At 43.6% G+C, this 121,896-nt stretch overlaps 1 protein-coding gene and 1 long non-coding RNA gene across 2 annotated transcripts; both read right to left on the bottom strand.

The window, feature by feature from the left end:
* Nucleotides 1–907: 907 nt before the first annotated feature.
* PTPRJ (protein tyrosine phosphatase receptor type J) lies at nt 908–74,166 on the bottom strand. Its single transcript, XM_033154182.1, has 25 exons — nt 73,972–74,166; nt 28,573–28,591; nt 27,673–27,894; nt 25,030–25,296; nt 23,750–24,010; nt 22,694–22,960; nt 20,673–20,939; nt 19,405–19,671; nt 18,104–18,370; nt 17,605–17,868; nt 15,720–15,983; nt 14,194–14,322; nt 13,541–13,742; nt 13,284–13,399; nt 11,750–11,840; nt 10,449–10,490; nt 9,662–9,670; nt 8,787–8,874; nt 8,248–8,338; nt 7,869–7,942; nt 7,633–7,767; nt 5,744–5,863; nt 4,173–4,333; nt 2,797–2,932; nt 908–1,807 (listed from the first exon to the last, which is right to left on the bottom strand). The coding sequence occupies exons 1-25, from the start codon at nt 74,086–74,088 to the stop codon at nt 1,649–1,651; spliced, it is 4,035 nt and encodes a 1,344-aa protein (XP_033010073.1). The 5' UTR covers nt 74,089–74,166; the 3' UTR covers nt 908–1,648.
* A 46,437-nt stretch (nt 74,167–120,603) lies between these two features.
* LOC117049468 lies at nt 120,604–121,847 on the bottom strand. The gene is made up of 2 exons (XR_004426999.1): nt 121,760–121,847; nt 120,604–120,902 (listed from the first exon to the last, which is right to left on the bottom strand). It is a non-coding gene; the product is annotated as an uncharacterized LOC117049468 (long non-coding RNA).
* Between the last annotated feature and the right edge of the window lie 49 nt (nt 121,848–121,896).

The raw sequence follows: 121,896 nt of genomic DNA, 5'->3' as shown, positions 1-121,896 counted from the left end.
CTTCCCACCGACAAAGACACATACTACAACACCAACACACAAAGAAAACAAGTTAAAGCTCAGATTGAGACATAGCCCTCCTCTTCCTTGAATGACACCACTAAAGGCCATCCCTCAAGACCAACTGAGGAGATAAGCTATCAAGTGATAACCGCAACGTTTGGATTAACTGCTAACTAGACAGCGGGCACTCAGTGAGTTCCCAGTGAGATGGGTTGTAACTACACGGAAAAGCAGCTGCCTGCCTCCTATCTACACACGTTGAAGACAGCACCACTACTCTCCTGAAACTGTTGTGAAACCTGAGGGCCTGTCAAGTGTTTATGTAGCCAGTGCGTACTTTAACAATCCTGCTTCCACAACACATTGATGGGCTTTGTATTTACATGATTAAAAGCTAGGCAAAAGATCTCCTATGTTCAACATTTGCTTTAAAATTAGCATATTCCATAAAACTAATTGGGGGAATACACATATTGAAGACTCACCATTATTATTATTATTTTTACGTGCTTGACGTCTTTTTATTCTACTGGCAGCTGCTGCCCCTTAATTTCTTCACCATTTTCCTTCACTTTGCCCTCACTGACCTCAGCCACCTTTCTTCTCACTCATGCTTAGATCGGTTTAGGGAGTCACATGTTTATGAGCATGTCAGAAGTAGAATCATGACATCAGACAATGACATCTTCAGCTCACCAGATTCATTGGCAGTGAGTGAAAATGGGGCTATGGACAGTGAGGTCAAGGAAAAGGAAGTTTCAGGGACAGACAAAGGCACAAATGGGTTCTGAAGAGCACCGTGAATATGCTTACAACTGATATTTAAAAGATTTTAGAAGTGGGAAGTACTAATGAATATGAAGCTAAACAAGTTTCAGCTACATCACAAAAGAAGGCTCCCTTCCACAGTTTAATACAGTTTTATACAGCCAAGGTGTCACACGATTGCTCCAGTCCTCACACCATCAAGTGAATTACCACTACGGAAAAGTCTTTGTAGACTTGCAGTAAAATACAAAGAAAGGGTTGCCACCTCCACGAAGGAAGAATCAACAAAGCTATTTCAAAAGAGAATTGATATTAATCTTATTTAAATGTTATATTTCAACCGAGAATTTCAATACAAAAATATAGGACTCTGATCATTTTGTCTATAGCAAAACAGCTAGAAAAAGGCACAAGTACATAATAAAATATCCCATTTGCTAATTTTTGTGTTCCCGTTTTAAATAAAACAATAAGAACTTGAGCAGTCACTGATAACGTAAGTTTCTTTTGGCGAGAAGCCAAATGTACATATAGACATCTCCGGAACAGTGACCCTCACACCTGATTTTAAGTATCTGCGTCATTTATTATTTCTGAAGTTCAAAAAGGGATCCCATCATTTAATCAATGATAATCCACCAATCATGTGATGCTTCTTCACCTTCTTCAAATTCTTCTGTAAAATACAGTGTATTTTCCCTTTAACACTATTGTAGAAACTATAGTTCCCATTGGCATTTTTTAAAAATGTGTACATCTTCAGTTATTCTTTTTTAAAAAGTGGAAAAAGTCTCTGTATAGAAAGACATACAAAAACAGTGCTTATCTCCTCACTTATGTAAAAGGCAGAAGTAGGAGGCTTGTCATTCCCTTGCAGTTATGCATGGTAGCCATTTGCCTTCCCAATATGTGGCAACGGGGTGAAGTTCTCATAGATTGCCATGGCATTTGTGTTTTGATAGATAAGGTCTGTTTTCTTATCTTTCTGGGATTTGATAATGTCCAAAACACACTGGTTTAGGAAGACATACTGGTCCTAAAGGAGAGAAATAACAACAATAACATTAATAATGAGTATGTAGCATAGATTTCATATGATGAATCATTTTTTAAGAGAGATTATGCCCATTACTGCAGTCAAAAACTGCAATGCATCCATACTTCTTGCAAATATCTTGGGCTTCATCACAGCCATTTCATTATATGAAAGAAAAGAGAAAAAAATCTTGCAGTTTTAAAACATCTGCCTCTTCCTGCCTGTCAGGGAACTGTCCCCGGCGCAGCGCAAGGTGGTGGGAGGGCTCTCGGGATGCTACAGAAAGCCCCGGCCCCACCTGACCAGCAGCTCCTCCTCTGGCAGCGGAGGGAGCAGCGAGGTTTCTAGCGGGGAGGGGCATGGGTCTCAGGAGATGGAGGGTTGAGGCTCTGGGGATGTTGGAGAGACCCTGCACTCCCCTAGCCCCAGGGGCGAGGAAGGAGGTACACAATTTCTGTCGCCCCAAAGGCGTCGAGGGGTGAAACAAAAGAATGGAAGGCGGGGTTTTCATATAGCAAAACTCTTTTGTTGGGGTCAGAACCGGAAGGGGCCATTCCCGGATTCTGATGATGTTTGATACAGACATGAACTTGTTAGCTCTGCACTGTACATAGTATGCACAATAAAACTACAAAAGGAAAGATCGGAGTTTTGCCTGCTTACTCATGAGCAACTAACCGAGGACCTTACACTGCCCATATAGGAAGTGACTGCAAGAAAGGCATTTCTCCCCCCCCCCCCCAGCATTCAAAAGAAATCAACAACAGTGGCCCTCAAGGTATCCATATGAGCAATAAGAACAGAAACCGAAATAACGGTGCAGAGTTGATTGTTCAGAAATTTAGGTCTGATGTCTGCAGTTGCGTCTCCAGGTTATCAAAAGAAATATTAAATCAACTGGAACAATGCTGAAAGCTGGTGGCAATATTACTTGCTATGCCATGTGTAGGTCAATGATTGACGTGCTCAGAATAGCATCCTGCCCATACCTCTGTTTGCACCATTAAAGACCGATGCATTCTAAGCTCATATACAGCACCGTACACATCAACAGTGTTCTCCATCTCCATTTGATGGATCAAATGGTCAATTGCAATGAACGTCCCCGTCCTTCCGACACCAGCACTGTAAGAAAAAACAATTGCATATGTATTTAATGGCTTCGTGCTTGCGTTCAGTTAAGCACTAAATCCTCACTTAAACCTCGGGTTAAGGATCACTTAACACAGCATAATTATCTTTCTTCTGTGAATGAAAAAAGAAGAAGACACACTATCTATTCTGCTGCTCTTAAAACTCTCGGTGGACACCTTTTCCTCCATAGAAGTGGTGCACAGGTAGAGAGAAATAACCTGTCAAGTGGCCCTAGGGCCCACTGGCACCACGGTACCAGGAGATGGAGCCCATTGCAAAAGCTGTCTGTTTGTCTAAGGCAGGGATGGGGAAACCTGTCTTTCCAGGTGTTGTTGGGCTCCTACTCCCATGAGACCCAGCCAGCAAGGCCAACAGCCAGGGGAAAGGAGAGCTGTAGTTCTGCAGCATCTGGAGGACCACAGGTCTACAGTGTACATCTATTAAAAAAGAGACTGAGGAGGCCTTGCAGAAAGCAAAATAATGGTCCGGTCCCTGCCCTCACTCCATTTAGCTGGACGCCTCTACATGTAGTAACTCTGAATATGCAAAGAGTGAGGTAAATTCATCTTGGTAGTGCTAAGATTGTGCCCAGGAAATGGCCTGGAAGAATCAGGTGCTGTATCATTTTTCACCTATGGGACATGGGTGGTGCTGTGGTCTAAACCACTGAGCCTCAGAAGGTCAGTGGTTCGAATCCACGTGACACCCCATTGCTCTGTCCCAGCTCCTGCCAACCTAGCAATTTGAAAGCACACCAGTGCAAGTAGATAAATAGGCACCACTTTGGCAGGAAGGTAAATGGCATTTCTGTGTGCTTTGGCACTCATCACAGTGTTCGGTTGTGCCAGAAACGGTTTAGTCATGCTGGCCACATGACCCGGAAAGCTGTCTGTGGACAAACACTGGCTCCCTCAGCCTGAACGCGAGATGAGCGCCGCAACCCCATAGTTGCTTTTGACTGGACTTAACCGTCCAGGGGTCATTTACCTTTACCCTTCACCCGAAAATCAGTGACTGTATGGAAAACTAGAATGGCAATAGAAACAAGAATACCCAACTTTGCATGTGTTAAGACCCTGTGACATCACATCCCTGGCCTTTATAGTTACATAAGCAGTGGCATTGAAAGATTCCCACCCCAGCCCCTGCACTTCCACACAAGTATAACTGTATATAGGATACTACTTAGACTTGGAGTCTCCCCTCCCCTTCCAGAAAGTAGTATATGTACCTGCAGTGCACTAAGGTAGGAGAACTTGGAGGGTTCTGCTTCATGTATTCCTGTACTAAGTGTCTGAAGTTAATGAGGAGGTTGGTTGTTTCCGGGACACCATGATCTGGCCAGGCTGTGAAGTGGAACTGTCGCACGGGGTGACTTTCAGATGAATCACTCTTAGAAATGAAAATAGAGGAACAGGAGTAGTCGTTAGGGTTTGGAAGAATGATGTCACGAAGTATTTTATAATAAATAAAAAAATAAAGCCTGTAAGCTGCTTCCTGGCAATTCCGTAGCACAGCAAAACGTGAGCCATGAGAATGGCTTGGCGGAAGAAAAAAAAAAGGCAAGCAGGTTAAAGCTAAGTGGAAGGGTCAGCTGTGGAAGAAGAGACAGTGACAAGTTGCTCAGGGTGAACAGTGTCAGGGGAGGAAGAAACCAATGTATGAGACTCACACCAAGTGCCAAATACTTTTCATTGAGCAAACTCATATTTCTATCCTCTGAGTGCTTGACCTAAGACTTTGGGTTCAGTACATCTTCTGGAATTGCTGCAAGCTGAGTGTATTTTTGATGGTTTCAAATCACTTGGATAAATCAGGGAAGTGAATTTTTTATATCTAGCTTGACTATTTTCACTAGTGATGGAGTAGATCACACGCAATGGATTTTGGAACTGGGTGGTTTTTTGGGGAGGGGAAATTTGGAGGTTGAGGGCTGTGAAATATTGCTATGGGAGCAACAAGGCCTCTAGGACAATTTGGTCCTCTTGGTAGATTGAGCCTGCCACACACATCCTGGATGACTATGGGGGAACAACATGATTTCAGATAACTTAATCACATGGGAAAGGTGTGTCAAATATAGAGACTCCTAGGCTCTACTTTGCTCCTAGTGATGAATGAGGAGATTTAGGAGCCTTGTCAATCTGAAAATTATCAATTTTCCCAATTATGATGTTTCCCAGTTACCCAATGTTTAATTTTAGGGTCCCAGCAGACGTCTTATTGCTTAATCCATTCAAATTCCTACTCTACAATTCTATGAAAAGTTCCAAACTTGAGTGGAGTGGATTCTGCCCATCTCTAAAATTCAGAGTTAGAAACACTTCTATTGTGAACTCGTTTTGTTGCCTGTTCCAAATCTGAAATGAGGTGTAAATTAACCTAAAATAAATAAGTTTAACAGCAGGCAACAAATCACATTGAAAAGGTAGGTCACGTGTCTAATCCAGAGCCCTTGTTTCTCCTGTGAAAAATCTCTGGTGCCCATATCTAGCCCCCCCCCCCCAAATCAGAATAATTATCAGAATAGTAAGGCCAACGGAAGTTTCTAAAACCAGTCATACCCATGCCCCAGTCATATCAGTGCCTGAAGATTTCTGTAGTGACAAGGAGAAGAGATAAAACAGCAGAACTCCCTCTCTCTGATGTCTCTGACAAGGCTGCTGGGACCCCATAGGATTGCAGCCTAAGTGATATGTCATCAATGCAGAGTATAAGCAAAACACAGACACACACACAAACACACACACACAGAGAGAGAGAGAGAGAGGAGGGGGGGGAGAGAGACAGCAAACAACTCACCTTTTCCATGGAGAAATCTCTTATTGTCCACTCTGGAAGGGGAATTTCTGAAGTCATGGCTACTGTTATGTCTCCATAGCTCTTGGATTGTTTATTTGGCCAATATTCCTCACATTTTGTCTAGAAATATAAATTATAAGTCAACTTATATGATAGGTTCACAAAAGTAAAAAGAATATAAGAAAGGTAAGGGATGGGGAAACTGGATTTAGGCCCAGATGGGGGGTGGGGGTGGGATAGAGCGCTTGGGACCATTGTTCTCCTTCTTAAGAAGCAATTAAAAGAAATTGACTTGTGCCTCTTTGCTGCTCAGCTGTGTTGGCAGGTGGGGTCAAACAGTGAGAGGTGGGGGTTATCCTCTGATACAGCAGGAGTGGGAGTGCTTCTACTACCAATGCCTCGGGGTGTGATGCATGCCCCGTTTGTTGCCCAGCACTGTTGCAACTGCTGAGGGTGCCAATAATGGTAAATGCCAAAGTAAGCTTTGAAAATAATCCACTCGTTTCATAGATTTCACAGAGGCAACATCAAACAGTGCACCTTGTAGGCGTGGAGGTGGTGAGCCTACAGATGTTGAGTTACTTAATTATTTAAACGTCAATGCCTTTGCAGGCCAGTGCCCCTTTCCCGTCTAAAAGGTTCTCGTAGGGACTTGCAGAAGAGTATCAAAGAAGTGACCTCACAGTTCTTAGCTCACAAGTCTTTTTTGTTGCAAAGTGGTTTTGGGATGGAATAATAATAATAATAATAATAATAATAATAATAATTATTATTATTACAGGTGAAACTCAAAAAATTAGAATATCGTGGAAAGGTTCATTTCTTTCAGCAATTCAACTTAAAAGGTGAAACTAATATATGAGATAGACTCATGACATGCAAAGCGAGATATGTCAAGCATTTATTTGTTATAATTGTGATGATTATGGCGTACAGCTGATGAGAACCCCAAATTAACAATTTCAACTTTGGGGTTTTCATCAGCTGTACGCCATAATCATCACAATTATAACAAGCAAAGGCTTGACCTATCTCGCTTTGCATGTCATGAGTCTATCTCATATATTAAACTCCAGTAGCTAATGAAAACAATGGCTTACAAAAATGGACTTTTCCACGATATTCTAATTTTTCGAGTTTCACCTGTATACCCCACCCATCTGGCTGGGTTTCCCCAGCCACTCTGGGCAGCTCCCAACAGAATATTAAAAACACCAAACAAATCAGGAGCAAAAGAAGTGCTGGGCTGGAAGAGGGTGCTAAATCCTTTCGCTTATCCCTTATTATCAACTTCAGCAGCATATAGCCAAGGTAGCCTGGTTCCCACGACCACCGCCAACAAGCATCGCAGGCTTCAAAGCAACCCCAGAGGTCTCGCAGCATGCCTGCTGGGTGGAAGTCAAAGCACGGCAGTAGCTGAGGAACGTTCTTCTGTCGCTCATGATGTTGCAAATCCAGAATAAGAAACTGTTATCGTTCCGCTTTACTGTAGTGCCACACAAAAAAACTTTTGTTGTTGTTGTTCAGTCGTGTCCGACTCTTTGTGACCCCATGGACCAGAGCACGCCAGGCACGCCTATCCTTCACTGCCTCTCGCAGTTTGGCCAAACTCATGTTTGGCCAAAAAAACTTAGGGCAATACAAAACCAGGGCAATGTGGGGCATCTTCATCCTCCGCATCAGGATCCAACAATTTTATTACTGATCACGGGGTACATCTGTTAAGGCATCGATCTTAGCTTCTAATTTCCCAGGTTGTGGTCTTAAACTGGTAGGGGTTTTTTATCATTGAATTAATTTTTTTAGAATCATTGAGCTGCAAAAATTGTGGCGGTTGTGGTGCATGTCAACATTCTGTAGCATGTTTCAGAACTTTAACAAAAACTCACCCTGCCTTGTTCAATACATTTAGTCAGCATAACAACGGTATAAATTTTCTTCTCCCAGATCATGCGCCAGAAGTCTTGCACCGTATTGGGCAAAGGGCCTTGTGCAGCAATGAACTCTTTCTTGGAATTGTAACCCTGCAATCAAAGTATGGTCTGAATACCACTTTTCTTATTTATAAATCTGTCATTAAAACACTATGGTTTTTTTTTTTTTTTAATAGGCTGGGAACACTTACCGGCATATAGTTTGCATTAATGTAATCATTGGTTGGATGGTTTTGGATCTGAAGTCTGACACGAGAAATATCATCTGCAAAAAATTATTATTATTAATTATTATTATTAAAAGGATGTGTCAATATATTTTCCTTTTTCCACTGCACACACCACATAAAATGAGTTAAGCCACTAAATAAAGAGAAACTATCCTTTGGAAAACGCCATGAATCAGATGAAAGAATATAGGTGGTGTAGTAATTAGGATTAAAAGTAGCCTTAGAGTCTGATCCTAGCCCACTAATCTTTGCTGATAGAGGTGGAGAGGGAGAAGGGATTCTACTAACACAGTGATGGTGCCAGGTCAGTTTTTAGTAGCAGTAGGGTTGAGGAACTTACATGGCAATACATTGTTATATCTATTTTTTGCTTTGTTCTCTTGTAGTTCAGCTGCAAATCTGGGCTGATTTGTACCAACAGGCCTGAGCTCCTGCAGCAAATAGAGAAGGAATTTAGGATTATTTTACCTCATGACATGCAAATAGTTCTTCAACACTTGGCCATATGACACCCAACAGCACTGAACTTTGGGGGAAGGCAATTCCTAACTGTTAGGTTTGCTTATTGTTTCCCACTGCATATGGCTTTTTCACAGTTGAATTTTGGCTCTTTAAATAATGAAAGCCACCTCAAAACATGAATTTCAGATTTCGCAGGGACTCAAGTCCTATTTGCATCTTCCTTTTTCAACAGTTCAGTGAAGACGGTCTTAATCTTTCAGCTGTGCTGGAGGAAGCATGTGTTGTTGTCATTATTTAATTTATTACCTGCCCTTCACCCTAAGGGCCTGCACGAGAGCTACGTAGCTGATCTCTTATATGGAAGAATGTAAACATTACGACGACAGAGAAAAAGCTAAGAACATTTCAAATGCATACCTCATACTCTTCTGCAAATCCACAGTTTGAGTCAGCTTTCTGTTTCTTAAAATGAGACTCAAAGTCTTCCACTTTAAATAACTTTGATCTGAAAGAAACAAAAACCTTGTAGTAGTTGACATGATCTATGACACACTTATTCTGCTAAAAACTCAATTTCAGGAGCAGCTGGTAGGGGGACATGGCAGTGCACACATGGCCTCCTGAAGACGGCAGCAGCAGCGCTGTTACTTTCATAGGGGCACTACCCGAGATATGCCATCTATTGTTTTGGGCCTAGTACACACTCTTGACATAGAAAAGGGTCATAGCCCAGTAGGGACTAGAGATTTTATTTCAGGAATATCTGGTGTGGAGGGGTGGCTGTGCGTACAACCTGGCCTCCTGACACCAGCATTGCTGCTGCCTACTAGGAAGTAGGGGGGAAGAGGTCAGCATTGGGCAGGTACCCCGGCGGAGTTAATCCGGCACAACTGTAAACCCTGCAGCTGCCTCCACCCTCTTTTTCCTGGTAAGTGGCAGTGATGCTGCCGCTAGGAGGCAAGGTGCAAGCTGCCACCTTTCCCCTCTGGCTGCTCTCGACTTATTTGTGCCATGAATTTTCATAGGCAACAATTTGGCCCATACACCAAGGGCATGCTGGAGTACAACAAGGTGAGAATTATAGACAACAGAAATTCCGAAATTCCAAATCCCTATTTTGATAGCTGAAGTGCCGAGTGTGTAGAATACACAACATAAAATGTTTCCTTAAGAAATAAAGCACTAAGCATTCTCTGAGAAGCTAAACAGAAATAAAACATAACCAAATGAGAGGCATTAATTCAAGCACTATTTCTATTATTCATCTAGAGTATAGTAAATTATTTGCTTACTTTCTCGGTCTGCAGAGGAAGACGGAAAGGAAAAGAGAAAAATCACACACATTAGTTACAGTCTTTATTAACTGAGCAGAACAATTTTATACATAATACTTGGAATCTAGTATTACGTAAACTACAAATTCCCTGCTGTGATACAAGAATGCCCAATTAAATTTTGGAGGAGCAAAAGCATAGCTTTAAAAATTGATCTTCTTTATAGTCTGAGCTATGCTTCTGCCATTTCCAATTATTTAGTTGCATCTATTTCTCCTGGCTCATCACATAAATTGCTTCATCTGGAAGGATAAGAAAAAGCAACCCAGTAGTTACTACACATAGCTTGGGGGTACTCCTGGATCCTTTGCTGTTGCTTGAGGCTTGGATGGCCTTGGAGTGCCTTCCATCGGCTTGGGCTGGTGGCCCAGCTGTGCCCCTACCTAGACAGGTATAACCCTACTCCCCTGCGCACACACAACACACAATCTATCTTAGAGCCATAGAAACTAGGTTGAATTTAATACTGGTGAAACAGGGCACCCCACACCTAACCACCAAGAAAGAAAGGTAGGGTTGTAGTGGAGGCCTTTGCATGTTGTTTAGTATCTTTACACAGGGATTCTGACACATTATTACACCAATTAATCATAACAGAGTTTAATAACATAGGTTATTAGGGCCTCAATGGCCCAAAATACTTTTAAAGCACTCTAAGTATTATCTCCCCCACCACTTTAAAACAAAGCCAATTCTGATTGATCCTCAATATATTCTAAAGAGAAGATAGTAACAGTCAACTCACTCTAATTGGGTAAATGGCACCTGGTTGTTTTTTCCACCTTTCCTGTAGAATTGTAGATTTTGAAAAAGGGTTAGTTGGATTTTTCACTCTTGGAAAAACTGAAATCAAAAATACAAAGGTTTCCACAACTACAGGTTTGGCTAAAATGCCAACACCAGGCCACAAAACTATGCCTTCCATTAAGCAGCAAATATAGGATTGGAAAGTACTGGTGTCCATGCGGCCCAAACCATTTCCCACAAGGCACAGCTCTCCCCAAAGATGAACTGACACATTGTAGACAGGGGAGGAGGAAGGAGGATGTGGTGGGTGCGGGCCACCCTGGGTGTCACCACTGAGGGGGGTGACAAAATGCCAGGCGGCACTCACTGTGGGGCCTGCAGCGCACCCAAGCCATGTGTCTCTCCTGGAAGAAACGCGGTGGCTTAGGCGCTCACAGGCTCCACGCTGCCCAGACGGTCTGCCCACATCCCCCACAGCTGTAGGGCGGCTGAGTGGGAGGAGGCAGACAGATTCCGGAGGCCCCACGGTGTGTGCCACCCCAGGCACCCGAGAGGCTTCCTCCACCACTGATTGCAGATTACACAGCATCCTATGAAGGACAGTCTGCAGAGCAACAGATCCAGAGCCTTCGAGGAACTAAACCATCCAAGCTGCACATGAAGGCCAAAAAGAAACCACCACCCAGGGTCACAAGCCCAATCTCATCAGGGAGGAATTTCTTCTAGACCAACTTTATGGCAATCAGGCACTGAGAGTGAACAAAATCCACCCACAGAGCCTTCCCAAGAGAAAAAAAAACCAGTATCAGTGGGGCAACTGTTAATTGCTCAGTTGTGCAGCTGCCAAGAAGCATGTAGTAAAAATCCTTAACATGACTTCTGATAAAATGTCATGTCAACTCCCTTCAAGAGCACTGTATCAGAGCACTGGAATAGTCAGCTGTGGCCATGGGGAACTCAGAGAATAAAGACTGAGAAAAGAGGTAAAGCGACTTTAATTATTTTTAAAGACCAACTTTTGCTGACCTATCAAGTCACAGTTTGGTGGGACTATGTATTTGAACTAAGCTGGTTCATTAAGAAGTACCTGTTTCTTACCTGCCGAGTTATTGCACCCTGATAATAAAAATTAAGGCCTCCTGACCTTCCTAAGACAGCCAGCCTGAAAATGGTTTGAATGCATGGTAGAAACAGAACCCAAACATTCCAAATACGTGAAAGAGAAGCAGCAGAGACCTGCATCATGAAGTGTTACGCCCAACTACATCCTTGTAAAGAATTATGCATCAGCTAATATACCTTCTCTTTTTCCAGAAGATGAAAAAACCAACTCCTGCAGCAATAACGGCAGCAGCCAGAATGCATCCAACAACAGCTCCTGTGATGACAGCTGGAAAAGAAGCAAATGATTTTAACTCCTTTACAAGTCATAACGACAAGGCGAAAGAATAACAACCACAAGGTTTTAACAAGGGCCCTTGAAGTGTGCTCTCAGCAATCACTAGCTTTTGTTGCCCTAGCTAGGCAGGAGCTCACAGTTTCTATTCAGCACTGAGACTTTATTGGGTAAAATTATTGGGCAGGATAATGATTCAGTGAGATATTTGAATCTCCCATTATCCAAACAAGCTAAAATGAGCAGAGATTGCTAGCTGAACTCTCAAGAAGCAAAGGGTCGTTCAGTGCAATTCAGTGGTGTCTGAACAAATCAGAGATTAGGTCTCACCCCTGTTACATGCATCAGACCCAGTTCACTTGACATAGTAAGCAAACTGTGTGGGCTCCCAGAGAGGAGCTTGCAGCTGCTTTGCTCCTCTCTCAGTCCTTTTAACTAAGGTGCTGCACTGAGCTCAGCCAAGGCAGGATAGCTCAGCCTGTAAAAGCATGAGACTCTTAACCTCAGGGTCGTGGGTTCAAAAGATTCCTGCATTGCAGGGGGTTGGACTAGATGACCCTCACGGTCCCTTCCAACTCTACAATTCTATTATTCTAAGGTTCTTCTTACTGTGTCCTCTGAACCAGGATATATGGTTAAGGCTTTGCCCCTACTGACCATGAGCTGGCAACTGGAAAATTCCCATAAGGTGAACTGGAGCTTGCTCCAGGGTACATCAGACTCAACTACAAGCCACAAAGAGGATGAAAGTCTCAAGTGCAAAGAAAATCCAATAGCTAGTACTAGGACCTTATGCCCAATCCCGTGAGTAGTTCACACAAGACATCAGACGGTAAGGGAGGTCAGGCTGTTGGATACATGCAGGATTCCATGTTTAAGTGGGATTCACAAGAAAAAATGGTGCACTGTGGGATTTTTCTGTTCAGTATTCTGCGACACTCCATTCTCTCCCCCTTTTTCCTCCCAGCGCTCCACTGCAATCCCAATAGTACATTTGCATTCTACAGTTGCCAAGCATACTTGGTCCTCACTATGGGGTTTGCATTTCTGAATTTTATTTTATTTTACAGACCTTGGAGTTCTGCTACTACTAATTTTAATAAACCTACCATATAAGACTGATGCCTGTCTTCTTGGGTACTGAATCCAGTTCCCAACCTCTTGGTCACTTGCTACTGTGTAAGTGTTTAACCTGAGACTCTGGGAGCAGAGGGTCTGGCCTTTAGCTTTTGCTTCCCTAGAATTTTAGGGGTGCCCAGTAATGTCTGGGAATTCCAGGTTGTTTGGACTTAAGGAGTGGTGGCAATGTACTACCTCACAGGGTTGGTTTTCTATACCCTGCTCATTAGACACGCTCTGAAACACAAAGGTCTAAGGCTACGCTTTGGCAAGGAGGGGAACGGAACTGGGTTCACAAGAACAACTAAGTAAATGTACCTGGATCTTGAGGTAAGACAACAGCATCTGAAATTTTTGAAAGGGAGACATAACTCTCATTTACGTTGATGGTGTGATTCAAATACTCAATGCGAGTAAAACCAGCAACACATACCCTAATGCAAGGCAGAGGAGAAAGAAAATGGGATTTGAAATCAGTTTGGTTTTAAAAGAAATAAGTGTGTGTTACTCATTTGTTATGTTTTAGTCATCAACACGACTCAGGGAAATGGAGTTAGAAATAAGAATTAAAATACCTGTATGAATGAAGTGGGATTAACTTCCCACTGAAATAACCATGTGTTATGGATCCGTCTCCTATTTCAATATTATGCTGCTCATGGTTGGAGGAGGAAGAGGAACGCTTTTGCACATCTTTGACAAATGCAACATAAGCATCTGCTCCCCGATTCATGAAATCGTCGTAGGTATATTTCAAGGCCTCTGTAGGGACTACATCTGTATTGGGGGGGGGAGAGAAATGAGAATACACCATCATGTAATTATAAAGAAAATATAAAATGATAGATTTTTAGATACTCATAGAGTTCAATAGAAGTAAAATATTCAACAGCTACTTCAATATTGTCCAGAATCAAAATACTAAGTTAAAAAAAGAAGTAAACCCATAAGTTACATGGGGGTTACATTCTGGGGATTGAGCCTAAAGCCAAAACCGTGTATAGTCAAAATACATTGGGTTCAATGGCAGGTGGGATCGCGACCATTGAAAAACAGTACAAGCACCCCCAGTTCCTATCTTGGTTGATATAATAGCTTTGATCAATACCATGCTGGCAGGTACTCTATAGCAATATAAGCATGAAACAAAGTGGGATACAAAACTTGGTTTTGCTGAGGAAACAATAAATGATACAATGGCTGTACTGGGCATGCATTTTGTTTTTACCTTTTGATGTGACTATTACTGCATATGCTACTAAAGGTCCATGGCTTGCATTAAAGCTACTGAACTGAACTGTCAAGGAGTTGTGACTGGTTCCCACAATGGTAGGGGCTGTAAGTGGTAATGGAGGGTCTGGAAAACAAATATTTATTAACTGAAAACATTAATGAACTGTTTACTATTTTAAAAGTCTCAAAGCAGTGTACAACACAAAACCAGTAAACAGAAAACATAAAAAATAAAAAAACACAACATAAAAACCTGTAAACCACTAGTATATAAAGCACATAAAAACAAATAAAACAAACATGGAAGGAATGTGGGGAAAGTCATTTTTGTATCTCAAATCTCTTTCTGCAGCATTACAAAGGAACACAATGGCCTTTGCAAAGACTAGCCTAGTTCTTGATTATCTGTATAGCTATGTTGGGATTTGCCGAAATGATTTTTGTACGGTGGCTTCTGTACTCTACAACTCTTAAAAGTGCAAGTTACCACTTGGAGTCACCCACATCATTCAGAAGCTCCAAATGCCACTACACATTGCAACTGCATCATGCATGGAGCCACCACATGGATGTTCCTTGCAGAGGTTTACATACATGGCAAACAACAAAGAATCAAGCAGCAAACATTGTTGTTGTGAAAGCTTTAAGACTTTAAGACCAAGTCAAACTGTAAGAGATTTTTCTTGGTAGCTGTCCCACAACTGTGCAACTTCCTTTGCATGGAGCTTCACAAAAGCTTAAAATTTTCTGAAAGCACTGTAAGATGTTCCTATTTGGACTGGCATCTTCTTGCTTAGAAATACTTTAGTTTTCATGCAATACATACAGTCCAATATATTCTATTGAAGTGGTCCAGAGAAGCTCGTGCCATAATAAATTTGCTCATCTTGAAAGTACTACAGTGGTACCTCAGGTTACAGATGCTTCAGGTTACAGACTCCGCTAATCCAAAAATAGTACCTTGGGTTAAGAACTTTGCTTCAGGATGAGAACAGAAATCGCGTGGCGGTGGTGTGGCGGCAGCAGGAGGCCCCATTAGCTAAAGTGGTACCTCAGGTTAAGAACAGTTTCAGGTTAAGAACAGACCTCCAGAACGAATTAAGTTCTTAACCCGAGGTACCACTGTACAAGGTTCTATGCTGTATATACTAATGGTACTCTGTTTTATTTTTGTTTTTGTTTTGGTATCCCTCCCTCAACAGACACAATTGCATAAAAACAAGGGACAAAAGGGTTAAGGATAATAAGATAGGAACTCTCCAGCTGCGAGGTTTTCCTTTAGCAAAAAAAATTTGGAAAGACTTTTTCTCAAGTAAGTGGTCATAAAACTATTTCTAAATTTTTAAACAACCACACACCCACGCTTATTTCTGTTGACAAACACACACCTTTTTCACTGGGCCTAAAATTTGCGATGTTATATGATTATTTTATGTAATGCTAATAGCTATCTAGTTCAGAAACCCATTTCCATTATGAATTCCTTGCCAACAACCCCACACAATGCAACCTTATGCTTACCGCCAATACTTGTGGTACATATTTTTTCCTGAGGATGGCTATCTTTCCCACACGAATGTGTGACAATTCTAACAGTGTAGTTGGTATAGTAGTTCAAATCTGTTACTGTGGTATGGTTTTCTGATATATTTTTACTGCCCCAACTACTATTTAAGATGTCAACTCCAAAGTCAGCAAACCTTCCCTTTGGATTAGACCAGTTTAGAATCAATTTTGGCTGCTTGGCGACTTGCATGCAGTTCAACACCTCCACTCTTGCAGCATCTACAACAAAGAAGGCAGGCTAGTCACACAGGGTATTTAATAAACACACATATCACTTGGATGAAAAAGGCAGCAGGGCAGAACAGAACCAAATCTCTTAATTCCTCCTACTAGGTTTGTTCCCTACTTTGTCTCTTTACTAGACAGTGGCCCCGTGGTTCTCAAACGGAATCCGTTCCGGAAGTCTGTTCAACTTCCGAAACGTTCAAAAACCAAGGCGTGGCTTCCGATTGGCTGCAGGAACTTCCTGCACTCAAGCGGAAGCTGTGTCGGATGTTCGGCTTCTGAAAAATGTTTGAAAACCGGAACACTTACTTCTGGGTTTTCGGCGTTCGGAAGCCGATTTGTTCGTCAACTGAGCTGTTCGAGAACCAAGGTTCTACTGTATGCATTTCAGTTTGTTCATAATAGGAGACAAGACACACCACAACAAGGAGGGCACAAGGAGAAATGGCATATCAAATTTGGATCATGTATAACAGGCATGTCCAACTCTCAAGAGACTGCGATCTACTCTCACCATAAAAATAGTCGAAACAAACAAACAAAAAAATCCTTCCTGTAGCACCTCAGAGACCAACTAAGCTTGTTATTGGTATGAGACCTGAAGAAGTGTACATGAACACGAAAGCTCATACCGATAACAAACTTAGTTGGTCTCTGAGGTGCTACTGGAAGGATTTTTGTTTGTTTCGACTACGGCAGACCAACACGGCTACCTACCTGTAACTATAAAAACAGTGCGAGTGATCTACCCATTGGATTGACCAAAGTTGTTGAGCTTTTGTTTTGGGGAGGAGGGGCGATCGACCGGGGACACCCCGCAATCGACCGGTAGATCACAATTGACCTGCTGAACATGCCTGATATATAACATTCATCTGGCCAGGAGAAAATGTGTTAAACAATGAAAAGGGGCCTGGTCTTGCAATTAACTGCTGCATAAGAGCTAACAGAAGGCATTGCGTGGGGCTTCTGCGCAAGACCACACAGCAAGAGGTTGCACACACCTCGCGCAAACAGAAGCACAAGGATTGCAGTTCTTGTATCTTATGCAAGAGATAAAACACTCAATTAGAAAAGGCCTTTTTGCACACCAAAGAGGTTTTTCTGTTTGCACCTCTATATCAAATCCTTTATTTATCACCAGCTACTGAAAAGATTAATTGTTTCAAACACTGCATGTAACAGCGCAGACCTAACTATGTCTTTTCAGACGCAAGTCTTGTTGAATTCAAGGGGACATGCTGCTAAGCAAGCAGGGTTAGGATTGGAACCCAAGAATGGTTATTCTTCATTTGCATTTACAGGTGGACGTATTTTCTTCAGGCATTCTTCACTCCATAGTCTGGCTGGATGTCGCCAAATGCTGTTGACATGAAACGGTGGGGGTAATTTTTCCTTTGTTCATGTGCCTTGTACACATACCCGAGGCACAGAGAAGCAAAATAAGTAAGATTTAAAATATGGTAGCCTAATAAAACACCTTTCCTCAAAAAAGACATGAAGTCTGCTCTGCTTTTGTTTGCTTCACCCCCTGTCCCATTTCTGCAGACATCACCTTATCTGCTTAAGCATATAACAGAGAAGATTCTGCCCTTCTGCCATTTAACAGACTTACCTGTACATTTACTTATGCTGCCTGGTCTCCCTTCGGTTTGATTATACCCTGCTACTGAATAAATGCTGAATGTATAATCGGTCCCAGGAGTTAGCTCTGAAATTTCAGCATTTGTAGTTGGGAATATCTTGTCCACAATAGCTTCACCACCAATCTGTATCCTGTAGGTGTACTCTGGAGAAGCTGCATCAAGATTCTCCCATGTTATGTTGACCGTTGTTGTACTGACATCTGTAACTCTGATGCTGGTGACTGAGCTGGGAGCTGTTAAGGGGGGAAATGGCTTTTAAATATATATATCTAAGCTGAACTGTGTTCCAAATTGACATCATAACCTCCCAAATATTTTCCTTTGTTATTATAAGGCACACGCGCGCACACACACGCGCGCGCACACACACACACACACACAATTATTCAACTCTCTCATGGAAATGTATTTTTAATACATATTGTTAGCATTTTAAGGAACACTTCTAATTGCTTTTTAACTACTTACCTGTGTACCTGTCTATGGTTTGCGGGTCCCCTGTAGTGAGGTTGTCTGCTGCTCGTGGAAATACAGTAAAGCGATAGAGGGTGCCTGGTACAAGTCCTTGAATGGTAACGTTCGTGTATTGTGATGTCACATTCATTTCCACTTGATTTTGTACATACAATACTATGTAAGTGTACCCTGAAGAAGCAGCGTCATTGTCTTCCCATCTTAAGGTTACGTTCACTGTGCCAATATCAACGACATCGAAGCCAGAGACAGGACTGGGCTCTATATGGGGGAAACGCAAAAGGAAAGTGAGATCTGAACCATGGGAGGGATAAATAAGGTTAAGTACCCTGCCTGAAATCCAGCTGTGCTGTCCTGCTTGCACAACAGGCCACCCTCTCCTCCCTCCTGCAGCTTCCTATACACCTTCAATCTCTTCTGGAGGTTTGGGGGAATCTTTGCAGCAGATCGGAGGCTGCAGGGAGCATCAGGGAGAAGGAGAAGGGCAAGATCCATTGTGCCTACTGTACAACCTCACCCAGAATATATACGTTTTTCCAGGGGGGTGGAAATGCCTTAAGTGTCCAAGAACACCTTTGCACAGATTCTTCTTAAACTGGGCCAACCTCAAGCTTGTTCTGCTCAAGGACATAATGTGAATGTACATAAAGTACCTAAATGGTACAGTAATGAATGTCATTTTGGAAATTGCCACGTTTTAATTTGCTTACTTATATAAACAGATACATCAGCTTGGTCTTCTTCAGTTGTTGTTTATTTTTAATCAGCTGCTACTGGATATATTTTGAATTTGCACCATGTTCCAGGTTCCAAGCTACTAATTGCTGCCCCGGGGACATCAGAAGCATCCTTCCTGGGAGGACCACTTCCCTTTTATTTGCAATACGCCTCTAATGCAAAGGCTAGCCAAAGAGCTGCCCTCCAGAGAATGATGCACTCCAATACCCATCATTCCCCCTCCCCCGATGGCTGGGAGTCATGGAAGTTTGGAGTCCAGCAACCTCAGGAAGACCTGGGCATCCGCAGGAATTTTTGGGGGTGGGGAGAGAGTAAATCGTTGAAATGGGAAAGCAGGCTAGCTTCTCACAAAAAAAACAAGAATAATACCGCACCTGTAAACAATATGTAACTATGGAAAATAAATGGTATCTAACACGAAAATTGAATTTAATTGTTTTGACACGTGCATGTCTACCTCAATTTTGTCAGCTTCTGATCAAGCACATATTGTGAATATACCTGCATGGAACAAAAATGCACAGACTGGGAATCACCACTTGTCGTAATTTACTTACTAGTATAAACAGTTGTATGATTTGGTTCTCCTTCAATTGTACCATTATCAACTTGTGGGAATATTGTGAATGTATACAATGTTCCAGGTTCCAGTTCCCCAATTACTGCACTGTTGGTGTCAGAAGTTTCATTCCTGGGAGGATCAGTTCCTTCTATTAGTATCCGATAAGTGTAGTTGGAAGCATTCGGATCGCTACTGTTCCACTTTAAAGTTACTGTTGAATTACTGCGGTTTTCAAGGCTGATGTCAAAAACCGGGCTGGGTGCTGTTCAAGAAAGAAGAAAAGGGATCTAGCTATGCCAATAAAATAAAGTTGCATCACAATATTAAAACAGTGATATCAGAAGTCCCTTGAGAAATGTAAAAGGTTACTACAATATGATTGGCTACCATTTTGTTAGAGTATGGTATAAAACAAAAAATGAAGGATAGGCAGAGGGAGCTAATGTAGAGGTCACACATTCTGCAGTAGATCATCACTTGTCAGAGGAACATACTTCAGAATCAATTTAAAAATAGTAATTCTGCTTTCCTGGTATAAACTGGAGACTTAAAGGTAAAGGGACCCCTGACAATTAAGTCCAGTCGCGGACGACTCTGGGGCTGCGCTGCTCATCTCGCTTTACTGGCCGAGGGAGCTGGTGTACAGCTTCCGGGTCATGTGGCCAGCATGACTAAGCCGCTTCTGGCGAACCAGAGCAGCACACGGAAACGCTGTTTACCTTCCCGCCAAAGCGGTACCCATTTATCTACTTGCACTTTGATGTGCTTTCGAACTGCTAGGTTGGCAGGAGCAGGGACCGAAGGGGAGCTCACCCCCATCACGGGGATTCGAACCGCTAACCTTCTGATCGGCAAGCCCTAGGCTCTGTGGTTTAGACCACAGTGCCACCCGCGTCCCGCATGCAATTGTTATTTTTTAATTTTAAACACAATGACAACAACTAGTATATTTGGCGTGTGTAACTATGCAGATGTATTTAGCATAACCACCAATAGCCAGGAAACCACAAGGGCAATAATATAATACCTACTCTGCTCGAGTATATATCATCAATATATAGAATGACCCTTAAGAGAGATCTTAAAACATACTTGTATCTACAGTTACATTGAGTCTCCTTCAGTTTTACCATTATCTACTTGTCTACCTCAATCTTGTCATCTCCTGCTAGAGTAATTATTTTGAATGTACAGAATGCATCTTTATGGTAAAGAAATGTAGCAGTCTGAAATGTTTACTAAGTTGTATGAACTTGGACGTACTTGTATAAACACTTGTAGCATTTGGTTCTCCTTCGATTAGACCATTATCAACTTGTGGGAATATTGTGAATGTATACAATGCTCCAGGTTCCAAGTCCCCAATTACTGCACTGTTAGTGTCAGAAGTTTCATTCCTGGGAGGTTCAGTTCCTTCTATTAGTATCCGATAAGTGTAGTTGGAAGCATTCGGATCGCTACTGTTCCACTTTAAAGTCACTGTTGAATTACTGCGGTTTTCTAGGCTGATGTCAAAAACTGGGTTGGGCTCTGTTTAAAAAAGAGGAAAAGGATTTTAGCTATGCAAGTGAAGGGAAATATTATGACACTGTTAGATGTGCCAGAGATCTCTTGAACAGGTATAGAGTTTGTTGGAATATTAGCATTTACATTATAAAAAACAAATACAGAAGGACAGTTTTACTTTTAAGGTACAAAATTTTTAGAAGTTCATTTATACAGACTTTTGCTATATCACCACCTCTGCTTTACTTGCTAAATAGAGAACTGTACTACAATCAACTCTATGTGTCAGGGAACCACCCTCGGCAGGGCGGGAGGTCTTGTTGATGTACCGAGAGCCCAGACACCTCCTCAGTAGTGAGACCTCCTCAAGCGGAAAGAGTGGCACCTCCTCCAGTGGGGAGGGGCAGAGTGGAAGCAGCCAGGCGAGGCAAGGGCTTGGAGATGCTGCTGAGAGCCCCAGCATACCTCATGAGTTTCTCTCTGAGGGGAGCACGCCAATTCCGTGGCCCCAGTTGCGCAGGGGGGTCAAGAGGAGACAGGGGAGGTGGTGCTTTGGGGTGCCGAAATTCCTATGTTGGGGTCGCAGCCGGAAACCGGCACTCCCGGATTCTGCGAGCGACTAGGACGGTCATGTTTTCACGTTCTCTGCACTGTAAATAGTCTGCACCAATAAACTGTTAAAAGACAGTTGAGACTCATGCCTGATTACTCGTGAGCAACCCTAACGCAGACCTGACACTATGATTCCAAGATTCAGTTTAAAATATTAAACTAACATGATAATCACGTTCTTAATACTTGCAATCAATCTACTAGCAACTGCTGCAAGCACATTTTCTTTACATACGAAATAACAAAAAAGGGGCCCTTCTTTCTGCATTGCAGCTTGTCAGGTGTAGGTTACCGTGGTGGTGATTAGAGGCGGGGAATTCTAGGCCCGCCAAGTACAGTTCGTAATATTGTGAGAGGTTCCACAAAACCTTACAAAAGCCCATTTCCTGAGCATTTCCACTCAGACTGAGCCAGACAGGCAACACCTTTGAGTTAGGTGATGCAGCAGGAGAAAGTGAACTCTTGGGTCTTCACATTTTGTCACTGGGTGCCTCCTTTGACTTGGGGCAGGCACAGGCAGTTGGACACTGAAGCATAGGAAAGAGGATCCCTCTTTCCATACCATCACAACAACATACAAAGAGCCTGCTGGATCGGGCCAGTGACCCATCTAGGCCAGCATCCTGTTCTCACGGTGGCCAACCAGATGCCTGTGGGGAACCCCAAAAGTAGGACCTCAGTTCAAGAGCACTCTCTTCCAGAAACTGGTATTCAGAAGTATTACTGCGTCCAATTATGGAGGCAGAGAGCATAGCCATCTTGGTTAGTAGCCTTATGCTCCATGAATCTGTCCACTTCATTATGGAGGGTTCTGGTTGATATGGCAGTCCAGTTGTTAGTGTGAACTAACGGCCTTTGACATCTTCCTGTCCCCCCTTTCACTTCTTGCATTGTCTTTGCTTCTGCATTCAGGCAGCAGTTCCTTTTGTGGTTGGTAGATATTGGGCCCTTCCCTCCTGTGGGAAAGGATGAATCCTGAATTATATACAGGGGCATGTCTCTGGATGGGGCTTTGGCCAGGAAGGGGACTGACCAAGGAAAAATATATTTAGTCTAGCAAAATAATAGGGAAAGGCAATGTTGCGGCTGGAATTCCTCTTTACCTCTTTATGGTACAGAAACAGGCAGTCTGAAATGTTTACTTACTTGTATGAACTTGGACTTACTTGTATAAACACTTGTAGCATTTGGTTCTCCTTCAGTTGTACCATTATCAACTTGTGGGAATATTGTGAATGTATACAATGTTCCAGGTTTCAAGTCCCCAATTACTGCACTGGTGTTGTTGGAAGTTTCATTCCTGGGAGGATCAGTTCCTTCTATTAGTATCCGATAAGTGTAGTTAGAAGCATTCGGATCACTATTGTTCCACTTCAAAGTTATTGTTGAACTACTGCGGTTTTCAAGAATGATATCAAAAACTGGGCTGGGCTCTGTTAAAAAGAGGAAAAGGGTTTTAGCTGCACTGATGAAGGGAAATTTTTCATCACACTGCTAGATGTTACTGCTAGAAATTTTTGACCCCGATATAGGTTTACTATAATTTAGCTAGCTCACCTTTTGGGGGGATTTCAATATTATCACCACACACAAAAAATGGAAGGCCAGATGCCTAGGTTTTGCTTTCAAACCCGCAAAAATTAAAGAAACCCACTTGCGTGTACTAATTTAAAACATTTCTATGTTACCTTCTGCATCAAGTTGCAAGGCGGCACACTAAAATATGAAAATTGGGGGAAGGTCTTTGGCAGAGTCAGTGCTACCTATAAGCCTTGCATTATCTTCTCCCAGCTAGCTCTCTCACAATATCAAATTTTATTTCACTCCCTCCCATCTCCCCCCCCCCAAACCCCTCACAGACACTTCCATTCTGTGTCATTACTGCATACTGTTTATGAACTTGGCAAAAGGGCTCTCTCTCCCCCACCCCATGAATTTGGATCAGAATTATTCCCTCATTCTCAACCCCTGTCAACTCTACAACTGAGCATAAATTTCAGAATAAGAATAAAAGAACGTCCAACAATTGCAATTTGACATCCATTCCATTAAAGTGACAAGCACATTGTATTAAACAGCTGCAACTAAGTGTGCAGAAAACTAGTCCCCCAGTACATTACAGGCCTTCTGGCTATAGTTCTGTTTGACTCCATACTGAGGATGTAGGGAATGTAACTTTATGGCACCCATGGCAGTTAGAAATCATCATAGATCTTTCTTACTTGTATAAACAATTGTAGTATCTGGTTCTCCTTCAACTGTACCATTGTCGACTTGTGAGTATATTCTGAATGTGTACAATGTTCCAGGTTTCAAGTCCCCAATGGCTGCACTGTTGGTGTCAGAAGTTTCATTCCTGGGAGGATCAGTTCCTTCTATTAGTATCCTATAAGTGTAGTTGGAATCATTTGGGTTGTTCCACTTTAAAGTTACTCCTGTGTCATTGAGGTTTTCAACCTGGATGCCAAAAACTGGATTGGGCCCTGTTTAAGGAAGTGTTATCAAATTTAGTATTGTATAAATTCCTACAGCGAATATTTTGTCAAGATTAAACATTCACTTAGGAGGCATCAGCTACTTGTCATATCTGTTTACACCTTAACTTGCCAAGAACAAACTTGTTGTAGAATCAATTAAAAAAAAAATCAAACTTATTCAGTGCGTTTAAAAAAAAAAAAAGCTAAAGGACTGCTGACAGTTAAGTCCAGTCATGAACGACTCTGGGGTTGTGGTGCTCATCTCGCTTTACTGGCTGAGGGAGCCGGCTTTTGTCCACAGACAGTTTTTCTGGGTCATGTGGCCAGCCTGACTAAGCCGCTTCTGGCAAAACCGGGGCAGCACACGGAAACGCTGTTTACCTTCCTATCAGAGCGGTACCTATTTATCTACTTGCACTTTGACGTGCTTTTGAACTGCTAGGTGGGCAGGAGCTGGGACTGAGCAACGGGAGCTCACCCCGTTGCGAAGATTTGAACCGCCGACCTTCTGATCGGCAGGCCGTAGGCTCAGTGGTTTAGAACACAGCACCACCCACGTCCCTTTAGTGCGTACCCAAGTATAAATTCAGAAAACATTTTTAATAACTGCAGTCAATTTCCCACCTACTTCCTAAAGCATCTTTCATACTTGGAAAGGCATAGCCTTAATGCACATTAGCTGCACAAGGAAGCAAGGTGCCACTTACGCGATGGTTGGTTTCTGGGGATCCAAGCGCAAAAAAAAACAGGCAAGGCCAGGAACCCCCAGAACTGCCCCCACCCCTGTGAGGTGGAGGGCTGCTTACTGGGCTCTGTGAAGGTCGCACAAGGGTCCTGAAGTGCTCCCAGAGCCCTCCTGCAACCTTCCCAGAGCCAGGTAAGAGAGGTGGAGGACTTAAAAAAAAATATTCACCATTGGTGGGTAGCAAACCTGCTTTCCATTTATTTTTACCCAGCCAGCCACATAAGATTGCAAATGCAAAAGTAAAATGTGAATGTGCATGACATTTCAAATGTTTACTTACTGGTATAAACAGTTGTATGATTTGGTTCTCCTTCAATTGTACCATTATCAACTTGTGGAAATATTGTGAATGTATACAATGTTCCAGGTTCCAAGCCCCCAATTACTGCACTGTTGGTGTCAGAAGTTTCATTCCTGGGAGGATCAGTTCCTTCTATTAGTATCCGATAAGTGTATTTGGAAGCATTCGGATCGCTACTGTTCCACTTTAAAGTTACTGTTGAATTACTGCGGTTTTCAAGGCTGATGTCAAAAACTGGGCTGGGTTCTGTTCAAGAAAAAGAAAAAGGGCTTTATCTGCACCATTGAAAGAAAGTATCTCCATTTGAGAATGTGCTACCCAAAATCTGTTAAGAGATACTTGAATAAATGTTTGCAGCACTTGGCTCTCCCCTTCAGTCTTGTTACCATCTGCTTGAGGATATATGTTACAACACCAGTGCAATAATTGGGAATTTACAGGCAGGCACTTCCTATTCATTAACAATTTATCTATGAACAGAAGGCAACAAAACTGATGGAGATGCAACACCACAAGCTCATTCACTGGTGCCACTCGAGATTTCACTCCTGGGAGGTATATCAGTTGATATGTCCTGCAAACATACCTGGAAGCCACAGGACATTTTTGTTTAAGGTTAAATATTCCGTTCTATCAACCTGTATGAAAACTTCATCTATTGCACAAAGGTACAAGAATTAAATGAACAATGCTCAGGAAGCTTATCATAACCTATGGGATTATGTCTAACTACTGTTTTATTTGCAAGAAAGGCAACAAATTCTAAAAATTAAAACATCCAAATCCAGACTCTTTCCCAGCTAAGTAATCAAAAGCAGTTCTTAATACTTGGCATATACTATATACTGGCTAAATCAGGGATAGGAAACTTGGGGCCCTCCAGATGCTGTTGGATTCCAATTCCAACAAGCTCTAGCCAGCACTGCCAATGGCTAGAGATGATGGAGTTGGGGTCCAACAACATCTGGAAGGCAACAGGTTCCCCATCCCTGGCTTAAACAAAAACCATTTAAAGCTAAAAGGAAAAAGGAAGTGCAGCAAATAGTCTACCAAGAGTGTGAAGGAAGAGCTGACCTGCACAAAATTTGACTTAGCATATCCTATGGCTGCTGGACAGATGCTGTGGTTGTGTGTCTAGTGCAGTCTCTGTGGGAACAAGTGCACAGCCTGAAGACTAAAGTAGCTGGCCTGATGGAGTACAGTAAGCTTGACAGGTGGGTGGAGTTGTCCAACAGCCAATCAGCTGATGTCACAGCAGCATCAGATGAGCCATTTCTGCCCACACAGTTCAAAATCGACCCATGCAAGGAAAGGCACAACCATCAAAATGACCAACAACCAGGTGAATGCCACAATGCCACATCTTGGAGTTTCCTCAAGATGCAGTCATATAGGTCCTCAAAATGGGAGAGTCACTCTTCAGAAACAGGCAGTTGAGACTAATTCCATGATGGCCTTCATTCTAGACAATTGTGGCAAGGACACCAGAGAAGTCTCTTAAAGGTCAGCAAGTGTATTGAGGTATAAGCCCTTATAAGGGAAAGTCTGTAATATTTGGAAGTTCTTGTCTACAAAGCCTTGACCGCAACTGATTTCAAAGACAGCTGCATGTGCTTTAATGGTTATGTTGAAGACATGGCAACCAACTGGTCTGTCCAGAAGAAAAGCTGCACATAACATGAAGCAGTCTAGCTGTGTGTGCTGAGAAGGGGCTGGTGGTCATTATACATCCGGGTACCAACACTACATTGTGAAATGTGGCAGCGAGGTCCAGGAAGACAAATGTTGGCTACAACTCAACCCAAGGGTGAATCCCCAGTTTCCAAGCAGTGATTTTAGAAATGCTTCATGCACACAGCCAGCTAACCAGGCAAAGCTGTGTAGTCTCAACACACATCCAAGACAATTGTGTCAGGAGGAAAAGGTTTGGATCCATACAGTACTGAAAAACATTCTGTGGCAAAGGAAATCCCGATCACATATGTTAGATTTGAAGGACAGCAAAGCTATTCATACATTTTTAATTTTTAACATTGCTCCTGAGTGTCTTTAAAACCGAACCTCTTTTCTGTAGAACTCAATTACTATATTCATCAGTTAATTATTTAAGGTTCTTACTTGGCAGCTCTAGACTTTTTATAGTTCCATTACCTCCAAAAGACTTCAGCGACATCATTTATTTATTTTTTAAATAGCCACATGCAACAGGGAAACAAAATGAGTGCTCTCTTTGAATTTAAAACCAACTATTTTTATGTAAAGAATATTACTGTTTCAAAGCACTACACAACCCCCCCCCTCCCAATTTCTAAATGTGGACCAAATGAAGGAGGCTTACTTTTGGACTTATTTGCTTGCAGGAAGAACCCTGGCTGTCATTTGCACTATTGATCAGATGGCTGGCTGCTGTTAGAGGCTATAAAGTTCAATTGTGCTTTGCATTAGAACAAACAGTTCAGTTTCACTAGTCAGCAGCAGCGCCTGGTCTTACTGGAATCAGCTACTAGTAGCAGAATCGCACACGTGTGAGAAATCCAAGCAATCTTCTCTCTATTTAAAATGTAATAACTGCCTCCGATGCCATCTCAGATCCGTAAACATCTCTCCCAGCCCATTACTTACTTGTTGTAATGATTTTGCAGCATGATTTTGCAGCAGAAATCTCAAAAGTCACTTTGTACTGCGTGCCAGGTTGAAGTCCAGATACTGTAGTATTAAATGGTTGCACTCCAGCACTTGTTCCATTTGTGAAAGTTACATTACTTATTGTATGGTTGTCAGGTGGCTGGATATGTATTTCTGTTTCTGATACGGTTACATTTACAGATCCACATTCATTAACGCCTATGCAGAAGAAAAAAAGAGCCAACAGCTAAATGCCTTTGCTTAACTAGAGGTTTTTTTTCCATTGCTAAATGAAATATTTGTTACGAAGTTTGGGGAAACACTCTCTGTCTGTTATATGAGCTCTGGACAGTATGAAACTGGTGAGCAGTGTGGGGTGGGAAGAGGTGCTTCTGCAGATCAAGAGTCAACAAGAGACTGGATCGTATGCAGAACTGATCTAATGTGTTAACAATGTGCCACGATACTTGTATAGCAATGGCACAAAAAGGGGGCAGGGCCCTGTATGAGGACAATATGCAGCATCCTCAGTGACTTTCTGTTGATGGCAACAGAGAAGATTTAGGTTTATTTGCAAGAGATGGAGCTTGTACTACGAAGGGTAGAAGCTGTTGCATTGGTACAAGCCAGGCAGATCTATAGAAGTGGAATAAACAATCTGAAGGGAAGCAAGCCTATCAACATAGTATTTAATATTCATAAACAGGATAATAAGAAAAGCTATAGAATTCAAGTAACAAGTTAACTGCACCAGGGGTGCTTCCTGGCCTGGGAACAGAGGTGAAAGGTTTCAAACAGCATTTACATAACTGCATTAGGTAACCATAAATCCACACCAGTGACCCCTCTATCAGGGATAGAACTGAAATCTGAAAGGATAATAAGGGTGGTACTTACAATCAGCAGCAACTGCTACCTGTTAAAAGGAAAGAAAAGGCGTTAGAAGATCCTGAAAACGTCATTACCATTGTGGCATACATTTGTGCTTGCTAACACGAGGGAAGAGGAAGTGATTTTCGCCGATTCACCCTTTCCCCGGAGGTTCCTTCCATCACCATCTAATCCTCTGGAACAGATTTTTGGGGATGGGGGGGGGGAATTTGTGAACAAACACCTCCCATTCTTTTGCATTAGCAGACACCTCCACTGGATGAAAAGCCATTCTGCAAGAAGAATGTCAGCTTTGGCTTTCACCCACAGAGCTGCATAAGCAAAAAAGAAAAAGCAGAGAGATGTACATGCAGAAGAATGGGGAGAAAGGAAAGCAGTTCACACACATGCTACCACTTCCCCTAAATATGACGGCTAGAAATATTTATAAAACATGAAAAGCTGAAAATATCAATATATTTAACAAGACCCCTGAGGGTTTGTTATGCTATCTAGTGACTCCATTTGTGGGCATCACCTACAATAGTTTTTTATACTGGATACAGGTGGACATCTTGGAATCTGCAGGTGTCATTATTTGCTGCTCACACCTACAGAAGCTCATCTAAGCCACTGTGAAGCCCCAGATCACTGGGCCACGAATTGGACCCTCCCATTATTCCCATTGCCTACCTCTAAAAAAGAAATTATAGTCTACTAACATTAGATCTTTTTTTAAAAAACAAACAAACAAACCTGACTTTTCATACACAAAAGCCAAATGATATTTTTATTTTTTAAAAATGAGATTATTATTATTATTTACAAAATCTGTTTTTCTACACTGGCTAAGAGTTGATTAGCGATACTGCCTACTGAATATGCTCAGGAGCTATAGTCTCTCTAGAGTATTAATGTAATCATTCAATCAACTTTTGTTTATAGTAGATATAACAATATACATAAATTCAAATATTTTTGCAGTGTATTGTTTGCCTTTCACAAATCACACGTATGAAATCAATACGCTTCAAAGTAAAATACAGTGGTACCTTGGTTTGCGAACGGTCTGGTTTGCATACGTTTTGGATTACAATCACATCAAACCTGGAAGTGCGTGTCCCGGTTTGCGAACTTTTTTTGGATTACAACCCATTTTTTTGAGATTACGGACAATTTTTTGGGGAGGCCCCATTGGCGAAAGCGCGCCTTGGGTTACAACCTGTTTTGGTTTACGAACGGACCTCCGGAACGGATTATGGTTGTAAACAAAGGTACCACTGTACTGTATCTAAATTACCATGTTAACTTCTTGTAATACTGAGGGAAAACCACTAGAGGCCACAACAAAACCACAAAAGATATGTGCTCATAATAAGCTAAAATGTGAAACATTTACACTAGATTTTGTCAGCCAAGTGACCCAACATTTTGTTGGGTCGCTATCGGGGTTTGGCAGGGACAAGGGGGCCAAGCACTGTACTGACTGCCCTCCTTCCTTTCCAGGCATTCCCAGGGGACACATCAGGCAATTTTACTTCTGCTGCTGAGATTTATTGTGAGTGCCACAGTGATCTGTCTTATTCCCCTACACCTATATAAACTTCCTGGGAGAGATAACCTTGGGTTTGATATGACTAGTTATGTTTATTATGAAATGTCCACTTCAACCTGTCACTCCAAAGTGCTCAGGGCAGCAGATGATTAACAGAAATTCAACAATTTAAGACGTCACAGCAGCAATAAAAACCAGCAGGACAAAAGAGAGAGTCAAACAAAGGACAGGCCAAAGTCCTGCCAGACCATAAACTCTTTCAGCTAATGGTGAAAGACCAAGGAAAAGGTGGCTAAGTGCATAGGATTTCTACATCCTGGGCACCACAACTGAGAAGGCCCTTTCGTTTGTTCCTGCAAACTGTACAGGCAGTGACCATTTCATGTGGAGGGTTCTGTTCCCGGCCTCCATGTTTCACTGGAGCGTGCCTCAGCCCACCCCCATTCCATCCTCTTCCAGGTCCAAAATGACCCGTGTGTGGACATGTCTAAGATGTTAGCCACCTGTACGGATCAAGCATCTTAGGCAAGTACTAGTGACTGGTTGAGGAGATAAGCTGGTTGTTGTCTGCCCACTATTTCCCTCAAACCACCACTGTCAGGTTCACCTGATTCAGTTGCTGTGGATAGTTTTTCTTTTTTTTTCTTTTTTTAATCAAAAACTTTATTGATTAAAACACAATACATCCAGTACATTCTCACATTAACATACAACATCATTTTTATCATACATTTCCCATTTTTTCATCCTCACACCCACCACCAAACACCCCTCTGACTTCCCTCCATCACTCTTTCGACTTCCATTATAAGCTATTTGTTCACTATTTGTACAATCTTAATTTCTATATATTTCTATAATCATCTTTAATTCTTTATATTAATTTATTATTCTACAATTCCTTCATACCTCTTACTCCAAGCATATTAGCACTTCTTTCTTTGAGCAATGTTTCTCCATATACTCTTCATAACATTTCCATTGTTCCTAGTTGGAATCTTTTCTTTCTTGGGAAGCCTTTGGAACGACCCCGAAATCACTATTTAAAACTTCTTAATTAGCTGGTATCACTCCCTACTTTGTAAATTTACTTTAATGAGAACTGTTAATTTTGCTTTTCACTTGTTTTATAAAGTACGGAAATGTACTGTGTTTTACAGCATGAAGTTCTGCTTTAATTAATTGTGCATCAGAACAACTTTTGATTTAAAGTAAGCATTTTAAAAAGAGAGGCATGCGATATTTTTTTTTTAATGCTATCACGGAAAACACAGGACAAAGTGTTTTTCTGAAATACTACTCCTACTCCACCCTGAAAAGGGTTCATGGTGCCCTAGGACAACGCAGAATAATGAAGCAAAGCCAGAAAGACCTGAAATAAAAGCAGTAATTAGATGTGAGCGAAATCCCATCCTAGCACAATTATCTTAGATTTCCAGCAATTTATTTCTACAATGGTTAGGAATTTTTCTATTGTGTTCTAGAACTCAAAAGCTGAAGAGTCATATGCCAATTATTTAGGCTTGCATCCAAAGTAGCGTTAAGTCACTCATTCTTCTAGCCTAAGGATCTATGCTTGTGCAACAGAACTTCCCTGCCTCTTGCATGCACCCCCTAAATTTGTTCTGGGTATTTCTCCCAACCTTTCAGAGGAAAATTTGGGAGAGTGTAGGGTGCACAAGGGAGAGTAAAGGGGGGAAAGTTCTGTTGCACAAGTGTAAGAGCACTGGATACCCCCCCTTGATTCTTATGTACTTATTTCATTATAGTCCCACTTTCCTCCAGGCTCAAGACAGCATAGTCACAGCATGGCTCTCCTCGTGTCCTATTTATCTTCCTAACAACCCTTTGATGTTGGGTAGGTTGAGAGACAGTGACTGGCCCAAGGTCACCCAGTGGACTTTGTGGCTAAGTGGAGACACCCACTGCTCCAGGGTGTGATCTGAAGGCACAGAATGTGGCCACCTTGCTGAAGTTAAGCAGGTATGAATCTGGTCAACGCCTGGTTGGGTGGCCAACTGGGAGCCACATGTATGCAAGCCTTGGGTTCCATGATGAAAAGGTGGCATGTAAGTACAAATAAAACCTGCGGCATTGTACTGGTTTGCTACTAGATTTCCTAAAAGAGTACGCTACTGGCAATATTTAATATATGCTTGCTGGAAACTTGCTAAGGTCCCCAAAGTACTGAATTCAACATGACTTCCTTCTGTCACCAGCCAAGTCCCAGGAGTTATCAAAGTCTTAAAGAAAGAGGAAAACAGCCTCCTTTATAAATATTTATGAACCTATCTTTATAAATGTGAAGAAAAACATGATAAATTAATGTCTTGGCCCAGAAAGGAAGCAGGGCCTCCATGGTGCTGATAAGATGGCAGTGTTCGCAAAAAAATCTGGCAAGCATTTAGAAAACACTGGTACATAGAGAAACACATGTTCAATGGCGAAGGCAGGCCCTAGAGGGACTTCTCCCTTCTGCAGGTGCTGCTGATCGGTACGGACCCACAGTGGATAACTGGCAGCCATATATATATATAGAGAGAGAGAGAGAGACAGAGAGAGAGAGAGAGAGAGAAGTCCAAGGGGTGGGGTTGGCTGGGGAGTAAATAAATGCCAAAAATAAGAAATCAATTAATAATAATAATAATAATAATAATAATAATAATAATTTATTTATTTATTTATACCCCACCCATCTGGCTGTGCTTCCCTGACTTTATGTCAGATATATGTGTATATATATGTATGTATGTATGTATGTATGTATGTATGTATGCTCTCTCTCTCGCTCTCTCTTTCCACATTGTTGATTGTTGTGGATATGAGACCTTGTAGTCAAATGAAAAATGAGAGGTTTAGGGGGACAAGTGAGAAGAAAATGCACCATGATAGAAGGGTAAAGAAAGGTGTTACAAGCACTGCTCAGGGGTCTGAGTGCAACAGACTTCTGCCTGTGCAACATGACTTCACCTTTCTCTTCCCCAACCCTCCACAGCCGATTCTGAGGGTTCATAGTGGGCTGCAGGCGGGCAGAGAGGGGGTGGCGGTTCTGTTCTACTAGCAGACATCCTTTGCACTAGAAGAACAGGAGTGCTGGTTACTAGCCAGTTTAACTTTTAGAGCAGAAATTTGCTGAGTTTGTCGAATTTTCTCAGTTTAAGCAAAACCCTGCAGTGCATTAAATCTGCTTCCTGTAGAGAGCTTTGAATAAAAGGACTCGTTTTATGAGATCGGCTTCCATCACGTAGCTTCAGATAATTGTGCTGGAGTAAGTGGACGTGGGTGGCGCTGTGGGTTAAACCACAGAGCCTAGGGCTTGTAAATGAGAAGTTCGGTAGTTCAAATCCCCGTGACGGGGTGAGCTCCCATTGTTCGGTCCCAGCTCCTGCCCTCCTAGCAGTTCGAAAGCATTTAGATTAATAGGCACCATTCCGGCGGGAAGGTAAACGGCGTTTCCATGCGCTGCTCTGGTTCGCCAGAAGCAGCTTTGTCATGCTGGCCACATGACCCGGAAGCTGTACACCGGCTTACTCGGCCAGTAACGCGAGATGAGTGCCGCAACCCCAGAGTCGGACACTACTGGACCTAATGGTCAGGGGTCCCTTTACCTTTAAGTGGACATAGGAAGCGGTCAGTTTCCTCCATCGGTGTGAGTCACCCTATGGATGAGCTAATCACAGGTGCAAGGTCAGCCAAGCCAGTTGCTACAGTAACTGCCCAGTGCCACGACTATATCTATGATACCTGCTCATAAAGCAACTGACAAGACTACTGAGCTGGCATGCATTAGTTCAGTATTCTGTCAGTTACCGGTAGTATGTGAGTTGTCAGTTGGTGTTACTTGTTCAGGTGTTACTTGAATTGCTGGAGATTATTTGGAGCAACAGATTTACTTTGTACTTCTATGTTCTGTATATATCTGTATCTGCAAAAGCCTACCAGCTGTACATACAATAACTGCTTGCATGTGATGACTACTACTGGGAGCGACTTCCATTGCGTGTGTATCTCATATGAGATTCCCAACAAATTGGCTTCCTTAATTATGTGTATATATAGATTCAGCTTGTTCTTTTAAGGTAACACTTGTTCAAACCTAACCCTCTTTATACAGATTTCTACTTTAAATACAAACGTGATGAAACTGAAAACTTAGAATTACTCTGCAAAGATAATTTCATAACACTTTTTATCCTAACTTTACCCTGGTCAGAAACAAACTGAGGATGACCTTTCCACTTACTTTGACAGGTTTCAGATAATTACCAGATTATTAAAAGGTATTTGGGCTCAACATGATGAGCCAATTCAGACAGGTCACAAACAAGTTCTACAGAATGAAAATCTTATGCTAAGGATGCACGGTGATGTTAAAATAGCACAGCACTTGAATTGTGGTAGTGGGAAATAAAAGCCAACAAGAAATTTACAGTTCCTTGGTTTCACTGTGGATGGTTCTTAACACCAACCGCTTCCTACATAATGAATAGAGACTCGCTTGTCTCCCTCATGATGAGACGCATGAAATAAGAAGGAAACACTTCAATTCTGCTTCCTTGACCACTGCTTGTTTTGTGGTGTCCAATGCCACCTTCAAGAATAACTTTTTGTATCTCCACAGAAAAAAAGAAGTGAAATCTCAACAAGTTTCACTAGGCTGTTTTTGGAAAATGAAACTAATCGCATAGGCTTTCCCCCCTGTATTTCGCTACAAACAGCAAACCATCTAGCTGAAATATCCGTGGAATAAAGGTTGTAATCCTGTGTCTCCTTACTTGGGAATAAATCTCATTCATCAGAGCAGCACTTGCTTCTCAGCAAACATCCATACCTAGGACCAGATTATAAACTGGGGCTGGGAAACTGGAGCCTTCCAAATGTTGCTGGACAAAACTTCCATCAACCCTTATTTACTAAAGATTGGAAACTCCTTATAGACTTTTGTGAAAAAGAAAATGAACATGATATCTGGGTTTGAGGATTGAAGAAAACTGTCCCTCAGACCATGTGGTGAGCCGGACTATATTTTGAAAAAAAATAATGAACGAATTCCTATGCCCCACAAATAACCCAGAGATACATTTTAAATAAAAGCACACATTCTACTCATGTAAAAACACACTGATTCCCAGACTGTCCGCGGGCCGCATTTAGAAGGCGATTGGGCCACATCCGGCCCCCGGGCCTTAGTTTGGGGACCCCTGGGCTACAAGTTCCCTATTCTTGTTGTAAATGATCAGAAATGGATGGACACCATTAAAGACTGCATTTGTCACAATCTAACATCTTAGCGCCTTAAAAGGGGCTTCCGTTGGAGCAAACTGAATGAATGGGTGCAATTGATAACTGTCAATAAGTACAGGTATTTCTTGCTACAGGTGCACCTAGTGATTACAGGCTTTGAATCACACCCGTTCGTTCCCTTTTCTCTGAGGGAACCACTTCAGAGTTTTGATGAAATGGGATTGTGGTTGAAGAAAGCTTACGCCAAAAGGAATGGCAGACTTTGGGCTGCCACAAGATTCTTTGTCACTTTTAAGTAAGGTGTTGGAACGTAACAGAAACAAACAGTGCACTTAAAAGTATCCACCCATTCCAATGTCTCCAATCTCTTCCTTTGGCAGAGTATTGTTCTAAGAAATACTTATTGACAGTTACGATCAGTGGCAATTGTGCATATTAATAGGTTGTATTCAACATAGGACAAAGGCAAATAGGAATGCTATCTCCCCACCCCCTGTAGATCTGTTCTAGGATTCCCCCAACACCCCGGAGCAGATTTGGAGATCGCATAGGACGCGTGCAGCGGGAGGAGATGGAGGAAAGTCCCATTGCGCTTGTGGTAATCCTTGCACCAGCACAATTATTTAGTTGAATACCACCATATACATTTGTTGCTATTTTAGTTGTTTCCAGAATGTGTCATTCTGTCCACATTCTCTATCTGTTGCAAGTGAAGCCCGTTGCCAAACACAGGCATAAGATAAAACAAGAATGGCAAAATATTGCCACGTATTTACCAGTAGTTTACAGCAAAGTAGCAAGTTTCCCCACCTACAAGCCTTTTATTGTCCATTTAGACAACTCAGAAGGAGGTAGCTGATCCAATTGGTACCCTTCTAGGAGCGCAAGGGCCTTTGATTCAGTAGAGAAATCCACTTTCAGAAGAGGAAAGGAGGCAATTTTTTGCTGATTCCCCCCTTGCACTCCCCAGCAAACACGCCCCCCCCCCCCGAAATCTGTTCCAGAAGACAATCCCTTCCTTCTGTTTCCATTAGCTAACTCTCAATTCAAGGGCCTGATGCAGACTCCGAAGTACGTTTTTCTGCTCCCTCCCCCCAACACCTGACTGATTTTCATGGTGGCAAAAACAAAAAAACCTACACAGTGGGCACAGCAGAGAATCCTGATAGGCACGCAAATCAGGTAGGGATGTTGGAGAATTTCTGTGGAAACAAGAGCAGAAATTGCTGGTGTTCACTTATTTGTGCCATGGCTGAAACAGCGGCTCTTGGTGTTTTCAGTCCACAGATGAAGTATAATGATACACAATTGTCAACAGTAATCCATCCCCGATTTGCAATGCGTTTCCTTTGCACTGAAATGAACGGTGTGGAACAATACAACAATAACGCAAAGGATGTAATGGATTGTGCAATGTTTTGCCATATGTAATGGATTGTGCAATATTTTGCCATAGCAGGCAGCATGGGCATAGCCAAGCTGCCCCTCCCGCCTCCCCCAGATCAAGTAAAGCAATATAAATATTTAACTAACTGACCAATCACATCGGTTCTGCCCTCCCTCCCTAACAAAAGTCCTGCCCCCCTCCAACAAAAACCCTGGCTACGCCCATGGTAGGCAGTACCGGTAACTTAATTTTTGCCAGAAACCGAACTCAGGCAATTAGATCAATTAGATGAGCTGAGAGGGAGCAGCAAGTTCAACTGATCTACACCAATCAGATGAGGAGGTCCTGTGTGTGTGTGTGTGTGTGTGTGTGTACACAAGAGTGTGGGGCCACACCCACCACTGGAAGAAGGCTCATGGAAGGTTGGCCAAGAGTGAATACAGCCTTTGAGAAAGAAAGAAAAGTTAATCAAAACTGCATTTGCAGATGCCCCCACTGGAGCAACAGTGCAAGGAGCACCAACAACATTTGATGCATTTAAAAAAAATAAAAATCTGTAGCTATAATAATTCTTGCCTGGATGAAGCAATTCTAAGATATGTTTGGTGCACATTACAACAGCCTGAAATTTTCATATGAGTGGCCTTTCCGCTTTCTACACATATACTTCAGGCACAACAAATGCATCACTTGAGCTAAATTTCCTCACTGATATGAGTAGCTGGCATCTGAAACATGACCCACCTATGTACTGAATGTGACTGAAGGAAATGCATTTTTTTTTAAATACCACCTATGAAGGTGCCATAATACATGATGTAGAACTGTGGAGGAGGCACTCCTAATTACTTGCGAGTAGTGAAGCCATCTAATTAAAAAAAAGTGATGTAAATCTCTCCACTGCCACGCTGCCATCATTGCACATAGAATTCCTGGAATGTATTAGGGAGTTATTTAATCTCATTTTATGCTACATTCCTGAAAACAAGTCAACAATACATATAACCACACTTTACAATTAGAGGCCTACTTTAAAGAGAAAATGTCACAACTGCTTCTACAGCATAAGGCTGATATGCTATCAATTTACATGGAGAAATGTAAGAAAAATAGTAACCTCCTACTCCCCCCCCCCATTAGTACAGTCACACCCTCGGGTTACAAACGCTGCGGGTTGCACATTTTCGGGTTGCAGACCGCACCGAACCCGGAAGTACCAGAAGGGGTTACTTCCAGGTTTCGGCGCTCGCACATGCGCAGAACCACAAAATGACATCACGCGCATGCGCAGAAGCGCCGATTTGCATCACACGCATGCGCAGACATGACGCTTCACGTTCGCAACCCGAGGTAGACTGTACTTCAAACTCTGCCACCTGTTTGATTTTACAGAAATTAAAAAGGAAAGACTAACAACATCAGCAAAACAAATGACATTATGCAATGCTGTCTAAGTCGGCTTCTACCATAAATCATTGCCTGGCTGTCCCAAACAGTTAACCACATTAGTTTATGGTTGGGATTTCCCCTCCCACACATCCAACTGTTTAAAAGCTCATCTGTACTTGTAAGTGTGTCACATCTGGCAAACAAAGACAATCCATTACATCAGCAATTTGGGTTACAGGACTAAGGCAATTGAAAAAGAAACCTCAAAACAAGTTGGAAAGGAATGTAGAAATTTTACTTTGCGGTAGGACTGACAGAAATGCGATTTCTATTTAGGTTTGTTTTCCTATGAGAGCCTGTCACTTCATTCTGGTTACTGCCATACAGAAGCGTCGTAATCACAATCACTACATGCAGCAAGCGGCAAATAAATTGGATGAATGAAGAGAAGCGTAAAACGGGGTGGATGGGTGGGGGAGAACAATCCATTACAGGCATAAAAACCATACAAAAATCCATAGAAGACAAAGCAAAATAACAGCAGCAACAGCAACAGCAAAATCGTCATAATCCATGGGTAGGCAAACTAAGGCTCGGGGGCCGGATCCAGCCCAATTACCTTCTAAATCCGGCCTGCAGATGGTCCGGGAATCAGTGTGTTTTTACATAAGCAGAATGTGTCCTTCTATTTAAAATGCATCTCTGGGTTATTTGTGGGGCATCTGGAATTCATTCATTTTTCTTTTCTTTTTCAAAATATAGTCCAGCTCCCCACAAGGTCTGAGGGACAGTGGACCGGCCCACTGCTGGAAAAGTTTGCTGACCCCTGTCATAAACCATCAAATGGCTGGGAGAGTTAAGTTTTATAAGATAAGCCTTATGAGGCTAAGTGATCTCTAAGATAGCCATGGGAAGCAGGCAATGGTCTGGATCCAGATTCCTAAAGGGCAGACTTTTAGTCTTTCATAATGCTCACCTAAGTCTTAAAATAAAAATTGACTGGAGTTCCTTGTTTCTTCTGTCCCTCTCCCTACAACCAGGCAAAGCAGCCGAGTGTCACATGGCGCTACCCAACTCTGTCCCACCACTACCACCACCTGACCAACAAATGGAACACCCTTATGCAAACTGTGCACATCTCAGGCAAACTACCCAAATCTGGTTCATCCACAATATCTGGTTGCTGGTCTCCATCACCTCTACTATACTGTTAAAGCCTTTATGAAATGTTATCACGCCTCGTAGTTCTAAGGCAAGGGATGTAGAACCTATGCCCCCCTCAGATGTTGCTGGAGTCAGAGGAGATTGGAGTTGTGGTCCAGCAACACCTGGAGGGGCACAACTAAGCCTCATAACCACTGCTTCAAGCCTTCCAATAGCAGAAGCCCAGCTATTACAGGAAAGCAGATACTCTCTTGTGTTACGGTGGATTATTTGGCTTCACATGACACGAGGTTACATGTCAAGGGTGAAACTTTGCTAGGTCTGTGGCCAAATTCGCACTGGTTTCAGCCAGCCAGGCCTTGAGCCAACACATTCAATAAACCTAAGTCTACAACCAGCGCTCAATGTGGCCAACACTCAGCAGAGCTGCCCAGAGTGTAACAGCAGTAGGGGATTTATTGCTTCTATATTCAACCTTGCCCTCTTCAATGTGGGGTGGGAGAGTTCACTTCAGGGAGGACCACCAATCCTGAACTGGAAACATTACTAAGTGGGAAAAGGGACAAACATAAGTGGGACCACATGTTTTAAATTTATTTCAGGGGGCGAAAACTGATGCAGCTGGCAGACACTATTGTGGGGAAAAGTTTTATTACAGGCAGAATATGAGTCGTGGTATGTACTAGATCTTCGGAATAAGTGTTCCAGAAACCTGACTCTTGTTTCCTTTCTAAACTCCTGTTGGTGTGTGTGTGTGTGTGTGTGTGTGTGTGTTTCTTAACAGGGGTTGGAGCACAGTGAGAAGACCATAACTTAATGGCGGAGCACAATGCTTTCTGTGCAAAAGGTCTTCGGCTCAGTCTCTAGCATATCCAGGAACAGCTGGGAAAGACCAAATTCTGAAACCCTGAAGAGTCACAACCAATCAGTGTAGACAATGCCAAGCTAGATGAATCAATAGCCTGACTCAGTAGAAGGCAGTGTCTTATGTTCCTGCAATACAATTTTAGCTGATCATTCATAGTACAGTGGAACCGTGGAAGCCGAACGCCTGTAAACTTGAACGTTTCGGCTCCCGAACGATCGAAAACCGGAAGTGATTGTTCTGGTTTTCGAATGATTTTCAGAAGCCGAATGTCTGCTCCTGCAGCCAATTGGAAGCTGCGCCTTGAAAGTCGAACGTTTTGGAAGTAGGACTTCCGGAATGGATTCCGTTTGACTTCCAAGGTATTTCTGTACAACAGTTTTCAAGAGGAAAGTGGGATAGCTGGATAGCGGGAAGAAGTGCAAGCTTTATAGCTAAGAACCTAAAAGTAGAGCTACACAAATCAGCAGACTCACAAGGCAGAGCTTCTGAAAGACTGCTGAGCCACTTCAGACTGGGAGGTGGGGATGTCAGAATAAAACAACAAACTTGGAACTAGCAAGTCAGGGAGGCGGGTCCTCTAGTCCAGATTTCTCCCTCCCATGGTAGTGCCCTACGTGCAGGGAGGTGTTTGCTTTTTAAAAACATGGGAAAGTTCTAGATTTGTGAAGAGCAGGGGTGCCATTGGGTCTGTCCTGGGCCCTGGACCTCCTGCTTCTCCCCTCTTTTATAATACTTATTTAAAAAAAAAAAACCAAAACAACCAACCACCTTGTTTACAAAGTGGCTGGGAATGCTGCAAAGCATAGTGCTGGTGAGACCTAGTTGGCCAACATCTTAACTTGCCTAGAGGCCCACACAAAAGCAGGGATGGTGTGGAGATATGTGAGAAAGAGGCACAAGCCATGTTTGATCTTGGAGAAGACTTTAGTTTTGATATGTACATAAGCAGCAGCTTCCCTGCAACAGACTGCAGGTGCCTTACCCATCACCTTTCTAAAGCTAAGCAGATCTACCTGGATGGGTGGCCACTGCTTTGGGTTACATGAAAGAAGGAAGGTGAGCTATGGCTATAAAAGTTCCTCCTTTCCACCCTCCCCACGCTGCATCTCCTAGATCAGTAGGTGTGCCTCTAGATTTACCTGGTGCAACAGCCTGCAGAATGGCAAGGTGGAAAGTAACTGCCAAGTTCCTCTAGGCAGGCTATTCTGTTCTGCTGATTAGTCAGCCAAAAGCACTCCCGGCACAATGGTAAACAGCACTGCTCATTATTTCCCTTCAATCAAGACTGGGGAGCCACTCCCAAAGAAATCAGAATGGCAGGAGTATCTTTCGATTCTTAGAATGGTTCCATTGAATTGATATATTGCTCTGTTTAACTTCTCACAGCACTTGTGAATGGGGAATATTTAACAACAACAAGGAAATACAATGCCAGCCAACCAGATATGTGTGTGTGTGTGTGTGTGTGTGTGTGTGTGAAGTCTTTAGCATTCAATTGCAACAGAAAAATTAATCTCTTGAGTGGTGCTCTATGCTTTCAGTTAACTGCTACAAAGCAGAAAGCATTAGGACAAAACAGAAGTTATTTCAGGATCTGTGAGATGCATGTGCAAAAGGACACACATATGCACACAATCTCTCTCATGCAGACACTAAAAAAATTACTGGCTTGCCTTTAGGAAAGTTTGGAGAAGATGGAGAAGATTGTGAACACAGGAACATAGGACACTGCCATTGGTCGATCAAGCTCAGTATTGCCTACACTGATTGGCAGTGGCTCTCCAGGATTTCCATTAAGGATCTTTTCCAGCCCTACCTGGAAATGCCAGTGATTGAACTTGGGGCTCTTTGCATGCAAAACAGATGTCCCTCCACTGAGCTATGGTCCTTCATGATGAACATGTGCTTCAATTTCCCTCTCATAGCATTCAAAGGTTCTCAAAGGGGAAATACATATATACAGACAACCTGCAGACACTGCCTTCACTTCCATGACAGAAGAAAGTCAGGATATGAATGCAAGGCAAATAAATAAATGCGCAAAGGTCTCAGCAACTCAATACAGGCCATTGGAGGTACCACTGGTGTGGCCTAAATTGAAGAGGGTACTTCTGGAGGTACGATCAGCTTTGAGAAACTTGTGTCACTGACCGGTAAGTGACCCCACAGCTCAAATTCATATATTCAGCTTTTAAAGTCAGAAAAAATGAAGTGTCTGTGTGATCAACAATATTGTACATTATTTCAATTTATCACTACAACTTCCTCAAGTCAACTTTTTTTTAAAAAAAGGAAGAAGTGTTCCTCAGAACCTATTTGTGCATTCAGAAGTTGTGGGTCATTAAAAAGTGCAAATAATCCACAGTTCTGCATCTTCACTCTACAGATTTTTCTAAAGCTGGGTGCATGTGCTTCAGAGAGCATATGGATCTCTGTCTGGGCAAATTCAATGAGTATTGAAATTGCTTTCCCGTCATGTAAAAAAAAAGCTCACACATTTTTATATGGAATTAATTAGCTGAGAATAATGCCTTAATAAAGGTAAAGGTACTGCTGACCATTAGGTCCAGTCGCGGATGACTCTGGGATTGCAGCGCTCATCTCGCTCTATAGGCCGAGGGACCCGGCGTTTGTCCGCAGGCAGTTTTTCCGGGTCATGTGGCCAGCATGACAAAGCCGCTTCTGGCGAACCAGAGCAGCGCACGGAAACGCTGTTTACCTTCCCGCCGGAGTGGTACCTATTTATCTACTTGCCCTTTGATGTGCTTTCGAACTGCTAGGTGGGCAGGAGCTGGGACCAAGCAACGGGAGCTCACCCCCATCATGGGGATTCGAACCGCTGACCTTCTGATCGGCAAGCCCTAGTCTCTGTGGGTTATACAACTTAAGAATGTATAAATGAGAAAATCCAAATAAGTCTAAAAACCTCTGGCAAAGTTTCCTCAACTTCTTTGGGGACTGAGAAGATGTACGGTAATTATCTGGGTCAGCTGCTGGGTGAATCACAGAAAATATTTCCCCTTTTTCTACATTCTTTTATTTATTTCAGACACTTATTATTATTATTATACCCCAGTGTTTAGCCAAAAAGGTTCTCAGAGCAGCTTACAGTAAGACAATCCTGCCCTCAGGCTCACAATCTAAAAAAGATATGACACACAAGTAAAAAGAAATTATGGCACACAAGCAGCCAAAATGCAATGGTTAAAAAGCATCCCCAATGATTCCCATGTCATAAATATGATGGTGACATTACGCTTTGACTCTCTCTTTAAGAAAAGTTCGGCATTGTAAGAGTGTTTGGAAAGCATAAGCAACATGGGGAAATAAAAAGAAAATCCCAAATGTAAACCAGGGTGGGGTGGGGCGGAGATCTCTCTTCCGGCAGAATTCTATGTTCTGACCTTTCCACGAACTCTAAATAACCAGCTCATAATTTCACAAACCATTTGGAATGGAAAGCATGTTGCAGGATGCTGAGGAATCCAAGCCTCTTCAGCTTATTTTGTTCGGCAGCCAAATATCCGTTAAAGCAGACGAGTGTTTTTTAAAAAGTGCTTTTTGTTGGTAGTGCAGTTTGTGTTCAAGCTCAACGAATTCTGTCCCATGTGTAGGGGGGAGGGGAATGCATATACAAACTGGACCCCCCCCCAAGTTAATTTGGTGCATAAAGAGATCTCAAGTGAAATTATGTAAGCATTTAAATATTAAAAGGTAACTCCTGAATATTCATCACTAATCTTATAACTGGAGCTTAAAGAGTACATACTGAGCTGTCAGCGCCAGAGTACATACAACATAGCAGACCTTTCACCTGCCCACCCACTTCACTACAGAACCATTGCAGCTGGGTGGCTATTCCAGCCATCTCCAGCCCCCCTCCAATGTGAGGAGTAGCCCATGAGGATGAGGCAAATGAATGGCACCAAGGCCCTGGCAAAAAGCCGAAACAAGGCAAAGCAGGAGGTCCCATCCACAAGGCAACACTTTGGAGAGAATTTTCAATGGAAAACCGCTTGAGGGCCATTGGAAATCCAGAATCGCAGCCTAGCGCTAGTTGCAACCCTGAGGACGGCAAACACCATCTGTTGCTTCGTTATAAATAGGAGATTCGTGTCAGCAACCACCCAAACAGAGCACACAAACCGGTTGGAAACCTGGTGGTTTAGTACAGTCTAGAAGCTTGCCATCACAATAGTTGGTCACTCACAGATTTCTGTTGTGAAACAAGCTGAGCAACGCCAGCATGTGCCCAAGTACGAGTCAGGTATAGTCAACCTGTGGCCCAGCTCCAAGAGATATTTAGCAGGCATCTTAAGACCCCCCGACAATTTGGCGGCTGCATTTGCTTTTTAACCAAACTTCTCTTTTCTGGTGGCCTGCAAAAAAAATTTGGGTGGGGGGAGAGAATTCAAGTGTCCTTGTAGCTGATTTCTAATGTTTCCATATCCTCCAGCATTTCCTCATAATCTTCATGTCAGCGCTTCTGGAAGGGCTCGATTATTCCCATAAGTGACTGGCAGAGATTGGAGCTCAGAGGTGCTCACAAATCAAGGCGAAGTGGCTGCTGAGATGCTTCGCCCGAAGCTTGTAAAGCTTCTCAGCATCTAGTGCTAAGTAATCCATAAAATCCCATGAGAAAGACTTATTTAATAAAGTCCATCAATTAACTAATAATTTATCATTTACTTTACGTTACCACTTACTTTTCTAATAAACACTTATAAATTATGAGTGAGCATCCTCTGTGTGCATCCCTCAAACTAAAAAAAGTTGCCACACTGTAGTCATATTTAAAATGTGTTCTCTGATTTCTTAAAAGTTCCTGGAGTTTGACTCATAATTTTCAGCTGCCTGTTCTGTACCCTGTCTGTTTTATTTGTGAGCTATAGTTTTGTTTTTACTTATCCAGTTTTTGGGAACCATTATTGAATGTTACTATATTTTTAGCTGCTTTTATGTAAACGGATTAGAGATTTTTATTTATATTAAACAGTATAAACATTTCATTAACAACAAACAATTCATATTTGTGAGACAACATTCTTTTTTAAAAGCATGCAATATGTGCATGTTGCTATTGTTGAACAAAACTACACTAATAGCCCCGTTTCATGGGACTGGATCTAGATTTACCCTTGCACAAAGTGTCCCACCTGACTTCTTATGATACTCGCTCCCACTGCAGCCTCTGGTACAGTATCCCAACCATTCCAAGGGGGTTTCCAACTCTCTGGGGCAGCTTTGTGCAAAGTATTTTTTTTAATTAAAAAAAAAAACCTGAATAGGAACATAACAGTGAGATAAGAGAAAGCAATACTTCTAAGAGCATTTAAAAAATGAGTAACAAATTTAATATTGCAGACAGCCCTATGGATATAGATACTGGGAACTGTTAACACAAATGAATATCCCAGAATATAATTTAGGTTTGAAGTACAGCTTGTCTTAGCTACTCTCTTTGCCCCATCACAATCTCTGCTTAGCTATCCCAAACACAGGCCCTTCTTAATACAAAATACTAAACTGTACAGCGGGTGGCGCTGTGGTCTAAACCACAGAGCCTGGGGTGAGCTCCCATTGTTCAGTCCCTGTTCCTGCCAACCTAGCAGTTCGAAAGCAAGTCAAAGTGCAAGTAGATAAATAGGTACCGCTCCGGCGGGAAAGTAAACAGGCTTAGTCATGCTGGCCACATGACCCGGAAGCTGTAAACCGGCTCCCTTGGCCAGTAATGCAAGATGAGTGCCGCAACCCCAGAGTCGGACACAACTGGACCTGATTGTCTGGGGTCCCTTTACCTTTTTACAGTGCGCTCTCTCTCTCTCTCTCTCTCTCTCTCTCTCTCTCGGCAGCTTAAAGTGAAGAAAGCCATTGTGAACATTTTGGAAAAGAAAACCTGACTATTTATATTAACTCAGAATATTTAATCCAAAGCAGTAGTAGATGCGAATATATTTTGCAGGAACAGATGACATTTCACTGCCCTCAGCCTCGTTTTTACACTAGGGTTCAGCTCCTAATTTGAGTTAGGAAAAGTGTGATGCCAAAACAGAGGTCGTGACAGTGTAAGATGCTAAAAAGGCAATTTCCTCATTGATGGGAATTCATGGTCGATGGGTGGGAGCACCCACAAATGGCAGATGTGAAAAGCTGCCAGAGCAGCAGAAAACCGAAGGGAGGGGGGAAGTTTGGGTACAGATCTACAGAGTGCAGCTGCTTCACAGACTGTCATTTCCTTCACCCTGCCAGAAAGTAGCCCTTTCTGCACCAGAGACAGCAGTCCCAGTGTTGTAAAATTGTTGTAAGAAATCAGGGTCTTTTATAATTATACTTTATAATAAATGTTCATAAGTATGCCAAGCAGACAAGGCCATATGCCTGAGGCAGACAGGCCTCACACCATTTTGACTCCCAACTGACCAAACATTTCTTTGTCTCAGGAACAAAGGGGGGGAGGTTGCCCCTCCAGCTACTCAGCAGCCCTCTGCCTGGGTGATAATCCCTGGCATCCTGATACCTGAGTGCCAGAGAAAAGGGTGTGATCAACTTGGCTGGTAAACAGGGAAATGTAAATATCTCTTTTGTTTCACTTGATGGGTTTCTGGTGGAGGGCAAGAGGAGGCATGGGCAGGGTCCAGGATGCTCAGATTACTGCCACCAGACCTCCCCTTTCATGATGTAACCATAATGTATGGGGGGTGGTCTTGGGTTACACCCCTTCTATGATGTATGCGTGAGGTTTCTGGGGGTGGGCTGAACTCCAGCGTGGGGGAAATTCAAATTTGTATTTAAGGAAAGGCAGTCCTTTGTTCAAGGTTCTTCCCTGCTCACCTGTGTGTGAGGAAAGGACCCTGTCGCGACAGTGAAAATAAAGACTTTGCTTCTCAATCTTCTCTGGTTGGCCTCTGTTATATTCTTACCAATGGAGAACCTAAAAAGGGCTCTTGTGTACCCCATAAGGGAATAAGGGCAGACTTCTGCTTATAACACCAGTAGCCTAGAAAAAAGAGAAACCCCACCTATTTAAACTATATGTGGACTGAGGTGTATCCAAGGTTAATCTAGGTTTGTTCCACTAGGTTTGATACCTCATAGTCACTATTCCCCATACTGAACGTATTAGCAGAAGAAAGCAATTACTTCTTAGTGATAAGGTTTATGGGACATGTTATTGCCCTCCGTTTATGCCAGGAGCTTTTCCCCCCTGCCCATGTGACAGGGTTGCATTCAAAGTTAATAATTACTTCTGTTACCACCAGACTTCAGCTATCTCTAAAGCAGGGGATAAAGAAATCTTTCCAACAAGTTTTTTGTTTTTGTTTTTTGCATATTACAATGGTCAAGTTTAAAGACCTGGAACCAGTCATCGATGGTGTGCTATCTTTGTCTTTTTAAAAATGGATTTCAAAACAACAAAGGTGAAAGAAAGTAAAACAGCAACCAAGATCAGGACTTAGTTATTTATTAACATTTCCGTTTTTGTGAATATTTAGTAAACAGAGAAGAGAGAGGGCACAGACTAGCCATCTCCCAGTAAGAATCTCTTCAGAGGAGTCAGAAACTCACCAGATATTCAAGGAATCTTCCCTCATTAAAATTAAAGTACTCACCATACCTACAGTATAACCTTCAAAAAACATTGTTTGTCTCGAGAGACAGCTTTGCAACACTCTGCTAAGCTGTCCCTGTTGCGTGATTTTCATTCATGTTGCATTTCATGGAATTTACTGTGAGTAGCCCTTGCATCCTTCCTTTGACATGAATGGGAATCTACTTGCTTACCTGCAGCCACTAAGATAAATCCTTATTAGTGGATTTTAACTGTCATTCATAGTTGCACTGTTGTGCCTACACATGATACTAGAAGGCTCAAAAAGAGCAAAGAGAGGGGAACTGGGCAAGGAATAATTCAAGGACACAAATCAGTCTCCCTGCTTGCACAGGACTACGTCACTCACACATTGCCCTGCAACCTTAAGCGTGGAAATCCCCTTTTCCGACTGGCAAAAACACCAAGGTTATCTACAGGTTTTTTTGATGCAAAAAAAATGGTGATCATTTCCAAGGAAGTGGTGTCATTCTGATACATGGCAGAACAGGCTTGTGTGTGTGTGTGTGTGTGTGTGTGTGTGTGTGTGTGTGTGTGTAATGCTTAGCTCAGGGTTGCTCTCCTATTAATTTTTGCTTAAAGGGAGACTGGGAATTATTATTATTATTTTATCCCCTCTCTCTGGTTTCCACCTGTTCATTTAAACCCTAAATAAAAAGAGATGCTTCCTCTGCTCTTTTTTAAGAGGCCAAACAAACAGCCATCAATAACTAACCAAGAAATCCTGGCTTGCACTTTGGGAATGAGCAACACAGAAAAACGGAACAGAATTTATGTTAGCCCATTCCGGCACGTGCATCGAACATGTCAGATGTCATTCAAAGCTTCTACTGTCAACTTACATAAATCAGAAGTGCACAAAGAATGTCCAGCAACATCTTTGAGGACTACATCGCTGCTGTTCTCTTGGCAAGGTCTCAGATCATGTGCAAAGCTTTGTATGTAAGGCATCTATGGTCCGTTCACAGATTAAGCTGAATGAGAATTGACTGAGAGCAATTAATGCAATCCTGGCCCCCTCCCTTCAATTCACTCTACAAGTCAAACTGCCTAAAAAGAAAAAGAAATCTGTGGAGCCCAGCAGTCACTGCTGACTAGAAGAGTCAAAACAAGAGGAGAGGCCTTAATCAGCCATCTTGACTTCTGTTTTGTTCCAATGCTGTTAGCAGAATTTACTGGTGACCCAGTAAATTTAACCCACAATGGTACTTTATTGAAACCAGCAATAAAAGATTAACTGAACTAGACAACAGGGTCACTGTTACAAACCCTAAAGTGATCCACTGTCTCCGAGACAGACACAATGGGTAGAACAGCAGATCTTTAACTCCCCTTAACTAAATTCCAGATCTGAATTCAAAGCAGTGCCATTATCCCAGCAAAGAGAGAGAGAAAGAGAGAGTGTGTCCAACACAGACGTTTTTCAGCCTGATGGTTAAAATCATTTAGTATCCAGCCATCTCCAATAATAGCCATATAAAAAACAATGGGCTCTATTGAGGATTTTCATCAGGGCAGATAGTCATTTATACGGTCGTCCCCCCCCCCCCCGCAACTCACTAGATGAAGCCTCACAATGACTCAATTCAGACGCCATTCTTGTTTCTAGTATAAAATTTAAAAATCTCAATAGCTGAAGTAATGATCATCCCTCATCAAGGAAGATTGTGAAAATACAAACTTTTTACACTGGGACTTTCTTGATGACTAAGAATATTGTAAGGGTCCTGTTATACTTGTACGTGTCCTGTGAATCAGGAAGCAATTCTTAAAAAAATAGGAATAAAAAAATCAAGATTTTGCTCCCCCCCCCCCCAAAAAAAAGATAGAAGTGATATCCAAATACCTAATTGCCGCAGACTTTCAGACTGAATCACTGCTCCTCTCGATGAGCCTGACAAGACACAGGTCAGGGTTTCGGTTACAGCAAAATGACCAGCACTACTATGACATTATGGCCACGGGTGGGTGGATTCTGCATGAACAGAAAGACAGACAGACCTGGCCTTTGCTGCTGAAAGCCAATCCACATTCCCCACTTTGAAATAAGGCCAGAATATATATTGCCATGGCTCCCACTTGCTGACTTGGGACTCCTGGCTCTGATGCTGCAACTAAGGGGAAAACCTCTCTTTAGTGTTCCATTGGAGCAAACGGCAATTCGGGTTTTCCCCAGATGGACATGTATTGCTAAAGAGTGGGTTTTCCCTCGGAAAGGAGCGGGGCAAGGGGGAAACTGTTCAGACCTGTGCTTTCTTGGCACAAGAAGAACTGTGGATGATCCCTAAAGGTTTTAGTTGAAAATTCAGTACAGCATCTCAACATAGGTCAGGTGACAGGTTCATGAAGCGTGGCAGAGCTCTACAACGCATGGCTAGGGGCAAGCTGAGGCGTTGTTCCATCACTTGGCACACCCCCTAGGCTTCCCTTTTAAAAAGTGGGGCAGGCACAGTCATTTGTGCAATTGTTTCCCCAAGTCTCAGGGCTGGCCAAGCAAGTGGGCACTCCTATGAGCAGAGGATGCTCCTGCCAGTGCTGTCAACTCTGCATCCTTGGGAGATGGAAACAGAGATAATGGGGCCAGCTTGCTCTCACATCTATCCTTTGGTGCCTCCTCTGAGAGAGATGCCTCCTCACTGCTAAGGAGAGGCGCTGGGACCCCTCCCTTGGATGGTGATGACATTGTACTTGGATTATCTTATGATGCTGAAGTGTGCCGCTCTTCTGACAACCCACTTGGTCTTTCCCCTGGATCCAGGTCTTTACTTCCCAAGTCACTCAGGCCCTCCTTGGTCACTATACCCGCAACCTGCAAGGACCTTCCTCAATCTCCTTCCACTCCTGCTCATCTGATCACCCTGTCCACCACGTATCCATGGGGCTAACGCATGTGAAAAATAAAAACCCATTTGTGTTATCATGTATGGACTTGTGTAGATAAAGTGGAAGTTCAGGAGGGGTTTACACAAAGCTAGCTTCCAATCTTTAATCAGCTAAATGTTCCTAAATGAACAGAACTTGGTCTTTGGCCTTTATTAGTTCTTGCTTCATTTTGTTTGAAGGTTTAAAGTCACAACTGTTGTCACACGACTGTCTTGGGTAGTACTCATCTAATTAGCAAAAGTAGTTATGTCACACTGTCGTTCTCTCCCCAATCATGTGGTTTCTACATCTATCACAACAGCAATACAGTACTCTCTTTTGCACAATGTAGCAGATGCAGATTAGAAGGTTCAAGTATTGTGTTTAAAAGAAAAAGCTAGAAAACGCTCCTGGTCCTTAACCCTTTGAAAATGGGCTTATACTGCAGCTTCAATCAATACTGATCATTGCTGGGGTCCATTCTGAACCTTCCAGAGTTCTATTATTCAGACATGTTGACTTCTTCTGTCTCTATCCCAATGGATCTGGTATCACTTATAGAAGCAGAACCTCACCCTGGTAAAACCAAAGACGTCTGCCCAAAGATAGGCAACATCTTCCAAACAGAGGGTAAGTAGGCAACTCCTCATCAAATATTCAACCAGGGAACTTTAAACCAACATTTAACATTACATTAACCACCATTTGCAAAGGCTACAGAGAAGCTCCAGCCTTTGCCCAGATTTCACACACACACACCCGCCACATAATTAACCTTGTTTACTCCTGCAATTTTATGCTAAAGTGGCGTCAAGCTAATCTGCACTCCCCTTCCCCCTTTGTTTATAAATAGAGTAGTATTCTGTTTGTGCACCAAGGCTTGCAGGAATCAAACAACTGTGCATTAAACTGATGAAGTTTGGGGGGAGGGTTTAAAAAAAGGAAACAAAAGGGGAAATGGGAAAAAAAACTTTTTCTTTTTTAAGAGGAAGAGTGGATTCTTATTTTTAATAAGGTCTTCAGGTTGCAGCCCCTCTTGTGCATTCCAATCCGGCAGCAATTTTGTCAACCAAAAATTGCATGTCCTCCAGGTAACAATTTGGGTTCTGAAACAGCTATGGTTTTAATATGCATTCTTGCGTGCTTGGGGTGGGGGAGAAGAGAGATTGTAATGATAACCCAAACATTCCCACTCACCCCCACATTGTTTTCTGGCATCTGTTCTTCATCAAGTTATATAGAGACTTTAATTCCATCTGCAATTTTTAACCCTAGATGACTCTAGGACTTCCACAGGCGTATGCCAACCAATTGTAAATTAAAAGTTATTCTTCCATTTCCTCCTTTGAGGAAACCTAACAGAATGCAGAGTTTCTCAGCTTTTGTCAAAGTGATGCTTCTTAAGCATGTAAAAACTGTCCAAGTTATCTCAGAACAAACCTATCAGCCCTTGTGCTCCTATGTTTTCACTTCCAAAAGTCTTACTTTTATGTACAGTGCCTAATAAATATTTTTTTCTGTTGTAAATCGATTTAGAATGCCTCACATGAAAAGAGTCACAAATTATACACAATATAGTCTCTGGCACTCTGGCACAAGTTACAGTGTACATCCCAGAATCCTTTGAAATGCCACTGTAGTTATGGCTCATTCTCAGTTTGTATCTCAGCTGCCATCTTCCTTATCTTCCCTTGGCCTAGCCCTTACTCCTAACTTGCAAAAAAAAAATGTCTTCCAACAAATACTGGGTGCTTTCACTCAGCATCCTAAAAACATTCAGATCCATTCCTCTAAAAATACAAATTCTGCATTCACACAAAATTTCAATTTGGTTCAGCCTGTATTCATACCTGTAGTTTTTCATATGGCAAGGAACAATAACAGTTTGTAGAGGCTCTAATGTATGGAACCTTTTGCCCTCCAGATGTTAGTGATCTACAACTCTACAAACCCTGGCCATTGGCCATGCTTCCTGGGGTTGATGAGAGCTGTTGTTCAGTAACATTTGAAGGGCTAAAGGTTCCCCACACCTGCTCTGCAGCTATTTGTCCTGTCATTGTGTGGCATGATACAACCAAGTACAATGTGTACACACCATCTTATCCATCATAAAAGAGGAACAAATGGAAATGTTCTGCCCTATAAACTGGGCGCCATTTTAGAAATGTTTATAATTTTGGTATTTCGGCATAGGCCAAATATTTGCACAGCTTGCTCCTCTCAAAACAAGCCACAAGCTGGTAACTTTTAAGTATTCAAAGATGGGAGAGGTCAACTGGGCCTTTGGAACTGCAGGCTACGGAGAAAAAAGAGAAGCAGTAAAGCGTTAAGGTGGTCACTTTTGCTGCTACAGAACCCACCTTTCCCTTAGGAAGAGAAAGTTCATTTCTGAGGCCTGGGAGACTTACCGGTACATCAGTTTGCCACTTGCCCACCAACAAGTGCTTCTGAGTGAGAAGGTTGCATACCATCACTGCCCCAGAAACCGTCCTATGTAACATATGCACAAGCAAACAGCCTGTGCTGTGCTGTCATTTTCTTTTATCATCACGAACCAACCCAACATACCGGTAAGTGTGCAAGTACGTAGGGAGAGGTGTCAACCTTATCAGCCTATATACTGCTCAGGGGGAAAAACCACTTGTTTACAAAAGTAATTTTATTGGTGCAATCCAATACAACTGTGAACTTTTTCACCGCCAATATATTTTGCTTTTGCAGACCAGGCTTTCCACCGATGGCACATGCAGTTGTGCCTATTAAAATACTAACAGCAATTTAGTTGGAACAATTACTGCATTTAATCCAGGCCTCCGGGGCAATCACATGCAGTGGAAGGGTGAGAATATACACTGTCTACTCTAGCAAAACCTCAGGCAGCTGCTCCTTGCCATGCTAGACTAGCACATTCAAATAATTTCCCGTTCCACCTTTCGATGTGTCAGTGTATTCATGATTATCAAAATGATGAAGTATGCAAATGCCAGCACATCTCACACACACAAAATGAATGTGTGTCGAAGATTTTCGAGTACCTTTGCTCTTTAATTAAGGTGTTATAAAATAGCGGTTGGCTGTTTATTCCAAAACACTTTTTATCTCTGACCCCACTCAATGTCAACATGCATCCCAACAGATTACCCCAAAGGAATTTAGACCTTGACAAAAGGTTGTCCCCACCTGGTTTACATCACAACCCTCCTTCTACAGTGGTACCTCTGGTTGCGAACGAGATCCGTTCCGAAGGCCCATTCGCAATGTGAAAAGCCCACAACCTGAAGGGCCATATCTGTGCAGGTGCGTGGCGCAATTTGATGCTTGTGTGCAAGCACGAAGCACAATTTAGCACTACTGCGCATGCACAAGCAGCGAAACCCGGAAGTAACCCTTCCCAGTACTTCCGGGTCGTCGGGGGATGCAACATGAAAAAACACAACCTGAAGCAAACGTAACATGATGTATGACTATACTTCAAAAAAGCAAGTTTTCAAAGGTTGCTACAACACTTTTGAGTTGTTCCTTCCTCACCGTCCTATCATGTTCACTTAGAAGTAAGACTCATTGTGTTCAATACTTCTTACTTGCTAGTGAGTGTGTTTAGGGGCTGCAGCCTTAGACTACCCTTCTTCTGGGAAGACGCCTTAGATCCTTCCACCATTTCCGCAATATCGCAGTGAGTCAAGTGAGGAAATTTTCTGCCTCTGACCAATTTGTCAGCAGCTTGAAGCTTCACCACAATGTCACTGCAAGCTTGTTCTGCTTTTCAGGGGCTTCCGCTCTTGGGAGAGCAGTGCCAGAAGCCTGTTGTCAAAACAGAGTTAACCCCCTCTTGTGCCAAGCCTTAACAAACAGAGGCACCCTGGGCCTGTAGAGGAATAGGAGACATTGTCTGAAAATAGGTCATTAGCCATGACAGCTAGTTTGGTCAATTTAACATAGTTATCCAATGATCAAAAAACTTGTTGGATTAAGATCAGAATTAAGGCCCAAATCCATATGGGGACCAGCAAAGATGACCTGCCTTGTGCTGGTCCTGTCTTACCTTACAAAACATCTGAGCCTTACTACATTGTTAAAGATTTCCTCCTGTGAGTTCACCCACGCCCTATCATGAGAAGACCACACTGTCGTAAGAGATGAAGGAGTTGCAACGGTTAGGGGGCATAGTCTCCCATGAGTGTTTCTCAGGTTTCCAAATGTTGGGCTGCAAAAGGTTGACAAGCCCTTCTCCAAGTCGGCTACTTTCTCAGTCGCAAGTAACCATAAGGGAAACTGTGTAAAGATGTTACCTCAGTGGAACTGGGCTCCCTGGAAGTCAGTTAAAGTTGAGGAGAAAGGGGAATGGTTAAGTGCTGACCTTGCGACACAGATAAGGGAGACTTTTTGCCGTTATGGTAAGGATGTAGCAAAGCTAAGAGGTTTTGGGAAGCGGTAATTGCTGTACAAAGTTCCATTGGATCCTCTTTTATGTCTGCTGAACTATGTAAAAAACTCGTGTACTGTAACACCAGAACATCAAAACCAAGCACTATATACTGTATAATCACGACAGCCAGGATTTTGTATGCGAATTCACAGAAAAGCAACTGGAAACCCAACAAATCAGATCTTGGAAGAAAGCTATAGGAACAACTGTATATTATAAAATTAATAGTCCCACTAAACGAAAAGGGAAGATTTCAAGACGTTAAATGGAGCCTGTTAAAGAGGGAACAAAGCATTTTAGGGCTAGGAGTAGGTTTCAATGAAAAATTTACTGCATTTATAAATTGAATGTTTAATTATTTATTACTGGTAAACCATTTGAGGAATGAGGACTGTTGGCCTTATTCACTTCACGACATATGTGATTTATTTATTTATACTTTTTATTTATTGCGTATTACGAATAGACTTAATTAACCATTATTTTTTAGATGCACAGTATAACAAATACTAACACTCTTCGAGCAGATTATATATTGTACATCTAAAAATTAATTATTAATTACGTCTATTTATTCATAATACACAGTAAATAAAAAGTATGAATAAATAAATAAATAAATGGGTCAGTACTAATAAATGGGCATTTCAAATGGTGCATTTCAACCTGCTTCAAGATATGTGAGAAATGGTATGAAAATATGACCTGGTATGATGGCATCTGTTATAATTATTTATTTTGCATTTTGTTGTATATTTTGTTATTAGCTACTTTGGGCATTCCACAAGGATATATACTTAAATAATAAATAGATCTGTCACAGGAAGAAGAAAGGAAGACTGTACACAGAGAGATATTCTTTGGAAGAGGTTGTGGGGATAAAGTGTAATGAGAAGCCCCAAGCAATCATCTTGCATTCAAAGAAGCACCAAGTCTCTCATTCCATTAGTGCAAGAATTTAACCCTTGTGCTTTCTTCCCTCTCCTTCCCCTGTGCATCCCCCTAAATCTGTTCTGGTGTTTCCACCAATTCTCTGGAGTTTAGGGAAGGGTACAGGGAGAGACAGATCCTGAAGCTGAGGCTCCAGTACTTTGGCCACCTCATGAGAAGACTCCCTAGAAAAGACCCTGATGATGGGAAAGATGGAGGGCACAAGGAGAAGGGGATGACAGAGGATGAGATGGTTGGACAGTGTTCTCGAAGAGACTAGCATGAGTTTGGCCAAACTGCAGGAGGCAGTGAAAGATAGGTGTGCCTGGCGTGCTCTGGTCCATGGGGTCACGAAGAGTCGGACACGACTGAACGACTGAACAACAACAACAGGGAGAGGAGAGGGAGAGGAGTTCCATTGTGCAAGCGTAATTCTTTGTGTTAACTGACAGAACAAAGTCCCTGGATACCACCCATAAAGAAATAAAATATTCATGTTGATGTTGTTTGCTAAATTTGCAAGGGGCAACTAGTTGGGAAGGCAAGCATCTGCCACTTATTACTACAGTGGTACCTCGGGTTATGAACTTAATTCATTCCGGAGGTCCGTTCTTAACCCGAAACCATTCTTAACCTGAGGTACCACTTTAGCAAATGGGGCCTCCCATTGCTGCCGTGCCGCCGGCGCATAATTTCCGTTCTCATCCTGGGACAAAGTTCTCAACTTGAGGTACTACTTCCGGGTTAGCGGAGTTTGTAACCCAAAGTGTTTGTAACCCGAAGCGTTTGTAACCTGAGGTACCACTGTAGTTGGCGTGGTAAAACATGTGACTTTTTAGCTGGGGACAAACTGTAGCTCAAATTAATGGGCCATGTAACCCTTTCTGCTTGGATAACTTTCTGGAAAAAATGTTCCCTGTCTATTACATATGCAGAATGAACAAAATCAATGCACAGAAGGCAGCGGCATCAGTGTTCAAGATTTATTTTGTAAAGCTGCAGTGGGGAACTGAGAGGGAGGAAACACAGAAACTGTTCTGGAATTGTAATATTTTGCTGATCTTGGATTTTCTGATACTGCTTGTAAGCTGAAATGTACAAGTGACACGGGTCATTGCCATTTCCCCTCCCCCCATTTCTTTTCTTTCTTAAAAAATAAAGAACCCAAAAAGGAAGATTTTGACTCATGTCCTTAGATGTACAAGCCACAGATGCAATTAATTATATTATTTACTACTATTACTCATTGTAATAGGCCCTGGTGGGAGAGAAAGCAAGGAACCCAACTGTAGGTGGAGGATGAGCCAATGACTGACAGAGCCAACTAATGCTAGTTTTGTCCCCATTTTCCTGCTGAAGCCAAGGAGGAAGCAGAGAGCCGGGCTGACCCTCTGAATTGGTTTTAAGTAAAGAAGCAAGTGAACTTGGAGGAATCAAGATGGAGGTTGGTGGGGCAGGGCCACACTACTGCTAATACAGTCATAGGGTACCTTGGAAGTTGAACAGAATCCATTCCAGTTTTTGATCGTTCAGGAGCCAAAATGTTCAGCAACTAAGCCGTTCAAGATCCAAGGTACGACCGTACTACTATGCCACCACTTACAACTAACAATTCAGGGGCAGAGGAGGCTACCCAAAGGCTCACAGTTGCAAAACTGACTCATGCCCATTTTTAAACCAACCAACTAATATCTGAACTTGTGATCTTATGCAGGAGTGATCTCCAGCTTCTAATTGTGAACTGGGCTACATTCCTCTAATTTATACAGGACTGTATATCCAGAGGCAACCTAGGAAATCCAGTATTCTCGCAACTTAATTATGCCGAATGACCCTCTTTTCTTTTTCAGGAACACAAAATCAGTAGCATTTTTTACTTCATACGTGTATAAAACGTTACTCTTGCACAGATGAGGCTTAGCTTTCCCCTGCAGAAACTTCCGTGTGATGCAATGTTTACTAAGCCTGGAGGCATCTTGTTCCTTCCAGTATTTGCATGCTCTGTTAGTTTCCAGTATACTTCGTTCTTCGTTGTAGGAAGTTCTAGTCACAGCATGGTTCCTTAAGCATTAATCACTCAATACTTAGCAACACTATACCCCTAGGACTGAAAATTCAACTTCTAATCCTGGTTATCCTTTCATGTGATTCATGTACATGATCTCAGCAATCTACACAGTTACCCTGTAAGGTAGGCCAGTTTTGTTACCCCCTTGTTACAAATGGCAGACTGAGGCTAAGTGGTGGTAGCCTGCCTTAGGTGAGCTGAATAACCTATGGCTGAGGTGAAATTTGAACTCGGGACCTCGCAGCTCATTCTCTCATCCTTTTCCTCTCTTTTTTAACACCCGAGATACAAAAGCAGAAATTAGTGTATGCCTGTGGGTTCTAGTTTGAGCACCTGTTGTCAGTCTACACATTTCTGAAGAACTCGCCACAATTTCTAAGCAAACTAGCACTCGAAATCCTAAACTCACAGGTCATCTGTGGCATCCAGCTCAGGAGCTCTTTCGATTCATCACAGGAAGCTATTTAGCATTTTTTAATAATAAAAAAATACAAAATTGGCTGTGGCACTATGAGTCACCTGCTTAGATACAAAGCCTGCCAGATTAAACCCATGTGCATTTTTCATAATGACCTCATAGCAAGCAATGGGTGTGGAAGGCCCACTTGATCATCTGTGGATTATCAGTGAATGGAACAATGCAAACGTATTATGCACTGTTAGTTGGATAGGCAGTCTCCAAAAGGGTATTCTGTACCCATCTGGATTTTATCATTACAGAGCTGGGGAAAGGGTATTATCTGGCAGGGGCCCCCAAATTCTTAATTTGAGGCCAGTGTTGCAGTAGTCATTTTGGCCTAGTATTAGTATTTTGCAAACCAAATTTATAGCACAAAGCTTTTAAGCTAACATCACATCTCTCTCTGTCTCTCTCTCTCTCTCTGTGTGTGTGTGTGTTGCCAAAAAGTGTGATGCCTCCTCTACTTTCTCAGTGGTGGTGGTGAGTTTCTTACAACCCCTAACGAAGCTTACAACCCCTAACGAGTCCAATCCTTATAGGATAGCAGTATGACATCACAGTAAAACGGAATAACCAAGATGAAGATAATCCATGCAAATAGTTGTACAAGGGTTTTGTCTTTTTAAAAGGTAATTTTGGGGGTGTACAAAAAAACCCTAGCGAAGCAAGCTATGAGAGTGCCCTCTTTCCCTATCTCTGCTGCACATCCTAGTAGCACTTGCCCTCGCTGCATAAGAAACTATCAAAGAGAACACATTCTTCCAAGTGTACTTCTCTGCTCTGTAAGTTCAGACATTGAGAACCTTTTGGCCAGGGGTAGGCAACCTAGGGACGCGGGTGGCGCTGTGGTCTAAACCACTGAGCCTAGGGCTTGCTGATCAGAAGGTCAGCGGTTCAAATCTCCGCGACGGGGTGAGCTCCCGTTGTTCGGTCCCAGCTCCTGCCCACCTAGCAGTTCGAAAGCACGTCAAAGTGCAAGCAGATAAATCGGTACCGCTCCAACAGGAAGGTAAATGGCGTTTCCGTGTGCTGCTCTGGTTTCGCCAGAATCGGCTTAGTCATGCTGGCCACACAACCCAGAAAAACTGTCTGCGGACAAACGTCGGCTCCCTCGGCCAGCAAAGCAAGATGAGCGCCGCAACCCCAGAGTCGTCCGCGACTGGACTTAACTCTCAGGGGTCCTTTACCTTTAGCTTTTTTAAGGCAACCTAAGGCCCAGGGACCGGCTGCGGACCAATCGCCTCCTCAATCCAGCCTGGGGACGGTTTGGGAATCAGTGTGTTTTATTTAAAATGCACCTCTGGGTTATTTGTGGGGCCTGACTGGTGTTTTTACATGAGTAGAATGTGTGCTTTTATTTAAAATGCATCTCTGGGTTATTTGTGGGGCATAGGAATTCGTTCATTTTTATTTTTATTTTCAAAATGTAGTCTGGCTCACCACATGGTCTGAGGGACGGTGGACCGGCCCATGGCTGAAAAAGCTTCCTGACCCCTGCTTTTGGCAGTCCAGCCATTACGCTGGTAGCCGCTACTGAACAAGTAGCAACTCCTAAGCTTTAGAAGCAGCTTTCTGTTTGATTGCAACAGGAACTTTAAGTGGGCTGCTTTACTCATTCAGGGTTGGGGTGGGTCCTTGCTGCTTCATGTATTGTGTTTCTATTTTATTGATCTCATAGTCTTATTTTTTAATATCCCTCACATTGAGATCCTTGCATTAATATAGCTATAAATTATCTAATTTTATATTAATATATATCTAATTCTATATATGAAGTTATATATGATAAATATAAAATATATAGGAACAGAACAGGGCCTCTAGCTCAGCATCCATGGGTAGGGCTGGGAGAGATTCCTGCCTGAAACCCACTGCCAGGCAGTGCAGACAGTTCTGAGTTAGATGGACTGTATAAGGCAGTTCCTGTGCTGCTGTGGGATTGTTTTAATGAGCCTTTTGTTCCAGAATCAACACAGAAGATGGATAGCGGGGGGGGGGGCACTCACACACAAAGCTGCATTTGCATGTAACACTAAACCACAGCTTAATGCTACATGGGTGGAATGCAACAAGCTCAAGCAAACGGTTGTGTTGAGAACTCCCTGCTCCTTTCCCTCCTATGTGGCTTGGAGATAGTTTCATTTTTTAAGAATGCTGTCTTGTTTCATAAGAATTAAGTATCCTTGGTTACAACAAACTGTGGTTTCAAAGCAAGCCAGCGTCAGGTTATGAAGCTGACCGGTTTAATTTACCAGAATTTGTTGTAATCCAGGCTTCCTGATCTGTATTACACAACATGACAACATTATTTGAAAGTTGAAGTCATCTCCCACCCATGTGAGAGGAGGAAAGGGGAGGGGAAGTGAACTGAAGAAAACCAGTACTTGTTGGGCTCACTCTAGCTTGCCCACATGGTGCTAACCCATGGTTTAGTCTCTCTTTCTCCTGCCCCCTGCTCCTGCACCCCTACAGGGTGTCAAGGAACCCCATCAAAGATGGTGTATGGTTCTTGCCTTCACCACATACAGAGAAACCCAGAAATGGGAGTTAGAAACACACTCTGCAAAGATAAATCCATCATCTGATCTACTGGCGACAACTCATAGAGAATTGCCTGCATATGCTATTCACCAAAAGGAGAAGTACCTGAGGAGAAATATCATGCTCCGTCATTCTTTAGTGCCATTTCGAGGCTAATAAGCAACATTTATGCAGATAGGGCCTATTATCAATGCTATTTCCTCGACCAACAAGTTACATAATTATTATACTGCTGCATGATCTCCATAAAGTCTCATTGTGTTTCCAAAGAACTTTCCATCTAAGGATTTTTGTAGGTGATAGAACACCTGGATTTCCTCCTCTGATCTGTAGCCATGCAGCACCAGCACTGCAATAGCCTTTATGTCTAACCACTTTATGCCACTCCAGACAGTAAGGCTTAGATAAAGAGAATAACTCTATTCAATGCCTCTTAAAGAGCCAGTAGGCTAGGACCCGAGATAGAAACTGCTAGAGTGACCCAAGAGGATGATAGGCATCTAAAGATGGAGAGGAGGATTGTGGCCCTACTGGTTCTTCAGGACCTCCCAGCATCTTTTACTATCATCCATCAGTTTTTACTTTGCTGCTGGGGATTTGAGAATCCAAGATGCTGGTACTGAAGTGGCTCACCTCGTACCACGTAGGGCAGTTCCAGTAGGTGGTTGAGCATCCAAACAAGCACAGTGACTTTCTGAGCCAGGCGGGTGTGCTTGCCTTCCATGTAGAAAGAGAGCGGGGGGTTGTGTTTTATATTTTTAACATACGAGAGCATTCAAATCTGTAACCCTCACGTCTTCATTCAGAAGTCGCACAGAACCAGAAGTGTTGCGCTGCATCTGCTTTCTGGATTTTTTAAATCGGGTCATATTGGCGTGGTGCCAATGGTAGAGATCACTACTTGCTTGCAATGGAAAAAGCTGTGGCCCTTGCTTTGAGCTACACTGTACTGAGGTGAAACTTTAGGACTGGAATCCTAAATATACTTTTGTAGAAGGAAGTTTCATTGAGATCAATAGGACTTATTTCTATGCAGCTTTGGTTTCACTGGGGGTACATTTTCCCAGCAGTTACTGCATAGCTTATGAGTGTCATAGTTGCCTTGGAAGAAAGGGGACTTTGGCTATTTAAAACAATGTTTACTAGTTAAGGATTTTTTTCTTGCCACGTTAGCCAAGGGTCAGAAAGAACTGGGGGGGGGGGACCCAGAACATGCTTCACACTGCTGATATATCCAAGATGATTAATGTTTATCAGCAAAGACTCTAAGGCTTCACTCTTTACACTGTGCCAGCAAACCAATCCTCACATGGGTGTAAAGAATGTGAATTAATTTGAGTGCTGAAAGTAAACACCAACCAGTTAAACCACATACTGCAGAGCATTAGAAATGATGGGGAAATAGTACTGCTTAGGGTTCTCCCAGAAAGTATATTAATCTGCCAAAATTTGGGGTGGTGGATCGTATTTACACTCATATTATGTACTGTCATCTATATAATATTAGCAGTCATGTTGCACAGATGAATACAGTATTCATTTTTTTGTGGGGGTAGCTCTTATGATAATATCCTCTCATACGAACAATTTATACCTAACATTTTTGAGCGCCTCTTCGCGGTGGTTTTCAATTGTTGTAAGCTACATTGTGATTCAATGTAGTTTACAACACTGGATGGAAAGCAGGGCATAAGTTCACAATTCAATATATAAAGCACTTTCTGAGTCTTCAACGCACCTCATACGCACTCTATCCACCACCCCTAATTTTAGTAGGTTAATTACAGATTAACTTTTAGGTCTGGGGGCAAGAGGGGATACATGCCCCGGGCAGCAGAACAGCATCCTGCATGGGACAGAGGCACACTGCAGCCACATCACAGTCCTTATGTTCTGGCCAGGTTCCGCTTATTCAAAGAGGTGGGTGGACACTAGGAACGTAACCAGCAGGGATGTAAAGGTGAAGTCAGGCCCTGACAGTAGATGTGGTGTGGTTGGCTATGGCCCATCCACAGTGGCCGAGAAAAGCCCTCCTCCTTATCCACCCCAAGGAGAGGAAAGTGTGTTGACTCAGTGGCAAGACAATGACAACAATGGTGAAAAAGTTTCTCCCCTCTGTCCTCCACTGATACTCCACCTCACATTCCTTTTCCTGGAGCGGGCAAGAAGGTGGGACTTTCTATGGAAGCCTGAATGGGACACAAAGGGGATAAAGACTTGCTCCCCTTCGTTCCCTTAACCCAGCACTGCTGCTCTCAGAGAGACAGGGGGCAGGGGGAGGCTGCAGGGCAGAACCTTTGCCCCCCAGAGCAAAATTTGTAGATCTGGCAATGACAGCTTTGCAAGGTAGTTCAGTATTATTGCTCCTGCCGCAAACGTTGACTGAGGATTGAAGGAATATGAGTGGCTTGAGTTCATGGCTAAAGTGAAATTTGGGGTCACAGCCTTATGGGTTCAGACCTCCCACTTTCACCCATTATGTCAGTTCATTTGTACTTCACAATTTCCTTGTGTCAATTTCCTTGTTTAAAGCTAGACTGCAGGAGAGTAAATAAAAGCAAAGAATTTTCTGGGTGGTACGGTTTTCTACTTGGTTGACTGAATTACAACAAGTATGGCATACATACATTTTTATCTGCCAGGCATTCTTATATGCAGTAGAATACACACAAGTTTATGACCTGGAACATATGAGTAAGGTAGCCTGTTTCTTAAATATGCAATAAACTGCGGTGATGCAGACACTTCTCCCTCACTCATAATACTAGAAGAGAGGGATGGAGGAAGATTTGGGACAAATAAACATTTATTCACAAGGTGCATAGTTAAGGTATGAAATTCACATCCACAAGATATGGAGATGACCAGAAACTTGGACAGCTTCAATAGAGGGTTAGGCAAATTAGAATCATAGAATCATAGAGTTGGAAGAGACCACAAGGGCCATCCAGTCCAACCCCCTGCCAAGCAGGAAACACAATCAAAGCATTCCTGACAGATGGCTGTCAAGCCTCCGCTTAAAGACCTCTGAAGAAGGAGACTCCACCACACTCCTTGGCAGCAAATTCCACTGTCGAACAGCTCTTACTGTCAGGAAGTTCTTCCTAATGTTTAGGTGGAATCTTCTTTCTTGTAGTTTGAATCCATTGCTCTGTGTCTGCTTCTCTGGAGCAGCAGAAAACAACCTTTCTCCCCCCTCTATATGACATCCTTTTATATATTTGAACATGGCTATCATATCACCCCTTAACCTTCTCTTCTCCAGGCTAAACATACACAGCTCCCTAAGCCGTTCCTCATAAGGCATCGTTTCCAGGCCTTTGACCATTTTGGTTGCCCTCCTCTGGACACGTTTAATGGAGGAAAGGGCTACCAGTGGCTACTGGTTATTGATAGCTATGTGCTATCTTCATGAGCAGAGGCATAAGGCCCCTGAATATCAGTGGCTGGGGAGCACAAGTGGGGAGAAAGCTGTAGCATTCATGTCCTGCTTGCAGGCTTTTCACCTGGTTGGCCACTGTGGGAAAAGAAAGCTGGAATAGAAAGGCTGATCTAGCAGGACTCATCTTAAGTCAACAATGGGGAACAGGATCAAGCTTCCTACTCCACATAGGCTGATTACCTGACATCACCATATCATCAAGTAACCCAACCTCAAAAGAAAAGAATTGGGAGCACATATTAACTAGGCTTGCCATTTTTTCCTTCCCTTCTTTGCAGCCCAGCTTGACCTACCTGTGGGCCTTCCTGACAGCGTCAATCAGCTGACTGGCAGCTACATCAAGCCCAGCTTTAGGCAGGAATCACCTGCACTAGAGGAACTCCACAGACCAGCTGATCCTCGGGGCTTGATGTGAGCACCAGCCAGCACTGACAGCAAGCTTAACAGTTTAAGATTAGAACTGTACCTTTGTATTCACATCATTATCTGCTATACACCTGACATCACATTGGACATCAGGTGTGGGGCAGGTGGGTGTGGTTTGTGGAAAAAGGCAATTTTCTCTTCCTGGCACCACATGTACATGCATACCTCTGGGTCTCCCCTGCCTTGTACACATGCATATCTGTGTGTTTTTTTAATTGAAACTTTTAGGAAACACTAAAAGCAAGATTAGAAAGGAGGCTTAATTTAATCTTAACAATGAATTATTTCATTTAAGTTACAACAATAGATGTTAGTAAATAAAGTAAGTTTGTGTTTAAGAAGATAAACTTTCTGGAACAATTATTTGCAAAGCCATGGTTTTGGTACCTCAGTCTGCTGCAAAACTCCATCCCTATGACTTTACCACATTTCAGACAGCCTCTTCAGTCTAACCCTCCCTAGTCTTTTCTTTCCGAACATCTAAAGGTTGCAGGCATCCATTCTCAAATTTATGCCTACTTTATGCTCACAGGTCTCATTCCAAACATTCCACCTGTTCCATAATGACTGTGCAATCCTTGTGCATGATCTGGCCACCCCCTAAGTACCATGCCCCAATCCCCTATCTGATATGGCCTATCACACAGGAAATGAGCATATGCAAATCTCAACCCCATAAAAGGCCACAACCAAGCAACCTGGTTGAAGCCAGCTACATGGCACACACTCTTGGCATCATCCTTCAACATATGCCAAGTAACTGCTGCCAGCTGAGCAATTGCTGCTTTTCATGTTTATGGAGAGACAGTTTTGTTTGTGTGTGGAATTGTTCAGGTGAAAAATATGCCCTTCCTGGCTACAGTCATATAGGGTCAAAAATGAGGCTCCGATTAATTTCCATCAATTCATTCCCATAACGAATTCCTAAAAGATGTAAATTTAATCAGTTGCTATTTTAACAAAGTGTTTGCATACATTCACCATCACTGTGGAGAAACAAAGACACTGTTTGGAAGATTGACTACACACAGCAGTTGTCTGGCAAAGAGCTTTGGCTATGGCAATCTGGAACCAGGTTCAAATCCCCACCACTTTGTTTACGCCAAGGGAGGACAGGAGGACTTGAGCAAATTGCTATCTTTCAACCTTGACCAAGTCCTTGTGAAGCTCAAAGTGGTGATCTGAGCAAATGTGAGAAAAAGCAAGACAGAACGAAAAATTGTCTTGAGATTTAATTTTCTATAAAGAGGCTAATTCACATCGCTAGCTAGAGCTAGGCGCAAGAAACAGGACTTGCCATATGCAGAAGCCACGTGCAGAAATGGAACAGAAAAAAAGATCTCTGCTGGATCAGGCCAAAGCCTGTCAGGACTACTGTATACATATTGTCACCTGAACAGAGGCATATTCTCGCTGCTCTCTTTTTTTCAGTACTGCATCTCTCTTTGTAGTCTTATTTTATATTATTGGTGAGGATTGCCACTTGGGCTAGTTTTAAAGCTAGCCAAACAAGTCTTCTGACACTTAGCAACCTCTGGTTTTTGTCTTTTGTTTCAAAGTTCTGCAGGAGCAGGCAGCTAATAGTGTTCTCTTACTTTTAAGTGAATAGAAGCCAATTAGCAGATCTCAACTGAGTAGCGGAAAAAGAATGTAGAGCAGAGATGAGTCTTAAGCTTCCCATATGCAAGAGGCTCTATTTTTGGAAAAAGGAAGCACTTGGTTGCTATATCGCGAAGCTAGCCAACTTTCATATTCTCCAGCAGCGAGCCTGTAATTAGTAGCAGTAATTAGTAATATCCATCCTCACTGTGTAATCAGAAAATTGTATTATGTACCAACACACCCACACACTTTCAAATCTCACGTTTCTCTAACAAAAGATAATTTACATGGCATGAAAATTCTCAATAGTAAGCTCCAGGTATGAAGGTCCACTGAGGGATGAGCTCTTAACTGAACACAGAATTTCCATCTCTCTCTCGCTCTCTCTTTTAAAAGTTGTGGCTAATCCTGAGAGATTAAATTTCAGCGTGACATTGTTGATATGCCTTCTCACACTGCAGGTAATGCCGTTATTTGTCATTTTCCCCACTGCCTGAGAAGGACCGGGAGCAGCTGTCCCAAACGAATACTTTCAGGCCAAGAGAATAGCCCTATTCAGTTGTTCTCTGCACACGCAAACACGTTTCCATTGCATGAGAGGGAGAGTGACCCTGCCCCTCCCATGCATAACCCATCACCATTCCTTTGGTCTCTCATGGTGCTGGGAGCCAGGGAACCTTCCCAACTGAAGGAAGCTCCTTGTTTTATTTAAGAACCAGGAAGACCAGACTTTTAAATCATGCAGGGAGCTTCTTTGAGTTGAACTGCCTTTCTGCTGCAAAAGTTCAGCTCCCAATACATTGGGTAGCGAAGGAGGCTGCAGCAACAGGGTCATGTGGAAGGGGCAGGACCATTTGCATCGTAGAATCATCTCACTATTCACACATTAATTGCAGAAGGGAAGGGAATGACTGATATGGGATAGCAACTTCATTTATTCATTTAAAGTGCATGAGAGAGAAGTGGAGATAGAGAATGAATTATTGTAGTGGTGTCTGTTGATTACATATCTGCCGCCCACTAAAAATAAAGACTGTGTTGACTTTATTTTGTATTTGGTTTAGAGTTTGTCTGCTTCATTGATATCACCTTGATTTATTGAGGTGAGGGGTGCTGGAAGGGTGGTGGAGGTTAAGGGTGGTAGAGGGGGGGAGAAGGAATTAAACTGTTATTTATAATCATAACAAATTATTTTCTACACAATGTATGGGGGAATGTATGTATGTGTGTATGTATATTTGCATGTGTCTATTAGTATGTTTTAATATTATTTTTTTCAATAAAAATAAAAAAAATAAAAAAAGATATCACCTTGATTTATTCTCAGATTGCTAGCCCTTAAATCCACCCCCTTTGTAAAACTACGTGTGATATAGCTGAGCACTGGCTATACATTATATTTTGCTGATACTTCCATACACCAAGCTAGATTTATGTAAGCATTCTCTGACCATTACTTGCAATTCTACACTTTTACGACTTATGCACCTTTCCCCTTTTTCTTTCGGTAGACAGTTGTCTACCAGAGATTTGGAAACAGATATTTAGAGGGTACTTTCCTTGGGTACTTTCATGTTGGGAAATGTCTATGTTCTGAATTGGTCTGGCTACAGAGAACAAATTTGGCTGCAACTGACACTATAGATGATTTATTAACTCTGCAATGAACAAAAGAGAAGATGCTCATCACAGATTCAGCATAGCAGCAACAAGAGTAGCAGAAGCTTTTGCAAGCAAACGAAACCTCTGCCAGAGCTTTATAGGATGCTCACAGACACTATGCTACAGTGAAAGGATAGCACTATTCTGTGGACATGTGTGAGATTTTACATCCACGCAACAGGTCTTGGATGGATTCCTCTACAGGTGGAAGCACTGCTTCGATGAAGATTACTGCATCCAAATCTGGCTTTGCTTTTGCCTGGGGGGGGGGGGGGCTCAGCACGATACCTTCCAGTAGACCCCACTGCTGCACTCCAGTTCTTCCTCCCAGAGAGGACAAGTGATGGTGGCTACTCACTTGCACTGATGTGAGAGTGAGCAAGCTGAGCAGCAGGAGGGAAAGCAGGCACTTGTTAGCAGTTGTGCCGCTGGTGTTTCACCAGTCCTGGTGTAACTCTGCATAACTCTGGTGTAATATTGCATCCTTGACCACTATGCTACAGCAGCACTTATACTCACATGATGACTTAACAAAGGTAAGCCAATAAATGCCATAGGTGAACAGAAACCACAAGGGCTGATCAAGTTGGTTGCTTGGATACTAACAAGCCCATGGTGGCATTTAGGAATTTGAAGTATTTCTCATCCCTACACTGAACTGATGCCTAAAAAACTGGTGTTGATGCCTCAGAATCTCGAGTATTTTCCATGCCCTGCTGACCTCTTTTAAAACAAAAGTTTCCAAGCCCATATTCTAAAGCACCCTTTTCATGCCAAATGGAAAGGGGGGGGGGGCTGGGGGCAGAGACAGAAATTAACTAGAAGTATAAAGTGTAAAAAATGTAAACGCATAAACTAAAGACAGATGGTCAGCCAGGGGGTTGGGGGCAAAGAGAGAAGCAGCAACAAACTGGACTCACAATAACAAAATATTTGCTTTGAACAGAGATGCTTTGTAATGAAATCATTCACACCAAAGCTTTATAGCAAACTGCCTTTGGGCAAATAAAGGGGGAAGTGATTGGAAAGATGCTGCAGGAATAGAGAGGGTTGCACTCTAAGGGTCCTCCCTCTTTTGCATCTGCCACTCCCCTTCCCTCTCCATTATTCAGTGTAAAGTAGACACAAGAACTCCAGATATGCTTCTCCCAGCATTAGGGAAGTAAGAGAGATTAAATGCTGACTGTGATAAGAGCATTTGTAACTAATTAACTAGCAGCAACACAACTTAAGCTTATTATAGCGGAACTGTGACCGTCTTCCTCAAACTTTGGTCACAATGCGAGTGTAAACTGCTTCTGGGAAAGGAATGCAAGTTCACCAAGGAACGAATATTTTGTGTGCATTATCATTAAGCAGACGTCAGAAAGAATAAGTGGTGGGAAGGAGCTTTGGTATTATCAGTAGTTCAAAGAGGTGGGAACCAGTCCATAAAAGCATATGCCAGAAGAAATCTGTGACTCTTTAAACATGCTGCAAGGGTGAATAATCTGCAAGTAGAGCCACTGTAGTCAATGGAGGCACAGGGCTTTAACTAAAACGTCAGGGCCCATGCTCTGAGTCACTGCCACAGGGCCACTCCCACGTTCATCTTGCTGTTGACAACAAAAATGCCCTAATCTGAACAGTAAACCTTGGTAAGTGGAACTAGACCACTTGCGACCACCAGGGACAGCCCCAAAGGCTGTAGAAACAGAGAGAACATAGGAAACTCAATCTGACCATTGGCTAATCTAGTGCAGTATTGTATCCATTCACTAGGGGCGGCTGTCCAGGGTTCACTCTCTTAGACTCTCCCAAACCTACCTGGAGATGTCAGGGATTGAACAGGGACCTGATGCTCAGCTGCTGAGGCTCGGCAGGCAGGCAGGTTACATGGCGAGAAACATTTATCCATTATTTTAAAGCTGTGTCAATTCAGATTCTCAAATTTAGCCATCTTATTCCTAAAAATTACATTCTGTTTCCCCCCCTCATATGGGTCTTAAAGCAGCTTGGCAGAGAATAAAAATATACAACATAAAAAAATAAAACATCAGAACAGCATTCATGGTGCAAAGGCCTCCTGAAATAAAAGCAGTTTTAACCAGACAGCTGAAACTTAACAGCGATGCTGTGTGCCTGTTTTCTAATGGGAGGGAGGTCACAGCGTAGGCCCCACTACACTGAAGGCACAACTGCTTGTTGACTGGAGCCATCCTTCTGGTCCGTAGGGGACCACTAATAGTGCTCACCCATTTGATCTCAGTATGTATTCAGCTGGGGGAAGGCAGTCCTTTAAGATACCGGTATCCTGGCCCTTAGTTGTTCAGGTCTTTGTACACTAGTACCAGTACCAAAAACTATTGACTCTGGACCTGCAGCAGATGGGAAACTAGTGCAGGTCTTTTAACACCAATGTTATTGTTGGCATTGGCCTGTTCCCATCACCACTCTAGCTACAGCATTCTGCACTAGCTGGAAATGTTGGACATCTCCACAGTCTAGCATTGCAGTAATCCAGTCCTGAAATTACGAATGTACAGACTGGCATTGTAAAGTTACCCTTATCCAGGAACGGCTGTAGTCGATGCTGATAAAAGGCACTCCTAGCCATCAAGGCCACCTGGACCAAAGTGGCAAAGATGCTCATTATGGCGTTCTGGTTCTGGGAGGGCAATTCAGATAGGTGCCCCACTCCTCTCCTCTCCTGTCACTCTCTAAGAGTTGGTCAGTGAACGTCTGAAGCAGACAGCTTCCTGTACTTGTGAAGGCTCCCTAATTTTTTTTTCCTCATCTCCATTATCCATCCTCATGTGTTCACTTTACGTAGAATCACACCATTGAAAGAGGACTACTAAAGTTTTCACTTTTGTGGCTTCACATATTTGAAAGATTATTATATATAGGCTACATACCTGGGATGGGGAACTGGAGGCCCAGGGGTGGGTTTGGGGGGGGGGGGCAAATATGGCCCTCCAGACCTCTCTTACCTGGCCCTTGGAATTCTTCCCACCCCCTCCCTCCAGTCCACATCCCTTAATAGTCCTGCCACTGTTTTTGCCTGGCTGGAATGTATATTTGAACTCTGATGATGCCTCTTGCTTGTTTAGGTGGAGGATAGCAAGTGTGTGGAAACTAGCTGCATGAAGTCAAAATTTACATGTGCTAGTCTGTAGATTTTTGCCTTTGGACCCACCCATTACTGGCATGTGGCCCTTTGATGGTTACTCAAGAGGAAATGGCAACTGGTTTCTGAAGACGCCCAAAGCCACATAATTAAATTACTGGGGAAATGTTAATATGCAAGAAATGAGCCCTTCCAACATTATACCTATATGCATTAAAGTGCATTCACCCATAATCTTAGAAAGTGACATTAGAGGAGGCCCCAAGACACTACTGACATCAGCCTGCAGTTCAATGATCCAACTGCAATTATTTTCTTCAAATACCTTCTACAACTTTAATTACCTTATCCCAAATTAGGCAATAAAGTTGTTCAGGTCTCATAATTCTAGGGAACATCTGAGAACTTCATCAAGGGACTGCCACAACTATACCATTATGCAGCAGATCAGAAGCTTTTTTGTTCCATACATGGGGTGACCTTGTCCAATTTTTGCAGTAGTTTTCTACCACAAAACCATTCCTAATGTATTTTGGATTCTTCCATCTTTGGGGTGTCTGGTCTCCCATATCTTTTTTTTTGTAAATATTTTTTTATTAAAGATTTTCTTGATTTACAAAGGTATATGTATTTCTCATATTAAGACTCTGAGAAATACCAACATTCAGACCAAGTTAGATTAGATGATATTGCTTTTCACCCAAACTTTTAATGCAATCAGTAAAATCTGACCCAACAATCTCTTTTGCTTCAAAAGGTACATCATCTACCAACAGCAATGATGAGGGGAAAGTTGTGTACAAGAGAGAGAGAGAGAGAGAGCAAGAAATAAAATGACTTCTCTTTCCACTGCTGTAAGGAAAGTGATTGGTTTTTTTTTTTTTTTTGGCTTACAGCATGTTCAGAGTTCTCCGGGAATAATGGACGATGACAACAGCAGTGGCAATAGACCAGGCTAGCCAATACAATTAAAATACATAACCAATCTATGTTACAGCAAAGAATGCAATTGCCTATTAAAACCATCGCTACACACTGCACTTTGATCTTCTTTATGATAGCACTCCTTATCTGCATTCCATCACATCCACGGTAGGGCAGAACTACATGTCACAATGGCTGTAGGAAACCCTGGGGTCATACCTGCATCTTGGTCAGCAAATGCCTCAAGCACAGTAGCAACACAGGTGTTCATACACATCTTGCAACCTGTCAGTACTCTCATCCAGAGGCCCTTGACCCAATCGGGTTTTCCACTGCTTAGATGGATTTAGTATAGATATAGAACATGTAGTTTTGAAACCATTAATAAGTGCATTTGCAAGATTTGTTAATGGGCAATACACAATAATCTCATTCCAGATCAATTATCCTGAACAAACAGAACTTTCCATTTCTGTAGCCATAGCAACTAGCATGAATTAAGATCACCATTCCATGCTATCACCCAATATTGCACAATTATACTCTGTGTTGACATCCAGAATAGCTACCACCCCTTCATTTTGTAATTATAGATTAACATCATGGATTCTTCCAAAATCTTAGATTTAAAGGATATGTATTTAAAGGGGATGGGGAAATTTTTTTTTTACTTTTATTGTTCTTTAACCATGCTAATTTGATAGCACAGCAAGACGATTTAAAGGGAAATGAGTGCAAGTTACGTGATTTTGAGCAGGTGCTCCAACATGCATTATTAAGGTTGGCTACTGTTTTAAATGCTGAGTCTAAATACAAGCAGCTGAGGTGTATCAAAGGTTAGATTATCTGGATTAGTGATTTTACAGGCGTGATCAGAGATCACATCAAAACACACAACATGCATGTTCAAAGTCCTACTAAGTTCAATGCTGCTTCCTCCTTACATACATACACACACACACAGGATTGCTGTGCTATGTAATCACTAGTCAACAGTTCCCTATATCTGTAATTCAAAAGGAAAAACTGCATCTGCTAGACAGAATGTACATCAAAGGCTTTCTTTCAGGATTCCCTTGCAAATATATCCACGCACACACAGACACATTCAGAGTCATGTGTGGACACTTCCTTCGCAGCCAGTTTGTAAGAGCGCAGAGTTGGCTAAACCCATTGACTTCTAATGAGTCTAGTGATGCACAGTGGCTTGCAGGAATTCAGGGTTCAAAACACACACCAGAAGTGACTAGGAACCCTGCTGCCGTTTGTTTTAAAAGGACCAGAGCAGTTTCTTACAGACTTCCGCCCCAATCCTGTATGTCTCTCCTCAGAAGTCCCGATATCCTCAACGGGGGTGGGGGACAGTCCCCTAAAACAAAACCGAGCACATATAGCAGCGATGGGGAAACTGGTGGCCCCTCCGGCTGTTGCTGAACTTCAAGTCCCATCAGCCCCGAGCAGCATAACCCACGATCGGGGATGCTGGGAGTTGGAGTCCAGCAGGGTCCAGAGAGCTACAGGCTCCCTAATCCACGATGTATAAGGCTGCCCTAGCTTAAGCCAAGGAGAGACTTGTAAGGGAAGCAGCCGGAGGGGGGGGCGGGGAGAGAGAGACAGGTAGGAAGACGAAAGATGGATGGGTTTACACAGGGGGAGCAGGTTCGCCGACCGAGACATGTAGGTGGACACGAAGGAAAGCCTGAGTTGGGTTGGGTTGGGTGGGGGTGGCAGCAGTCCTCCAAACCGTCCGCGCCTTACCTCGCCCAGGCACAGCAAGAGAGGCAACGCGAGCAGCGCCAGCCCCCTCATGGTCTCGGCGGCGGCGCGGGGAGAAAGGCGGCAGTTCAGGAATTCGCCCTCGCCGCGGCGGCTCATGTTCTCTCAGGCTCCCTCGGCGCAGTCATGGCAGGGAGACTCCCGCCCGCCCGCCAAAACAGAAAGGAGAAGGAGAAAGGCGGGGGACGGAGAGAGAGAGGGGGAGGGAGGGAGGGAGGGAGAGGGAGGAGCGCCGTCCAGGTTCCTCGCGCAGCCGTCTCGGCCCCGGGCGGCGGCGTCCCGGTGCCTCGTCCTCGGAACTCTCCCTGCTCTTTCCTCCGCGGCGGCAGCGCGGGCTCCGGGGGGAAAGTGCGCGGCAGTAGCGGCGGCGACGGGGTGGAGCGAGATGCACAGGCAGGACAGGCGGCGGCTGCGGCGGCGGCGGCCCGGGGAGTGCAGCGCGTCAGCCACCTCCCCTTTCTGGCCATTCATCGCTTCCTCCACGCTGCCAGGGGGCAGGAATCGGCCGGCGACGTTGGCAGCAGTTGAAAAGGTCGGTTTTTTTTTTTTTTTAACTGCCTGCCGCCGGGAGCCCAGTAGGAAGTTGTTCGAGCTGACATTCTCCGCCCGCCCCCGTCCGGGCTGGGTGAGGCGGGCAAGCGGCGCGTCTCTCTCTCTCTCCCCCCCCCCCCCCGCTTTCTGGTGCGCGCGGCCAATTTGGGAGGGAAGGGACGCTCTTCCGGGGTGGGGGATCCGCTCCTGGTTGCACCGCCGATGCATTGGGGGAGGCTGCGAGCCTGAACGAGGAAGCGGATCTCGGGCTGCACCGAGGAAAGGCGTTCTCTGCGTCGAAGGTTCCTATTGAACTCCATGGGGCTCACGCTTAGTTCGCGGGGCCAGAGTGCAAGCCTCTCTGGTCTACTCAGAAGTAAGTCTCAGCGATGCTGAGGGAATCTCACTCCCAAGATAAGTGTGCCGGCTGTTGCAGCCTCAGGCGCAGCAATCCAACTGTAGCACAAAGCTGCACTTGATGGCACGCTTAGCTTACGTGGGAACGAGACCAAAATCAGGGACGGGGAAGCTGTGACATTCCGGGTGTTGCTGGGCTACAAATCCCATCACCGCTGGCTGATGGGAGCTGGAGCCCAACAATATGTGGAGGGCTACATCCTCCCCACAACCTAAATGTGGAATAAAGCTGCGAAACAGGGGGAAGAGAAAGGCTAGGCTATCAGAAAGCAAGTAGGGATCGCAAAGCTCTTGCAAACTATTTTTAGCAGAGCTGATACTGGTGGTATCAGGAAATCCTTAAACGTGCTCATAAACCATGCATGCAGCTTTAAATTTCACTTCTGCTTTTTCGTGAAATAAAGGGAAGCAGGACAAATTAAATGAGAACTCTGCAGTGGTGCGACATTTAAATGTCTTGCTTTAGCCCTGTTGCGAAGAAGAATTTAAAATACAGCATAGGTTTTTCCTGGCCTTTTTTTTTAACCACCCTGGCATCTTTCATCTTTAATAAAAGTGTTCTTGGTGAAATGTGAGCAGCTTTGCTGCCTAATTATTTTTTTTTTTTTTATAAGAGTTTATTGGCATTTTCCAAACAACATATACCCACACCCACACCCACAAATACAAAACAAATATAACAAATACAAACGGTGTCAAGTTTCTTATAGCATCTTTCTAAAAAGAAAAATTTCTTTTTCCCTATCTTGACCTTTGACTTCCCCTGCCTTTTCACCTTCGATTTTATATCCTTAATCTATTTTATAACCATTTCTTCTGAAAAGTAAAAAAAAAAGAAAAATTGGTTCAATTATATAATTACATCAAATTATCTTTTCAACACCTTACTAGTAAATACATCACCATAATAATACCTCATCCTAGTTCTTCTTAATTCAATCTTATCAATTTCTTAACTTAATCTAAATCTTAGTCTTACTCCTCTTATTCCATAAACTTATATACCAGCATCACTGATCCTCACAAGTCATTCGCATCAAATTTAATTCTTCTATCCTTAAGATTACTGCTAATAACATAAAAACTTGAAATATCTCCTTTCATGTTCAAATAAAAATGTAACAAAATATTGTTGACAGTATTCACCCTCCAATTTCGATTTGCCGTATTAGACTACTTTAAATTTTGTTTAAAACTTCACCCCACACCCCCTCTGTCCATTATTCTTCTCCTGGTGGCATCGGCACTGAACATCCATGTAACTTCTCTCTCCCAACGTCCACAGATCCAGGCACAGTCCATGTCTCTTCTTGCCACGAGTTCAGAGGTGTCCATCTCATCATCTCTCTGCTTCTTCGGTTCTTTGTAGCATTCCTTTTCTTCTTGTAGATACCTTAATTCTCTGTCCCTGGCCCCCGAGCTCACACCCCGGGGACTGGATATAACAAATCTTAACATCGCCTTGGGGCTGCCACCCCCAACAAGCGAAATTCTTCTCCGAAGTTGCTCACTCATTTCTCTCCATCTTTCCATCCACTCTCTCAGCTCATTAGCAAGGCATTCTTCATAAGTGTCAAAAATTTTAAAAGCCTCCTCTGTGGGCAATTGGTTCCCTTTCAGATCCCCACACAAGACTTTGACTTTTCTATAGACAAGTTCCACCTTCAAGGCAGTGAGTCTCTGTTCATCTGTTAGTCCAGAGTTCAATACCAGTTCAAGGACAAAACCCAGCATACTGGCAGAGGAGGAGGAAGTGGGTGTTATATTTCTGCTCTCCTCTTTGTTCGACGCCATTTTTCTGAGCTGAAGCGCAAACACCGCAACTTTAAATGGAGATATTTTCCTCTAGTTAACTGCCCGAAAAAAGAGTTTGCCAGTCTCATGTGTCAATTTTAGCTACATTGTAACCAGTTCTGTAGCAGTAATCCATCAATTGGTTACATTCATCAGCTCGAAGGGAGGGAGGCAGGCTGCCATTCCCCTTCCCCCCGGATCGTTCCAAAAGCACTATTTTTAATCCAAATCTTTACTCACGACCACCGGGTTCCTTTAGCTCCATTCTTCACAGGTAGAACTTGGACGCTCACCGCGGGCTTTGTCGCCGCATTTGCATCCCGGTTGGGGCATGTCCCCTGAAGCCCGGCTCCGGTTGTCCCTTCACCCCCACTCCCCCTTTACAGGGGGGCAGGGGAAGGGTTCGGAGCCTCCGCGGGCACAGCCGGGGAGCCCAGGGTGCGGGACGCTCTTCCCGCACCCCAAACGGAGCCGCGCGCTGCGGTAGCGCGGCTCCTGACCCCCGGGATGGACAAGGCGCCTCGGAGCCGAGGCAGCCTTCGACCACCCGGCGATGGCGTCGCCGCCGGAAGTCCCAAATCACTTTGCTGCCTAATTAATTTGTTTAAGATGAGTGGATTGTTTGCATTCAGCCCATATGCTGAGCACAGAATACAGATGAAGCAAGCAGGCTATTTTTAATTTATTTCTGCTTGGTTTCCAGTTTCCACTGCCAGGCCCAAATCACCCATGCATTCTCAAACACTTTAATAATAACGAGGAAAGCATTCCCTTTTGTTAGCCCACATGTCCATTGTTCACCAGCTTTGAATGTCCTCACACATACTTCCAAGTAGTATAGAAGACACTCCCCATCCTGTCTATCCAGGATGCTGGCCCTCATTGTTCAGCACCTAGACTCAAATGCATTCCTAGATATCCTTCTGGCCTGCCCATTATCATTCTGCGCTTACCCCACCTGCTGCCCCTGTCTCCAGTGAAACTGAGGGCCATGGGGCATTCTTGACAGTTTCATCAGTGCCATATTAGTTTTTACATTCAAGTATTGCTATGTACAGAAGTGATGCTATGCAGAAATGCACTTCTGAAGGAAAAAGCAAACAATGCCCCCCCCCCCTCACCAGCTCATAGCAGCAAGGAAAAGGAGTGCCCATTCTCAAATGTGTATTGGGAGAGGAATGAAGGGGAAGGACTTCTATAGAAAAGGAGCTGCTCATATTCTGCTGTCACAAGGTAGTACTCTGACCATACCCAAGGTCAACACAGCTGACTATAAAGCTGCGAAGGTGATTCTTCTTTTGTCCTGTTCATGATGGTCAATGCATTGGAGGCTATGTCTTAGAACAATAGAGGTTTTCAGAGGCAGTTCAGTCAAGAGTAGAGTTAGTCAGTCAGAGACTTGGTCGAGTCTGTGAGTTGAGTGGAACAGTGTGTCAGTTTAGACAGAGAGTCAGTGTGAGAGCTTTAGCCAGTCAAACTGTGTGAGAGTCGTAAGAAACCAGACAATTTGGTTGGGAATTGGGAGGTGGTTGGTTCGATAGGAAGGTATAGGCTGGTATAGGAACTAGTGAAGAGATATTGACAAGATATTATCTAAGAACTTAAGCAACACACTGTATTTGAAACCATAAGCTTGTTACTGTTTGAAAAATAAACTTGTTCTTTTTGGTTCAATTTTACAAAACCTGACTGGACTCAGTGATTTACCAGGGAGTACCTGGTTGGTGGCAGCGGGACAGCAGTACAGTGGTGGCACAGGGATCAATAGTCCGTTAAATGACCGGGGACCCTGTGTGAACGCCACACTCCCTTACTCAGAGGATGGAGCCTCCCCCCATGTAGCTGCTTACCTTCGCTTGAGAAGGATATGCCCATACCTGTTCCCACTTCCCCAAAAATATGCCCTGGCACTTCAAACAGCATGAAAGAGCTGCCTTATTTGATTCTACAAGTGCTTTTAATTTGTAGTTCAGGTGGCCAGCCATTTAAAATAAGATTTACATGCTAACAGCTTCTGTAACAATTCTAGTGCCTCCTTATCTGCATTGTAAACTGACTTTACCCACACAGGTCTAAGTACATAAACGAGTGTGCTGTAAACAATATAATTTACATGGATTCATACAAGTGTTTACTGTGGTTGCCTGGTTTTCAGGAGGAGGCTTTAACCATGTTTTATCAATGTTGCATTTGTAATAAAACTATGCCAAGTTGATTGAAAAGTAGTGATTTTCTTCTTTGTTTGACTCTCTCGGACATGGGTTGTCAATTTGTCCATTGAAATTAAGTTCCAGAGTTGTAAGATCCAGATCTCAAACAGGTCTCCATTTAGAGTCTTGCAAGATGTTGCAGTAGTCAGCCATGCAGCAGTCATCAGGTGAGTAATGCTATCCCTGTGGGAAAGATTTTGCCAAAGAGGGTAGCTTGTTTTGTAGTAAGCCCTGCTTCATAAAACACATTTCCCCCCCCAAAACCAAAAATATTTGGGGCATTGCCACCACATATGGATAAATGAGCCAGTGACATTACAATTTCTTCAACACATAGCTGATTGGCAAAGTGTATTTGCTTCTTAACACCTGCATGACAAGCAGAAAATCAACAGGTGTGTTCCTGTGTACACAAACTCATGTTTTCAACATGTGTCTTTTTCCAGCATTGAGCTCAGACTTGCAGCAAACTACCGTATACTTACACCAAAGGGGGTTATTAACTAGACAAGAGACCAAGGCCTAGTATCAAATAATTTGCAAGTTATTTTTAAAACATAGAGATGGAGTGATTAAGGTGCAGGTTGCTACAATAAAACCAAGAGGTTTGACTGTACAGGTAGCATTTGAGAGGACTTACAAGTTTGGGGTTAAAACCACGAGGCAGTAAAAGAGGGATCCTAATATCAATTATGAGGCATGTTTGTGGAGCTAAGTTATGTTAGAGAGGGAAGGTGGAACGGAAATAGTGCTGGGGCAGAGTGGCTGATTTGTTTGAGGAATGAGAGATGGGAAGACAGAAGCAGAGAAGAGAGAGAAAAATTAGGAGGGCAGATACTACCTTACCTGGAGCGAAGGAGGAATGAAGTGGCTTCTTCGTGGCAGAGATGTTTCTGAATTGTCTTAGGCTGCTTGCCTGCTGCTGGTGGAGAGCAGAAGCTAAAGAAGTTCCAGTCAGTTGCAGAGCAACTGCTTTGCAGGTATGGCTGGGAGAGAACCTTGCCTGAAATCCTTTCCAAACTGTGTGTCGCAACATGTTAGTGTGTCGGCTGTAGTGTGTAGGTGTGACGCACAAACACTCCCCACACTCCTCTTGGGGCTGGAAGGGTTAATTTAACCTCCAGTTTGCTAGGGAAACTGAATTACTGTGTCGCAAAATAATGCATGTCCAAAAAGTGTGTTGCCAACTTGCAGAGTTTGGAAAACTCTGCTGTAGACAATACTGAGCTGGACTGACAGATGGCTTGACCCGCTATGAGGCTGCTTGTTCCTATGAGGATTTGGGCCCTGCAATCTATTGACTGCTTATGGGCATGTATTAATTTAGCACAATCTAAATTACCCAGTACGTTTCCAAGCACAATTCAAAGTGTTGGTGCTGACCTTTAAAGCCCTAGACAGCCTCGGTCCTGTATTCCTGAAGGAGCGTCTCCACCCCCATCATTCAGCCCGGACACTGAGATCCAGTGCCGAGGGCCTTCTGGCGGTTCCCTCACTGCAAGAAGCAAAGCTACAGGGAACCAGGCAGAGGGCCTTCTTGGTAGTGGCACCCGCCCTGTGGAACGCCCTCCCATCAGAGGTCAAAGAGATAAGCAACTACTTGACATTCAGAAAATACCTGAAGGCAGCTCTGTTTAGGGAAGTTTTTAATCTGTGACATTTTAATGTATTTAATATTTGTTGGAAGCCACCCAGAGTGGCTGGGGGGACCCAGCCAGATGGGTGGGATACAAATAATAATAATCATCATCATCATCTTCAAAGGGTTGTTTCAAAGATGGAAATGGGGGAGGGGAGGCTAAGTCTTGGACTCCTAGGAGAAAAAGCAAGATACAAATGTAATTTAATATTTTTGTACCATATAGAGAAAAACATGCAGAGAGCCAGGGAAACATCCCCCACCCACCTACCCAGTGGCTTTAACTGTGACATTACACAGCCCTGATATTTTACAGCTTTTGCTAAGCCTGGCAAAAGAAATGCCCTGAGCATACACTGTTTCACAACTCATAAAACAGCAAAGAGAAGAAGCAAAAGGAAAATTTGGTAAAGTACCACCCACCTGTCCTTAGAACTCTCTGTTCATCTAGTGAGTCAATAATGCTGCAAAGGAAACAAAATGCAAATGGAGGCAGCAAGGGAGACATCATCAATTACCTATCGTTTGCTGGCTGAAAAGTTGCTTTTTACTGAGCTATAACTTTTCAGGGTTGCCCACTGACCAACGAAAACAAGCCTCTTCTGCTCCTGTGCCTTTAACTAACATTTAATATGCAAAAATTAGTAGATGAAGCTTTATGTGACTTGGAGATAAACTGTTAATACCCCTTACTCTGTGTAGATCAAGCTCCTGTTTAACGCACAGCTACAAGACCCAGCTGAAGAGTTGGCAAACCTAGGGAATGAGTCCGAATTAACTGAAATAATGTAAAATGCAGAATCATTAGATTAGCAGAAATACTTTTTTACACTTGGGAAGGGGAGATGGCCATCATATCAAGGTAAAATCTGGGGAGTAGCATGTAATGGGGCGGGGTGGGTGGGTTATTGAAAAGTATTCCAGTGGCAAGATTCTCTAAGACAGGAATAAGGAACTTGTGGCACTCCAAATGTTCCATCATCCCTGACCATTGGTCATGCTGGCCAGGGTCGATAAGAATTAGATTCCAAGAGTGTCCAAAGAGCACCACAGTATGAAATTATGTTATCCCAAAATCTGAGGAGAGGTACACAAAAATGAAAAGCACCCAACTATTTACGCACCCTTTGCTTTGAGTGAAACCCAGTCATTCTAAACCACAAGACTTTTTAGAGAAGCTCAATATTGGGGGGGTGGAGAGAAATTCCCCTACCCTGCGCAAGTGCTGCTTTTTTGTTCTGATCTTTGCATATTTTGTATGAGGGGAAAGAATTTCAGTAAGTTAAACAAATGCATTATCAGGAGCATCAGCACTCTTTTTAAACACCCATGATGGGGGGCAAGGGGGGCTGTTGAGGGAGAGGGCAATTCATCTAAACTCTGGAAGGAGGCAGCATCTGGTTTGGGGAGAATCCCTCTACTCCCCCCACAACACTCCAGCAAGGCTTTGTAAGAGTGCAAAGAGTTGCAGAATAAGGAAGAGAAATTTCTTCCTTCCATTGAAAGTAAAAGCAGCTGTGTTGGCCCAACAAAACCCAAATCAATACTAGATATCTTTGTTAGGTCACCCAAAATGTCACAAAATCATGTTCAATTGTTTGAGTTCCCTGGAACTCTTTATCAGACTTAGTGGTAAATGAAAGGAGGGTTTGCCTTTTGCCAGACTGAAGCCAAAGCATTGAGTTTATTGAGCACTGTGCATTATTTTGTTAGTGTGTTGCTTGAAGAGTAGTATCCTAGCCTCAAAGGTTATAAATAAATGGAAAGCAGATGTTTATATCAATATCCAGAGCACCAAAAACTGTAAAGAAGAGTGTATCAAACACAATTTCCTTTGAAACACCATATTTCCTCTCTTGGAGAATGTTATCCTGTGCATTCATCCTCTAACAATAAAATTAAAAGAACAAATCAGGGCTCCTATAAATTTTGGTCTTATGATGGTCCATCGGTTCTTATTTGTAAAGAGTTCTTAGTCCTCCAGAAATGCTCTGTTTGTTAGCTATATTTGTTTTCTATATTTATTCATTTATTTATTTTAGAGCATTGATACTCTTGCTCTTCAGCCCCAAAGGCTCCCAGAGTGGACAAACATGACACACAAGAGAACAGGGACAAGGAGGAAAGAGGAAAAATGCAAACTCAGGCACCAATTCTTAAATAGTAGTTTTTACAATGCCCAGCTGGCAATGAAACAGTTCAGAGGTAGGAAATGCATGGCCGAGCTCGTCTTTTGACGAAGTTGATGGATTTCTATTTGTATGAGACGCTGGATGGGTATGGGGGGAATTGATTGATTATATTTAAAAGGGTCTTCAGATTATGACTGCTTTCACTACTATAGAAGTTATGAGAAGCAGAGCCAATAAATTCTTATTTTGTCTCCATCCGCCTCCATTTTTAGTGGCACAAGGACAACAAGCAGCCAGAAGAGGAGGAAGCTGAGAGCAGTGCCAGCCCCCGAACTGCTTGCCAGTAAGAAGGCAGGCAGGTGGAGGGTGGCTGAGGGAGGACTGAGGTCAGTGGGGCAGTGCCCCATGTACCCCAACGCTCCAGCCTCTGCTGATACACCCTCATAGTGTATCCATGGCTGAACACCAGTCCATTTTGTAAAAGCAACAGAGGATCCCCATGAAGGCCAAGATGCTTATTGTTGGGTAGCCCTTGATGGACTAGAGTCCAGTTCACGAGCTGCATGAAGTCCTGCTGCATCTGATGGAATGGACTCTAGTCCATGGATGTTGATGTGTTAGCCTTCCAAGGTACCACAAGGCTTCTCCATTTGCAGCAACAGGCTAACCCAGGCAGCTACTCCTTTGGAAATTAGATCCATTTTGTAGATAACGACACGGTCCACTTGACACACAGTAGTTCCGAGAGGGGAGCCACTCATCAGTTCTACCTCCAAAGCCACAAACAACAACCTTGTTTCGTTTGCTCTGCATGTTCATCAACATTTCACGTTGGCTGCCTGCTATCATAACCACAAAACTCTTCTGGAAGGTTAAATTGACCACCATTTCCTTTTCTTCCGGTAAACACAAGGCATGCGTGTGGCAACCTATGTATTAACCCTATTGATTTCCATGGGCTAGGCATTCTTAACAGAAACTATATTGTGACCACCACTGATTGCAATATATAGGACTGTGGAAGATTTTGAAATCTACATGTAGTTTAGCCTGATCTGTAGTTAGAAGTTGAGAAACTCGAAAGCCACAGAAAGTGGTAGGTGACAGTTAACACAGTGTGTTCTAAGTTATTATTCAGCCAACACACCATTGCTGACAGTGCAATCCTGGCCATGTCTACTCAGAAGTAAGTCCTATTGAATTAAATGAGGCTTACTTTCAGGTAAATTAGGGTTGCCATGTGTCCTCTTTTTCCAGGACACATCCTTTTTTCCAGGATTAAAATTTCTGTCTTGGCAGATTTTAAAAATTCAGCAAAATGTCTAGGTTTTTTGTTGTTGTTTGTTTTTGTTTACAGTAACCCAAGAATTTTTTTCTAGTGCATTACACTCAGATCTAAGGCACCTGGCTAAGCTGGTCTGCAGCAGAGAATCACAACAGAGCAGCAACTAGCTCCATACTGTCTAAATCCCTGCTCTTGTGGCTGAACTCAAAGGCCGCTGGCTCAACTACAAGATCTTGGAGAAGGAGTCTGGGAGGGCAAGAGTTAACATCCTGCTGCCCTTCAGGAGAGTCCATATGCACATGTTAAACAGTGTAATAAATTGTTCTGTGCACACTTATGTTCACAAAGATGTGAGCATGAGCCCAAATACTTTCATGTGACAAATGAGGGAACAATATGCATTATTATTATTTTGTTGGTGAAAGTCAAGAACATTGCTACTAGCTATATATCACAGCTTCTATAGCCTACAAATAGTAGGGGTATTTAAAATGAGAGTCGTCATAGCGATCCGTAGTTAAAAGTAAAAGTTGGCAAATGTGTCCTCTTTTTTGCTCTTCAAAATATGGCAACCCTAGTAAATTGGGTTAGGCTAAGGCTGCAACCCTATATGTGTGGGAGCATTCAATGAAGGTTTATTCAGAATAGACCCACTGAAATTAATGAACTTAATTAGTTTCACTAGATCTACTCTGAGTAAAACTTAGTTGAGTACTAGTCACTAATTTTAGAACTAACAAAAATGTGCTGGAATTGTACAGCTGTAAATGCATGTAAATTCTGACACAAATACCCCCAGGATGCCTAGGGCTATTTAAGAGCTCGTCCATCACCATTTTGGTAATAGTAGCAGAGATGACAAATAACACTGCTCATTTTCTTCTCTTCTCCTATAACATTTAAATTTTTCAAAAGTAAAAAAAATATAAAAGAAAAGCAGAGCAATTTATACAAGTGATTTCGGCAAATGAAATTAACTTAATACTTTAATACTTTTCCATTCCAGCTGGAAAAATGAGAAACTGAGAGGACCAAAGTTGACAGATCCTACATCCTACCCATTCTAGGGAATGAAATGAAAAGAATGAAAGCACTTCCCATGTTCTCCACACAGACACAGCTATTTTCTCTTCTCCCTCACCACCCTAGACACTTTTATGTCTCTCTCACTCCTTCCTGAAAGTTGTTGAGGACTTCTACTGCACGGAAGACTCTGAAAGAACTTTTTTATTATTAACAAGAGAGGAGGCTAGTAGGTCAAAGCAGCACATAAACAAGAGGTTTTTTCTTTTAAAATCAGCATACCCAAACAAAGAGGTCCATTGAGTGTCTAAATTATAATATGGGAGACTCAGTGTTCTATATTTTGTCTACAAAAGCAGCTGTAACTTTCCAGTCTAAAAAAATAAGTGGGGGGAAAGTGGAGGGGAGGAAGCCTGGCTCCCTTTATACACAGTTCTGCAGAATTCAGAGGCATTTTGCGATAAAAATAGAAAATAATGCTATTCATGCAATGCTATGAATTTTATCAATCATTTAATGGCTTATCATTACAGAATATTTAGGGAAAGAGCTCTGGTGAATACGTAATAGATTACAGGGACGTGGAAGTGTCCCTCTAGTACAGAGATCCCCAAACTCTGTTTTGGGACTACAACTCCCATCATTCCTAGCTAACAGGACCAGTGGTCGGGGATGATGGGACTTGTAGTCCAACAATAGCTGGAGGGCCGCGTTTGGGGGTGCCTGCGTCTTGTAAGACTAGTGGCAAAAACAATGTCCCAATGTTATAAGTGTTCTGCAGCATATTAAAGCAGTGCATGCTGAGCTAATAACTTGAAATGTCTTCACTGTAGGAGTTTCCCCATGGTCTGGATGCTCAGTCTTGTTTTCTTATCCAGTGATTTAAAAACCTGCTTGTTTCAAATCAGAGTCAAGGCAATTTCATGTTGACGCAAGCTCCACAAAGCCTAGGAACTAGAGAACCTGCAACCAGCAACAAACTGGCATGCGTCAACTTGCAAGAGGATCTTTCTAGCAATACAGGAAGACTTAAGGCAATACAGGTCCAGGAAAACATGGGGGCATCTTTGATGATCCTGGGTGCTCCATCTTCTCCATGTGGATTTTGGAAGACCAAGGAAAAATGTGGATAGATAGAGGGAAAGTTGCAAGTAAGTACAATTTGTGGCACTGCATAATGTCCTTTCCGATCATGGGGCATGTCTTTGAAGGCATTTGCCTTGGCTTTCAGCTTCCCGGCATTGTTACGGATTGCCGTGAAGTCTGAGGAACCACCTCTACTGTCCTTGATTCTCCAGAAGCACTTTTTAAGGTGAGGATGCTGTAAGTGGGTGATATTCAATGAAAAATTATTTTCAAAAGGGAGCTTATCTGTACTGAGCAGGGACAATGCATGAGTATTACAGAATGGCAGAAGAAGTAGGAGATCATTGCCCAGGGCTCGGCCTTTTCACTGTCAACCTCAACTCTGTTTCCCTCTCCCACCTCCTTCCTCTGTGGTTAAGCTCTGCTCACAAAAAAAAAAACAGCAAACAAGACACTGCAGTCAGTTGCTGGGCTGTAGAGTTGCACCTCTCCCTCCCTTTTGTCAATTAGCCTTGAGTACATCAAATTTCTTCGTTTCTTGCCGGATTCTCCCTGGTGTGGAAGGCTCAGTCCATTCTGGCCAGCCCAAGCGGGAATCTAAATCGCCCTTCCCATTCGCCCCTTCCAGTGTGACTGTCATGGGCCATGGCAGGAGTCACCAGAAGGACTGCAGTAGCCAAGTTAATGTTAAACCACTGAAGAAAATGCACAGTGTTGCTTATTATTTAATAACACTGTTGTGTCACTGTTAAGGGCTGATTGCGTGATCTGGGAAGCAATCCATGCCAGCTTGACTATTTGGTTTACTGTTTAACATTTTGTTGTTATTTTTACCTTGTTCCACAGCAGCCTTCATTCCTTTACCATTTTTTCCTCACTAAGCCCAAAGTATTTAATGCTTTAAAAAAATAATCACAGACACAACAAAGGGAAAATCAAAAGTCAACAGGTATTGCAGAATGTATGCAACATTTCAAGTTCCTTTTTGAATCACTTTCCCCCAATACAGTGGTACCTCGGGTTTCAGATGCTTCAGGTTACAAACTCCGCTAACCCAGAAATAGTACCTCGGGTTAAGAACTTTGCTTCAGGATGAGAACAGAAATCGCATGGCGGCAGCGGCGGGTGGCCCCATTAGCTAAAGTGGTACCTCAGGTTAAAAACAGTTTCAGGTTAAGAACGGACCTCCAGAATGAATTACCGGTAAGTTCTTAACCCGAGGTACCACTGTATACATTTTTGTACACTATTGGGGGTTGTTAGAATAGCACTACAAAAGTGTGAGTTCTGAAGGCTAGCTGCATCTTGGTTCACCTCGTTTCAGAAAGTGCAAAACAGGTAGATTTGCTTTGAAATGTGAGCAGAATGGAATTTATCTCCCACCCATACCTGCAATTGAGCATCAACCTGTTTTAATAATCTCCATTTATGCCATTAACTGATGGCTTCTCTCAATGAACCAATGAATGCTTCCAGCCTCACACAAGCTATTTTTAATCTTATGTCTATGCAAGCCAAAAGTAAGTCACAGTGTATCTGTTTTTTGGTTCAGGGTTTGCTTCACTGAGCATTTCTCGCGTGCAACACTCATAAAAGGATATCAGACACACAGAGGGATGGATCCAAAATGCAAAATGACCTGTGGAGATTAGAGCAGGGAAGGCTGCAGGAAACAGAGAGATTTGGCTTTAATGAATGTTAAGCCCTACGCCCACTGAAAGGAAATGAGCAGGACTGACTTGTATAAAAGCAGAGCAAATGTAGCTAGGCAGCCTCCCCAATCCCATTAAAACAGGCCTTTACATTTCAGCCTTCTTGGGGTCAGACCCTCATCACTTCGCATACTTTGTGCAGAGAGCAATGGAAAGTCAGTCCCTAGAAGAAGAGCATTCCTTTTTAAATAATGCAGCATATCAGTGGGCTCATGCAGTTAGCAAGATGTGAATAGCATCAGAGGGTATGTTTGGACTGGAGAAATACTTCATACTATTTTCTGTCTAGCGCATTAAAAAGGATTGTGATCAGGGCTAACAAACCCAAACATTTCGTGGGCTTTTTCAACCCACGTGTCTGTGCATCTTTTCTGCATGAATGGAATGTGTGCAGGGCAATTCAGTGCAGTAATCACTTTACAATTTCATGTGGTTATTGAATACCTCCTATTCATCATTATTATATCTGTAATAATAATAAGTACCTTGTATTTAGATACAGTGGTAGCTCGGGTTACAAACACTTCGGGTTACAGACTCCGCTAACCCGGAAGTGGTACATCGGGTTAAGAACTTTACCTCAGGATGAGAACAGAAATTGCTCGCCGGCAGCACGGTGGCAGTGGGAGGCCCCATTAGCTAAAGTGGTACCTCAGGTTAAGAACGGTTTCAGGTTAAGAATGAACCTCTGGAAAGAATTAAGTTCGTAACCAGAGGTACCACTGTATGGAAAATTCAGTTTGGTTTTATATTTTAAAAAAAATGTTTAATTTATTGTTTATGACTACTTTTGTTACACTGTAGTTATATATATATAGTGTTGCAAGCCGCCTTGAGCATGGTTTGAACTGTGGAAGGGCGACACACAAATAAAATTATGTCTATATCTAAATGATCACATGACTGGAACAACTTCCACTTGCACCATGGGACTTTCCCTCCCTTTCCTTCCCCACATGTGCTTTGTGCTGTCCCCATATCTGCTCCAGAGGGTCAAGGGGAACCCCTAGAACAGATTTAGGGGTGCTGCAGAGGAAGAGAGGGGGAGAATGTTCTGTTGTGCAAGGAGAAATTGTTGTGCTGATTGAAAGTTTGCCTTAGTGCTTAGTTAGAGTCTAGCCAATGTTCTATTTCTTGTTTTGCTGTGTTGTTGTTTTTTTTAATGTAAACTGCTGTGAGTTGCTGGGAAAGCAATGTGTAAGTGTCACAATATTTTTTAAAAATCAGTAGATTCCTGTGCCTGCTTAAGTACACCACACACTGTATATAGCTCATGGTGATTTGTGCCTGAGGCAACCAGTGTGTATGGCAAGTATACCACTCACCCTTAAAGGGGGAAAAAAATCTCAGGATTGAGGTTACTGGTGCTCTCTTGATTCATATTACATTGACATATCTTTGGGCAGCACTAAGTGATGGCTTTCTAGTCTTCTGGAGAGTCCATCATGGACATTATAAAGTAAGGGTGGAAAAGAAGGAGCATAAAGATACCCCACCCAAGCCCATCAATGGGACCACAGAGCAGCATTTTTAATTGAGCATGTCCTTCAGTACTTTGAAACACATAGGCATGGCTTAACATGCTTACCATGGTGGCCTTGAGTGGTTCTCAATGGTAGAGCTCATGCTTTGTATGGAAAAGGTCCCAGGTTCAGTCCCTGCCATCTCAAAGTAGGTCTCAGACTCCTGCCAGGAACCCCTGGAGAGCTGTTGCCAATCTGTGCAGAAGATGTACTAGATGGACTAATGATCTGACTTGGTATAAGCCCATGCTTGTTGGCATTCCCTTGTTTGTTGATTTTGTTTTGGCACAGGTAAGCTAGTAAAAACCTGTGTGTTTCTTCATCCCAGCATCCCCAGGTATAGCACCTAGGAGAACCAAGTCTTTGAAATCTGCTGCCTCTTCCCACTCTCTGTCTCAAGACTGAAGTTACAGGTAGGTAGCCGTGTTGGTCTGCCATAGTCAAAACAAAACAAAAAATTAAATTCCTTTCAGTAGCACCTTAGAGACCAACTAAGTTTGTTCTTGGTATGAGCTTTCGTGTGCATGCACACTTCTTGCAGAGGACCTGCTCATTCTGATTTGTTTGTGTCATGGTCCAGGAGTCAGTTTCGTCTGCTGAACAGCAGCCTGAAGGGGGAACTTCAGCAGCCTGAAGTTGCAGGTGGAGTGACTCCACCTGCAACTGATCAGCCTTCAAGGACACAGAGGAGAAGGCAATGATGAGAGCCAGCTGGCTTCAGCCTTCTTATGCAGACCTTCCAGCAACAGGCAGGTGCTGGAAGCAATGCTTGTAGTTCCTGGTCCTGCTTCCCTTGACCTTTGACCCATGGATCGTCTGACCACGCAGACTGCTGTTCTCCTGACCCTAGGACTGGACACTGACTCTGCCTCCAGGCAAATACACCTCACAGACTCTTCCAGTTGGCTGGCCTCCAACTTCACGGTGCTCTGCACAATGTTGCTCAGCAACGAGACTAGAACAGTTTGCAGGGAGTTTAGAAGACAGCAGCTCTTTAATGAGCATTCACTCTGATTTGTTCACAGAGAGCCTAGATGATGTTGTGTCAAAGCAAGTGTTATCCCACACTTCCCACTGCATTTTCTCATCACTTTCCTAATCACAAAAAGTCCTGTCCTTTGGAGAAGCGTGTTTGTTGCGCAAGACGTCCCAATCAGCTACAATTGTGTGGTATGAATTTTCCAGTTTGAAATTATTAAATGCTTACAGTGAAGCCAAAAATCACAATGCAATATATTCAGATTGATTGGGGGAAGGTCAGTACCTCTTCAGTAGGTAGTACTGTACCTTCCTCCTTCCAACTCTTTTTCCTAATCTTAGAATTGTAGAGATGGAAGGGGCCCTGAGGATGATCCAGTCCAACCCCCTGCAATGCTGGAATATGCAGCTATCCCATATGGGGGTCAAACCTCCAACCATGGCATTATCAGCACCACGCTCTAACCAACTGAGCTATCCAGGCTGATACCAACTGCAGGTTGCCAACACAAGTGTTCTACTCTAAGGAAAAGTGCCCTTCATTCCATTTGTTCCTCCTGGCTTCTTCCATGATCACCCACATACCTCGGGAAAACATACAGCCAGATTAGCAGAAGGATGCAAGCTTGCTGTTTTGACAGCTTGGACCAAAAATGTGGTGGCTATATATATATCCAGTCAAACATTAAGATGATAGCTTAGTCATACCACCATTTAGATAGGCAGCAGCCACTGAAAAAGCCTGTGCATGCTGAGATCCCTGTATGCATCTGCAACCACATGCAGGATGTGGCACAGCACCAGAGTCATTGTATTATTGGAGTACCACTTCCAGTGGAGGCCCAAAACCTGAATGTGGCACACGGCAAAGGAAGCATAACTGGCTAGCTACAGGTCAGGGGCTGAGAAGCCAAGGCATTTCTATAGCTACCATGACCCATCCGCTTTGGGATCATGACTTTTGCACTGTGCATTGATACTGATATGCTCGACAAATCTTATGTGGAGGTTGTGTCTGGTCTTTATTGCCCCCCCCCCAATTTGCTTGCAGGGAAGTTATATGTCAATGAGCATTCTGCTTCCATTCATCCTGATTTGCTTGCACAGTAGTTATATTAATTCACCTGCACTTTCAGCAGGTTTCCCTGTCATTTTCCTATCTGCAACACGTCCATTTTTAAAAAACAAACAAAAGGGATTTGTTGCACCATGGCAACAGGTTACTTTAATCCACCTTAATTGTGCAAATCTGAATTTTTGCTATATGCTCAAACCCTTTTTGCAAAATACTGACAGTCTGCAGGCAACCCTGGATGACTTGCTTGAATAGAGTCACGAGTTGAAACCCCATCCAGATATTTTGCAGGGCACGTGAGGATGAGGGACAGGCGCTGTGTGAGCAAGCTGCACTGCCGTGTCAATCTTGGGGTGAGATGGAGGATGAACAAGTAGCAGGCAGTTAATGTCAGGAAATAATAACACCAATACTGCACTAATTATTCTTTTCCTCTGGGCTCCTTGTAAACTTCAGGAGCGTGGGGTGGGGGGTGGGGTAGGGGAAGCCAGTAATTTATGTTAGAAATAAGAGGATGCATCTGTTTCCGGAATGAGGTTTATCAACTCAAGTCTGTTGTCACAGGTTTTCTGTTCTGAAACTTTACTTTCTTCAATTAGGAGTTTCTCTCTCTCTCTCTCTCTCTCTCTCTCTCTCTCTCTCTCTCTCTTTCTGAATATGCAAACTCTTCTTGGTACAATTTTTAGAGTGAAAGTAGCTGATCTGGTATGGAGATTGGGGATTGAGTGCCCCTAATTTAAACACATTTCAAAAGGTTAAAAAGCTTTTGTGGCTTGTGCTTGATTCTATAAAGTCTACCTAATATTACCAAGAGGCAGGAAAGGAGAAAGCACAACTCCACCCCCACCCCCTTTTAATGCCTCTTGGCGCTAACTATGAATGTTTTCATATAAAAGCCCCTTGGAGCCATATGTGAGTGTTCTTAATGCAGAAGAGGGAACATCTCGTCTTCCCTGCTGTGGCACCTAGTGGTGCAGTGCTCTCCCTGTTGAGATCGCCAACTGTGGGGCATTTCTGCCATCGACTGAAGACCCATTGTTTAATCCATGCTGTCCTTGACCACTACTACTATCCCTAGATGGCTTGGTTACTGGGGAGATATTTTACTGATGAACTGAAATGTTATTGTTTCGTTTTTATGGTATGATCTACTTTGGTATTTTCTCTATAAATGGGAAATGGAAATTGCCACCATCTTTATCATCACCATCAATTTAAAATGGATGTGAACCAGAGCCCACCCGCCCATGAGGCAGGTTGAGGGGGCTGCCTCCGGTGTCGCCCCCTGCCTCAGCCCCCACCCAGCTTTGCTCCTGTTGTCCCTAGCCTCTAGGGGCAGAGAGGGAGCAGAGGCAAATTTCTGAGGAACACCTCCCCTCCTGCCGATTTGTCGAGAGGGGAGGAGTTCTGCCACTCAGGTTTGCCCCTGGGCAGGGACACCTTCCCACCTACTTGTGTGGCACGGCTTGGCACCAGCTTCTCCTGAAGGGTCCTTGAGCTCCCAGTTCTTCCCATTCTTCCTTGGGATCTGACCATCCCCTACATGATACTTCCCTGGGACTCATGGGACTATTAACTCTATATGTTTACAGAAATCCAGCACAAGCCAGAAGTACCGTAAGTCCCACTCTGTCCAGTGGGGCTTACTCCCATGCAAATGTGCAGAAGATTGCAGTATTATGCGTCCCAATTTACTCATGGGTTCAGTACAGTTGTAAAAGGAGGTCTGCTGGTAGAAGGAGATTTTGCAGAGCTTTGGGTTTATCCTTCAAATGCATGCGGTCTGTAGCAGAACTATCTAGGCTTCCCTAAATCTTCGCAAGGCTTTGGTGCAACTGGTTGGCAGCTCTCCATCGGTGCATTCTTAGAAAGCCCTGGACATGTCTGCTCAGCCACCTTTCCGTCCTTCTCCTCCCAGATCAGTCTGGTTAATTTATAGCAAGAGGTAGCGGAAGTCCCAGACCTGCAGTGCAAGTTCCTGCTGGTTTCGCTTGCTGCCTCCTCCTGCCTCCGAGGTTCTTCTTTTATTGCCCACTGTGTCTGAAGAGACTAGGCAGCTACCCATTCATTCACTGCTTGATTTGCAGTGCTCATTTAGTTCACTTACTTTGAAAAGCTCAAGGTGGCTAATAATATACTGATTGATTAAAGTCAGTGCACAAAAGGTTCCACTGGTAGAATTCTAGCTTCTGTGATGATGTTCTCTGTTGAGAGGAACAAGGCAAATCTTAAATATTTATCTTGCAGGTCAGGTCTAGGCTTTCATTACTATGTTGGTTTATTTTTTGCTGATCACTGATATCATTCTGATTATGTGATTGTTAGCTGCCAGAACAGTGGGATGTACATTTTAACATACCGGTAAATATTAGATTTTGCAAGGCTATTGTGAAACTCTTTTCTTCTACGCTGGTGTTCAGTGTGTCTTGATGAAGTTGCAGCTGTTGAACATCCGACTGGTTCCTCTTAAGATCTTGTCCTGGAAGGGGTAGCATCAGTGCAATTAAACATGACTTCATGAAAAATAACTATTTATCTTATAAGAATGATTACTCAGCTGAGTCAGCCATGATGCCCAATGGGACCTATATTCCTTCATACTGTGATGACAGGTGTGGCTGTCTCATGATTTTGAAATATTACTACAGTGGTACCTCTAGTTACGAACTTAATTTGTTCTGGAGGTCCGTTCTTAACCTGAAACTGTTCTTAACTAGAGGTGTGCTTTCGCTAATGGGGCCTCTTGCTGCTGCCGTTGCTCCACCGGCACACGATTTCCGTTCTCATCCTGGGGCAAAGTTCTCAACACTTCCAGGTTAGCGGAATTTGTAACCTGAAGCGTTTGTAACCTGAGGCATTTGTAACTCGAGGTACCACCCGCTGTACTGTACTTCTGTTGCTGTAAACTTTACTTTTGAGGACTTTTACACAGCCAAGGGTATGGTGAATGTGGGTGTTCCTGTCCACTTATGGGTGCCATGTATGGGCCTATAGGAAGCTTTTATCCAGTCTGATCATTGGACCACCTAGCTCAGTATTGAGCTGACTACACTGGCAGCAGCTCTCCAGAGTGTCAGGCAGCGATCCCTCCCATTCCTAGCTAGAGATGCCTGGGATTGGAAGCAGAAGGTCCCAGGTTCAAAACAGATCCTCTGCCACTGCCACTGAGCTGCAGTCCTTCTCCTTGTTCACCTGAGCTTGACAGGGGTGGAAATCTACCTTCCAGGTGGAAAAGCTGCAGATTTTAATAGGATAACTGAGTGGTTTGTTTTGCTTGTCGAAAACTTTGTGATTGGGCAGCACTCCATTCATTCTCCTAAGTCAGGCTGAACAGGGAGAGGCTAAGCTGCAGGAACTTAAACTTGGGGGGCAAAGATTTTCACCATGAAACTACTCTGATCAGTGCTTTCAGGGTTTTGTGGTTTCCGGCTTTTAAAAACTGAAACATTTTTGGCTTGTTTATGAGATTCCAGAATTCTAGCAATTACATTAGGTGTTAGTAGTACCGTTGATAGTGCTACAGTTTGGCCTCCAATGAACTCTAGATTATGGCATTGTTAAAATTAAAGGAATTCCTGTTCCAGGCTGTTATTCTTGGCTGGCTGAGTACTGTGGGTTTTCACGGCAAGCAATGCATTTTCTTTAGTACAAATTTCCTTCAATTCATCAGCAGAGATTTGGGCTGTTCCGCTTAGACTTTGTGACTGTTTTTTTGGATGGGCTTGTGAACATGCCAGTGATGAATTAGAGGGCTGTTCGGGACATTATCTTAGACATCTTGTTCTATTTTCACTATGTACCTTTCCTTTTCCAAGGCTTTCCTCCTCTTCAGAATCGTTTTCTTCACTTCAGCATTACTTTTCTAGAATGAAGACACATCATTGTAGGAAAGGGTAAAAGGTAGAGGTACCCCCTGACAATTAAGTCCAGTCGCGGACGACTCTGGGGTTGCGGTGCTCATCTCGCTTTACTGGCTGAGGGAGCCGATGTTTGTGTGCAGACAGTTTTTCCAGGTTGTGTGGCCAGCATGACTAAGCCACTTCTGGTGAAACCAGAGCAGCGCACGGAAACGCCATTTACCTTCCCGCCAGAGCGGTACCTATTTATCTACTTGCACTTTGACGTGCTTTCAAACTGCTAGGTGGGCAGGAGCAGGGACCAAACAATGGGAGATCACCCCGTTGCGGGGATTTGAACCGCCAACCTTCCGATCGGCAAGCCCTTGGCTCTGTGGTTTAGACCACAGCGCCACCTGTGTCCCTGTAGGAAAGGGTAGAGCTGGGTGTGTCATCCAGGGAAGGCGGGGGGGGGGGAGGCACTTGTAATTCTGTGTTTAATCACACTGTGCAGTGCAGTGATTAATGAAAAGAGTCCTTTCCTGCTTTCTGTAGCCGGGGGAGAGTCACGTATCTTTTGGCTATCAGGATTCACATCTGTAAAAATGTTTGCAGCAGGCTTAGTGTGAACCCAAGATCTCCTGCCATGTTTTTGCAAAGTTTTTTGCAGATGTATTCGCTCAGATTCGGAAAGAGGTAGACTGCACCATGGGAGCAGGGCCAGGGCGGGAGAGTGCTAGAGCCCTGTCTAGTCAAGTTGCATGGGATCAATTCCAATCTGTTACCTCTGAGGGTGTGGACAGGCTGCTTGGATGAGTGAAACTGTCCACCTGTCTCCTTGATCTTGCCCATCCTGGCTCATAAAAGCGAGCTGGGAAGGGCTTGGCGATGGGCTCTGCGGAGTGGGTGAATGCTTCCCTCTGTGAGGGAGCCTTCCCAGACCTGCTGAAAGAGGCGGCTGTTAAACTCCTTCTTAAAAAAAACATTTGGACCTGGTCAATATGGCCAACTATTGCCCACTCTCAAATCTTCCATTCTTGGGCAAGGTGATTGAGCCGGTGGTTTCTTATTTTACACTTCTGCTTGTACCCAGTCATGGTGCATGAGATGGTGGCGGGGGGGGAGCACTCCTGACTGCACTGGGACCAGGATGGGCCAGGCCAGGTCTGTGGCGAGGACAAGAGAAACATCAGGCTAGCAGCAGTGGACAGAGCTCTAACCCTGCTCTGTTGCAGGGAGCGGCAGCACCCCAGATGTTATCCTTTTCATATGAGGATAGACAAGAGCATTTATTGGCTTACAAAAACATAGCAGTAACTTGAAATTCATTACTTCACCAAGATACAGCTAAGTTCTGTGCCAATTGGTGACTAGACCGGGGGTCTGCAACCCGCGGCTCCGGAGCCGCATGCGGCTCTTTTGCAACTTTGCCGCGGCTCCGGGCAGGGCCGGTGCGTTTAGCGCCGAAATGTAGGGGGCGCTGCGCCGCGCTGCTGGCCCGCCTGCGCCCACCCACTTCTCTACCTTGCTGGCGGCTGTGCTGCTCATGCGTGCCTCGTTTCGTGCCAGCGCAGGCGCAGCAGCAGACTGCAGCAGCTTCCCTCCTTGGTGCCTGTCCCGGCGCTTGTGTTTGGCTGCTGCTGGTGGAGCTGCTGGCTGCTGCGATTCGACGAGGCGTGACGACTCGACGAGGTAAGGAGGCAGCTGCGGGCTGGGCCAGGGGCGGCGGGCGAGGGGGAAGCCCTCTTTTAAAAAAGTGGAAGGGCCCGGCTCCAGGACATGTGGCAGTCTGGGAAGGAAAAGGAAGCCCGGCTGTTCAGCTAAGGGCGGCCCAACGGGATGAGATGGGTGCGGGAAAAAGCTCAGGGGACGACTGGTCCTGGGCTCTGTTTCGGGGGCGCGCAGGAGATTTCCCTTAAGCAGTGTGGCGAAAGGGGCCCGAGCATGGGCGTACCGACGGGGGGGCAGCGCCCCCCCTAGAAGCCCCCTGCCCCCCCTAGAAGCGGGAGTCCCATGGACTGAAAGAAGGGTTTTATCCATTCTGAAGGAATGTTTTCCCGCGCCTGCAGGGGGGACGTGATCTGCCCCCCTGCTTCAGCCCCTCTCAGCTGCCTTGCCCAGCCCCTCTGCTGGCCAATAGTGATTGGGGCAGTGTTCATGCTGTTTGCTTTTGCATAAGTTTGCTAAACTTTTAGGGTTGCATTTGTGCTGTTCATGGGGCGGAAGTATTCTGGGGGGTTGGATTTCCCCTTCTAGATTTGCCCCTGCAGCGTCAGGCGTTCGGATGGTTCCTTTAATACAGTGCTTGTTGTTTGGCTGGGGGGGGGTGCGTTTCGTGATAATTTGCAATTTTGCCTTCATTACCTGCTCATCATTACCTGTCTAAATTGTGCTATGAGCTTCTGGGTGTTTATATTTTTGTGGGCCGCAATGGTTTTGCGGCTCCCAGTTGTTTTTTCCTCTTCAGAAATGGGTCCAAGTGGCTCTTTTTGTCTTAAAGGTTGCAGACCCCTGGACTAGACTATCAAATGACACTGTCCACGCATATCACTTGGTCAGGAGTGGGAAAGTTTTGACCTTCCATATGTTATTGAACTGCAGCTCCCATCAACCCCAGTAAGCATGGCCAAGGGTCAGGAATGATGGGAGCTGTAATTCAACTACATGTAGAGGGCCACAGATTCCCCACATTTGCACTGGGGAATCTTTTTCTTATGTATACCTTCATTACTGAATATCCTGCCAATTTGAATTGCATTTCTGCCTTTTTCCAGGAGCTGTACTGTCACACTTACAATGTTGTTCTGTCTATAACTCTTCCCAAGTATATTCCATTACATAGAGAAAGGAGCATAGCACTGTGAAAGATAGAAGAAGTACTATTTTCCACAAAGGCCCTTTTATCAAGACAGATTCTTCCCTTTGAGCCCCTTCCTCCCATTTTCACACCCAACGGTAACGGTCTATAGCCAATGCAGCAACAAAGAATAGCCCAGCAGCCCGGTATTTTTATATATCACAGCACTGCCTCAATTTAAGGGCCAATCTGGGGGAAGGGGAGTGGTGCCTGCTAAGGTCAATCATGTGCTGCAGTAAACATGTGGAATGATAGTCGCTGGGCGAAGAGTGGATGACTGAACCCATTCATGCCACAGTTTCATTCAGAGTAGATTACAGTCTGTGTTGTTTGCCTTGAGGACAGTTTGGAAACATCCATCCATTCAAAATGCATCTGGCAGAGTTTCCACTGAGGTCTGTAGACCAGATCACATTACTCCAAGGCTTTGTTACTTGCATTGGTTACCATTTTGTTTCAGGGCTCGATTCACCTTTAAAGCCATAAATTAGCTTGAGAACGGTCTGCTTGCATATGAACCTGGCCAAGCCTTAAGAGTGGCATCAGAGGCTCTGTTCAGTGTCTCATCTCCAACAGATATATGGCAGGTTGATAAGACAGAGAAGGCCTTTTCCTGTACCAGCCTAGATTATGGAACATCCTTCCAGGGCAGCTCTGCCTGGCTGCATCATTGCTAGCCTATCAAATGACAGCTGAAACTCATTTATATCAACAGGCCTTGTTGACTATGATTGTTATGTTTAAATTCTGCTATCTTGTTGTTGTTTTTTATGCTGGAGATATGTTTCCATTGTTTTTATTCATCTCCCTGCATTTTATTAAAATGTATATTTTGTATCTTTGTTATTTAATGATGCTTGGTGGCTCACACACCTGTAAGACATTGTGAGGGAAGAGATTAGATAAAATTAAAACTTATAAAATTGAAATTTATTTATTGACATCTAGAATGCACACTGTAATAATATTCAGCTTTTAGATTTGGAACTGTAAATTGATGTAATTTATCAGTGTCATTGGTAGATTTAATTTAAAAGGGCATTAAACCAAAGTTCTCTGGGGTTTTTTTTTAAAAAAAAATATTCGAATCTTTATGGCTTATACCCAATGCTGCATAAGTGGCAATCCTTTCACTTCCTCTCCTTGACCTGTGCAGTTCCTAAGTCTGCTCCATTTACCGGTATTTCCTGGACTATTTGGAGCAAATTTTGAGGCTGTGCAGGGTCTACGGGGGAGAACATGGGGAAATTCCATTGCACAAGCAGGAGTCTGTTGCGCAAGCAGAATGGCAACATTTGATACATTCCCATATGGTTGTCTGTATAGCTTTTGTTTTTGTTTCGTTTTTTGTTTTTTAAAAAACACATTTTATTTATTTATTTATTTATTTGCACCTTTCTTTAAACTGACAGTTGCTTTGATTATTGTACAGATGAAAGCAACATACCATTATTATTATTATTATTATTAGCAGTAGTAGTAGTATTGAAATAACTAAACAAGGCTGCAATGCTATATACCAGTCATGTCCAACTGATCAATTGCTGGGTATCCCTGTTCATGTGATCCTGATTGATCTCCCCCCCCCCCCAAAGGAAAAAAGCTCAACAACTTTGGTGAATCCAATGGGTAGATCACTGCCAGTTTTTTTTAATAGGGGGAGTAGATTGCAGTCTTGGGGTTTGCTTCCCAGTGGACATGTATAGGATTGCAGCATAAGTTTGCTCCTAACTTTAGTGAACCACTCACCAAACAAACAATTTGGGGAAGATCTGGAACCAGTATTGGCACTATGTGAATTTGGGCATGGCACAAGGCACAGTAACAAAGAAGTCCAATTCTAGTTTCCCCCTAAAGCAGCCTTTGTCTGAGGCTGATGTGAATTGTGGTGCCAGGCATCAGAAGGGCACCAGGTTCGCAAAAACTGCCCTAAAAGGAAATTATGCTCACTGAGAAAATAATGAAAACTAATAGCACCACACACGCAAGGTCACTTCCTTGTCCTTTGTGTGAAGTGAATTCAGAATAACTCCCTTTTCCTGGTTTCATACTCACAGTCACTAGTACAGATTAAAAGCCACACTTTGGTTGATAACATTGATCTGGGAGAGAGAGGGAGAGGGAGATAAAATCCCACCCTTAGTTCACCCTTGGTTGCGATGATGGCAACAGTGGTTTTATATGGCATTCAGCTGGATTTTAGTAACTTGAAAATCTGCCAAGTAAAAAAAATGAACCATAAAGAATTTGACTTTTAAAAAGTACAATTTTGGAAGTCAGTCAGTGTGCTGTCTATTTTGCCCTGATGTGCCCTTAAGAAGAAACCAGAACTGTGATTCTCTGTGTCTCTATACTCTATACTCTCTGCAATCTCTCCAAGTACCGGTACCTCAATAGCTCCCAACACCTCCACCTTATCCCACCCATAGGTGCTTTTGTCATCTGCTGTGGGATACTTAGTCTGACTGGCTATTTAGTCAGGTCAGGTGAATGAAGCACCAGGGTTGGGTGATCCTTGGGTTGCCTAGCAATAGCAAATCCTGTTTCCCACCAGCCTTCTCTATAGCCAGCTCATAGCCAGTGAGGAAAGAGTTTCTAGGCAATGGCCTACTTAAAAACCAGCACCAGGAAAAAAAGTCTAACCTGCCAATAAATGGACTTTCTCTGAACAAAGTCCAGAGATTGACAACAAAAGGGTGGGGGCAGAGCAACTCCAAATATTACCAAGGTTCAACAAATGCAGCCTTTTAGCTGATGCTTTCAAGCATTTACAGGAAGCAGATGAGAAAAATAACTTTCATAGCAGAAGTAAAACAAACACATACTAAAGTGGTGTCTAACATAACAACAACAGGATAGCAGCCCTCATAAAGCTCTCTTTATATGTTTAACCTCTGACAGAAAATAGCAACAGTTTCCCCAGCTCACATCAGGAAGTGCAGGAACTTTAATAAACCTGGAATAACCTCTTAAAGTGCCATTGTTCAGACTGTAAAATGCACTGTACATTCAATGAAAGGCATTGTATGTTTTTGTGAATTCCTATTAATTCCAGGGCATTTCAGGGTGGGGGCAGCAATGGAAGCATTGAGTGCAGGAACATCATTTTCCCCCTACCCCAGAATGCTCCAGAACTGTGTGATGTCTGGGGCATTCTGGGGCAATTAAATGGTGGCTTCCAGGAGTGGCGGCTCAAACTCTGCTGCTACCGCAACAACAACAAAAGTTCATGGGAGAAGGGCTGCACAAATGAATGTAAGTAGCAAGATAAAGTGAATTTAAATAAATGATTAAGTGAAATTTAAACAAACACACAATGAAAAGCAATAGAGTACAGTGGTACCTCTGGTTGCGAACGGGATGCATTCCGGAGGCCCGTTCACAACATGAAAAGAGCGCAACCTGAAGCGCATGTGCACGGCATGATTTGGCGCTTCTGCGCATGCGCAAAGAGCGATTAAGCGCTTCTGCACATGCGCTGAAATCCGGAAGTAACCCGTAGTGAACGCAACCAGAGGTATGACTGTAATAAGGTTTTAATAATGAAGTACAATCATGAGAAACATTTCTTTGTCCACACCATTCCTTAGGTGAAATATTTTCTAGGGGAAGAACTCATAATTGTTTTACAACCTATTATCAGCTAGTCAAAAAAGCTCCTTTGTGCCCATGTGCATGAGTCTACATGCCCATGTTCTTGTGACAAGTCCTGATATTATACATGCCTTTAGCCCCAGTGTGCACGATTCTTCAAAACAAATACCGTATTTTTCCGTGTATAAGATGCCCCCATGTATAAGACACCCCCTATTTTTGGGGACTCCAAATTAAGAAAACACCCCTCAGCATTACTTGTGTATAAGAGGAGCCCCAATTTTAAATCTATTTTTTTATTTAAAAAAACCCCTAGTCTTATACATGGAAAAATACAGTAGTTGGAAGTGGGAGCCAGATTAGGCCCATTGCATGAGGCAGAGGACTTTAACCCATAGGCTAACTTCAGCCCTCCAGATGTTTTGGCCTACAACTCCCATGATCCCTAGCTAACAGAACCAGTGGTCAGGGATGATGGGAATTGGAGTCCACAACATCTGGATGGCCGAAGTTTGCCTATGCCTGCTTTAACCCATTGACCCCATTTTTGCCCTCATCCAATTTTGGGGCCCTTGAGCAGCTGTTAACTAACAGGTGGGAGGAAGCCGCCCTAAAGGCACGAATAAGATTGGGCTTATTTAACTTCTATGGTACATGGGGAAAGGCTGGAATCCTTAAGAATGACAACTGTCTAGCAACTTAAAACATTTTAACAAGGCATTTTCATAATGCAAAATTGAGGGGCAGGAGCCAGAAAACGGGGAGTGTCTCTGTTAAGTGGGGAGAGTTGGGGTGCACACTGACTAAGAGTCCTGACTGATGAGTCAGGCCAGAGATGGACATTTTGAAGAGCTTGGTGGTACTATATAAACAACTGGTGAAACTCTAAAAAGAGCAGACCACCAATGGGGGGGGGGAAGGTCAACTACAAGGCAGAGAGACAGTGACCTCATGCAGCTGATTTTGGGTGTCATGAAAGGGCAGCAAATGGTTAGTTGTTTCGTTTATTATTATTGCATATGTACTCCCAGGAAGAGACACTTGTGGAGCTTTCTGCCTTGGGTGCCAAAATACCATATACCTTGCCCCCTTTTTAGCTGGAGGCAGGAGGGGATTTACACCACAAGCAGCAAAAGGCTTTGGCCAGCCCCACCAGCAACCTTCTCCTCTGGCAGCTTGCCATGGTGGTGCTTGGAAAGTGTGTAGGCCCTAGCCCAAGAGTCCCTGGTTTGACACCCCTGGTGCTTCCTCAGAGTTAGTCAGTGCCTAACCTACAGCATGTCTGCCATCGTACATTGAGCCAGCTACGTATTGATCATCTTTCAAAGAGCTAAAGAACAGCTGCTTTTTATGCCGGAACTTTCTTGGAACTGAAGAAATGCCACACAACTCTGCTCGATGAAGTTTCAGGGGTGCTTCTGGTGGGGGTGGGGTGGGGTTTAATGCCAATTATGCTAGCTTTGTACATACATATAACCGGGCAGAGGGCTGGTAAACAGCTGCCATATTCAATAGTATAAAGCCATGCTGAAGAACCTCTTCTTCAGGAACTCCTGAATCAAATTAGAAAATCAATTAGAAGTTATCTGTGAGATCTCAACAAGACATCATTCATTGCGCTATCGATTCAGCTTGTGCTTCAAGTTGTGCTTGGCACAGTTGGGCTGTGTTTTAGGAGAAGACTGGAATGGTGCTTTTGTAAGCAATCTTCTTGGTCTTTGGTACCAGGACGACCCAGGCAGGATTTAGGCTTCCTTTATAAACAGGGCGAAGCAAGATATTTGAACAGGGCTTCTTGTACTGACAACTCTAAGCTGCTTCTTATACACTGTCCCTCTTGATGCATTAAAAAGAATTCACGGGAGCATGAAGTCTGTAGGAGAATCAGGCAGACAAAGTTTATCTCCTGCCCACTCTAACCAAACATTCCTATATTGGGTGGTAAGTTCAACTGGGCTCACTTAGGCCTTCCTGCTTCATGTGGCCAAGTTGGGAGTGGAGCAATCATGTCCAGCATGCCCAGGACAGTGGAGGTACCGGTAGGGCTTGCTTCAGCACATTTTATGCTCCCTATGCTTCTGTAGATATGAGGAGCGCTTATCTCTAAAGCTAACATCCCATGCAACAAATACAACCAGGCAAGAATAAGCTAATATATAGCTTATTCCTCACCATGCAATTGGCAGAACGGTTTGGCCTCCATTAGATTGCAAAAACTTTGCTAAGAGGGACCTCTGCAAGGAGGGAGGTTCTACACCAGGGATGGGAAACCTGTGGTCCTCCAGATGTTGCTGGACTTCAGTTATGAGGAATTAACACCTGGAAGGTCACAGGTTTCCCACCCACCCTGTTCTGTATCACGTGTCACAACAGACAAATACTCTTTTGTGCTCCCTCACAGATGCCACGTCACAACAAAACGAGGCCTTGGCACCAGGTTTCAAAGGGCAGCTGGCTTTGTAAGACAGAAGGTATTCCACAAAGTTATTTGAGGTCCAAGGCATCTCACAGGGTGTTTGCTTTCCTCCAGGGGAATGTAATGTCATTTTCGCATCTAAAAAAATGACAAGTTCATAAAATGCTTCAGTTTTCTAACAACCTTCAGCAGGAGCATGTTTATTAATGAAAAGCCTGCAAAGCAAAGCTTTGACAGATAATTCCTCTAAACTTCTCAAGTTCGTTGTAATCACTGCTCTTGCTAAAGAACATTAAAAACAACAACAGTGTAGACACTTAGCTCTTGGGGGGCGGGATACCCAAAAATGCAAATATGGGAGTTTTTGTGATGTTTTAAACAAAATAAAAAATTCTTTCCAGTAGCACCTTAGAGACCAACTAAGTTTGTTCTTGGTATGAGCTTTCGTGTGCATGCACACTTCTTCAGATACACATGATGTTTTGTTTGTGATTTCTGTGAAGATTAGCTTATGTTCACTATACCAAAAGGGAATTACCGTATATACCGGTAATAATCTCTCCCACCAGCTACACAAATTTGTCTGTTGACAGGCTGTATTAACCAGTAAGGTCTTAAAAATATGCTTGAAATGACACTACATACTCAAGATAATGGTGTGTTTTTTGTGGAGATTGCGTTACATAACTAGCCTTGTAACAGTTTTATTATTTTGGAAAATATTTTTTTACTAGAAAAAAATATTCTAACTGTATTCAGGCACCAAATCCAAAATGGCTGTTTGGCCTCATCGTTTTGTGTAGATGCCCGCAGTTGAGTACAGAGCCTAAATCTTCCATGTTACATATTACCTGGGGTTATATTTTTCATAATCACTGATGCACCACAGGTAGCCTTCATACATACGAGGAAGGGAAGCAGGTTTCCAGATGAACAGGAGTCCTCTGTCTATCCTGCCCCTTTTCAAACCTGTTGTTCTAGACCAGGCTTCCTCAACCTTGGCCCTCCGGCTGTTTTTGGCCTACAACTCCCACGATCCCTAGCTAGCAGGACCAGTGGTCAGGGATGATGGGAATTGCAGTCTCAAAACATCTGGAGGGCCAAGTTTGAGGAAGCCCGTTCTAGACAGCATGCTGATTTACAGGCAAGGGCGCCACCTGTTGACTCAAGGACATCATTGTTAGGTGCTTTTTCCTTGAGATTTCCCCCACTTGCATCCTGTTGCTCTTGAAAGCTAACAAAGAGACAGCAAAGGCGTCATCATGACTGCAGGCCTCTGTGCATTTACCATGGTGATGATATTGTAGCAAAAGTGACTGGATATATCAGGGCAAATACAGCAAAGAAATCAATTGTGCCATAATGAAAATTGATAAGGTATCTGGATGAATAGTACGCTACTGTCCCTTCAAATGCGCACATACACCAAGCCGCTTGTAACCATGTGTTTGGGATGCTAACTTGCCACAATTGCAATGTGTGCAGGAATATTGTGGTCATGTTGCAGGGGCCAAGGGCATGTTTTGCCCCTACCAAGCCCAGTCAGTATTCACATGTACGTTGCAGCTGCATGGATTGGGCTAGTACTACAACAAGGAATCTGTGTGCATGCGTGAAGCAGGCAACAGAGAGCTCTCTGCAAAGGGCACTTCCACAATCCCTGTGTTACAAGGACCTAATTCTACCTGGAACCAGTTCATTCTGTCTGAAATGCGAGGACTATTACTCTGGTTAGGCTTTTCAAAACAGAAACACAGACACTTGTGGAAATTTCACCAAGAGTGCATTCAGATATAGGTATTATTGTGTTAGTTTTCCTGGCTATAATACCAGCACTTCTGTCCTGGTTGCTAATGTTCCTTTGAACATTTGAACTTCCATTACCTCTTGCATTATGGAAACGTGGCTTTTTGATCAATCTACCAGCATGTTGTACTAAATTTCATTCCCAGCAGTGGGCAGTGAGTGACACAACAGCAGACATGTTGCCATCACCTCACCCTTTATGCACATGTGCTCTTCTGTTCCCCCCATGATTCACCCATGAAATTGGTAGGAAAGTATTGTATGCATTGATATTGCTCCAACTTTTGTCCCATGGCTATCCAAGTCAGCAGGGTTGCAAACAGATTTTTCCCCCTGGAAGCAATTGGCACGGAAATGTGCTAAATAACTACTGGTGGCTTTTACATCATGTGAAAGATCACATAAAGTGTGAGAAAACCGAAATAAAGTGCATTCTGAATGCAGCCTATGATTCTCCTTTCTGTTTACAGCAGAAATTTACATGAGTTTACACTGGAACAAACATCTCACCACTATTGTGTGTGGCACCTTAAAGACAAACACATTACTATGGACTTCTTTTTCATCGGATGAACCAAAAGAAAAATGGAGAGATTCCCCCACCCTTCCAGCCTCTAAATTTTGATAAAGGGAAAGGAAGGGGGGAATGTAAAGGAGAGGCAATGGAGGAATGAATGAGACAAGAGTAACAAGGGATGTAGAAGAAAACAGTAATCTGAATTTTTTATACTCTGAAAGCACTTTATAGAAAATTGAAATCTGAAGGATGTCCTGCTAATAGCCGCTAGATGGCAGCATCAATACAATAACAATACTAGTAAATTTATCAACAACACCATATCAAAAAGCAACAAGTTACTTTCCTTCCTCTGTAATATACATTTTCATGTGTAACAATGTATGCTTTCAGCTGTGATACAGTTGAATAATACACACATATGCAGCTACCTTGCACAGAGTCTGATTTTGGGGTCCATCTAGTAGTGCCTACTTGAACTCACAGTGGCTCTTGAACACTGGAGGCACCACAGAGTGAAGCTGCACATAGATGCCCTCTCCCACTGGGTCACAGGCCCTTCCCACCTTTCAAGCATGTTGTCATGGGAGACTAGTTCTGCATGGGGGGTGGGTGGGAATAGCCTTGGGGCTGATTCACAACTCGTTGAAGATGCAATGAAATGTGTGCTGAGCAAAAACATGACTTGTACAACTTTTGATTTCCCAATCAAGGCTGATGGTCTTCTCTGATAAGGCGCAACGGTGCTCAGCATGGCATGGTTCCCCCCCCCCAACTATGTGTTATGTCATTCTCCAACTGAGGTTATCTCTCACTGCTAAAACTATATAATTTGCACCACTTTTTCTGTTCAGTGTTCGTATATGGAAATTTTGTTGTTGTTGGGTTTTTTTAAAAAAAGAAGTAAATGGCAAAAGAAAAGAAAGGCCACAGAATGATGCTGAAGAATGTAAGGAGCTTGAGGAACTGTAATAAATAAGAAAATTGCCCAACCAGCTTCAGTGAGAACCTTTATCAGGAGCATTTCTGAGACTACCAGGGCAATCCAAATTACCTGCTTCATGCTGCCAAGGTTCTGTGAACTGGGAGAGCCACCACCACACCCACAGCTCACAGTGGTAGGATCAGAAGGTAGGGTGTAGACTAGGCTTCCTCAACATCGGCCCTCCAGATGTTTTGAGGCCACAATTCCCCTCAACCCTGACCACTGGTCCTGCTAGCTAGGGATCATGGGAGTTGTAGGCCAAAAACATCTGGAGGGCCGAGGTTGAGGAAGCCTGGTGTAGAGAGATTGATCCAATCTCAGTGCCAGGCTGCTGCTGCTGCTGGGATTGGGCCCAGAACAGGCCTGATGCTGGTTGGCACTTGCTGTGAAAATGACTCAGGATCCACTGGATCCTGGGCTGGCTCAGCCCCACCCCCGCCCTCTGAATGCCCCATTTCAAGGCTTTCTGCTTGGCTCTACTAGTGGGGATACCATCGGCAGGTAGACTCCTATCAACTTCCTTCATCCATGACATCTTGCCTGATGAAGAGTTCTGGAGAACTCAAAAATCTAGCCAGTTTTGTGACATCTTGGTTGGTTCCAGTAAATTAATGCTTTTGCCCAACTCTGAGTTTCTGCTTGCTCTTATGGACTGACATAAACCTTTGCTTTATGTCAGGATAGGACTCACATTTCTCGGCAGCAACTATGAAAAGCCTTTTTCGGTGAGAGGAGGACATTTGGGAGACCTCTTGGACATACCATTGACAAGTCATTTAAAATTGCAACTCATAAAATGGTCTTTAACCATTGGTCATGCTGGCTGGGGCTGATGGGAGTCAGACAACATCCAGGTCTACAAGTTTACCAGCCTCATATTAGTTGTTCCTGATAAAGTAATTCTGATCCTTGGATGGGAAGACCGAAACTGTGACCAGAAATACGGCAATTTCTTTGTCATGTTTCATCATGTTTCATTGAGTATTCATTATACTGAAATGTATCCCCATGAACCCATTTAATATTCATGCGGAGTTTCTCTCTCTGCACTTAATTAAAACAGGGTATAATTCAGAATTGGTTGTGACTAATTGTAACAATGATGCCTTGTTCAATCATGTACTGTGTATATTAGAGAGAATCTAATAGCCTTTTTGTTTGCCTCTTAATAAACCTCAGAAAACGGGGAAATAGAAGGACTTCTGTCTTTCTCTTGAAATAAAAATAGTTGGAAAACCTCTCTTCCCCCCCCCCCCTGTTAGCGTGAACATGAAGGGCAGTTTGGATATTGCTCTTGTGTTCATGAGGCCTCATATCCAGATATCATTGTGTCTAAAAACTGGAATTTCATTAACAAAAGGTCATGCTATGTAAAGTTAAGCTGGTCAGAACATCTGTATCTTGTAAGGTCACTCAAGATTCATGGGCCAAATGTAACTGGACAAAGTACAGCCCCATCTACTTACTGTCATTGCTACATGCCTGCAAAGATGGCAAGACTCAACAGGCCATTCTCAGGTTGGTGAATGTCCGGGAGCCAGCTGAGAACCTGAAGCAACTCAGACATTGCTCCAGGAAAGACTAAAAGAAAGTCACAGGTGGGCTAGGTGGTTTATGCATATTACACCAATCCTGGCCCAATTCAAAATGCTGGTTTTGACCTATATATAACTTGAAATCACTCAGTACTGCAATACCTCAATGAGGTTGGAAACATGAGAACAGACTTTTTCTGAAGTGGCTCCCAGCTTGTGGAATCTCTCCCCAGGGATGCTCATCTGGCACCATCATTACATATCTTTAAGCACCAAGCAATTTTCTCCCTCTTCTCCCAGGCCTTTCTGCAATGATGGAGGGAGACAATTGACCAGAAGGGGTGGCACCCACATCCACAGGCACATACCTCCACATGTGGTGGGAGTGCCCCAAAATCCAACTATTCTGGACAACGACCATATGAGAAATATGTAAAATAACCAAGCAAGAATTAGCAATCACCCCAGAATTGGCCTTACTAAACATCTTCCAAGACAATACTGCCCACTTACACCACAAAGAACTCATAACCCACCTACTCTCAGCAGCCAGAAACTTCATAACCAGACACTGGAGAGACCTGTCAGGAGTAAGCATGGACCAATGGTGCCAAACAGTATGGGAAACAGCCTTACTAGAAAAATTAACCAATAAGCTGAAACTGACACAAATAGAAGAAGACGCCTTCACCACGGTATGGCTCCCCTTTATCACACACACAGCCTAACAAGACAATGACAAAAATCCACCAACAGCATACAAAACAATTTGGCTAACCTGATCCAAAATACCCACCCACCCCACTCACACATGAAAACAAAGACCACCACAGCCAACCACAAATGAACAAGCACACCCTAGGCCAACCCCAACCAAAGGAACACAAGCGAACAACAGAGAAACTGCACAAACAACGCTGACCCCAAACCCTACATAGGTTAAGTAAAATAGAAACATAATCACCCAACCCCCCCATCTTCCCCCCCACCTCTTTCCCCCTTTTTCTTCCTAATGTCTCAACAAATGAAACTGATTTGTAAAAATGTTACTTGGAAAAAATACGAGAGAGAGACATTGCACATACTTTTGTGAATCAAGAAAATCTTTAATAAAAAACACAATTAAAAAAAAGAAGGGGTGGCACCCATAGCACTCTCTCAAAATTTCAGATGTTCCCATGGACCTAAAAGGGTTAGTGATCTCTGCTGTAAAGGAATTACTTTCACTTCCTTTCTAGAAAAGTAGCAGCACTTATTTTAAACAAAATCCTCTGTGTACTTACTGTTATTTGAGAGTAGCCCTTTGAAATTCAGTGGGGCTTACTTCTGAGTAGACCGCTGAGGTTCTAAATCTGCTTCAATCTCCACCTCTTGCCCTTTACAAAAAAAAGGCATCCAAAAAGTAATCTTTAACACAAACACACCTGTGTGATTAAGGAAGTCCAGTTCCCTGACAGCTACGTGCCATGACTGCCCATTATAGGAATCACACCAAAGAAGATAGTGGGTGTTGCAAATGGAGATGACTGATCTTAAGAGTTATGCAGCCTGTGTAATCAGAATATTTTTAATGCTTTCTTCAGCCCACACAGGACAACTAGATTGCTCCGCACTCCCACAGTGCATTGCACTACTGTATTCTGTATTGTTAAATCTGTGTCAACAGTTTGTATAACAGCCTTACTAACATAACCTAAGTTAAAAGTAGGAAATGAGTAATCATGCAATCAAGCGCAATTTCTCTGTGTTATGCTTGCGTGTCCATTGTCTTGGTGATGTGTGTGACTATTCGGAACCAAAGAGGAATATGTTAAACATGTTGGTGAAGGCTTGTACAGGACTGCTCCTCCGCACCACGTGTTTCCTAGCTACTTAGACACAGAACCAGGGCCCCAGTCATCAGAGTTAGCCTGGAGCTTCACAACTCCTGGGGAGAGGCAACAGTGTGTAGAGTCATAGCTGAACCACAAGCAAGAGGATTATGCAAATTCATGAAGGAGAGAGCTAATGTGGGATACTAGCCATGATTATGCTCTACCTCTGCAGATGGAGGCAGTAATGCTTCTGAGCACCAGTTACAGCAAATCAAAGGGTGGAGGGGGGACCCAATGACTGCCAGGATGCAGTAGTTGAATACTACCCTACAGGACCAGCCCACCCATGAGGCAAGATGAGGTGACCGCCTCTGGTGGCAAGCTCCACAGGGACAGCAGACCCCGATGTAGATACTTATTCCGCCCTTGTTCCTGATATAGGTCTTCACTCACCCCTTCTTCCCTAGCAACAGGGGTGCCAACATAAAATGTTGAGGGGAGCAGGTAAGCCCCACCCCACAAAATCATGACATGGCGCACACACCATTTGAATGGCAATTCCCATCAACTGTGGGGGTGGCCCCCTCAAATATAATTTTTTGGGGGCCAAAGACCCCTAGGAGTTGGTTCCTGTGTCTGACAGGGAACAGGACACTAATCTGTGGTTTACCTCAAGTGCCAAAATATATTGGTCTGGTCCTACTGCCCTGTGTAAATTCCTTTCTTCCTCTTTACTGGTACTTCCTGGTCATTTCACTGTCCATTCTTCCTCTCTCTTTTCTTTCACGTCTCAGACATTCCTTCCAGCCTTCCCTCATTTCTCTCAGCCATACTCTCATAAAGACTTCCTTTTCTGGAGTCATCTGAAGTTTTGCTACTCTCAGTCTGCTGACTTCTCTTTCCCTGCTTCTGCTACCTTCTCTTCTCTCGTAGGCTTGCTCTGCCCATCTGTAGGATCTAACTCATACACCCAATAACAACAAGTGAGGATAGCAGCAGTTTACTGTGAAATTGGACAATAAGATTGCTCTGTTTACTTTTGCCACTGTCATGGAGAAAGTAACGACCCCCCCCCCCCAATGGTGGCTTGCTATGTATACAGTTCAACAAAGAGCAAGATCCAGAAAGCTTTTGAGGATGCAAGCCATAAACCCCATGAGATACCGTGGTGGTAAGATGTCAGTATGAGGGACCTGATGCAGATCCAGAGAATTTATCAGTTGTAGAAATGTTTAACTTCACTTAAACCCGAACTTTACTGACCTCACAGTAAATACGAGGCAATTAAGACCTGTTGATTGTGACAGTATTTATTTCAGACATTGTTTCCTTATGTCTTGGAAATGTGAGTATTTCATTCATTTCCACATATTCACATGCAGTTGCAGCTGTTGCCACTAAGACGGGTCAGGTGTACTATACTCCTGACAGGAATTAATAACTGTTGGTATATGCTACTCGTTTTTTGTTTCGTTTTGTTTTTAAAGAAAAGGTATGGCCACCTATAGGAAAGCTAATGCACTAACATGAACAAGCAAGCGGGCTGTTGTTCGACTTGGCATTTCCCACCTCTGCAGCCTTTGAAATTCCTTTGACTCTCCTTTGTCGCTCTGCTTTGTGTACAGTGGATTACAATAATGCTTTTGCCTTTTTGACTGCTGTAGGACAAAAGATCTCATGGCTGATAATGAAGTCACAACAAAGGTCTGAAAATGCAGACACAATGATTAAAGAAAGGTGATCTTCAAAGGGCAAGTGTGTGTGTGGACTTTTCTTCACAATAGTTTGTGTGGCAAGTATTGCCATTAGCACTTATGTGGGATCCATTTCCAGCACACCAACAAATGCATCTTTGTTTCTCATTTGCTGTGTATGCCCTCCCTGAATGAAAACACAAGGCATTACATGCTGTACATAGGTGTAGTGCAAAGAGATACCGGTATATGCTTACTGATATCTCTGTTTAGCCTTAGCAAGGTCGTTTTTACTGTCTCTCATTCCACTACTTTGCTGTTTCAGCCAAGAGATAAGTTGTCAGGCAGACAGTCTCAGTTATCTATTGGTTTATCTTTGATCAGGCCTCTTCAGTCAATGGATCATTATATACACTGAAGCCACTACACCTCCCTTCCTGGGTATTTTTTGTTTAGTTCCTTAAGTAAAACAAATCCTAATGCAGTCCAGTTCTACAAATGTCAACTCAGAAGCATATCCTATTCCAATCCAGAGGGCTTACTCCCAGGTAGGTGACTGTATATGAGTGTATTGTTACTAGTGGTGTGGCATACCCTGATTAAGAATCAAGAGCATCAAAGTCATACAAAAGCATGAGAGGAATTGTTGTTTTTACACCCAACATTCCATAATGTATGGCTTTCAAAGAATAACAGAATTTTTAAAAGCCTGTTTCAAAGAGCAATGCAAGGCAACTCACACATTTAATTCAGTCAGCCATGAGTAATTTCTTTTGTACGAATGAACTATAACCACTGGGATTCTCTTTCTTTTAAAGAATTTTTTTTTTGTACTTCTAAAACAATGCTTCCCTAAACTTTGGGGATAAAACCCTCTCTATTTTCTCTAATATTTGATACAAATGAGGATTCTGGTAACCATGGCATTTTAATGACATCACAGTAACCATGACAACAAAACTGGAAAAGTGTCATTGGAGCCCCTCTCTCCAGCTCTGTCGTATAATATTTAATAGACCCTTTCCAACGTGTAGAAGCACATTGTCCTTCACTTTATGAATAACATCAAAAATATTTTTAGTGCCTTTAAAAGTCAAGTTGTTTTGTGGCCCCATTGCAAGAACGTCACAGTCAGGACAGTGTTGTCACATGGAAGGAATGGCCCTGCATTCAGAAGTTTATGCATGTCACGAGAACAGAACTGCAAGTGCAATCCAAATGAGCAAATGCCAAAAGAATCAGATTAAAATAGTGAAGTAGATTATAGAAATGGGAAGCCAAGAACCAAGCTGGGGAGCAATTAGTTTTTTTAAAAAAAGTTACTAATAAGAATTTCTTAATACTTTAGAAAGTGGCTACAAACACAAGAACCCCTAATGATATATGTGCATATATGACACTGTTTTGGGATAGGAAAAGATACCATAGCAAAGAGATTAACTGTAAGAAAAATAGCTAGCACAGAAAATGTTATTCACATGAAACTAGTGACTAGACTTGCATAGAAACCTGCTGGATGTGGTGCTTGGATATGTGAAACTATCATGAGCAAACTATTTGTCCCATTCTTTGCATCTGTGCAAAGCTGCCATCTGTAGAGAGTCACTGAACTGCAGATTGCAGCATCTAGTAACCAAGTGGAGTACCCTCAGACCCTCGACCGACTCCACCTACTCAGCCTAGCTATTCCACTTGAGCCTTGCTCAGACAACAGTCTTCCTGGGCTGTGGTGTTTCCCTGTATCCTTTAGCTCGGGGGTCTGCAACCCGCGGCTCCGGAGCCGCATGCGGCTCTTTTGCACCTTTGCCGCGGCTCCGGGCAGGGCTGTGCATTTAGCGCCGAAATGTAGGGCGCGCTGCGCCGCGCTGCTGGCCCGCCTGCGCCCACCCACTTCTCTACCTTGCCGGCGGCTGTGCTGCTCATGCGTGCCTCGTTTCTTCCCAGCGCAGGCGCAGCAGCAGACCGCAGCAGCTTCCCTCCTTGGCGCCTGTCCCGGCGCTTGTGTTTGGCTGCTGCTGGTGGAGCTGCTGGCTGCTGCGATTTGACGAGGCGCGGCGACTCGACGAGGTGAGGAGGCAGCTGCGGGCTGGGCCAGGGGCGGCGGGCGAGGGGGAAGCCCTCTTTTTAAAAAGTGGAAGGGCCCGGCTCCAGGACACGTGGCAGTCTGGGAAGGAAAAGGAAGCCCGGCTGTTCAGCTAAGAGCGGCCCAACGGGATGAGATGGGCGCGGGAAAAAGCTCAGGGGACGACCGGTCCCGGGCTCTGTTTCGGGGGCGCGCAGGAGACTTCCCTTAAGCAGTGTGGCGATATGGGCCCGAGCATGGGCGTACCGACAGGGGGGCAGCGGCCCCCCTAGAAGCCCCCTGCCCCCCTAGAAGCGGGAGTCCCATGGACTGAAAGAAGGGTTTTATCCATTCTGAAGGAATGTTTTCCCGCGCCTGCAGGGGGGACGTGATCAGCCCCCTGCTTCAGCCCCTCTCAGCTGCCTTGCCCAGCCCCTCTGCTGGCCAATAGTGATTGGGGCAGTGTGCATGCTGTGTGCTTTTGCATAAGTTTGCTAAACTTTTAGGGTTGCATTTGTGCTGTTCATGGGGCGGAAGTATTCTGGGGGGTTGGATTTCCCCTTCTAGATTTGCCCCTGCAGCGTCAGGCGTTCGGACGGTTCCTTTAATACAGTGCTTGTTGTTTGGCTGGGAGGGGGAGCATTTCGTGATATTTTGCCATTTTGCCTTCATTACCTGCTCTTCATTACCTGTCTAAATTGTGCTATGAGCTTCTGGGTGTTTATATTTTTGTGGGCCGCAATGGTTTTGCGGCTCCCAGATTTTTTTCTCTCTTCGGAAACGGGTCCAAGTGGCTCTTTTTGTCTTAAAGGTTGCAGACCCCTGCTTTAGCTCATTCTTCAGTCCAAATGTCTGGCTTGGTTTTTGGTCCAGCCTTCTTGGTATTGACTTGCTCTCCACTTTTGACTATTGGCCTTGTTCCACAACTCCAGGCTCCTGATAGGTATAAGATCACAGATTCATTCACACCAAAAGTCATGTCTAAGACATAACAAAGCTGAGACCCTTGCTGGTTTTTCACACCTGGATCGTCTCACTGGGATGATATGGCATTAGTTTCCATTTCTTTGTTGAGTAGTGTTACTTGTGAATAGGCTTGTAGAGCTGTTTTGCTTATGGAGTGTTCCTTTGAGAAAACATCAGGCAGATAGGTTGTTACAAATCACCTATGTTGATTGATTGAAAAATGCATTGTGCAATTAATGCTGCATCCCATTCAGGTAGAAGAGTGAAAATTCAGAAATAATTAACTGAGATTAATGAAACCCACTTCCTTTTTCATGTGCAAGTCAGCTTTCATCTGCCATGTTGAGCTATGACTCAGTGTGCCAATACCTAATAACAATGTGTGTCCCACTGGGAAAATCACTAGGATTGGGCTCACCAGAATTCTCTGTCACCAAGTCACTTTCTGACTCAGAACAAGGGCTACAACAGCACTGGCAGTAATATGTTCTGTAGATGAGTCATGCTGACACATTAAAATGAACATAAAAACTTTGAAACATGAAGGTAGGTAGCTGAAGAACTAGCCAAGTGACTCTCAAATGTCCCCTTCTCATTTGCTAAAAGCCACCCACACATAAACTGTATATATTAGCTTTTACTATCATCTCAAGCCTTATGCAGTAGCCATGCAGCACTATTTGTTGTAAAGGCCATCCCCATACCCTAAACAATCATAGAAGAGCTGGAAGGGATCTCAGGGGTCATTTAGTCCAACCCCCTGCAATGCAGGAATCTCAACTAAAGCATACATGATAGATGGCCATCCAAGCTCTTCATAAAAACCTCCAAGGAAGGAGAATCCACCAACTTCCGAGGGAGTCCATTCCACTGTCAAATAGCTCTTACTCACAGAATTAATAATAATAATAGTAAGAACACACTGCAACATATTGTTGCAAGTCCTACTAGTAGTCTACAACAGTAGGGTAACTTTATCAGAACCAACAAAAATGCCACAAGTCTAATGTTAAGCAAATTACACAAACAAAAATGGATCGGAGGGGCGGGGATCTGAGCAGAACAGAAAAGTTTGAAAGTCTACAGTTTCCAACACTCTTAAGATGATGCACAGGAGGGCAATGCAGAGTGGATTAACTTAGACCATACCAGATGCAAAACGTATTTCAAGTTATAGCAAAGGCTACTGGGACAAACAATGGCTTTTCCCTTATGTAGCAGCTCAAGTCCTTAAAGGACCTGCAATCATGTATTACTTTGGTTTCATAATACCTTTAATAGCCCAGGAATAATAAAACAAACTTTCTTCACTAAATTAGAAATAAATCTGTCATTGGGTTTAACGAGGTACTTGTTGATGAAAGGTAACAATATAGCTTTGAAAAGATCCCAGAGTGATTATAAACTTCTGGTCAGAACATCAAGTTGATGAAAACCAAGGCGTAGAAACTGACTTCAATAAAACTGTAGTCAGTTTATGCGTATGGACTCATTATAACTACAATGATCCAGCATACTATAGAAATTAATGAAATGGCTGTGTAGCATATTGCGTTATCTTTTTTGGAGGTGAATCCATGTGCTACATGCTAAATCTGTAATGTCAGCATTTGGAAAAACATGTGCTTGATATTTTAATCCCAGAGTTTCTCCATGTAGATGAGGGCAGCATTTATGCCTCCTCCACGCACACTAACAACCCCATGGTAGTGAGGCTGAGAGAGGATGACTGGTCTAAGGACACTGAGTAAGTTTCACAGATGAACAGAAATTTGAACCCCAGTCTAACTGCAACAGCCTAGCCTCTACCTCACACTGGCTCTTAATGTATACAGTTTCCTTCAATTGGCTGAGGCCCTTTGCAGCAAGGATGGAAACCTATGGAACCCAGATGTTGTTGACCTCCATCACTCAGCCACCATGGATAATAGTCAAGGATAATGATACTCCTACAGGGCACAGGTTTCCCTTCATTACTCTACCTCGTGCTCCTCTCCTAGAAAACTATAGGGGCATTTAGTCCAAGTGCAGCAAAGTGCAGGTTAGATAGCCAAGGGCCAGGACCATGGAGAGCTCCAAACCAGATACAGAGACTTGCTACAAGGCATTAAGGAGTTTGTTGCATTAGCACTGTTTGGGGTAGTGTGGTGGTGACTGAAGCTTCAGATAGTTCTGCAGGGAGACGTGTGTGTGTGTGTGTGTGTGTGTGTGTGTGACAGAGAGAGAGAGAGAGAGAGAGAGAGAGAGAGAGAGAGAGAAACCCTGCTTGCATTGAGATAGCCTGCATAGTAGCTATAGGGGCTGTATTTTAATAAGTGCATGGCTAGGGTGGCTTCTCCAATGAGGCCTCTAGTGGCATGACTGCTTAGGGGACTGCCTCCTGGCAAACTTCAGGAACCCAGTTGCTCAGAGTCATGATACCCTCCATTTGGGGAAAGTGTTTTCCAGCTGTAATGTGAAAAGTGGCTATTGTACAGCTCTGATATCAGCTGATTATTCTCAGATGTGAACAGCAAAGTACCAGGGAAATCTTCCAAAGAAACCTAGGTGCAGAATATGAGCCCTTACTTGCCAACATTGAACAAGCCCCCAATCCTGGTGCCCTCTCTTGCCAGGCTGATCATGGACAGACTTCCTGCATACCCATTTACCCTTTAGACAGAGAACCAGCAAAGCCAAAGTGCCTGAGCCGAGCCAACCTCCAGGAAAACCCTCAAGTGGGAGACAACCCCAAAACAGCCCCATCAGAACTTAATGATATGAAATATTGAGATATTTAATCAGGCGGTAGGTATGGATGGCACTGAGTGGCCTGAAAGGGAGCACTAAGAGGAACAAAGACAAAGACCTGTATGCCATGTTCAGACTGAGAAACTATGTTAAAATGTCCCCAGGATCAGAAGACAGAACTGCCCATTGACACCAGCAGATACTTTCAAGGCTCTAATGTAGAATGGAGAAATTGGGTGGGGCCCAAAATGAAAAAACAACCCCCAAGCAGCCCAATGAGGACATAGCCTGTGCCATGGACATGGAACGCTGACTGACTGGAGGCAGAAAGGGGAAGGAACGGAGTGGCTGGATGCCAAATTTAAAAAGCTCATTGTAATGACATCAAGGCATGGGAAACGACATACATAAAAGCAGCTCTACAAGATTGGTAACAAGGTCCTCTAGCTCAGCATCCTGTTTTAAACAGGGGCAGCCAGATTCCTTCCAAGAAGGCCACAAGTAGAGCATGAAAGTAACAGCCTTCCCCCATTGTTCATTTTCTAAATCTGGCATTTGGAGGTACACTGCATCTGAATATGGAGCTTCTGTTCAGCTATCACGGGTGACAGCTGGCATGTTGAACTGGAAGCTAAGGAGAACAGAGTGGGGGACTCGGCACGGGCTAGAGTTCTCAGTGGTAGTCCCATGTTATTTGTAAATAGTGCTAGTCAGAAGGAGTTTTCTCTAAATCACTGAGAAATGGTCTCCAAAAATGCATTGTTGTTCTTCTGTTCTAGTAAGTAGGGGGAAACAACATATATTTTGTGGCTTTTGTGGCAGGATCCTCAAAGTCATTGAAACTTATTAGTTATATATTACTGCGGGTCGGGGGAGGTGTGACATCTTATGAAATCTTATCTTGGCTTAACACGTCTGGAAGGAACCTAATGCCCCTCTGTTTACCTTAAAATGTACATGCGATAAAAGAGGACAGCAAAGATTTACAATGAAGGAGACAGCAATCAATTATCAGATGTTCAGCTCAGCTTCCTTCCCCTGCCTGAGTTATTATAATGGAAGCTCTCTTCTTGCTCCTGCAAGCCAAAACAGAAGGGACAGGCTACCATAGCAGAAGCTGGACTTTAGGGGTACTTTGTAAGAAATATCTCACAGATTTGACATTTTCTAAGGGCCTCTCCCCCCCCCCAATCTTTTTGGTCAAACAGGTTTTGCTGGTTTCAACCAGTCCTGGGGAAAATCTGAAATCAGTGTGCTACTGCAGATCATAGAATCAAAGAATCTTAGAGCTGGAAGGGACCCAAGGGTCATTGAGTCCAACCCCCCCCCCCAACAATGCAGGAATCTCAGCTAAGCATCCATGACAGGATGTAAGGATGTTTTGGTGCTGCCTAAATGGTACCTACGTTCTTTTCCACAGTACTGTACACAGAAACTTGTCTTACTGAAAGGCTACTATTCATCTTGCAGTGCAATCCTATACTGTATATGTTTATTCAGAAACATCCCGAGTTCAAAGGGACGTATTCCCAGGTGCGAATGCCTCCCTGTGTCAGTATTGGTTACTCTACTCTGACTGGTGGTGTCTCTCCAGGGTCTCATGGAGAGGTATTTTATGCACACGAGCCCATCTGCATGCAAAGCATATACACTACCTCTGATGATGCTTGCAGAATCTCAGAACCATTTCAAATTCTTTTGTAAAACAAAACAAAACCCAGCAACATTAAGCATATGAAAATATGGCGACTTGTCCACATATCTGCACACGTAGCACTCGTAAAGACACCACACCTCCCTAGTAATGCCTTCTGCGCATTTCCCAGCTAGCCATTCATGTGCATGCGCTGCCTTGCTCACCGAATCATACTTATGGCATGCTGCTGGAAGTGTCCCTCTTTCGGGCGACATGGCAAAAGTGGGACACTGCATGTGGTGATGCCTCTACAGGTCTGGCTGGCAGTGGGGTGCCAGGGAACTGCAATGTGCAGATGTGTCAAGCCCAGTATACGTAACTGTGTGAATAGGAGCTGCAGCTGACCTCTTATGTGGGCTGGATCTACACTATATTTGTCTTTAATGAAAAATATGATATACTGCTGTCGATGCCTGAAAGAGAAAGAAGAAGAGGTCCACATGTGGTTGTCCTCTGATGATCTGGTCGCTCTCTTCCCTCTGTGTCCATCTCTCCTCCCCCTGCTCCCTGGCCCTCACTTGCTTCTGGGCATTTCTGCCACTTGAGCATTTCATTCATGTTTTCCCTCTTTCCCCCTCCCTTTCCCCATCTCTCTCTCTCTTTCAGAGAAATATGTATGTCTGTGTGCGAGTGTGTGCGTGGGCGGCCTTTGAAAGGCTTTCTGTCAGTCAAGCCACTGAGCTGAAAAGAGACGAGAGGTATGGGGGAGAGCGGTTTTAATGGGGGATGTGGGCGGCTGTTGTTGCTACCGCAGCCAGCCAGCCATGCAGCCCTTCCCTGTGGGGGGAGTATCTGCATAAAGCATGGGGACAGAGGCTTTTGCCACTCAAAATGACCCTCCCCAAACACATGAAGTCTCTTCACCTGCCACAGTGCCTGAAGCAACACCAAGGAGGAGGAAGCGAGGGCCATGACTGCAGACTGCCTTTGACATCTGCTGGGCTCAGTTTCCCTGTAAGCCAAGCATTTCTGTTACACCTTGAGGAAGGCAGGTTGCATCCTGAAAAACAGAGGGTGGGGGGATGGTTTAGAGAGCTTTATTAGCCAGGGGTTTTGTCTTACAGCTGGAAGGACCCAGCATTGTGGAAGGCAGATGGGGGACCCTTCACAGCTGTAAGGTTTTCACTTCCTAAATATAGGGGCCAGCAAAAGCAGAATTTGGGAACGTATTGTGGGGAGGAGGTGGAGCAGGAAACTTCTGTATACTATGTGGAGAATCGAGCTTTCCATCGTTATTGGACTGGCGCTCTGCAGTGTGTGGTGGGAGCCTGTGTAGCAAGAAATAGGTGGGGGGTTTAATACAAGGCGAGGGGGCTTTCCACAAATGAACTGAGGGTTTGAGCAGGCCAGCCCAGGGCTTAGCCCCCAAGCCTATCTCCAGGTGTCACAGCTCAAGCCTGGTCTGCACGAAGAAGAGAGCGCTCCTGTGCATGTGCAGAGAGCCTCCCCCGCACCGCCGAAAAAACACAGCGAACACCTCCATCCAGGGGACGGAGGCCGGCTTCCTCTGTTGAGGTGAGTCAGGTTTGAAGCTCTGCAGAGAGTGTAGGGGCGTCGGGACGGCACGCGAAGCGTTTCTGGGAGGCTTTTACCTCACCGGCGGGGAAGAGGGAGAGAGAGAGTTGCATTGGCGTGGCCTTCCGCTTGGCGCCGTGAGGTACCGTTTTTTGGTTTTTTTTTCAGTGGGGGGCGGGAGACGGCTTTGAATTGTGCCGTGGGGTGGAGCTCTGCAGCGTGGAGTAGGGGTGGGTGGGTTTGCACACCAGACTGCCTGAGCCGCGAAGAGGAGGGGGCCTTTGCAGTGGGTCTGAGGAGAGGGAGAGAGCGCGCACCCACCACACGCACGCGCGCAAACACCTCTCTCCCGGCCTTGCCTCTGGTGGTCTCTTCCGCAGCGTGAGTCTCCCGCCTCTCTTCGCTTCCTTTCCATATACCTGAGGCGCGGCGGGATTGAGCAGGTGGGGGGGGCGTGAGGGGAGGGAGGGAGAACGCGG

This window comes from Lacerta agilis, chromosome 1 (genome assembly GCF_009819535.1).
Source record: "Lacerta agilis isolate rLacAgi1 chromosome 1, rLacAgi1.pri, whole genome shotgun sequence".
Taxonomy (NCBI): domain Eukaryota; kingdom Metazoa; phylum Chordata; class Lepidosauria; order Squamata; family Lacertidae; genus Lacerta; species Lacerta agilis.
Note: the sequence above shows the minus strand (reverse complement) of the source record. Positions and strands in the feature narration are given on the sequence as shown.

What these genes read in the sequence shown, in the direction of transcription:
- PTPRJ (XM_033154182.1), bottom strand. Translation starts at nt 74,088, where the DNA reads ATGAGCCGCCGCGGCGAGGGCGAATTCCTGAACTGCCGCCTTTCTCCC. An exon ending in TTAATGCAAACTATATGCCG is followed by an intron (nt 7,768 to 7,868) that starts GTAAGTGTTCCC and finishes CTTTGATTGCAG; the next exon opens with GGTTACAATTCCAAGAAAGA. An exon ending in CCTACCTTAGTGCACTGCAG is followed by an intron (nt 2,933 to 4,172) that starts GTACATATACTA and finishes TTTTTCTTACAG; the next exon opens with TGCTGGTGTCGGAAGGACGG.